This window comes from Parasteatoda tepidariorum, chromosome 3 (assembly GCF_982258835.1).
Source record: "Parasteatoda tepidariorum strain Cologne lab strain chromosome 3, Ptep-v5.0, whole genome shotgun sequence".
Taxonomy (NCBI): domain Eukaryota; kingdom Metazoa; phylum Arthropoda; class Arachnida; order Araneae; family Theridiidae; genus Parasteatoda; species Parasteatoda tepidariorum.
Genome location: NC_141757.1, coordinates 99,594,579 through 99,738,757, shown reverse-complemented (window position 1 = coordinate 99,738,757; position 144,179 = coordinate 99,594,579). Strand labels below are relative to the sequence as shown.

Sequence of the window (144,179 nt, the reverse complement as noted above, 5' to 3'; positions counted from 1 at the left end):
GTATAATCCTACAAAATCCAATTCATCAATAAATTCACTTTCAATTCATAAAAATTAACAGATAACAGCATATTAAAATTAAAGAGTGAATAATCATCAATAAATTCACTTTTAATTCATAAAAAAGAACAGATAACCGCATATTAAAATGAAATTATACATTGAATTAAAAATATGATAAAAAAAAGAAATATATAGTAATGATAATTACTTCGTATGCCGTGTGTAAACCGATAGAGATATTTCTTTTTCTCACAGACAACGTGCTTTTACGCTGTTTGAAATTGAAATTGGCAAGACTCACTCTCAAAAAAGTCAAAACATACCTAGAGGGAAAAGTCCCGTTTCAGGCGGAAGAATATCATCTACTACTCTACTAGCTTATCAGTATAAAAAACTACTCCATCAAGGTTATCGAACGAAAGGGAGAGAACGTGAAATTGAACGAGAATCTAATCTGAATTTTAAATAATATCTTTGTCTGCCTTCGATTAGAATAATTTTTACTAAGAACTATATTTAATAAAGTGGTAGAACTTCACATGCTAACTGGAAAAGGAAACAAATAGAATCGATCATAGCAAGAGCGTGAAGAGAATCGTTTCCATAAAAATAAATAACATTCTAAAAGATTGCGCTGTGTTTGCGTTAAAATAAAGCGAGGTGAAATATTTTATTTTCTCCTAACTGGATTATTTATTTATTTTTTTATAAAGCGCGTTTTTCCAACTCGGTTTTCTAATAAAAGGTCCTATTAAATACTTATTACGCAGAGAGTCAAATTGGGAGAGAAAATTAATTTTCGAAATTAAAAATTTAAAAAAAAATGGTTTTAAGTATAAATAGATATTGATTAATATTGTTTATTACATGTTGCAGTTAGAGCATTGATATTTTAAACTAAGTTTCGAATTTTGAAGAATTCGGTTGAAATTTAATTCAACAAATATCTTATTTATTTTTATCAAATTTATTACCTGTATTTTTTATAGACATCGTTAAAAACACTTGCTTTACAAAAACATTTTATACAACTAATGCAGAGTTTTTATGAACAATTTTCTAGTTTTTAGGTACTAATTGTTCAAATTGTTTCGATTTAAACTAATAATTTAACAAATTAATCTTTAATCCTAAATGCCTACTTAATTAAATTAGAATATGATTTTACCATTTTTTTTTTTTTTTTTTGTAAATAAAAGGAATAAACCGAAATATGAAAGGATTTTGAAATAAATATAAAAATAATAATACATAGTAATAAATAAATAATAATCACCTTTAGAGAAGCATTTTTCGTGACCCGTAGTTGATCATTCTAAAGGCTACATATTTTATATGGCATTCTAAAGGTTACATATTTTATATGCCATTAATAATGTAAGCAGTCAGAATGACGTAGTTGTAAATATTTTTTTCTATTATTAAAAAACAATAACTTTTAAAGTTCGAATAATAGTTATTGTAAGTTTGTAACAAAGCTATAATTCCATTCAAAATATATCGCTATTACGTATTTATTAATTTTTGCCCTCCCATGTCTTAACACGTTACTTTTTTCGCTCTTTTTCTTTATAAAATCTTGATTGTTTATGCATCTAAATAAATACGTACATCAACGATTTGTTATTAAACATAAGTATAAGGTCTTTTATATTTTAATATAAAATTTCAATTATATTTATTACATAAACTTATACAGAGCTGGACCTTCTAGAAGGCAAACCTAAGCAACTACTTGAAAGAAGAAAAAAAAGAGCGGAGAATTTTAGATTTTTTATTTATTTAAAAAAACAAAAACTTTGAAATGTACTAACACTAAAATATAAATCTATATTTTATTTCTCCAATGAATAACGTATTATGATTTTATTTGGCATAATGGAAGCAAAAAATTTATTTTATTCATTCATGTGAAATTTTACATACAATTTTAAAATACAGTAATTATTTTTTATACTCAATTATAACAATGAGCACCGATTCATGAAATATAGCGCAATTCGTTCATTTTGACGATTTATTAATTCCTGTTTTCAATTAATTACAATAAATATTGATTTTAATTTTTTTTTTCATATTGCGTACCATTAGCATAGTGCACGTCAATTCTGTATGTTACATATACATCATAATAAAAACCTTTTCTTAGTCGGCCCTAAAAATGTGTTTTATTTTGAACCAAAATTTTAAAAATTGTTTATTCTTGCGCAGCTGTTCAAGGAATAGTGGTAATTGCAAACTAATATTGATTTTAAAAGCCGAACTCTCCCCTAGTCTTATCAGACAATACAAACTCCAAAACCTTTCATTTTCTTTGAGCGATAACAATATGCATGAATAATTAAAATTATAGTTTTTATGACCGATATTGTTAAATTATCAAGTTAAGTTTTTAGACATTATAAAAGAATAGTATTATATAAATATTATTCAGTTTTTGTTACTTTGATTCAGCCCCTTTCTTCTTAATTCACTTATAAGTAATCTTATAATTTTTATTTCATTTCCTTCGTTATTGACTTCCTGTCTCGTAGCAACTGTTGCAGTGTTGACAGAGATTAAAATGCGCCTACAAGAGAAATTCACTCGCAATATCAGTCATCACTTTTCTGATCAGTTGTGACCTTTACAATATTGTGGGCATTACTCCAATGGGCAGTTAAAAAAATTAATTAAAATTCATAATTAATAAGACGCCAGTTATTAACTATATTCAAAACAAAATTTTCGTAATAAAAAAGTTATCACTCAGATCTTGGTCATATTCTGCTAAATAATATATTTCAATTCCGTAACATAAATCAACAATTTTAAAGAACATATCAATTCATTTTGTTACTTTCAACTCGTTTTATAATTTAAAATCAAACTCAGAAGACAAAAGAAGTTTGAAGTCAAGTATTGAGACAAGACATTGTATAGCTTTCGTTGAGAGGTGTAGCATTACATTAAATGAATATCTACGTAAAAATCTTAATGTCTACAGAAGGACACGTCGCTTCGTTGAAAAGAAAATTATCTGTATCAGTAGCATCATAACAGGAAGTGTTGGACGAAGACAACTATATTTTATAAGCTTTAATTTATTTTTAGTATTGCTTGCTTTTGTTTCCTTTTAGAGAAACTCGCAATTTATTTATTTCGATATTCATATTATTTCATCCGTTCACTGCACAAATTAACTTCATAATACAAAACAAGTGGGAAAATACGTTGAAATAATGTAAATTTTGAAATCAAAATCAATTTTTAATAAAAAATGAAAAAAAACTATGTCGTTTGGAGTTGTTATATACGACTACGATACTGAACTTGTTGAAATTCCACGAATTTTCCCTTAGTTTCTCCTAATTAACAAACACACATTTTATTATATATAACTGTCAACTCACGGCGCACTACAGTGGTCTGAATTAAAAATAAAGAAATAAAAAAAGCTGTGAAAAAAACCTAAGCGTTTTGATAAATGGTATATTTCGTAATTCTAGACAAATTTGCAAAATTCATGTGGTTAATCCTATGTGCGATTATATTGACGATATAATACCAAACTATTACTATCTTAACCAAACTATTACTATCTTAACCAAACTATATTATCTTAACACTTGGATAAATGAGTATTTATTTTTGGGATTCATGGTTCAAAGATATCAATTTATAAAAATTTATTTAAAAATAATTTTAATGAAATAAATTTAAATATTTTCCTTTAAACATATTTTTCTAGACTACTGAACGAGAATCAAATTTAACTAGTATTTGCATACTTTCAGATTTTTCTATAGGAAATTAGTCTTTTAATCAAGTTATTATTCTATCAGCATCAGAAGTACATTGTTTTTAAACAAAATTAATCAAGTTCATGTTTTGAATAAAAAAAATTACATACTTACATAAAAATAAGTATTTTTTTTTTCAGATTAAACTATCTTTTAAACTCTTAACACTAACTTATTTGCTTTCCATTAACTCCACTATCAATTATTATAGTCCCCTTAAAAATATACGAATTTTAACGGCACAGTTGAAACCTTAGTCAAATACTTGAACACTTTTAAATTTTTATTTTTAATATTTATTGGTGCCCATATGCGTAGCTAATTGTTTATCATCGTATTTGCCTTCCTTTGCAAGAAAAAAGCAATTTTGTAGCCGTCATAGGTGAACAATATTTTTTTAAATTAAGAAAGTTAACAAAAATCAAGAAAACACGCGTTTGAGAAGTTCATATGAGTAACTACTTATGTATTTGCATTCGTTAAACACAATATTTTAACAAGAAAAGAGATAAATTTATGTAAAAAATGAATTTTGTTATAATTTCCAAAAAGTTAATACCAGTTTTAGGTTTATCCATAGTTCCCGCCAATACAGTATTTTAAAACAGTCAGTTAAGTATAAAAAAAACAAGAATTTTTTTATTTATTTGTTATTAGATTGTTCTATTTACATTTCGAGAACACTGTAGGCGCAACTAAGTTTACTTAACATAAATGAATGTACGCAAGCAGAATCAGTGGCGGATCCAGCGGGGGGTCATGCCCCCCCCCAAAAAAAAATAGAAAAAAAAAATAATAATAATTTTTTAATAGTTTACAAAAGAAATAAAATATTTTAAAAGTTATTTAAGGGGGTATATACAACAAGGTAGGTCGGAAAAATCGATTTTCCCCCCATCTAATTATGCTCTTCACTGTTTCAAGAATCATAATCCAAAAGATTAAAACAAAATTCGTCATAGTTTGATTGTAAACATAAATAATGTTGAAGCGCGCTTCAATAGGTTTAACCAAAGATTGTACTTGCCAAAGTTTCTAAAAAAACGCATTACATTTATTCTTTAAAGATTTTGAACACTTGAATTATTTATGTATTGTTCATTATGAAAAAAATAAATTAGAAGACTAGCATTAAAAACCCCAGTTTTTTTTTTCGAAAAGAAAATTTAAAAAAAAATCTTTTTATAAAAAATTAATTGTGGGGGGGGGAGTATCTGAGTCTATGACCCTCCCCGGGAAAAATTTCTGGTTCCGCTCCTGAGGAGAATAATTTTATAAAAATTTCTTAACATATTACAGTCTGGTTTTCCTGTTATTCATGATGGTAAAAAAAAAAAAAAGTATAAGTTCAGCAAGACAAACACAAAATTTTCTTTGTTTTATCATTGTTCTATTAACCTCATAAATAGTTAAGATCAGGAGGGGGGGTTGAATTTGCAACAACTTTTAGGTCATTTTTTTGCGAGTGTCAGACCACTGTCAGTATGACATGCCATAACACAAGGGCCATGTGGTATTTTTCAGAGAAGCTACAGAGGAAAACTAAATCAGAAAATATTAAAGAAAAAGTCTTAGAAACGCGTATTCAGCTTAACCATTCAAAAGAAAGTTTTTTTTTAAAAAAAACTACTTAATAAGAACACATTTTTAAAGATAGCCATCACAATTCCTGAGCAAATACAGGGTTGCCACAAAAAAAATAACAAAATAGTTGCTTTTAGTAGCCTAAAGCATGAAAATAGTTGCCTAAAAAAGAACAAAAATAAGACTAAAATTTTATTAAATTACTTGTCATATGCCAGGGGTGACCAAGCTCCTTAATAGTCGGGCCATTTTTTTAACTTCGAAATTTTTCGCGAGCCGCTATTAAAAGGAAAGCAAAAAGGGTATTTAATTTTTTTTTTCACAGAAATTATATTTATTGAAAACATAATTAAAAGTACAAAATATGTGTATTGAATTTAAATATAAAAAATTAAACACTTTTTTTTCCTTCCTCCTGATAATTCTTTAAAATTCGACAAGCAGCCTTTTTTAATTCAGGATACTTCGATTCAGGGTACAAATTTCTAAAATTCGGTAATCGATATCGACTTATATTTTAATTGTAGAGCTTGATCATCTTGCATCTCTATTAATTCTAATTCTCCAGATGTTTTTTGGGTCATAATTATATTGTAAGTGGAAAGTCACCTTGAATTATGATAATTTCAAACGGATTCCAAAAAAAAAAAAATCTTCCGTCAATATTCCTTCTAACTTTTTTATATATTCGTCGAGGAAAATGACAAAATGTTTTATTTTTAATGACCTTTTGAAAAAATTGTAATTTAGTTTGAAAACTAAATATACACTGTGAGAAGTCAAGATATTATTTTATCTTTTCCCTGCAATTGTAAATTCAGTGTTTGCGAGTAATGTAAGACATTTTGAAACACATACGGAATGATAACAATTTAATTTTTTAAAATATAATAGCACAAAATTAAAAGGAAACTCTGGTGCATTTATCGAGAGCCACAGGTTGGTCACCGTCATATACCATGATCCATTTAGTCAAGTTGGTGGCAAATATGATAATTTTTATATAAACGTTAATGTTCTAGTACTAAAATTTTATGTAAAAAAATTAGTATATTTGCAGAAAATTAAATACTTTTTCATTAAAAAAAAAAACACTTATTCGAAGAAATTTTCCCTTTTATCAAATTTAATTTAGCGAATATTGTGAAAAGTGATTACTCAAATTCAAAATTCACGTATCGTAATATCGTATTCAAAATCGTGCAAAAACTGTTGAAAAGGCGATCGAGAAACGAAAAAAACTTACGATAGAATCAGTGCAAATTGAACGCATTAAAAAGTGATAACTCAAATTTGCGATCTAAAATTTTTAATTTTTTTGAATTTTATTTTACATTTTTAATGTTTTAAGAAAATAAATTCAGGCTGCAGGTTTTCAACCCAATTTATGCTAAAAAAAAACTTTGCTAGGAGCACAGAAAAGTCTCATTTTCCTGAAAAAGAGTTGCTTTTTTAGCCTTTTCAGGCAAAAAAAGTTGCCACAAAATAGTTGCATTTCAGTCGCCTGTGGCAACCCTGCAAATATAAGATTATCTTCGCGATTATTTGGCCTGTTATTCTCAATTATTTAAGTACAGTGCTATGGCGATTAAATAAAATAATTTAAGTAAAAACATTAGCAGCCAATGAGTAACAAAAAACCTTGGTTAATTGTCAATGAAGAAAACACTCAATTCCTGGAAGTAACAAGACTCTCTACCACTTGAAATAAAAGATGGTTTTGAGCATTTCAGCTTTAATATGGGGGAACCATTGCTAACAATGGAATAAATATTGCTGAAGTATACTTTCGATTAAGACGACAGTTCAAATCGAAACACTGAAGTATGGAAAGAAAATTTCAACCATATAAAACTTTATCTTATCAAGACCATAATTTCTATATGAGCAAAGAATAAATCAGACGAAAATAAGTAATTTTTTTTTTACGGTCAAGAAAAAAAAAATTAAAATATAACTTTTGATTAAGACAATGAATTTTAAAAAACCTAATACAGTTATGGTAATTAAGTCCAGCAGATGAGATGACTTGGGAAAATTATATGGCGAGAATATAACTTTTATTAAGATTATATTTAGTCTATAATTTTTATTGATATGACATATTAACTTTCTAAGGTTAATGTATTCCGAATAACAAAGAGGTTATAATTGAAACAAATAATAAATTTTAAAGGACAATATTCCAATATATTATTATAAATGACATATACACTTTATTTTTAAATTATCACGCAAGCAGTAAGCTGACTAAAAAATTTATTTTGATGATAAAGATTTTTTCAGATACTTTCCAATTTTTAAAATTTTATTTTAATATACGTAAAAACCAGGATAGTCCATTAAATCAGGCTAGATTCCTTATTGTACGTAGGAATCTGTTGAAATGTTGATATATATTTTAAAATATTAAAAAAGGAAATAAAAGATAAACAAAATATTTAAAAAGAAAAAGTTCTGAACAACTCTAAACTGCACATTTTACAACCTTTTCTGTTAAAATATATTTATTATTTACACTTTCAAAGAAATCTGAGACTGCATACAACATTTATAACATTTTTTAATCAAATCAGAACAATAGTAACAGAAAAAAATATATGCATCATACATTTGAGAAGTTACAACATTCAAACAACAGGCTAAACTTCGATAGAATCGCACAATTACTAATATCTCATATACAAAAATTCATTTCAAAGTGCGAAGTATAAATCACTGTTTTAAAACATGTTTTTTTTATATATAAGGCACTCATACAAGCAGAAATCATGATTAGGACATCACACTAATATAAAAAGACACATTTGCTCACTAATGCAGCAATTTAACAGGTCACAAAAGGATTAGAAATCATTAACGAGCAATCAGTCAGAAATGTCTTTTATAAATTTCTAATAATCACAGCATCGTGAAATTTGGGTAATAAGTGAAAAATGATCATATCTCAAATAATTAGGTTTGTACAAAATATTGTAACAAAAATAGAATGATCAACAATAAATGCGCAACTTGTTTCAACCAATCGAAACGTATTTTGATGAAACTACAGTTGATTAAAGAAGATAATGAACACTGTTATTAAGGGTAAAATATAGAAAAATGTTAAGATAAGAAGCAGACTATCACACTACATTCAATCAATTATTGCAATAAAAAGAAGAAAAAAAATTAGCAAATTGCAACTAATAGAACATTTTTTAAGACTGCAAACACGGTTCAATGTTTTAAAAGGAAAATATTTCTATTAAAATAGTCAATAGGTCAGTAAAAAATTTAATACAAATATATATCTTCAAAGAATATGTATATAAACAAAAGCTTTTTAAACATAAAAAGCATCTTTAGTTCAAAAATTTAGCATTTATTTATTTAACTACAATTACTTTTATTTATTTAGGAAATACATATAAAAATTTGAAAGCTAAACTAGAAAACAAAGCTAAATCAAGGTTCAGGAAAAAAAACTATTGGTATGCGGCACTTAAGGATTTTTATATAATTTGCCGCTTTATAATAAGAAACAAAAGACAAAATCGGTAAAAAAAAATTTAAACCCAGAACAATTAATATTAATTAACACTTTTTATATTTATATACATAAATTTTATATAATTTGTTAACAACTAATGATTCAGAGAATATTAACAGTTTCGTATCAAAATATTGATCAATAAATTCTTTCATTTTTACCACCTATAAAAGCAGGTATATTTTGGCTGGTTGTAAAACTAGAGCATCTTCAACAAGTACTATAAAGTATTAGTGAATACATTAATAAAATTGAAAACATGTCAATTCAAGGACACTGTGTAGGGGCTATAAAAAAAGTAAACCACGTAAATTGACCACAATCATTACTACTACTTCTACATTTTAAATAAATGGTAGTGACGAATTATTGCCAATAAACAATAGTAACATTAGCTGGTCGCAGCTCTTCCATAGAAAATATATGTAAGAGTTTTTCCACCTTTTTTTATAGTCGAATAATATAAGTACTTATCGAATTGTAATCAAGATATCTTATTTATATCTAATAAAATGAAACATTTACAATATTCTTGCGTCACTTTCCAAAAAACAGATATTTGAAAACCTGTACAAATTTTTATTAAGATACATATATTTAATATAAAATTTTGAACGTATCACATAACAATGTAAAAAATCAACAATTTTACACATTGGAAGACACGGTAGTCATAACTAATAAATTTTTTAATTATACATAATTGTATCAATTTAAGAAATATTAAGAGTAAATACAGATTTTATTAGGATTAGGTTATAATCTACCTAATCATAAATGAATTTTTAAATTTCTTAAATTCTCATTTATTCCATTATATTGTTTGTAAATGTATAACATAATATTTTGCTGATTAGTAAATTATCTAACACATGTAAATTTTTCTCAATTACCAAATAACATCATGATCAAACAAACTGCATCAAATTCCCACTGTTTTTAAAAAATTGTTTATCTATGTACAGCTTAATATTTGGCTAAACAGGAACCATTTATGCAAATTTTTTACAACTATTGAATAAAAATTTAATGAAACAATATATGGTGAACAGAAACAGATTATCACTTCTATTTAGGAATAGATTTAGCAAAACAAAAATTTCCATGAAAGCTTTTAAGTTTCTTATAATTTTTACACTGTCACTTTGTTCTTCCTTAAAATGCACATAAAAATTATTTAAAATATAAAATTTGTAACAAAATAATTCTTAATATGGGCCAGAAATACCAATTTTTTTCTAATTAAAACTTATAAAAGATAAATATATGGCTACATTGGGAGAGACATATTTCTAACCAACATAAAATTACCATAATTTTCTTAACCATATATTTCTTTAGGGTAAATATGATATAAAATATTACTTTGTATTGGATTTTTGCCATCGCATTCTTTTAAGTATCACTGCAATTAAATGGCATTTACAACATTGAGATCACTGTATTTAAGAATGATTTATTGCTCTCATTTTCAAACAGTTTTAAAAAAATGCAAAAATAGTTATACTAATCAATTAACGATTGATTGAAGGTGCAAAGGCAGTATTTAAAAGTAATTTGTATATTTTCAAAATTAAAAACAAGTGATAATTCAGTTTGTATCAGAACAAGGCACTTTTTATATACTTTTGTAAGGCAATCTTAAGAAAAACAGTAACAAATTTCTAAAAGTCATTAAAATTTTTCCACAAGACTGGCAGGATCACATTTTTATTGTACAAATTGTTAATAACATAAAAAAAAGAAACACCTTTGGGACTTTAAAGTCATTTCTGGTTTTAAGAACATAACTTCACATTTCAACAATGATGTTCTAATAAAAATACTAAAAAATGTAAAAGCAATATGAAATGAACTGGCACATTATAACAATTGTTGTCACAATAAATCTTTGGTAACCAGTAACAACAATCTTCTTTGATATTCCCTGAATTGTTTGAGCAACTAAATTCAAAAAGTTTTAAGTTTTATTTTGTAGTTCAAGTTTTAATACATTCTCTCCAAGACTGAAAGCTCATAAAATAGTTATATTCCTGCTTCAACAATGATTATGAATAAAAAATGGATGCAAACAAAGTTTCGGTTCTCGTCACCTAGAGAAAAGAAGAAGAAAAAAATCAATATAAAATAAACATTAAGTTACACACAGTTAATTGCAAACATACTGTTAAATTCATATTATCCACTTATTTAGGAGCCTAGATTACCACTGAGTAATTATTTCTGAGGTTAACAGAGAGTAAACTTACAACCTGGTTAGCTTACATTAGCGTAAAAGTTAGCTTACAACCTGACTTAAAAATGATGCACATTGAAGTAATTGTTCACTCTGAAAAATTTTTACTCTTAATTCAGAACATATGTATATACTTATATTTTGCTGTAATGTGAAATTAATGCTAATGATAAAAATCTAAGATCACCACAAACTGATAACTCTCCCCCCCCCTGCCCTTTTTGTTCTATTTCTTTGCTGAATCTACCAAGGGAGAATTAAATATAGGAATTTAATAATAAGTTTGATTCAATTAAGACGAAGAAAAATTAGTAAAAATTGAAAAAATATGACAATCAAGGATGACGTCATCAGGGCTGGTACCCCCGATGACGTCAGCCTTGATTGTCATATTTTTTCAATTTTTCATTGTCTCATTTGTTTTATTCCTCTTGGTTTCGCTGCTGCTTAGCGCACTTTTTCCATTTGGATATCCTGTCACCAAAAAATTTACAATCCTGACCCAAATTAATTAGCCAATATTAATTATAAAGAAATCATAGATTATTCAACCAAATATTTTCTCATCCATCAAACTTAAGAGGCATGTCATTTTTAAATATACTAAAATGAAGTAAAAACACTATCTCGCCTCATTGAAACACAGAGTGTATGCTGTCAGAATTATCTTGAAAACTTAAAACATGAACCAAATTGAAAAAATGGATAAATAAAACTTGTATTCAAATTATATGAATTCTTAACAATTCGTATTATCAAAACATTTCGCACACATACCTTGAGAGAACATCACTATCATCAGATTTTACAGATAAGTTGAGAACATAATCAGATGAATCACTCACAACTTCTTCATAATCATATTCTGCCTATAATAACAATCAAATTATTCACCCAAAAACAAAGAGAGAGAGAGCTTAGAAAATTTAACTTGCTTTTTCAGATATTCAATGGTAAATATTAAGAGTCAACAAACTTAACACTACTTGGAATGAAGTACTTGATGCAAAACAAGTGTAAACGAGGGATTGTATTATGTCTGTATAAAAATAAAACATCATTGTTTTTAATAAAGCAATTGTTGCTGGGGGTATGCAAATATGAAAATCGGTTTTATGACACATTTTCCAGAATTATAGATGCAAGCCTGTCAAGTTGCAAATTAAAACATTATCAGTTATAATTAATTTTCAATATTTTTTAGTAGAAATAGATTCTTTTGTATGAAAATGAAAGCTTTCATTTTTTCAGATAAATGTTTTTTAATTTAAATTAAAACCAATAATTAAAAAAAAAAAATTCAATATTTACAGGAACTAGATATTAAAAGAAACTAGAACATGCTAATATTTTTTATTGACGTATCATAGTTAAAAATTTATATTTATAAATATAATGATCCATTAGTAAGATTTAATTAGCAAAATAATATTACAGTAGTATTTGGTCTAGTAACTTGATACATTAGTACTTGATGTATTATAAAATGATGCAAATTCTTGCATTATCAAAAATTATCTTAAAACTCTTTTTTATTTACAGAAAAAAATAAAACCAAATGAAAATTTATGATCCATAATAGTTTATCTAGCAGTAAAGTGGGTTTCCTCATAAACAGTCTAGAAATTTTTAATTTTATATCACTACAAAATCAAATTTCATTTTAATATTGCAAACATATCTTTAAATTATCTTTACCACATCAAAAAGCTCTATAATATTTATCTACATCCAGATAAAAAAAATAAAAAATAGAATAAAATGTATATTGTATTTTAGTGAGAGTCTTATTCTTTTAATTGTTCAAACAAATAAATTCACTGAAGTGCAACTAGTTACATTATGGGTAAATACAATCCAAACCAGTATTTTATACATTACACCTTGCATGCAGTAATAAAACAATTTCTTTATGGTTTATTTAATATGTTTCTTTCTCAGTCATATCCCTCATAAAGTTCAAGTACCTTTAAAAAAAAATCACTTTTGTAGATATGCTAATTTCATGTCACAGGAATTTAAAGTACATCAGATTGCAGCAACAATGTGTATTAAATTAACAGTTCAAAGTTAATTAAATATATATAGCATAATATTCAGAGTCATATTTTCTTAATTAAAGCAGAAACAAGCCTTAACAATTTAGAGAGAAATTTCACAGATAAATTAATACACTAAGCTAAAATAAGGATATGTTTAATTTTTTTAGATATTTGTATGTATAATATTTAACTTATATATAATAACTGTATAAGATTTAAATTTAAAAAATCATTGATCTAAAAGTAATTGTTAAATAAACAAAGTTTTTTCTTAAATAAAGCAGAAAAAACCGAGTAGTAATGCAGACTTATCTTTTTACTTTTCATGCACAGCATAGTAGTAGTAAAAATATTTTAAAATAGGAATCTCATGAATGTAATGTTCGCACTTTGTTAATTATTTGAATTGCGTACGTATGATAGGAATATATCTCAATCCAATCAAATTCAGCATTTTATTTTTTTAGAATTTAAATCAAACTAACATAATTTTAGTTATGATTTAAAATTTATGCTTATTAATGCTTATTAAGGCAGAAAATTATGCTTATTAAGGCAGAAAAAATTAAATCCTATTTTATCAACCAAAAATTATTTCAAGTTAATAATTTTCTCATTATCAAACTAAATTTTTTTGTTCTTTATTCTATAAGAGGTTTTAGATAGAAAGAAATTGGTCTACAAGATTATTAATTATTCTTATTAGATGTTTTGAACAATCATATTATTGAACTATCTATATATTAAAATTGAATTATTAAAATATCACTAAAAAACAAATAAAAGTGCCAATGGTTAAAAGATGTATTTGCTTGCATAAAGGTGAGAAATAATAGACTACATCATTTGCAATAAAACTATGTATGGAGAAAGTGATGTTCAGCTTTGCCAGGGGCATTTTTTAATTCTTTGTGAATTCTAAGTTCTCTGTAGTAGAGAGAGTGCACACTTTAAAATGTTAAAAGTATAGCAGATATGAAAGTAGTAAGTCTCATTTTGAGCTCCATTCTTTTCTGCAGAGTAAAATGTGTTCTATTTTATCTGAAAGCGTTGAGTAACATCAGAGCAAGTACAGAACAGAGAAACATCAGTAACAGGGACACCTAATCGCGAAATTACACATATGTAACCACCAGATAGTTAAGTAATTCAACAAGAAATTTGATTTCAAAAACACTATTGTTAAACAGATTTTTTTTTAAAAAAAAAACTACTTTTACTAATTTCTTGTAAATCTGCTATCAATTTTATGCAAAATCCATAGAAAAAAAAATTCATTGTACTTAGGTATGAACCATTTTCAGGTTAATGATTGTTAAATGTTAGTTTTACTGAACAAGCTAATATTACTAATTCTAGTAATTTCTAAGTATCCAACAAAGATTTTATAGTAATATTTTTGAATAGTAGTAATATAGTTAAAATAGTTTTTAAATATAGTAATATTTTTATAGTAATATTTTCCAAATTTAAAATTTTTTTTTGTTGAGCTTTTACAAATTAAATACCTAAAAAAAGCGTAACTAATTGAACTGTATTATTTTTATTCGATTATAATTCAAGAAGCTTTGCACGTCATAAAAGGCAATAAAAATATCTTGAAGTTGAGATATTGATAATTATTTTGTATGGTGAAAGTACAACTCCTGAAACAAATATGAAATCCAGTTATCTTCACTAATACGCTTTGGGTCAATAAAATTATAAATCTTAAAATTTCAAACTTGTTAAGCTTATTTTTAGCCTTCATTAAATCTAATTGTATTTATCAACATGCTCATGGCAATAAATCAAATATTTTCTCAGTAAGAATATTTTTTAATGTTTCTCAACCTATTTAAGGTTTTTTAATTGAGTTTAACAAATAACTTATCTAACAGAAGGTATGTATTAAAAATTACGACTCTGTAAAATTTCAATTCTTTGTTATAAGTGTGTGTGATGGTTATACCTTGTCGAATGTTTATTTTTTTCATCAAACGAAAAAAAAAAAACAAGAGATGATTGCAACTCAAAATAGAATAAATTTTAAAAAGTAAGCTAAAACAGGTATTTCTACATATATTGTTTTGTTAATGAAAGCGTGAATTGTGACAAGAATTTTTGTACATACTGCAAAATTGTGTGTGTGGGGGGGGGGGGAAATGCATATAAAAACTTACATTTAATAAATATATTTTAGGTTTTTAGAAATCTTGTTCTCATTAATTAATAGTTAAAATTTGAAATAATGTAGACTGAAGTGTTTTGGTGAAATATTCAGTCAAATATTTGACTGTTTATTTCTAGAATTAATGTTAATAAGAACAAAACTCGTCTAAAATGGCAAAGGTATACAAATGTATATCCGTTCACTCCATACTAATTAATCAGGGCAAAATTCTAAGTAAACAAAATAAAATTACGCCAAATTTTTTTATTTATTATAAGTATCAGACATATTGGATTAGTTACTTTTTAAATGCTTATCTTTCTTAAGGTGTCAAAAATATTTTCATTGTCAATATTGAACAGCAAAATAATTATGATTAAATTAGAATAGTTTTTAAATATTTCCCATATTGGACATTTCATCTAATATCAAGCATAAAAAATTTGCACACATCAATAAGATCAGCATTCATTCGAAATCAAGCATTCAAATTTTCTAACCTACAGCATTGAACATATGTATAGTATTGAAAATGATTTAACTCAAATGGTGAAACATCCTAATATTAAAATAAGAAAGAAAAAAAACTGCACATTCCCGAACTCAACATTAATATATAAAAAGATCTGATAAAGCAATAAAAATAAAACAAAATAAAAGGTAAAAAAAGACTGATTTATTTTAGCCATTGCAAAATATAAACATAAAACGAAAAAATTTACATTGCTCAACTTTATTCATGTTTATTGTTTGAAGGAAATTACAGTAAAAAAATAAATAAAAAAAAATTAAAAAATATTAAGTCCATAATTTGTTCACTAAAGCAAGAATTCAAAAATAAAGTTTTAAAAAAAAAGTTATATCACAGCAATATGTTAAGTTTTGATTTTTCATACTTCCAATTTCAACTACAACAAATGCAATAATCATGATGCTCAGTACAACGTACCTTTATAGCATGGCTATTATCAAATTCATTGTAAGTTTTGACTAGTAGTAGATGAGGGCTTTCAAAACGTTTTGAAGGTGCAAAATTGTAGACCGGTACAGGCTGTATTGGAAGATGGGGCATCCTTTGAGGACTCACAATTCCTCGTATGGAATCATCGTTGACTTCCCTCAAAGGACTTTCCTTTTTAGGTGAAAACCGGATAGAATTAGAACTCATGTTGAGCAACATCTGATTGTGATTCTTTTGACCCTCTTTGAAGTCGTGTATGCATTTGGCAAGCTCGGAGTCTGAACTGTCGCTTCGATCTGAGCTGGTTGGGGACGGAGGAGAAACAGGTGGAGCATAATATATTGGTTCCTGTTTTCCTTCGAAGGAAGAGTGCTTAGTTATGACAGATACTCTGTTATTGTTCTCTGCAGCTTTTCTGGCATACAAGCCTTTTGTTTTATCTAAAAACAGATAATTAGAATTAATTTTATTTCATAGCATTTTAATTTTTTTATTTAATTATAAATATATAAACCAATATAAAACATTATTAGACTGAGAAAGATATTAAGACTTTCAAATTAATAACCGGGTAAATAATCAAAATTTTTGATGTAAAAATTAAAAATAAGAACTTAATCATAACATAGGTCTATTATCACTGAACTTAGAATAACCTTGTATTAAAACGTGATTTACATCACAAAAACATACTTTTTGTGATTCAATATAATTTTTCCAGATAAAAGAATTTTAGAGTGCTTCATTTTTCCTCTAACATCTCCATAAACAGGCTTCATTGTGGTTCAAAATAATCAGATTGCATACTTTGTAATTAGAATACATACACACTAGACTATTGAGTAAAATAGTGTAATAAACTGCTTTGGAAATCTCATTTTGTGCAGTATCCTTCTTGGACAGTTTGCAACCTTTTGTTAAAAAAAAAAGGGGGGGGGGGGGAGAGGAACATTTATACCAAAATGACCAAGATTTGTAATGTATTAAAAATCATATGAAGGTTATTTTTCATCCAATTTTTCTTTTAAAAAGAAAACATATCTTAACAGGTTTCTAATAAAAATAAACTGAATTGAGGAAGAAAAAAAAGCAAAGATTTTTAGAACTAAGATTTTCACCGAATATTAAATTATGCTACAGTCAGGGTTGAGTTTTTGACGTCAAAAAGTGATTTTTGACATGACAAGGGTATAATACTGGTTTAAACCGTCAAAAACTGAAGTTTGCCAAGAAAATATATAAACTTCAAAACTACCAACAGTTGCCATGCATTATATGGAAATTTAATTATACTATAGGTAATCAGCAGGTTTTAAAATATTTTTTTATTAAAATTAAGGTAAAATAACAGATTTAAAATCTCAGAAATTTATATTCAAATGCATGTGCAGAAAAATTTTGCACAAAAATTGTTTAAATATTTATATTTTGAGAAAATTTTTTTTTCTTTTTGATATTTAAGAAAATTAAAAGTTTATTTCATGCCTTTTTGACATATAAGGAACATTTAACTAATATTTATAAGGAACTTACAAGTTATGTTGTATAATTACAAACTTGATACAAGTGTATAAAAAAAAATTTTAATGTTAGACTGAATATCTTTATTATCCAGTATGTTAATTTGAATTTAAAAGTAGTTATATTTATGAATAATGATAAATATAATTCATATTGTTTATTATATTTATAATTATTACACTTATCATTTTAAAACAATTTTCATCTCTTAATTTTTTTTTCTCCACTTGTATTGAAAGTAAGAAGTAATTATTCAACAGCTGAATATTTAGATATTCAACAAAACTATATAGTATTCAGCAAAATGAAATTCACAAGTATTTGGATAAACTAAATTTTCAACATAGTAAATGAAGAGGCTGAATATACTGTAAATCGACATTAACTTCTCTGTGTATTTAACAGAAAGCACTTAAATTTGTATTGTCTTATGTTAACTATGAATTAAAAAAAATTTAAGATTTAAAATTCAGAATTACTGATTTTTCTGAAAAACTAACAACCAATCACAAAAGTCAAACGAAATAGAAGAACATTACGGTCACTGATCCATGAAATATGTAAACAAATTATTATGGAAATTTTTTAATTACCCTAATTAAATACATAATTTTAAAAATTAGAACATGCATCACATTACATAGTCAAAATGAAAATGATGGAAGTAGAAATTTAATTCAAAATTCAATAGTCTAGTTCGTTTGCTCCTCGCAGCATACGGTAGCACATAACTAGTTTTGAACATTTTCCCACCACCACCAAACAAAGTATGTTGAAAGCGGTTCAGTAATCCCCCTCCCCCCAGTTTACTTTAGAAGAGCTAAAAATAGACAAAAATTCCCTGATTGTGAATGTTGCATGTGCCCAACCTGTTTAAAAGATTTTTCTTTAAAAGATGTCTAATGTACAAAACTGCTAATGTTCATCTTTAAAAATGTCTAATTTTTAGTATTATCTATATTATACACTAAATTTGGTTTTAAATAAATTTCTTAATAATATCACTGCAGATTTTCAATAACACATGAAAATGAAAACATAATATTACAAAATATGTGAGCTTTCAAAAGTACAAGATTTTGGTTACTATTCACAATATAAGTGTTTCTACAAAATTTTAAATTTATGTTTTCTAGAACATATTTAGAAACACTATCCTTTATAAAAAAAATAGATAAATTTTATGTATTAATTAAATTTCACATATAAATATAGGTTTTTGACATTTTCGACAGTGAGGTTTTTGACGTGACGGTTTAAACCGTCAAAAACTGTCACATGTCAAAAACTTGCCAGCTCTGGCTACAGTGCTATAAGTAAATTAATCCCTCAATTTATAGACTATTTTCATGACTTATTGAAATAATAATTAAAAGGATTCTTTATGTTCTTGAAACAATGCAGTATGTAGATACTAATATATATTTTTAGATTAGGGGTGCACAACCTTTTTCAGTGAAGGGCCACATGCACAGCAGATTGACCAATGAAGGGCCGCATGCCAAAGTGTTTAGACCGACACATTGAAAGCAATTGTTGGTGGTGATTGCTATATAAACATCATTGTTTATATAACACTAAATTCTTTTTGTCGGTTAACCTTGTAATCTCTTTGCAGAAAATACAATACTTTAAAACGTTTAAAATTAGAAAATGCAAAACTGATTACTTAAGAAGGAAAACAGAATTCGAAAATCAGAATCAATTTGTCGGAAAAAATTTAGATAAATTGAAATAATTAAAAAACTATGGAAAAATTGAAATTTTTCTTATCACATTGCAAAATACAAAAGTCCATTTAAACATAAATCTTAACGTTAATTTTTTTTTCATAGAATTAAATTTCAAATAAATAAATATTCTAGTCATTAATATAAATTCAAGTTAAATACTTTGATTTAAAGAAAGTTTATAGGGTTAAAAATTATTAAAACTAAAACTAAACCCCTTAAGTGGAAAATAAGACTTAGCATTTATTAAAGAATGTACTTTATCTTTCAGACATTTTTATTTTAAATTAATAATAAGAGGCTAAGAGAGGGATGAAAAAGAAAGAAGAAAACACATTAAATTTTAAGGAACTATTTCCCTTAATAATAAAAAACTATTAAGATACTTGTTTACAACTTTTTATGACGAATATATTTTTAACATGACACTTATTATTTACAATTAATACACAATCAATTAACAATCAATAAAATTTACATTACTTTTCGAAACTTACCTTAAATAAATTTTTTATACAGTTAAAATTTAATGATATACAAATCATTTCCCAGCATATAATCATAAATGATATAAAATGCTCCAAGAAGATAGAAAATGGTTTAAAAAATGTCTTAATGGTTACACTGTAATTTGCAAAGTTTTTGAATATTGTGATAATTTTATATACTTGATCATGTGATATTTTTTGAGCCATTAAATGAAAATGTAATGATTGTATTTAAAGACTACTCTGTAATTTTGAACAGGCCAAATTCATTCTGGAAAACAGTCTTTCGACAAAAGCTGTTGTTGTGGGTAGTATTAAACTTAGAGCAAATAACATAATCAGTTTTGGAATTTGTCCTAGATGGTGTTCTTCCTTTCTGGGTTTTTAAATCGCGGAAATACAAATAGCGATGTGTTATTTTTTAATTGCTTGAATACGAATTGCTATGTGTTATTTTTTAATTGCTTGAATACGAATTGCCATGTGTGATTTTTAAATTGCGTAAATAATAAACTCGATGCTTGTTTTTCAAATCGCGTGAATACGAATCGTGTGGCTTTTAAATTGCGAAAGGACTACTCACAACTCTTGATTTTTAAAATGCATGAATATGAATCGCGATATATGGTTTTTACAACGCGTGCGAGAAAAGTAGCAACGGATGATATTTTAAACACCAGAATACGAATCGCGATATGTGATTTTAAATCCCGTAAATACGAAACGCGATGGATTATTTTTAAATCTCGTTAATGTTAATACGAAATGCGATGCGCAATTTTCAGATGCGTAAATACAAATTACGATGTATGACTTTTAAATTACATGTGACAACAAAAAGAATAGGTTCGATGTGTGTTGTTAAACTTGCACGTGTTCATGGGACTTAAAGAATTATGCCGTTTTTTGAATTATTTATTTTTTTTGCAAAACGGACCGCGTTTAAACACGTCTCGTTTTTTTTTCCTGGGAAGGTGTTGATTCGGCTAAGATACGTAATTACTTTTCAAGTTACGAAAAAAAATTAAAGCTGAATCGAATTTCACGAGTTGTAATATTGTGTGAAAATATCAGGTATATTCTAAATCACAAATAAAAATGCAGCAATAACGGGAAAGAAGAAAAAACACTTTCGAAAAACCTCTTAAAAAATTAGTGTTAGAATCGGTACAACGCAAATGATAAAATCGGCACAAACAAAGCACGTAAAAAATAATTATTTTAATGCGCAATTCAAAACTCGCTTGCCGTCAAAGTATTAAAAATATCAGAATTTTTTTAAATCACGGGGAAAACGTAATAACTACTAAAAAATTAAGCTAAATACTTTTATATTTCAGATGAAATTGGAGTAAATAAAGTGCGTCAAAATGTTATGTAATTTAAATGCGGGATTTGAAATTAAAATGTCGCAATAGCGTACAAAAAATATCGGTACTTTTAAAACCTTGTAGAAATGTGTAGCAATAATTTCTAAAATAACGATTGAAAAATAATTTGATTTGCGATAAAATCGTTACAAATAAGCCATGTCAAAAAATGGCTATCTAAATGAGCGATTCTTTACTCGCGATTCATAATAATATCGTGCTAAAATATCGAAGTTTTAAAAACCGGGCGGAAATGTGCAGCAATAACTGTTAAAGAAAGGATCTAAAGTCATTTAGATTTTCCATGAAGTTTGCACAAATAAAGCATTTCATAACTTTCAAAAATCGCTATTTCAGAAACTACTTGAAAATGGGTAGCAATAACTACCGAAAAGTCATTGGAATCGGCACATACGAAAAGCGTCAAAAGTGGTAATTAAAATTCGTAAATCGTAATAATGATGTATTAAAAATATTGAGATTTTTAAAACTATGCTGAAATCCGTAACGTTAACCATCGAAAAACTACATTGATTGAGATTGGGTGCGTCAAAAACTTAAAACTGTAAATTTAAATTACCGAATTTTTTTTATTATTTTTTAAAAACAAATATTTAATTTTTTTCCATTTTGTTCAGATTGCGGCCGCGGGCCGCACATCGAGCGTTGGCGGGCCGCATTTGGCCCGCGGGCCGCAGGTTGAGCACCCCTATTTTAGATAATGAAGAATCTTAGCGAGAACAAAGATTTCCTATTTTAAACAAAAAATATTAGAAGCATTAAGGAAATTTATCATTTTCTTCTGAGCAGATTTTGGACACTTAACTTTTAATTTGATACATGATTTTTGTCTTCATTTTTGGAAATAGAAAATATATTGGTTTCAACATTGATAGGTCTAGATAAGTTTTGACATTGATATTTCTTTCCCGCTGAAAAGAAACTTCTTTTTAAAAAATTCAAATTCTTTTTTCCTGTTGAAACAAAGCTTGCTGTGTATAACAAAGAGAAAAAATCAGATAAGAATGCTAAACAAACCAAGACAAAATATTTTTATCAATAATATCAGGAAAACTATGAACCCTGCAAACTCTTAAATACATAAGAAATAATAAGAAATATTAAAAAAATCCCAGTCAAAAATGTTATTAGTGAAAGTAATTTAGAGTGAATGAAGTCAACAGCACAAAGACAATTAAGAAATAAATTTAACATATTTACACAGTGAAACTTACGTTATTAGAACAACAATTATTTCTATATAAGGCATCTTTTAGACTAGTACTATACAGTTTGGAACCAAATTAAGACTCAGTCAGATGATGACAGTTGAAATCTTATGTTTAAAAAGGAAATAAGATAAAATCTTCGTTACCAGGATGGAAACATAAAAAAATAATTACCAAATGCACTGTTATTTCTTTGGTCATCAATTTTTTTCCAGCAAACTTAATATTATAATTACTATTAATAAGTAAATTAAGATATAAGTAAAAAAAAATTATAATAGTATGTTCTGTAATTGTATTAAATAGTAAAATGCATTAGAATAGTATGCATTTAAAATAGTTATTCTTAGAAGGATATTGAACAGTTTACAAACAAGTATAATAATGAAAAAACAATTGTGAAACACATTACTGAACAAATATTTAGTAAAGATCCCCAATGCTTCATGCAACTTACTTAAGTATTCTGCCCTTCTTTTTTCAGGATCTAAGATTAATTGATATTTCTTTACATGTTTATCATCACATGGCAATCTTCTAACAGAGTTAAGCTTATAAAGAGCTGCTCTAAAACGCTGTTTTGCTTGCATGTAATATCCTTTCACTTCTGGGTGGTAATGACCTTTGAGTTTATCCCAATCCTTAAACAAACAAAAGCTAATATTAAAATATATGCAATGATTACAAAATATAATTACAAAAGCTCACGCAAACATACGCTCCTTTTCGAATTAAATATTTAAAAGAAAATAACAAACAAATATTAGAAACTCATGATTTAAACAAGTCCTAACATTTGTTTGTATGATGAAAATACGCAATAAATCAAGCTGGATTGTATAGTGTGACTTTCAGGAGAACTCCTCCAGACACCAGTCTCGCATTGTGGCGGGTACTATGGTAACGAGGAAAAGACACTTTAAATAGGAGTGTAGAGTGAATAGTTTTCTCCATTTCACCCCCATTAGAAATGTGCTCTAGCTTGTTACCATAGTAGCGGACAGTCCCAGACTTTTAGTCTGGAGGAGTTGCCTGGGCTCAGCTAAAATTATTAACAGAAATTTATGTTCAAACACACATTTGAAGTTTGCAGTAGAAAGACAATTAACCCTTAAATAATTTTTTAAAAAAATGGCATGCTAATGTTCAAGTTCCAGATACGCCATTTTGGGACAGAAAACTCAATTTAGTGCAATGATGCAAAACATCAGAAACATGTTTTTTCAAACTATAAATTATTCTAGAGCAGAAATTAATATTTAAAAGAAATACAAAATTGAATAAATTATAATGAAAAATATTTGTTATAAGCAGATTTAGTAATTTCCTTAAGAGCTTCGATTAGAGTCCAAATTTCTTAAATCACTCTTCTTTTAATGGTTTTAAAATACCATAACTACTGAACTCTCAAGTAGAATAATTTTTTACTCAACGACTATCTGAAGATTTATTAATAAAATAACTGTAACGTAAATCAGTTCAAAGTAGTGAAATTGAATAATCTTTAATCGAAACTCATATTTTTAATTTTAAGTGTTTCACTAATTACAAAAGCCACTGGATCATCAAAACAACCTTTAATTACCAGATTTGATTTTGTAATGTAAAAATAGCTCCCATTTCATTTCATTTTTAAATCTCTCACTTTAAAATTTTAGTTCATACCTGAAAAACAGCAGTATCATCAAGTGACCATTTAGCTGCATTTTTATGGCTCCATCGAATACTGAAATAGCAATTATCTTTATCGATCCATTTCAACAATTCTCCGTAGCGTCCATCATCTAATGCTGGTAAGAGAAAATCCTCTATAAGCCTTCTTCCAATGCGAGTCATACCTGTTTTTTCCTAAAATAAGTCAAAAATGATATTAGATGAAAATTGAAATTTTTTCTGAGGGCAAAAATCAATATCATCTAAAAATACACCAGTCAAAATTAAGGAAGTAACTAATATTCAGCCCTTTTGCTGAATATTTGGTTGCACAAATGCTTTTTTTTAATATGCATATACAGGGGATGTTTCCACATCGTGATCTGTCACACCAACTACAATCATCACGGTGCCCAATAGATTTCAAACTTACATTTGTAACTTACCTACTCTATTATTTAATTGTCACCTTTTCCAGTTTGGTAAAACAGATAACCAATGTCATAGAAAGCTAATTCTTAAGGTTCACTTAATATTTCAGAAGTAAGAACATTTTTTTTTCTTCTGTTTCTCTTTTGCTTATTTTATAATGTTATTTATTATTGTTTCTTTTTATCTGCATTCCTACTTTTTCAAGGACACTTTTTGTAAAAAATCATGTAAGGAAAAAAGTTAACTTCCTCTTTTCTTTAAAATTTTTTTATTTTTATAGACGTTTTCATTATTACATGGCAATTAAGAGGGTTTTTGTTTCAATACAACAAAAAAAAAACTTAGTTCGTAATGAGTTCTATCATTTACCTTTTAGGTTACTTCAGGAAGAAAAAAAACTTTGAACTTGGCTAATTTTTGCAAACTGGTAGATACAAATCTGAGTTTATCATTGGACGCAACAAGTAGCAATACATTGCAGAATAAGTAAAATATGTGCATATCATTTCAACAAAAAGGAACATATTTTGTTTTGTAATTCTTGGATGCATAAACTATACATCAGAGAGAAAATTGAAGTGCTTTAAACATTTAACAAAATCATTATTTAATAATTTTATGTCATTTACAGAATTAAATATTCACTATTATAAGAAAGTTTGAAAGAAAAAATTTGCAAAAATATTTTAAGAGTCAAACTAAATTATTTGCCGACTAATGCAAACTGGTCACTTCTAATAATTAATCTATTATGTGTAGATTTTGTAATCAACATATCCCAGAACTTAAGTGCACAATCTTAAAAATAGATGAAATGAAGAAATTTTGTGACAAAGGTCAATTTTAAAAATTATCTGACAATGTCATTGCTAATTTATTAAACATTAACCTGAGCAAGACTTTCTATTCCTAAGGCTATTTATTCCAGTGAAAAGAACCTAAAATTTTAATCCCCATCTATTCTACAATAAATTTAAAAATTTATACTTACATTTAAAACATATTTTACAACAGCTAAATTTATAATGGGCCTTTAGGGTTATAATTTCTTGGAAATGTTATTACATTGATATTAAAGGTTTTATCTTTTCCACAACAAAACAAGAGTGGTATGTATATTATTATTTAAGAGTAATAATAGAATAATAAATAAGATCAAATGTGAATGAAAAAAAATTATGTGAAACTTATATTGTTATTTTATTTAATTGTTTAAATTAAAATTAAGAAATTATTTAAAAAGTTGGCTGAGGGTCTAAATTTTTTATTAACTTTTCTCCTGGCTAATTGAAAAAATAAACAATAATTTAAACCCTTTCAGTTAGAACTTTCAGCATACATACAAGAAACAAGCAAGAAACAAGCATAACTCATACATTTCACCAAAACTTTGGTGAATGAAAAAAAGTATAATTATGATGTTAGTATAATTATAAGTTAAAATAACTTCAAAAAAAAACTCTGAATTTTTCCTTTACGATGACCACATGTCTTTTTAGTTTCCATATTATAATTCAAGCACAAAAAAGAAAAATTTAAAATACAAGAACATTAATCCTTAATACTGAAACAGAGTAGAAAGAAAAAAAAATATCCCTACATTTTACTTTAATACTCAATGTTACAAAATATGGACATATTTACAATTTAAATCCATCTAAGAATTTCATATATATCTTTCAGTCCATGAAATACCAATATAAATTAACATCCAATAACATATCGCAATATTTATACCTAATTTAATTTATATAATATATTCTTCCTGATAATACAATAGTAATTATTTCCAACACATCAAATTTTAATTTCTTAAAAAATTAGCAACAGATAGTGATGAAATATGATGAAGTGAAATGTAAATTTAAGTGGCTTTAAATCTAAAATAGAAGGTAAATAAAATGAACTGCAACTCAAGAAACTTTTAAACAAAAAATTAGAAAGATTACATTTATAAAAAAAAAAGTAAAATATTTGAATCCATATTGTAACTTATGGTATACAATAATCTGTTTCTAATCCATTAAAAAAAATCCTAAGTAAATGTGTCACTTAATAGTTTAATGGAATATAAGTAACACCCAAAATCAACTACAAATTAATGTTAATTTTAAAACTTAAATTAGTTTAAAACCTAACTTTTAATACCATTAAAAGATATATCAACACAAGGCTAAATAATAAAAAAAAACTATTTCTGGAACATAACATATGATTAATAATTCTTTAAAACTGTTGAATTATATTATATAATTTAATCTACCGTAAATTATAACTAATAAGAGAAATAAATTAAATCTCCAAACAGTTTACATTCATTTTATCATGGGACGCTGAAGTTTTACTTTCAGTTTCAGAATCCACCTATAACAAAGGAGAAATAACACCTTTCTCACGCTCCCAATAAACCACGTGCTGATGAAGAAATGCTCAATTAACTAATTTATATTAAAACTGAAGTCAAACATATAATAATTTACCAATTTAACACTCATTCAAATCTTGAAATAACTCCAGTTAAAAAAATTTATGGCAAACCTAACTTAGCCTGGCAAAAGCAGCGGGAAATTTTTTTTGACCACGTGCTTATGAAAAGAAAATAATATTTAAACTTTTTTGAAACAAATACTAATAAAAAATGATAATATAACTTTAAATTCGATCTAAAATAACTCTACATGTGATCAACACGTGCGAAAAAGGCGTCACCAATTAAAATATAATACAGTTGTTTTTAACCGATTGCGCGCGATTCTGAATATATGGTTTTCATTGTCTGGCGCGCTTTACAACCGGCAAAGAAGACTTCGGACAACTTAAGTAAAAGTCTAGGACGTATAAAAAGAACTTACCGAAAAATATATTGAAGCAAATATCACAAGTAGATGAATATCTTCTCAAAGTATAAGAAATAAAATGAACAACCAAACTAAAGAAACTTTGAGATACGAATGCGTACTTTCAACGTTGACCTTCGAAACTTCTAGTCAGAGAGTATCTAGTTTTTCATTCTTCCCTTTCACAAACAACGTTCGTTTTTGGTTGAATCCGTCACGTGACATCAATGTGCCGTTCCCCCCTCCACCGCCAAACCCACCAGTTATAGCGAAGCCGATAACGGAACAAAAACTTAGAAACTACTACGTTGTAAAGCGAACATTGCTCACATTTTAGAGGAAATAGCTCCATTCTTGGCGACTTATCACTGTTTTCTTTGTTAGTTTCTCTTTTGCAACTCCGTTATGCAATGAGTTATTTTTTTTCGTAGTTTAATTAGTTTTTGTTTCTTTCAACTTGCTGATTCATGCTGTGCTTTATGGGCTAGCGCGTTAGATTCGCGATTACAACTTATCTTGGGTGTAAATTAAGTGATGAATTGAAAAAACAATTTGTTGATGAAAATAATAACAAATAACTGTTGATTTTTATTTTAATTTATCGCAAAATATTGAAACTTTTTTTGAAGAAAATTAATGTTAAATTAATTTCTATCCGAAAACAGATTTTTTTATTTTTATACAACCTAATGCAATTGATCGAAATTTTCATAAACCAAATGACATTTTCTTCCTTTCTTTCATTTATTACTTATTTATTTTTCTATTACTTATTTATTTATTATTCGTTTAACTTTTACGCTAATTATCTTACATTGATTTGAGAATTCATTCTTTAATAAATAAAAAAAAATTTCAAGTTTTTGAAGCAAAATTAAAATTTTTTTTAATGTTTAAGGTGTTGAATCATTTATAAGTAGAAAATATCTCAAAATTCATAATGAAAATTTATTTGAAAAAAATTCATAATGAAAGTCCGCAAATTTCAGAAATTGCAACTTTGTTAATATTTAATTTACAGTATCTTCGTTATAAGATGTTTTAATTCCATGAAAGAAAAAAAAAATTATTTACAACAAAAGGCAATACGTTTTTGTGTATACTAACATAGAAAGTGGCTTGATAATTAAATCGAAGTAATTATTTGGCATATTAAAATTCAAAATGTGCTTTGATTGAATCTGTTATGAGTCATCAAATATTACTTTTGTCAATGGCATAATAAAATATGCTGAAATAACATTTTTGAGGACTTAATTATTTCAGAAAATACATCAATAATGCGTACTGTTCAGTTATATTATTATTATAACTTCTTAATAACGTTCTTAGCTTTATTTCGTTTTTGATTTCGTTTATACATTGTTCAAAATTAAAGTCTTGATTCTAGAAGTATTGATCCCTTATTATATATTTTAAAAAATTATATTTTTAAGAGGCTTAGCCCTATTTGCTACTGTTCACCAACCCCTATGATTGTCTTCTATTTGTTTATTTTTTCCTTGACCTGGCAAAAAACAGTATTTTTTAAATTTGGAATTATTTACTATATGAGTGAATTACCTCTTAATCTCTCTCTTTTTTTTTCAAATATAGTTTTTAGCAATGTTTCTTTTTAAGCTGGGACAGCCTGGTCGGTAGGGCGCTGGACCCATGTCGAAGAGTTCATGGGTTCGATCCGCATCGGTATATTGTGACTGATGCACGTTAAATTTGTCGAGTCGCAAAGTCATCCATGTTTCCATTACAAATCTGAGGGTACTGATCCAGGAGTTTCCTTGTCTTCTGAATTGGTACAAAATTACAAGGCTACGGGGTTGAACATTAGTAATCGTAAACCCAAAAATTGGGTCAGCTGTTACAGACGGATATAAATTTTTCTTTTTAAATTTTGAAAATGAAAATTTCGAAAATAATGTGATTTTAATATATTAAACATTGTTCAAACCCCTTATCCCCATAATATTTTGAAAACAACTTCTTGTCAAGCAGTCGTGGGAGCTACAGATGAGACTGGCTTAAATTCCTGATAAAATTTTCATAAACTTTTTTTTTATACAAACGTTTAGTCCAGTTATTAAACATAAAATTTAAATTCATAAGGCATAAACATTTACAGCTATTTGCTACTTGCGTTCGGTGCTTTTACTTTGTGAAACAAGCCCGAATTGTTAAATAATTTTTATTTAGCTTAATGTTTGTTTTAGACATCTTGGAGTTGGTACAGTTTTTTTTCTTCTTCGCATTCTTCTTTTAATTTATCAATTCCTTTGTTTAGACATCAAAGGACAAGTGCCGGGACCGCAAAATTTGATCATTTATGCGAAGTATATCTCGGGCTCGTGTTAAAAAGTAGGCTCGGATTAAAATTCTTTTGGCTTGGGCTCCGAGCTCATCTCTAAGGCAAGCAAAGTATAACGTAGTTTATTTTATATAATATTAATCCTAAATGAATAAAAACTGCTGTTTAATTAAGAATACATTATATATATTCTTTAATATTAATGCAAATATCAGTCTCTTCAACCGTCGCCATATTTTCAAAGTTGACAAGTCATTAAATCAAATTGTACTACAATTCAGCTGCCATGTCGAACTGTAAGAGTAAGTAATAAATCATACCTTTATCTTTAAGTCTGATGTTTGGTATTCAGGTTTGAGGTGTCCCTCCTGGGAAATATCCGGATATGTTGCACCCTTTAAAGTAACATTCCTCCAGTAAATGTAAAACATGCTGGGTACGTGTAGTACGCATTCATTCAAAACTGGTTGTTTCTTTGTATCAATGACATCTGTTCTTAAATCTGTCATCGTAAATGACCTTTAAGTGCAAAGGTCATATCATAACTAGAATGAAAAATGAAAAAAAAGAAAGAAAGAAAACTTTGCATAAATTAGTGTTTTCATAGTAGCGAAAAATATGTTTAAGTTATTTCTGCTGAACTAAAACCCAATATTAAGTAGCTTGATAAAAACAGGGAAATTTTCTTGTAACAAATTGCAAGATACAAACAAAATTTATTTAGGTGTAAAAAATAAGGAATTATGTAACTAAATAACCAGTTATATTGGTTGAGTTCTGCATATGCGCCTTCTATATTTTGGTATTTCTATATAACATAAAAAAACATACTGGTCTAACACAGTTTTCCATTGTTGGCAGCACATTTTAATTGACCGAAACATCACATAGTAGGATCCAGTTTTCCAACATTCATTTAATTAATTAGTGGGGATAAATGCCTTTATATAATCTCCGCTTAAATAAAACAGTAAATTAAGTAGCTGAAAACAGGAAATTGCACTAGGCAAAAAAAAATTATTTAGGTTCAAAAAATAAAGAAAATATAACCACATATCCACTTATATCGGTTAAATTCTACATCTGCCTATTCTATATTAAGTTGGTACTTCTATAGATGAGTAACATAAAAATATATTGGTCTCACACAGTTTTCTATTGTTGCCAGTACATTTTTATTGGCTGGAAAATCGCTTAGTTGGATCCAGTTTTCATACATTAATTTCCATAATTTTATGGATGTCATCAGTATAAAATTAATAAAAGTCATAAATTGTATTGCTTTTCCTTTGTATTATCCAACTTTTGCAGTAAAAAAAATGTTTTATGCCGCGAAGCAACAATTGTAAAGCAATCATCGCGGTTGGCGAGTGGTAACGAACAGAGTACTAGTCAACACCTATGACCTAGTCCCCTAGTTCAAGTATAACTTTACACGCTTCAGCAAGTTGCCTTTAAATTTAACAGTTTCGTTTTTTTTTTTCATTTTTCTCAGTAAAAAGTATGAAAATATGTAAAAATGCTATTTTTTTTTTATGAAAAAATATTTTTTTGAAACTATTTACCAATTTCTTTATAAATTTGAGCTTCGATAATAATAAAAATAATAATAATAAAGAAAAACGTAGTACAAAGGGATGTAAGAAAATGTATACCATCCAATTCTTGAAAGCCAAAATTTGTTCTACCCTTATTCCATTAAATAATTGTTAAACATCAATAGTTCGACAAATGGTTGTATAACAATATAATACAATACCCTTTGAGTACTAGTACTTATGACGCGAATACGCTTAACGTTAAGTATACTATACTGTGAACTCAAATTTCATTGCTCTTATCAAACATTTCACTTTTAATATGAACTGAAAATATATTTTCGGTTCTATGAAAAAAAGGTCCCGGAAAAAAGGTACCTGGAAAAAAAGGTACGGAAAAAAAGGTCCCCGGAAAAAAAGGTACCTGGTAGGGAAAATTCTGTAGGGGAAAATATTTGAAATGAGAAGATTAAATTGAAGCGCTTTTTGCTGTTCCGTGCATGTTTTTTTTTTTTTTCTTTTTTCGTGTCGCGCGTTTTCAACTAATTAAAAAAGACCAATACTTTCACCTTCAATCACGAATAAACATCCAACATATAAATCCTCCCAACTTCCCCGATTGGCTACTTTAAGCCTCACATTAGCAACTTCTTCACAAAATATAATTTTAAATAGAAAATAACACATTTTTCACTTAGAAAAATTACAAAAAAAAAGTAAAACATTATTGAAAAATTTAAATAGTATCTTCCCGCTTTAAAAATAATCAAAGAAGAATAAATAAATGAAATAAAATTTTTTAAAAAAAAAGCGTAATACAACCAGCCTATAAGTCCCCCCCCCCTTACCCTTCTCCTTACCTCAATGATCTAATCTGAATTATTACAGATAAAAAGAATATTCATTGAAACAGCGAGAAGCATTCATGCTGCCCAGAAAGCGAGAGGGGAAATATCCCTACAAATTTTCCCTATGGAGGTACCTTTTTTACCGGGAAATTTTTTTCCGGGACCTTTTTTTCCAGGGACCCTTTTTTCCGTACCTTTTTTTCCATGGACCCTTTTTTCCAGGGACCTTTTTTACCGGGGCCTTTTTTTCCGTACCTTTTTTCCGGGACCTTTTTTTACCTTCATATTTTCACTCCCATGTAGGTAAAGAAATCGATGATTCACAAATCTGGTATATAAAAAATAGTAGGTATGTTTGAAAAATGTTCAGTATCCTTTGCCTGTGTTGATTATTCCTTTATCACAGCTGTGGAATGAAAGAGATGATTTGAAATTAAAATGAACCAATTTTCTAATTTATGAAGAAACGGAAACAACCCCTGTTGCATTATAAATAAAAAGTTTTCTGTTTGTGTCAACCCCAGAGATTCTGATTGTAAGATGTATGTTTTTCGAACTATCTTTTACTTCCAGTGTAGGTTGTTAATTATCCCACAATCTCGTAGGTTATTTTAACAAATTGATCTCCGAATTCATCCAGTGTTATTAATTATTAATTTCAGCATTAAATTAGTTTTTCTGTAGATATTGAATATTTCCGTATAGTGAACTGTTGCGCCAACAACAACCACCAAGGACCAAGGTGCCAAACAGATTTTGAACCTGCAATTTTTTTTAAAAATAAACATGCAGAGACTTGCCCGAGGGTGCTACAAGTTATGCCCTTCTAGTTGGTCCCTTTCTGTGATTTTTTTAGACGTTTTTTGCGAACCGTTCCCGGAAGTTACCAAATTATTATTCTGCCGCAAATCACGATACGGAAATCTTCCCAATTTTTTTTCACCATTATCATCAATTTATATACATTTCAGATCAAAATTTCCAACATTATATATTAAGTTGGAACAAGTACAGGCTTATACTGTATAAATGCTGATTGTGACTGCTGCCTTCAAACAATTTTGACGTTATTTCACAATGATGTCACCAGGATCAAGAGAAATTCAAACCCAAGGCCCACCAAATTTTCCGGGCACTTTACAAAATATTTTGAAATTAAATTACTGAAGAGAATGCCCTATTGAACTGCATGATTCAAGAGAAACATTCTAAGAAATTTTGAAAGCAGACGATTGAAGATTATTTTTCTAAGATAAAGTTTACGTATCTATAAATTAAAGCGAAATATAAAACAACAAAACAATGTTATGTTAAAATTAAAATAGTTTGGTGACCACAAGCAATTGAAATCAATAATTTTTGCTAAGTCTCTGATGGGCTGAATTATTTTTTTACTGTAAGCTGTAATTATTTTTTGCTTAGTACTTAAATCAACATAAAGCTAGCCCACCTATCATTAGACTTATTACAAGTTTTTGAGGCCCCTGAAATTGTGGGCCCTAGGCCCATGCCTATTGGGCCTAGGCAATAATCAGGCCCTGAATGTCACACATTGAATTTTTTTTTAAAACAATAGGTAAGAGAATTCAGACGCAGCCTATAACTGATATTTGATCTCCTGATCAAATAACAGACACGGAAAAAAAATTAAAATTTTTTTTTTAAATTATTGCCTTATTAGTGGAAAAAAATTGGAATTATTGGAAGAAAAAAAAAGAAGCTGAGAGTAATGGAATGATGGCCTCTCAAAAACCAAGAAGAAAGCCAAACAAGGATGGATGACTGACAAGGTTAATGATATCATAACTCACTGTCAATTAATCCAATCTTTCGTCATAATGTTTACTACATCTATAAACTATTTTGTTTACTTTGCTTCTTTTTAAAATGTATCAATAAATGTACCTTCAACCAGTGTTTCCATCATAGAAAAAAAATGAGTGAGAATTTCTCACCCTTTCTCAAAAACAGGATGAGATTTCAGAAAGTTAAGTGAGATTTCTAAAAACTAAAAAAACACAAATAGACTTGAAAAAAAATCATTTCTTTTATGATAATACATTTTTAACGTCTTCTATTTTTTAAAGCATTGAATATTTTTGCTGCATCATCATAGAAGATATCGCCTTTACTAGGTATTTGTCCATCTTACATTAGTGCATAAAAAATTTGAACGTCTTACATGAAAAAACCTTACCTGCGGTAAACACGTGGTTGCAGAGAAATGTGTTCTGAAAGGGGTTCCGTGGTTCGGAGGGGTTGTGTTCTGTTGTTCGAAAAAGTTCTGAACAATACTGGTAAATAGGAAGCTAGATAACGGGATAAATGTTGAAAATAATGAAAGATCCAGGAAGAAAAGTGAAACGGATTTTATTCTAAATGGCGTAATTCGAAGCTTTTTCCAAAATGCGAGAAATTCGTGAATTTTGAAATTGATTTACAGAATGCGCGAATTTCTCGCGGTAATCATTTTTTAATGCGAGAAAAGAAAAAAAAATATGCGAGATTCTCGCGTTCTCGCGCTGTAATGAAAACACTGGAATGAAATGTAATGAAATGTAATGAAAACACACATTTCGGAAATAAAATGTACCTTCTTCAACTTTAAGACTAACAGATTTTCTTAAATTGGGAGTGGATTTGGCGATTCATGATAACAACGAAATCCCCCAATAATGTAATGACGTGAATTAGAATCTTGAATCAGTGATTCGGTTCAATTCATTGGAATCACTCTATTTCAATTACCTAATTCGATTCATTTCATTCGAACTCATGATTCAATAATTTGAAGAAATTTCCATTTTTCCTCCCAGCAGATTAAAATTTCCGTAACTACCGGGTGACTGCAATTTAGAAATATCTTTATTTAAATCTAATGCTACACTAAATAAAACTAAAAATTTTCCGAAAATAGTGGAATTTTTAATATAGGAAAGAACATTGAAATTGAAAACCAAACAGAAAAGCAAACTTTAAATTATAATTATGAAAAAAATTAAAACAAAATCACAAAAAGAAACGAGTGTTACACACTTTGACGCAGAACTTTTATTAAACATATTTTTCATACTTTTTTTTCATTATTTTGAATTAACTTTGGTCGAAATAAGTGAAAAATATTGTTTAAGATTTTAATAATTTACGTTTATGAAATACAGCTGGAAATCCGGAGTCTTTTTCTGCGTTAAATGTATAATCTTCCAAACACGGCTCACTGCCCAACAATAATTTTTCAAATTTGCACTTATTGAGATCTAAGAGAATATTTATTCATCTTTGAAACTTCTTTAATTTGCAAAGTAAATTATTGATGAATTTTTGAATATAAACTAAGAATAAGAATATAAATTTTGAATATGAAGTTTTCAAACTGTGTTTTTTGTATACTTATTTTAGTACAAATATAATTCTGATAATCTGATTTTTTTAGCAGTTATTAGACTGTCTTTTTTATAATTAAAATATACCAAACTATATTTTTGCTAGCAATTAGAACATCAGGGAAAAAAATATATAGAAGGGACACTAGTGTCCCATCTGTGTCAAAGGGTTAAGAGTAGTATACTGCTGAGAAGGAATCAAAAATAAGAAAAATTATTTAAAAAAATATTAATTTTATATTTATTATTAATATTAACTTATCGATTCGAATCAATTAATTTAAAGCACTGATGCTGTTCAGTGCTTCAAATTAATTGATCAGAATCGCCTTACTGATTCGTTTCACTAAACTTCAATGGGAGAAAAAAAAAACGGGAAAAACAATGTTTATAACATTGCTAGATGTAATAATTGGTTAGTATAAAAGATAAAATCAACCTAGAAAAAACACTCCTTTTTTACTGGCCCACAAATTAATATTATTTTGAACAGCATAGATAGAAATATGTTGTACGCAATTATAAAGTTTGTTCATTTACCTAAAGCGACTGGAAGAATATAGTAATTTCCAGGACTAGTTCTAAGAAAATTTCACCAACCAATTAACCTGTTCTTCAAACACTATATTGGGGAATTTTTTTCTAGAATCATATGTTGATGTTAATATGAATCATAGCATAGAAAAATTCATTTTATGAAAGTGAAAGTACAGAAAATCTTTCTTAATGGCATGACTATTTTTTATTTTATCTGCCTAATTTTAAGTGTTTTTCCCACTTAATAATTTATATTACATTATTCTATCTGTGGCCTCAAATTATATAAAAGCGCGCATGATTTTTCAAATTTGATGCACAGTGCAGAATAAATGTGAACACTTGAATAATTTTTCATTTTATGATTCGATTTTCGCTAAGATAATGAGTCGAAGAAAAAAAAAACCTTAAATAAGCTAATTATTAGGTTATAATTAGCTTAAATGTGTAAGTTTTAAGTTACTGACACAACACAATAGATAATCTATCAGCAACAAAAAACTTGACAATTTTTTTTTTTTTAATTCTTTTGAATAAACACATTTTTTTCGACGTGTTTTGAACTTTTAATCCCCAAAATTTATATAGTAGCCGCAATCCAAAAAATATGGTCCGAATACTTTCAGTTAAGTAAACGGTCGGTCAGGTTTGAACTCTTTATACTGATATTATTCTTATTATTTTTTGAAAATTTCGTCATATTTAAGAAACGGAATAAGCGTTTTGAAAAAGTTTTGCATACATATGTAAAATTCGCTTTAAAGATAGTTCAAAGTTTTAAAAAAAAGTAATCGTTCACGTTATTTATTATTTTTAGTGTTTAAATTAACAGAAGATGAATTTACTTCTCTTTTTTTCCCCCTACAGACTCCAGCACAAATTATATATATAACTTAGAAATTTGAAATTACAAAAGTTGGTAGAAAAAAGTAAAATTGAATATTAAAAAAATTTAACATTCGTTAGTGTTACTGTTAAGTTTTTAATAAAAAAATATCTTGTAAGGCGTTTTGCAGTTGCAGGAATGTAACTATAGAGTTGAAATATGATATGCTGAAAGGGCAATTTCTATTTCTGAACTTAAGTTATCTGATTGCATGAACATGATTTTGGGCAAAATTTTCGAAACTGAGTCATTACAAATTTAGAAAACCTGTACCTCTAACTTTCTAAAAATACTTTGCTTTTGTTTGTACTCTAATTCTTTACAAAGTTATAGCAGTTTTTGTGCAAGTTGATAACAGTGGATAGACTCAGGACTAAAGAGAGTACAATCTCTACTCTATAGCCCTGGGATAGACTAATGATTTTAAGTCTTTAAATGCGTTTATCTGACAATCAGATTTTTTTTTTCTTTTTACATTTTACACCTCTTTAAACATGTTTTTATTTATAATAATTGCCTGTTTATGATTATAGCACGCGTTTTGAACTACAAACTAAGAAAAAAAAAATAGAATTGTATTTTGTATGCATGCCTTTTTCGCAGACAAGTGCGGGACTTTTTAAAAAATGTTTTTTTTTTTAACCACATTGATCAGTAACTCAGAAGTATTATGCAATTGCTTAGGTGATAAAAGTTCGAAACATAGTTGTTAGCCTCAAAATGATTTTTTCTTTTAGGAGATAATTTTTTTTTTTTTTAAGTGAATAGTATATAAGTAAAAAAAGCCTTATTTTTACCTAAAAATGGGCATTTAAATAATAATTAAATTTCTTTTGCTAGTTTTATAAGTTTTCGCACATAATAAAACAACTAAACAAGTTTTTAAAATTTTATAATAATGTTTTAAAAAAAGTTGTCGAAACTAGTCGAATAACTTAAAACTATTTTTTTTTTGTTGTTCGTATAAATTTTTTTCCCCCAAGATTTAATTACATCTTAATATCTATAAAGAAATTTTTAAAAATACAAAAAAATTAACAACATCAAGAGTTCTAGAGTGATGAAAATAGTTTTCTATTCGAATTTAAATAATGACATAAGGTAATCATAGTAAATCGTTAACGAGAGAAATTACTTATTTGTAATTTTTTTTATAATGAATTCAGTTACTTTCCTTACAGCAGTGTTTCCCAAACTTATGACTTTTGTGTACCTTTTCTAAACTTTTTGTAATGCTGTGTACCCCTAATAAAAAAATATATGTATTTTTTAATATAAAAATATTGCACAAAAGTTAAAAATCACAACAGGCTGTTGACACCACTCATTATTAACTGCTAACTCTGCGAAAAATAGCCAATAGAAAAATATGTCATCGTAAATTTTCATGGCTAGCTTTGTTTTCAAATAAAATTTTTTGAAATTTTCGTCTGTTGCAAGATATTTCGCATAAGAACGCGTAAACTGTTCCCATACCCCAAGGAGTGCGCGTACCACACTTTGTGAAACACTGCCTTAGAGAATGAATAAGGAATGTATAAACAGTTATACAGAATGTGTAAACATTCTGTATTCAAGCACAGTTGTTTATTATTTATACGTTTCGAACATTTTGAAAAAAAATTTGATTACACAAAATTAGAATTGCTACACACTTAATTAACAAAATGATCTTTTGATTATTTTGAAAAATATCAATGAGAAGCAATCAGGGGGGTTAGTGAGCGGAGCGTGCAGTGAGTGGAAAAAAAGTAGTCAAGGAAGATAAAAACAAACATTCAGTAATGTTTGCTTAAAAAAAAATCTATCTTAACAGGCCAATCAAAAACCAAACATGTGAAAATGAAAGCAATACCACAATCACAGCAGTCCCCCCCCCCCACCCTTTTGCGCTATCACCGCAATTCTCTGAAAATGTCATTTACGTGACTAACTAGGGAGAAGCCTTGTTTGAGGAAATAATCTGTTATAGTTAGTCATGTGGATATTTTAGACAAGAATTATCTACTAACTAAAAGGGAGAAAAAAAATTAAAACTAAATTGAAAACATCTCTTATCAACTTTCAAATTCATATGATACCAAAAAAAAAGGGGGGGGGATTAAAACGGAAATACGTAAATTTAGTCACTTGGAAAAATGAATCAATTTCATTTTCAATTGACATTACAACAGCAACAAAAAAAAACACATAAACACAAACAAATAACTTTATTTTGGTTTGCTGATCGAAATTTTTACTATAGAAAAACATAAGTGAGGCGCTGTACATCTCCATTGGTCAGACAAAAATATATATATATATATATATATAATTTCTTTTTTGTCCACTTGTAAAAATTAAATCTTAAATTTTTAATTTTTTCTAGTAATTTCTTCTTTTAAATTTTGTAACTATAACTTTGTTTATATTAGACAGTGATCGAAATTTCGGCTGTTGATAAATTCTGTCTGCAGATCTTAGGAAACCACTGACATCGAACTTACATTGTCATCGAAAAGAAAACGTCATATTCTCTTCAACTAGCTGAAATAATTATAAAATCTGCTTGTAGTGGTTAGTAAACAAATGAAGTTGAAACTAGTCTCATCTAACACAGAACTCCAATCAAGATTGGGGGCTCTTGCCTTAGGTCAGCGAATCCCAAATGGGGTTCCGTGGAACCCTATGGTTTAGTGAAAGACTTAAAGGGGTTCCGAGAGTCAGGAATGTTTAAGCCATTTTTTTTAAAAAACATTTTTGAAGCTGCAATTTATAGTTGGATTCAGTTAAGAATCCATTATTCATTTAATGTTTTGATTACCAATATGAAACTATTTAAAGTAAATGTCACTAAAAAAGGCATTCAAAAAAAAATTATTGTTATTATTTTAATAACAACTTGGTGAATAAATTATGTAAAGATTATGAATTGAAACTAATTGCGTTTGTATTTCTCATTAAGTTTTCAAATCATATTAAAATATTTACATCCGTTAATAAAGAAATATGTTTCCCCAATGACCATGTTTAACATTTATAGCAGTTTTTTTTAATTAGTTTTCAGTTGAACGAAAACTATAATTTGGCTTATTTTATTCATTTTCATCTTCTGCATCGACACAAAAAACAAATTTATAACTAGTCTGCAAATTCAGCTTTAGGACTGCGAATTCAACTGTCGGACCAGGGGTGGATTAAGAGTACGCGGGGCCATAGGCCATTAAAATTTTTGGGGCCCTTAGATTAAATTTTTTCTCGTATATTTTTTATTTACTCAAATATAAAAGTATTTATAAATCTTTTCATTTAAGAAAGCATATTTAAAATAAAAATAAATAATAATAAATAAAATTTTACTTTATTTTGTTAAATTAGAAGTAAAAAAATTATTGTATTTTATTAATAGATAATTTGAAATTCTTTTTAAAAACAATTGTTTTTCTTAATTTTTTAAAATTTATTTTCAAAATTTTTTTTTAAGGGGGCCCCTAATCATTGGGGGCCCCAGGTCATAGCCTAGTCTGGACTAATGGGTAATCCACCCCTGTGTCGGACATTAAAACATATTTTAAGATTATTAATGATGAAACGATTAAAACCTTTTTGTCCTCTTATTTTTTTTCCTCCAACACATTATTATTATTATTATTATTTTGTTAATATCGGTCGAAAAAACCGAAATTTTATTTCCTTTTTTTTTTACCACTGCACTTGAAATTTTAGTCAACTACTTAATTTTCTCTAGTAAATTTTATATTATTATTTGCAGATTATTTATTTCCACAATAAATTTTATACATTTTCAGTTTTAAAATTTTATTTCGAAAAAGAACTTATTCCAATAGATTTCTTTTTATCTTCTGGGTTTGTTTCAATAAACATCCCTCACGGGGATAACCTGTATTTTGAATACAAGCATTTTAAAAATAATTCACTTTTGTTTATACTAAATACATTCTATTTTTATTAAAGAAAATTTCTTCAGCAAAACAAAATAAATATCAATATATATTTAACCGTTCTCTTAAGAATTCATTCTTTACAGGGAATGTTTTCTTAGTAAATTACAAACGCATGCAGATCAATTGCAAATTTTAATTTGAAAGAATTTCTTAATTTTTATTGGATCTTTTATATTTTCCTATTTTCATTATACTTTCCTACTTTTCATTATATTATGATATAAACTACTATAGTTAATATCTTACTAATACTCAATGCGTAGTTAATAGTTATCATGTTTTAATTAAATTATTAAAATGTTGCCATAAATTATTTTGAAATTACGCAACTGAACTACAATTTTTAGTCATTTAGCTTGATATTTGTAATTTAAATTATTGATCTGTGTCCTAATAGAATCCAATTGTAGCAATTTACAACTCATTTTCAGTTCAATCGCAAAATTTTGCAGTATAAAGTGCAAAATTTTTAATTTTACGATTTATTGTAGTGATTTAATTTGTATCCAGTAATTTCGTCACTGGATGATTTAATAGCCAGTAAATATTATTTTTAGCTGCTTACATTTAAGTTATTTCTTTTTCTCCGAATTTTAGTTGTTTGCAGAACTGTTTATTAAAATAAGTTTTTTTTCCCCTCTAAATTTTGTTAATTAGAAATATTTTTAAAAGTGAAATACTTCCATCAAACTTTGGTAATTAAAAGAACTTCTTTTATCATTAAATATGTTTTTCTTCAAATTTTGATAATTAAAAAAGAACTATGTATGAAATTTAAACCTGTTTTTCTAACTTTGATAATTCGAAGAACTAACTGCCTCAGAAAATAAAATAATTTTTTAAAAAAAATCAAAATAAGGGTGGATTAAAATACGTAGTTTCACAATTACACGGCAATTAACGAAAAATTATCGTTTATTCCAGATATAGAATGTCATTTAATCAATTATGTGTGTCATCACGTTATCAAGGCGAATTCAGCTTTTGATTGGTTATCACAAATTTCGAAAGTGAAGTACTCTGTTTACACAAATTTCTCTTAATTCTAGCAACGGAAGATATTTTTCTTCTAAGTTTTCAGTTTTCCATGAGGAGAGTTTCTTTTCACTTTTAGGGTTGCCAAATAATTTCGTATTCAAAATAAGGCGCCAAAAACAAAGCCAACGGAAGTTACAGCTACATTTTCTCTTGTATTTCATCGTCTTTGGAGTGAAACGCCCTCTTAAATTATGTTTTCTTTGTCTTCAATCGGCCGTTAGAAATATCACTGACATTTATAGCAGCTTTGAATAATTATGGATCGAAATTAAAAACTCTATTGTATTTTTAGCGTTATGGAGCTTAGCATGCACGACCGAATTCGTGTTTTTGTTAAGATGTATTTTAATGTTTGAAATTTTCAGTTCAAAATTATAATTGGTTAAGTTTGGGAACTTTCAAATCAGCTTCCAATATTTTAGTTTAATAATTTTTGTTTTATTTAGTAATTATTAAAGCATTTGAAACATATTTTTGAAGGAAAAAAAATTCTAAAAGCATTTTTAAAAGAAATTATGTGATTATATTTAAAACTGAATATAAAAGGAAATTTTTATTTTTTGAAACTAATTTTAAAGTTTTTTTTATACCACATTATGTATAATGAAATTTTAAAAAATTTCTTCCTCAATATTTTTAAATTGTGAGTTATGAATTAACATTATGGTAATTTCCAGAATACCAAATTATCGCTTTTATCTCTTATTACCTCCTAATTAAAAATTCTACCGGTTTTTGCTCAGAAATTTACTAGTTTGAAGTATTTTTTTTTACTTCGTCGGATTCAATAGCTATGAAATTCCTTTTTATATTATTTTTCGTGTCTGTGTGAATCTTGTAATTAAAATTTCGTCCACTTTCCGACTAGTTAGAACACTTAAATCATTACTTTCGCTACGCTAAAGATCGCAATTTTATCGTTTCCAGACAGCAACAAGCAGAATTTATCGCAACAGGGAAACTTATCGTCAATCGAAATTCCATCTTTCTTACTAAATAAAGTGTATTAATTATATGACAAATTAGGTGATTATCCTAATAAATACAAATCACCATTCTAATATTTTTTTTTTTTTTTTAAATTTTTCTCTTTGTTTAATAAAAAACACGTGGTCGAAATTTGAGACTTCTGCAAAGGCTTTCACTGGCGCCTAAAAAGCAACTCTTAGCCCCTAAAATCGAGACAAGGAGATTAAAACTATTATTTTTACAAAAAAAAGTAAAAAATCGTCTATATTTAGAAAACTGGCTACCAATTTTATATAAAAAGAGACCATTTTAAACATGATTTGTTAATGAAAAACCGATAGTAACAGCCGAAAAAACAACGTGGATTGGATTCATGACTGAATCAAGTGCGTGAAAAAGTAATTTTTCATATTTGAAATCGCGTGTCATAATAATAATAAAAAAAAAAATACTGTCTAAGAACCAATAGAAAATGAAATAAATTTACGATGGAATACAATCATTTGTCAAAAAGTGATAACATAAATTTAAAATTTAAATGTCGTAAACATTGTGTTATAATCATAGGAATTTGATAATCCACGTTAAAATGAGAAAAGAAACATTGAAAAAATATGGAATTCTGAAATCTTTAAATACAATGTTGCGTGACTGATGCACGTTAAATCTGTCGTGTCACGAAGTCCTCTATGTTCCCATAACAAATCATACCTCTGGGGGTACTGATCCAAGAGTTTCCTTGTCTTCTGGATTGGTTCAAAATTACAAGGCTACGGAGTTGAACATGAGTAGTTGTAAACCCAAAAATTGGGTCGGCTGTTCAGCGACGTTTAATGTCGCGCAGAATTTTTTTTATTTTTGCACTCACGTACTTCTGCTCTAGAGATTAAACCCAGCTCTCTCTCTCTCTCTCATATATATATACAGTCAAACCTCGAATCTCCAGCTTGAAGGGAGAGGAGAAAAAATTCGAGATATCGAAAATTCGAATTATCGAAAATCGCATGTTATCGATGTTCGAATAAAGAAAAATGCTCTTTACATACCTTATTTACAATTCCATATTTATTCTAAAAACACTTTTTACACTTAAAAAGATTCATATTGTTTGCTTTAGAGATGTGTAAGAAAGTTTGTCTATAACACTTTCTAAGTGGACTATAGCTTTAAATATCTCCTCTGACATATTCGGCTGTCTCTCAATAAATCTCCTTACAGTATCTACTACAGAAAGTGCTTGTTTGATAATTGATTATGAGAATTAGTTTTCTATTCTTAAAAATTTTTTTGGAATATTTTTTTTTTATTTTCAGAGAAAAATCTACACTATTTATGGAAGAAAAAAAAAATCAAGTTATCGAGGGATTAGAAAAAAAATTCGAGAAATCAAGGGTTTTTTTTAACATTGAGTGCAAAGGAAATTTTAAGGGAATTTGTTTTTCTTTGAGCTATCGAAAAATTCGTGAAATCGAGGTTCGACTGTATATTAAATATTTCTTTCCTAGTGTATTATTTTTGTCAAAAGGATACTATTTAGACTAATATTCTTGACCTTTTGGGCTGTGGCGTAACTACCAATATAAATATTAAATGCCAAATCACTAGCATATAAGGCATGTTAACTTGATTATATCATGAGGTACCTTCTAATAGATGAAGGTTAACATGGTCTTTAATCTAAATCTCCACAATGGTGACCCGGACGTGATATGAACATGACAATATCGATGGATGATCCACATTAAACAGTTGATTTGCTTAACAAACATTTACTTCTCAAAGAAACAACAAAAAAAAAGAATCCGGTGAAATAAATAATGTCTCCCGGTAACTTATAATGCTATAAACAAAAAATGAAGAAAAAATATAATGAGCAAAATTGATGTAAATAAATAAACAGCAAAAATCAGCTAGTGGTATTCGTTCATCGAATTTCTATCACAGATAAAATTCTGGAAGGGGAGTAATGTGGCGAAAAGGGTGAACTGTGACTTTTTTTCATAATTCGAAGCGAAAATCAACATAGTAAAAGAAAAATCTCATTTTGAAAAAGGGAAAATTAAGCAATTTTTAAAAACACCCAATGAAAAAAGCACCTTTAAGGGCTTTTAAAAAACGAAAATCGAAAATAAGCACTTTTTAAAAATGCACCCTGTTTAAAATTAGACCTAATGCATTTTCGCTTGTTTATACATTTATTGTATAGTTAAACTTGACTTCTGTATTTAAGTTTTGTCCACATGTAATATTGAAATCAGAGGAAGAGGTAAAAGATTCAAGGTTGTGATATTCTTTTACCCATTGAGTAGTTATTGCTAGTAGTCAAGGGGGAGCACCTTTCATGGGTGGTCTGCATGCACAAGAATCACACGAATTTCGTTCCAGCATTCATTGTGGGAGGCAGTTCCTGACGCGTTGTCGGTCACCTTTCAATTCATGCAAATTCTGAGAAATTACTAACGTACAATGTATAATAAGCAGCTGGAGCACGCACCTGACCAATATTTGTTACTGATTTAATTTTTTTTCCGATTTCATATTTTCTTTCTTGAAAAATAAAATCTTAAGAAATCTCTATCAATTCTAGATACTGGTTGAGATGTCTATAGGGAAACATTCTTCCATTTATTCATTTGAGATGCCTATACATGAATAAATCGAACAAAATAATAGTATGCGGAAATCTCTTAATTGAAGTATAAAACCAAATTAATAGAGGATATTAAATATAAAAAAAAGAATCTGCACACGAAAATTAACTTGTACTAATGGCTGGTATAAAAGCAAATCAATGACATTTAAAATAAAAAGGGATCGTTATTGGATCAGTATTTTAATGGATTAATTCAACTGATAGGGATTTCGCGCCATTGTACAACAAAAAATTGTACCCAGGAACAGGTTTTTCAACCAATTTCAGCTAACACACAAATATTTTTTTCAGGGCATTATTAAAAAAATAACGTACTGGTGTTTTACACAAAAAGTAGAGGATCTCATTATAAATATTGCTGTCAATGGTAGAAATGCTATCAGTAATGCAAATATGATTACATAGGATTGGTAATGGTCTTCAGAAGTTATCAAAGGCGGCTTCTAGCACCTTTTTAATATGATGTCAGCGTTAGAAGGTCATACTTTTAGATAAAGTAAAAATTTAAATTCACCGTAAGTGGCATTGGGTAGTGTTAAACATAAATTGAATAAGCTTTGTGCAATCTTTAAATTGTAGTTAAAAAAACAACATTAACTCGGTAAATCGATATTTTAATTTACGATATGATTAAAAATATGTAAGTTAAACTAATGTGGTTTCTATTACACTTTGTATAATTTTGAACGCATTTATAGTTTTGATTACATTAATGATGAGCGTTAATTCTGAAGATATTTGTTTTTTAATACGATAATTTTGTTTAAGAAAATCTTCTGCTCAAGAAAAACTTCAATAATAGTAAACACCCTGTTAAACTAAAAATTATTCATGACCCAATATTCATGAATCTTGACTCAGTAAGGGTTCAAAGAGCCTTTATTTTCCGATATTGGTCCTCCGAATCACCCGATATTTCACAGCCACTTTACAACCAATATCGGTCCTATATCGAATTGCCAGTTTCACACGATATTTTATATCCATTATTTAGTTAATGTAGACCAATGTAAGCCCTATATAGTCCATTCTAGGACCAATATTCAAAAATCTAGACATCCCAATATTGGTCCCTCGGTGCATGTTCTTATAGAATCTATATCAGTGGTTTCCAACTGGCGGCCCGGGGGCCGCATCCGGCCCGCGAACTGAAATGTATTAGTTGTCATTTTTTTGCGGACAATTTTCGTCAAAAATCTATATGGATTTAAAATACTTTCCTCGTTAATAAAAATTTAATTTCTTCGTTTCTGTGAAATTTAATATATAAACGGTGCAAAGAAATTTATTTCTCAGGTTTTGCTTCCAAGAAAATATTTATTCAAATACAAAAATAATCGTGTATGTTGCTCTTTTTTATTTTATTTTTTTGTATTTTGTGAATATAATTTAGCATGTGTGCATCAGAAATTTTCTAGAAGAAATTCTCCGATTTAACTTTTTGAAACCACTCATTTTGGACGAAAATATTTACACAAACATTTGTAAATTTTAAATTTAAAATGTAAATATTTATTCTCTGGTGGTTGCAGCAGACAAACCTCAATTTTCTTATTGAATATTTTGTGTGCTTCTATGTAAGTTTTAATACAAACCTTATAAAAGTTTTATATCTTAACAATTGGATATCTGTTGCACATTAATTGTTTAATACATCGGTGCACATTAAGGTTATTGTAGCCCGAATTTTTTAATATGCAATTAAATATTTTTTAAAATCTACTTCTTATTTTTATTTGTAATTCAATACTTTTGTTTTGTACAATTTGGTAAAAATCTGGCAGTAATATTTAATGTTCCTTCAAACATGTAAGAGTCCTACATAAAATTTTGATAAAGTTGCGGCCCGCCATATGATTTGTGCTTTTAATTGTGGCCCCCGGCCTCATGTAAGTTGGAAACCCCTGACCTATATTGAGCCAATTTTGCACCAAACTGGGGGTAAGGTAAAATTGTTGCTAGGGTCAGTATGCAAAAAGTGATATACAAAAGAGAAAAATATTTTATTCTGAATTTGATTTCTAATTTTGTTATTTGAGTTTGGCGCTCTTTTGAGGCTGTACTTCTGCCACTTGAAGTCGTGTTTCAAATTTCATAATGTATATATTATATTTTTAAAGTGGAATTTAGAGTACGAAAATTAAAACTTTTTATGAATGATTTTTTAACAAATTAAAAAACCTTATTCAAAATTATTTAAACCAAACATTTTTTTGGTAAAGGAACAATAAGATAAAGAAAAAAAAAAAACATTAATTGAACAAAAATTCGAGCTTTAAGATTTTTTGAGCTCTGTTCGATAGTACATGTATAACATTTCTTGTATTCAAAAGACTGTAACACATTAAAATATATTTCCTTGCAGCAAAAAAAATCGAAATCATTTAAAATTACGTATAATGGAACACGTTCCAAAGTACTTAAAGAAACAAGTTCTAGTATTCCAAAATCAACTAATGTTTTAAACAAAATAAAAACTGGAGACCATATAATTAAACGAAGTACTATCAGTTTCCATGATTGAAACATTTAAAACTATTCATTTCGATAACCAAATAGTATTCTGTTACTAAAATGAAAATGTATGAAAAAAATTTAGTATTAAAACATGAAATTTTCTTTCTCTCGCTAAGACATAAATTCAAAGTTTAGGATGCTAATTTTTGCTGCGAAATCTATGCATTAAGAGTGGTAATTACAAATCATCCCATATATTTCATAATGCATTAAATGCACACTACTATAAGTGTGTAATTTTGCAACACACTGCATGGTTATTAGGTACAAGTGTCGGTCCACTGGTGTTATATTGGATAAATTGGTATTATAATGCGTTCTATGGGTTAGAAATTTATTAGTCTGTTTATAATGAAAATAAAGAACCATTAATAAAAATGATAAACGCATAACAATACAAAAAAGGGGAAAGTAAGAAAAGAATTTGGAATCATCTTATCAATAGATTTGTTTTAATGTGTCAAAAGTGTTTGAATTATGATTATTGGGGACTTAAAAACTATTTATTCAATTTTATGATAAAAAAATGATACAGAAACTGAATTGAAAACAAGAAACCGCCCTATTGATATGAATTGACAATAAAGACTCTCGAAATTATCACAAAAAAATCAGATGGAACTTTAGTCTGAATATGTGAAAATAAAAATGTACTTAAAACCAGTGTATACTATATTTAAGTGGGAAAATTCTAAGTTCTATTTCATAATCGTATGTTATCTGAAAGAAAGTTCTAGAAAAAGAGCGGAAAAAAGAAACAAATTGCTTTTAATTAAATAATTTGGAGATAATTACAATAGAAAAAAAATCTGAATTTACGGATACTCTCGATTTTTTTTAATTTATTTCAATATTCCATTATGAAAAATATTGATACACTTAAATGTTCAGGTGATCTTATATTCGGTTTAAAACTTGTCACGGCAGTTCATGAAAAAGAAAGTTTTCGATTAAGATTCCATTGAGAAGAAAAGTATTGATCCAGAAAGTTTATATTCGTGCTTTATTTCACTAATGAAAAAAAAAAATTATCAACATTTTCACCAAAAAAAAAAATTCACAAAAAAAAAAAGATCAACACTAATAAATTGGCTTAAGTGCTCCTCTTAAATTACCATAAATATAACCTATTATTTGAAACCAGATCTTCAAAACAAAATATTTTTAGATTGTTCATTGTTTTTTTTTTTTTTTTTGAGGTGAGGGGACTTAATTAGTAGCTTGTTTTTTTTTCTTTCAAGAATTAGTAGTTATTTCCATTTTTTACAAGCATAGCGAAATGTCCAAATAACAAAATCCTAAAAAAAATGTCAACTTTAAATTTTGGAATTTTATTCTTAAATTGACAATAAAATTCTAAATAACTAACTACAAGTAAACTTCTGTTCCATATTTAGTAGTTATTTCCATTTTTTACAAGTGTAGCGAAATGACCGTATGACAAAATTTTGAAAATTTTTAGGATTTCGGTTTTGATAGCTCAATAGTTAACATTGTTCAATAATCAGCTATAATTTTAAAAAAATTAAATGCATAGAGAAGTGGATCAATGGCAAAATTTATGTCAACTGTACATTTTTGGGATGTAATTAGATAACACCATTATTATTTTACACTGTTCAATGGTTTGCAGTTATTTTAACATTTTACGTACATAAAACGAAAATGTCCGTAAGACGAAATCAAAAAAATGTCGACTGAAATTTTAGAAGTCTTTCTAAAATCTATAGTGTAATTCTGAATTAGAAAAGTAAATTAATTGTAAATTTAGTTTTATAATTAGCTGTTATTTAAAATTTTTACAAGCACGGTGAAATGTCCCAAAGATAAAAATTCTACCGATTGAGAACTTTTGGGATTTTGAATTTGAGGGCTCAATTAATTAACATTGTTCAACAATTCGATGTAATTCAAAGGATTTACAAGCATAGCAAAATGTCTCAAAGGTAAAATTTATATCAACTGTACATTTGTGGAGTGTAATTACTGTAGATAACACCATGTTTCGAGTAATATGTTCAATGATTAGATTAGCAGTTATTCAAACACTTCACGGACACAACGAAATGTTCCAATAACAAATTCCTAAAAATGTCCACTGTAAATTTTAAAATGTAATTCTAAAATTTACAGTGTTGATATAAATTAAAAAACTAAATTAATATTAACATTGTAAAATAATTGAAAACATTTTACATATATAGCAAAATGTTTCAATGGCTAAATTTTTGACGACTAAGCATTTTTGGATGTACATAGTTTGATAAATTAGTAGTTAATATTTAGTATTTAAACATTTTACTATTTTACAGGCATAGTGAAATGTTTCTGAGGCAAAATTTATGTCAACTGTATATTTTCGGATATAATTAGCTAACACAATGAGTAGTTAATTCTATGCAATAATTAAACTTTTCTTTTTCAATATTCAAACTTTTTACATACATAACGAAATGTTCCAATGGCAAAATATTTGTTGATCGAATAGTTTTTATGATGTAATAAGAGATCTTTACTTGGAATTTAACTCTTCAATAATTCGTAGATATTCATTCTTTACAAATATTTATTCCATATTATTGGAATACTTTTCTAAACAAATTTTTCAGATATTTTGTGCAATCACGTGACTTTATAGGCTGAAAATATCCTTTGCTATCATTACTTATTATCATAATCTCCAATATCATTCCTCCATTTATTTTTAATCTTTGAGTAGAAATTTGAGGCTAAACAATTACTTGAAAATATTAACACCAATTACTTTTTTAAATGGTCTAGTTTTATCTATTCTAGTGTAGTGTGTACTTAGGTGTCATTAGATTAAAAAAAAAGTGCATGATCATTAAATTAAATGGCAATAACTAATGCCATTTTTTTTCTAAAAATAGTTTCTAGAAGAAAATTTTTTTTCTTTGAATCGGACTCTAAATTCAAACTTTTAAGAAATACATCTGAAGAAATAACGCTTTTTTCTCAATTATTTTGGATTCAACATTTTTAAAAGAATGGGTGTGGACCAAATTATTTGAAAATGATATAGATTTTTTTCTTTTTTAAGATTTGAGTAAGTATTTGCTGGCCCCCAAAATATACTTGTTTAAAAATGCTGAAATTATAAGACTTTATACCACAGTTATAAATCATTAATTTATTAAATCAAAATATTTTATATCCTCCTAGGACCTAGCGTTTCATATATTAGACAACAATGGCATAATTTTAACCCCAGAAAATAATATTTTACGATTTTTTTCTGCTTGCAGTCTCTTGCAACGCGATTGTATAAAAAGTATATTTGGGTTTATCCATTTTGGTTAGAATTTTAAATTATAATGAAATATTTTAAGATTGGTAAGAAATCTGATTTTAACTACCTTTTCGACAATTATCTGACTTATTTTTTTAGTCAAATATATTTTGTTTCATGGCCATAATACAGAGTCGTTATATAATTTCCTAGCCTAAGAAAATAATTAAATAAAAAAAAATAAAAACACATGGAAAAGTCTTTGAAAAAAAAACCCAAGCTGGTTTTAATGTAATTGTATTTTATTATTAATAAATCAACTCAATATATTTAGTTTATAATAGAACAAAATACAATTCCATTCATTGAAATATTTATATTTCCACTACTCTATATTATATTGTGGTTTGAACTTTTTTAAAATACGTTTGAATTGTAATTTCAAATAATGTACTAAAGTTTTCTCTCAAAAATTTGAGATGCTAATTCATAATATTGAAACTGTTGTTATAACAAGATACAATAAATAATATTTTTTGAATCACAATTCCATGAAATGGGAAAATTATTTAAAAAAAAAAACATTTTATTACTATTTTTCCATTCTTGAGGGTCTTGTTATACATGAAATAATTGAAAATAATTGCGAAATAATTGAAACGATCAATTATTTCGCACTTTGGCCAACCATTTCGTGATGAGCTCATTCAAGAGTGCCCGGGCAATTTTTATCGGGCAGTGGCACTAAACTAGACCTAGTATATATTTCGGACATTTACCAAAGATCTAGTCATACTAGGTCTAGTTAAGTGCCACTGCCCGGTATGCATTTGCCCGGTATATCCTACACTGATGTTTTTTTAAGGTTAAGTGTCACTGCCCGGTATACATTTGCCCGGTATACCCTACACTGATGATTTTTTAAGGTTCAGTGCCACTGACCGGTATACATTTGCCCGGTATATCCGACACTGAGGTTTTTTTAAGGTTCAGTGCCACTGACCGGTGTACATTTGCCCGGTATATCCAACACTGATGTTTTTTTAAGGTTCAGTGCCACTGCCCGATATGCATTTGCCCGGTATTTATCTTCTAATCTATCGTCAGTAAGAATTAAAATATCGAATAAATGTAATCTATCGTCAGTAAGTATTAAAACATCGAATAAATGTAATTATATCCGGCCAATTCCCGAAATCAAGAAAAAATCGGACATTGGCCAGTCATCCTATGCCACTTCGCGATCCGGCTGGCCAATTCCCGAAATCAAGAAAAGATCGGACATTGGTCAGCCAATTTACAGCGTTTTTGGCCAATTCGCGAGGTGGCCGAATTCGGGCTTTGGCCGTAACATATACAGTTTCAAATTTTTTTTAAAAAGTATATCATTATTATATATTAACACAAATTTAATTAAATAAATGGCATTTAACAATGCAGCATAATTTCGGGTAAGACTATAAAAAAATTATGAAAAAAAAAAGTTTTTTTTTTTTCACAACTCTACTAAGATATAAAGAAATGCGTAGTAAAAACATCTCCTTCAATACACACAAAAAGAAAAGAAAAGAAAAAAAATTATCAAATTTTAAACAATAATTAAGAGAATTTGAGATAAATTACTTGAAAATTAAAAAAAATTATAACATTTCTGTATTTACTTTATACCAATCTACATATTTCTAAACAAAAATTGTATTTTCTGCCCTTATTTAAAACTCAACACTCAGAGGGACATCAATAACTTTAAAATTTGTATATTATTATAAGGTCATTATACATATTTATTGAACGAACTACAGTATGCAAATTGAACTCATAAAGTAACTCATGAGCAAACATTTTATGGGCTGTTTTATTTCGGTTGTCGAGAATCGAATACTCTTTATCCTTGGTAATTTCACTAAACAGATGCTCGGGGTGAACGGCACATGCATTTACGCATTTTCACTTATTTTCTTCACAACTATAATCTACCGATAGGCAACAGGTGTCGAAATTTCCAGAACAACGTTAAATTTTTATAGCCTTTGCGGATTCTGATGCGTAAAATAAATTTGAAGCATAGAATGAGTGCTCAAAGAAAGACAAAAAAAAAAAAAAAATAATAATAATAATAATAATTATAATAAAATAAAATAACTGCAAACTGTTGAAAAAATTACTAACATAAAGATTTCATTAGCATTAATTAACATGTTATTCACGTATGTAAATTTCAGATATTAACTTAAAGCCTGCACTACTTTTAATTTTGAACCCAACTCGGAAGACAAGAGAACATCTGAGCCAATATGCATATTTGAAAGATCGAAGAGGAGGAAAGAATATTAATAAAATGCAATTTTAGATCAATAAAATTTAGGTTAAAAAAATGTTTATTATTTTTGTTTTTATTTAAAAAATAATCTTAAATGGAAATAAATGAGATGTTTTCAATTATAAATAAAATTTTAAGACAATATTCTGTTGTTGTTGTTTCTAATGTCACTTGCCACACGGAAAAGCCTGCTTGGTGAAACCGACCAAATTTAAGGCAGTGTGTGCGTTTCTTGTTTTTCAGTGGCGCCATCTATGGCCAAGAATTCGATTTATGCCACACCATACGTCGCACCCGTTTATAGGGCGGACCCATTCATACATCCATTCATTCAACCACAGATCGTAATTTTTACCTGAATGAGAGAACGATCGATCTCCAATTCAGTACCTCCAGAGGTATTGATTTGTTATGGGAACATGGAGGACTTTTGCGACTCGACAGATTTAATGTGCACCAGTCAATTTACTACACAGGGAGTCTTCGGCCGGCGAGGTTCAAACCCACGAACTCTCGAACATGGGCCCAAGACAGTATTCTTAAAATGTTATATGTAAAGTTGAAAAAAAAATGAATGAATAAAAATGAATTAAATCAGGATTTGGGGCAAGATTTAAATTGATAGCACACATTGTTTTTAACAGTTCTTTACTTACAAAAGGTAAATAGAGTTTTGGCGGTATATCCTGAATATATATATTTTAAATATCATGACAGCGGTATTTTGAACGATATTCTCACGATATATCATAAATACTACGTTTCCAATAAATATCAAATGTACGATCATTATAAATGGCGCGATCATTATAGAAATGCTAAATATTCAATTCGATTACATCGATTATTAATGAGTTTCATTTGGTTAATGAAAATATTAACCGGTATAAAAATGATATTATTTAACCCAGAAAAATATCGCCTTATATCGTCAAAAATTTAGATTTTTCACACCGATGTATCGTGATATTAAAATTTCAAAATCACCTAATCATCAGGCAACGTTTATAAGTGTTTGGTTTCCATAAAAAAAGTATTAGTCTTATTTAATTACAGATAAATAATTGCTTCATTTTTAACGTCATTAATTTGTAGTGTCATTTGTCGTTTAGATTTTCTGGAGCCTTCATTTTAAAATCTTTGTGGCTGGAAGGCAACAGAAAATTGTAAGATAATAGCAGCAATTGAACAATTTTTTAAGGAAGGGGGGCAAATAAACTTTTATTTCATTTTATTCTAGTACTAAATAATCAATCTTTATAATGCACTCTGAACGCTTGCAAGGGGTGTCAAGAAGGTGCAGTTGCACCCTAATGAAAATCCAATAAATAAACTAAATATAAATTCAAATAAATAAATAAAATTAAACAAATGAAAACTAAAAATTATATTTTGTAATAAATAAAAATTTAATTTTGCAATAAATAAAAACTAAAAATTAAGTTTTGTTATTAAAATAATAATAAAATTAAAATTTGCTTTTAAATCTTATTAATTTCTTTTAAATAATTATAAATAATTCTTGTTAAGTGAATATTGAATCTACTTTGAATTACATACTGAGTGCAAAAATTTCATTTTAAATTTATTCTAATCATCTGATAAATTTTTCTTTCTGCTAAAGACTGAAATTTTTTTTTATTTTTAAATTGTAGATTCACTGTTTTCTCTTTTTAATTTCATCTCATTTTTAAACTAAAGGATATTAATATAGCAGGATTTTTATTGTCAGATTTTTATCTTAAAGGTCGTTAAGAATGCAATATTTTTTTTATAAAATATTATTGGTTTAGTAGTTTTAAAGCATTCAGTTGTTTGGGAAAATGAACATTTAAAAAAAATTGTGCACGCTTAATAAGGTATTTTTAAGGAATACTTATAAAAATATTCGTGCATGATTTTTGAAATATTTTTCCTGGTTGCATACATCCTTAACTCTCTATGCACCTTCTTACTACACATAAGTATTTAATTCGCGAATTACATTTATATTGTTTATGGTGCATAACTAAAATATGTATATGCTTATGTATTGCCGATAAAGTGGGAGGGGGTACCTGCGATGCTAGTCGTACCTTAACACACGGAATTCCTTTTATTGGAAAACAATCCCTTGTCAACTGCAAAAATAAATGAATTAGAAAATTTTTTAATTTAAAAAAAAAAAAAAAAAATCACGCGTAAATTAATAACTAAACATAGAAGGTTCACATTTCCTTTTCTTTTATTTATTTATTATTATTTTTTTAGAATGTCTAAAATCACCAAAGCCGCATTCGGTTCCATATAAATGCCTCTTTTTCTTTTCTTTTTGGGTGTTTCTTAAAACTTAGAATTACTGGTTCAGAGTTTTTTTTATGCATTTTGATGAATGAGGTAATATAATGATACAAATGTAACTCATAAAATTTTTTATATTGCTCTGTTGTTATTCAAACTCTAAAAAACACCTTAATCTGTCTAATTTAAATCTGTTTTTTATTAAGGATATGAATCAGTAAATAGAAAACCTCTTCTTAAGAAAAATTTTGATGGAAAAAAAAATCAAATATTTTTATATTACGTTTTAACTAATTTTTCTTGAAGTTTAAATTCAAATAATAAAATTAAATAAGAAATAAAAACGTAAGTTAATACTAAATATTAATTATTTTAGTAATACTTAATTATGCTTACTTACCTTTAATAAGATTTCCAAAATAATCAAATCAATGTTCAAGATTTCATCGATACATGTTTATGCATGAACAAAGTTGCAGATAGTCAGTCAGTGAATATAGGACTGATTAAATGACATTTGATATTAACCCTAAGTTGCCGCTTTATATATGGGACGATATTGCATACAGGTTGAAAAACAAAACTGACGGTTACAGATGGTAGAAACGCGAAATGAAACTCTGGAAGCGTTCCCGAATTCACGAACTGAAACTTAAATGGCTTCACATGATACGTCTTACACAATGCATATAAGACGGATAGCAGCTGCAATGGTTTATTATTTGCTAAAATATCTGAATGTAAACCTTAGTAATTACAAAATTTTATTAATATTGTAGAGGAGATAATTTTATTCATTACTTTGAAACCAGCCTTACGAGAATGTAAGTACATTTTGAGAATATTTTCCTATCTGTTATTTATATGAATTTCAACTTTCAAAGCGTATTTCAGCTGCATACCCTCTATGTATTCTTCCAATTCATAGAAAATTGAATTGAAAATATTCGAATTTAACTTTATTTTACTGACTGTAAAAGAATTAATGAATCCTTTATTTATTTTTATTAAAACATTAAATCTATTTTCCTATGTTAACAGATGTATGTTACATTAATTTTCAACAGTAGCACAATTTTATAATGTAAATTTTTTTTTTCTGTTTCAGTAGGAGTAGATAAACTTATTTTTTTCAGTTCAGTAGAAGTAGAAACGTATTAATATGAAGCAGCCAAAAGAACAAACAACGACAACAATATCAGGTTGACAAAATCATGGCAATGTTTAGTAGAACGCAGACGATTTAGAAAATGTAAACGACATAAAAAACCGCAACGAATGAAAACGATTTAGAATGTTTTTTTCTTTAATTAAGTTGTAATGATAATAGGAATCTGCGAACATCAATATTAATGTATGGTATCAGAGTAATCCTGTAAAATATTCTTATATAAGTAATAAATGAAAAGAATTTTTCATTTGGACGGTTTTTCTCCCGATTGACTTTTATATAAGAATCAGTATTTATAGATACAACAGTTCAGGTATGATGTTATTCTTTTTCGAAAGCAGTAGTAATGAGTCGATTAAGTGGGAAAATTTTTCCGAAATTCGCTGTCACCATTTCTTGCTATAAAGAATTATCGTTAGTTTACTTACATTTAATCACTATTATAATTATTTTAAGGAAATAATACTTATGAAAACTGTTTTGAGAAATACAGTTTGTGATTTTTTGTTACAAACAGTATCATCAATACTAGTAATTATCTAATCAATTAATTTCGAAAATTAGTTAAATTTTATAAGCTAATTTTAATGTATTTTTAAGAGAAAAAAAGGATAGGATTGATTTACTTGGATTCTTTGGTTATATAACTTTCATAAACGAACACTTAAAATATTGAATTCTTGGGGAAGCAAAAAAAATTTTAATTTTAGGATTGGGGCATAAAGTAAAATTAAAGTTATACAGTTAGTTATAGTATACTTTTAAATATTATGTTTTGAAAATTAAACAATATTAATAACAAATGGATAAACTATTAAATTTTACACCAGTCACATCCTTGTTAACGACATTAGCTCCTTACGACCTCCCGTAGCTCGAGGAAACGAATTTTACCCTGCTATGACCCTCCCGGTCGCAGTTGTTTTTCTTGTTCTGTTTTTTCATCTTTAATTTCATTATACCCTTGGCTTTGCTGTTTTTCTTGTTTTCTTTCTCACCTTTATTTTTAATTTTTCGTTGGACCTTAGATTTTATAAAATCTCATTTGTTTCTTCCCATTCACGTCAGGTCTTGAGCATGGGCGCCTATTTTTGAGCGCTTGAAGAATGTCAACTTTTATTTCCATCTGTATATTTTTAAAGTCAGTTTAAAGTTACGTTCAAGTTTTGTTTTTCCTTATCAAGTAACGTATTCTGACTCTTAACATAATTATTTTTTTTGCGGTAAAATGTGCTTGTATCCCACTTAAGTAGAATAACATATACTTGTTAGTCTTCTGTATGCTTAAAAAAAATTCGTATGTTAACTGTTCTAAAAGCTGTCCTGATTTGTTTGTAAATGGCTGTCCTGATTTTTTTCTTCAGCCCTTTGAGAAGCCTGGAGTAGATGCACATGAGTATTCCAATATTTTACAGCTCAAAAATTTAAAAAAAAAATAAATCAAAATTACGAAAAGGAGTAGAAAAATTAAAACTGCTAACACCGGCTTTTGCTTTTAAATAAAACTACAACCAAAGGACAATTCGGTTTTCATCAATAAGAAAGAACTAGGATCGAATCGACAGCGATGTTCCATTTCTAGGTATTAACATTTTCCCCATAACCTTAATTCTACTAATTGCATCTAATAAAAACTTTTATGTAGCTGAATTACTACGGAATTTTTTCTGTTCATTTAAATTTTGCATTGGATTTCACTTTAATTAGATTTTTATATTCTATCTCCACAAAAAGTTTTTCTGAAAATTCTAAATGTAAAAAAAGTGCTTATTCATTTTCATTATAGGTTAAGAAAAAAGAATTTCCTGAAAAAATACGGTTTCAAAAATCCTAAATTATTGCTCACAACCAAGAAAGAAAAAATAAAACACACTAATTATAAAAATTTTCTACAAAGTTTCTATACAACACCAAATTTTACGTCTTATCATTTGTACTAAAAATAAATTATGATGTAAATTCGCAAAAATTTTTCTTTTTCCTGATTTTTTGCTCTTTTTTTTGTGCCAACCTTACATTTTTCGTTTAAAATTATAAATTATTTTGACCGAGTCTCGGTTCTATTAAATGACTTTTTACTGCAATTACTTAAATAAAAATAATAAGATAGTTACAGTAAACTGCTGGTATATCAATAGGACACGCTAAATTTTATATCAGCCAGAAAAAAACAAGTGCAATGAAAATAGACCTGAGTATTTAAATTTTTAGTTAATGGCCAGTGGCCAATAGACTCTAATGACTTAGTAGTCACTTTTTTCATGAAACCCAATAAGTTGGGGACCAATACCGATAGATCCTATTAATTTAATAGCTAATTTTTGCTTTTATTTTATTTTTTTGTTGTTGCTTGGATAGATTATATTTTTTTAAAAATGTCTACGGTTACAAGAAGTTAATTCACAATAAAAATAACCTAAATGTATGACAAAATTAGGTTAAAATTCATAGTGCTAAAAAATTTAACGCAAATTGTTTTTTTTGTTTTTTTGAAAAAAAAAAAAAAAAAAAAAACCTTGGTAAAAAGTGACAAAAGTGACATGTTATTTAATTTAAGTACCCGCTTTTTTGTTGACTCGCCACGTGACGAGTGGCCATTTTCAGGTCTACATGAAAATAACTCAATAAAACTTTAAAGTGTTGAAAGCTTAAACTACCGTAAACCGGGGCGAGTCTACTCATCCAGGGGCGAGTCTACCCATTTTAGTTTCATTTAATTTTCACTATTTTAAATTGCAAATAAAAATTTTTTTACCGACGGAGGACTTGGTTCAGAATCTAAGGAAGATGGCGCTGTAGTAGTTTGATCCGTTTTTATTTATTAGGTGTCTATTTAACCGACCTGTTCAAACGTTTTTTGAGAGATTTGTATTGAAAATCAGAAAACTTTTAGTTGGTGCTCCGTAAGTATATTCCTTATTATTATTATTACTATTTTCACTTTGGTTAAATGATAAACTTATCTAAGACTAAGATTACATTAATTTTATATGAAAAAAAAAACAAAAAGAATGTAAGTTTTGCTGTTGTAAACAAAAAGCCAAAATTCGCGGGGCGAGTCTACCCATTCGTATTTAGTTTTAATAAAACATAATAATATAATTTAGAACTTTGTTTATATTAAAATTAAGTCATTTTAAATGAATTTGAGTATATTATTTTAATTCTGCATTGATAAATGTATCATTAATAAGAAAATTTATAGGTTAAATATAAATGTAAATATAAAATATGTTTATTTTACCTATTTTTTCAATTTTTATATTACAAAATTAACTTTTTTTATTTAATGCAAGTTAAATAAATTATTATTTATAAATTATTATTACCTCCCAAAAGAATGGGAAAAGGATTTTTCATGATTCCCAATGTTTGAATTTCGATTTTGTTAATAATCTTTAATTATTATTATTTATTAATTATTTAATTGTAAATTTATATTAATTTTAATTTATTTTTATCAACAATAATCAGAAAAAAAAGCTATTTTATAATGTTAATGATTATAAAAACAAAACTGTGATCAAAATGTGATAATCAATCAAATACTCAATTTGTGTTATTTTCTGAATAAAAAAATGGAATATATAATAAAGTTATGAATTTTACTTCATAAATATCCTATATAGTAACTAATTTAATAGTAAAATTTGATTATTTACAATGTTAACATTCATTTTAGTAGAATGGGTAGACTCGCCCCATACGAGAGATTTGTCAGCAGTTCTATAAAAATATACAGTAACAGCGTAACTGTTAATTTAACAACTGTGGATTTCACAGCTTTAAAGAGGGATAAATAGCGATTCCGAAACACCTATTAAAAGCCTTTTTTCTTTAATATTTACCAAAGTTTGACCCCTTGAAAGTTGACAAACTGAAAAAATGGGTAGACTCGCCCCGGTTTACGGTACATTTATACATGAAAATACTTGATTAATAAAAAAAAATACATAATAAAATTTATAAATAAAACAACTCACAAATAAAGAAAAATTAAGTTCAAATATCCTATTTATTTAAACCTATCTCAAATGCAATTGCGTGTCTAAGTTGTATCTGATGCTTCTTATTCACTCCATTTTTTTCCCCCGAATAGAAACAGAAACTTTTAAAGGAGCTGTTATATTAAAAGAAATTTTAAGAAGGTCATAGTCAAAAATATTCATGAAACACGATATAAATTCACTCGTTTTTCAAACCAGAAGTAGATTTTTATTATCATGTAACTTGATCACGGGAAATCCTACGGTGCTTAAATTAGCTAGGATTTCCTGCTTTTTATTTCTGTTTTTTAAGTCGTATATTTTCAGTTATGCAATATGCATATTCAACTTATTTTCATTAAAAAAATTACGTAACAGGTGACGGCTGAGATCCTTTAATTGAAAAGATAATGTAAGCAACGAGATTAATAAGAAGAGGAAAAATTAAAAAGGAATATATTATAAAAGGTACAATTACACTGTTGAACATTTTTTGTTGAACTTAAACAAATATTTGATCTTGCCTAATTCGTATAAGGGGATTTCAAAATTGAAATTAGTTTTGCTCTTAAATCTATATTTTTTTAATGACATTTTTGTCGAAATTAAGAAGTTTAAAAGTGTCATATAAAACAGGGGAGCACCATGATTAAAATCATCATGATTCATAATTCATGATGATCATATTCACCAAGATTAAAATTGCATAGGAAGGAGTCTATGATCTAACATCTTCATCAGCTAAACATCTTCATCAGCTAGGGGTGCTTCCCTATTATAAACTGTTTTTTCGTGTGCCTCTGAGCAGGATATGATAGGGAATTGCTTCTACGATGATATTTCCCGGCATACGTTCCTACGCAATTTTAATCCTGATGATGTGCCCTAACTTTTCTAGAAGTTTGTTGCAACATTTATGCGATCCCCTGTTGCATATAACATTTTAAAACTCGTACATTTTAACAAAAATAAACTAAAAATGTCATTTAAAAAAATCTGCGGCTTGCTCTGACTCACATTAAGAAATTGTCATAATAGGGAAGCGCCCCTAAAGGAGGATGACGACATTTCCGGCATGGGTTCCTATAGGCAATTTTGATCCAGATGATGTTCCCTAACTTCCCTAGAAGTTTGTTGCAACGTTTTACGTGACCCCGTGTTGTGTATGACGTTTTTATACTTATACATTTCGACGAAAAATAAATTAAAACATTTAAAAAATAAAGACAAGAGAAAAAACCGACTGCAAATTTGAAATCAGTGACAAGATGTTTTAAAAAATCTCATGCAACTTAAATTTTTTTTCTTCCCTAGTTAGGGATCTGCTGTTTAGAAGAAATTTGGGTCCGTTAACGGACCCTTCTCAAAATATCTTTTCATAAGAACGGACCCTTCACAAAATGATTTTTCTTTGAATCGGACCCTTCACAAATTTGTTTATCTTCATTATTGTTTTGTTAATTGAATAAACCCTTCCCAGGGCAGAAAACAGAAAGATGGATGTTTAAGAATTAAGTTTTGTCTTCGGCAGACGTTTCTTCCATTATTCGTCCGTAATGAATATTCTGCGTTCTGCACAGTATAGGCTAAATGCCAAATATTTGTATGTTGCATCTCTAATTAAGCAGCAATTGCTGTTTATTTTTGAAAATTTAATTTTTTTTAGCATAATTTTACAGTGCTGAGCATAATCTTGTATCGATTTACAATTTAAAAACTCCTTGAAAAAGTTTTTTTGCAATAACCGGACCCTATTTGCACAAGGTTCATAAAAGCAGGACCCTGGTTGAAAGAATGTGAGTAATTATTTCACAAAAACAGGACCTTTTACGAAATATCTGGACAAACCCCTGCTAGTGCTATTAATGATTTATATAAAAATAGTAAATAAGGAATAATTATATCTCTTTTTCTGCAATATGTTTAATATTAGGTGACTTCGCTTTCGTGACTTTCTTGTCGATGTTTTTGTTTCTTGATGATATAAACAGATTGTTATACAATTAAGTTAAAAAGTATTCAATTAAAAGCCACGGCATTGACGCAGTTCCTGATCCCCAGACTAAATTACCGATTCTATATTAGGATAAAATTTAAACTTAATCAATTTGCTCAGTTACCATAGCAACTTCACGAACTTTTTTTCTTATACAATTTATTTTTAATTTGTGGATGTTTTAACTGCATATGTTGACGAGACACAGTTTCACACGAAAATAGTTATCGAAGCAAATTTAACTGTAATATGATGAGTAATAAATATGTTTTTCTTAAAATGAAACTTAAAAAGGTAATACATATACATACTGTATTGTAATGTGCTTGAAAAGTTTCTTACTGAGTTGAATTTTCCTCTGTAATAAAGGTGTCTAATAATTGAGAAAGAAAATTAATAGAATTGAAAAGCAACGAAATATGCAGACTATTATCATTAAAGCGAAATCCCGTGTTTTCTGTAGTATCCGAAGTGATCCTTTTTTTTTTCCTAAAAATATTTTTAGTTTCTAGAACTACTGATCCTTTGTGGAACTGCTTTTTATACTCCACTTAGAAATTACGCTTAGAGACATCTGAGTCTGTGGACTTGACTAAGTAATTTAATTGTGCGTAAACCGAGCCCAGCAAAAATTCTTTCAACCCCAACCTAATATAATGTAAGGAGACACAGGGTTTTAAAAAAAGAAAATTTTAGAATATATTTTTTTTTTATTTAAACTGATGTAAAATTTACTTATTATTTATTACATAACATGCATATAATTATTATTTATTGCATATATTCAAACAGTTATTACATATACTTCGTAAAATTATTTGACTTTTTTTTTAAACCTATGAAAATTTATAACTGCTCCTATATTTTGATAAATTCTGCAAAATTTTTTTTTAAAAAAATGTGACTATGAATAAAGGCCTAAATTTTTATTTTGAATTTTATGAGAAAATTTTTATCTATAAAATCATAATTAGAATATAAATCCGCACTAGGATCGTTTTTTTTTCTTTCTACTTTTAACACTTACTAGCTGATTGCTGGTGGCTCTATGAACCATTAAAGAGTTGTAATCTACAAATATGAAATCAAAGTTAAATTCTTTCATTGTTATCTTACTTCCTTCAGTTTTTATATTTAAGAATAAATTTTTATAAACCCTATGTTGTCGTCAGAAAAAAAATATTTTCTGTATAAATAGTTGGATGATAACATGCATCTAGGCTACCATAGGATCTTTTTTAATGATACTAACTATAGGGAAGAATTTCATCACGTGATACAGCGTGATCTGGCTAGGAATATGTTGACAGAGTTAGAGAAAATGTTAACAATAATAATAATAAATCACTTCCTTCACAAAATAATTCATCTTTTAACCGGACCCTTCACAAATTTGTTTATCTTCATTATTGTTTTGTTAATCAAATAAACCCTTCCCAGGAAAGGGGGGGGGGGAAAGACAGATGCAAACGAACTAAGTTTTGTCTTCAGCAGACGCTTGCTTCTTCCATTACTCGTCCGAAATGAATATTCTGCGTTCGGCAGTATAGGCTAAATACCAAATATTTGTAAGTTGCATCTCTAATTTTTTTTTAATGGCGGGCCCTTGGGATGCATTGTCCCATTGGCCTTTAGTGCCAGAACTGCTACTCTCTTCTCGTTACCCAGTGGGCACCTGTGGCGAAGCCACGGCTGTGGAGCAGCGTCGCCCACGTCACACAGCCACAAACCCGTTTATAGGGCGGGTCACATTCACGCAATCACACAAAGGAGAAAGGACATAGAACACAGAGAGAAAGAAACATCCATGCCCTGAGCGGGATTCGAACCCGCAACCATCGGCTCCGCAGTCAGGCACGCTAACCAATCGGCCACCTGGTCGGCGCATTTCTAATTTAGTAGCGGCAATTGCTGTTTATTTTTTAAAATTATAATTTTATAGTGTTGAGCATAATCTTGAATGTCTTTACAATTTAAAAACTCATTGAAAAAGTTTTCTTGCAATAACAGGACCCTATTTGCACAAATTTACAAAAGCCCTGGTTGAAAGAATGTGATTAACGTTTGTTTTATATTCACAAATTGCGAGTATTTCTTTCACAAAACGAACCTTTCACAAATTGTCTGGACAGACCCCTGGCAATATTTTAGCATTAGTTAAATTAATGAAAAAAATTTAGTAGCGTGGGGCAAAATTAAAGAAGTAAACATAATTTTTTTTAAACTAACTTTTATGCAAAATAATGAAAAATGCCCCAATAAATCTTATAATATTTGGAGAAAAAAAAAACGTTCAATTATATTATTTTAACTTCTTTATTAATAAAAATCTGAATTTACTTTTAATTCTCCACTTTTTGCAAAAAGATGTGTATATTTTTTGAGAATATGATGAATTTTGATCTTTTTTCATAATACAGTCGAACTCGTTTATAACGAGCTCGGATTTAACGAGGGAAACGAGAATATTTGGTTGGATCAATGTTAAGTCTATGGAACAGAAGTCGCTTTTAACGAGCAAGACCCGGTTTTAGCGAGCAATATTTTTCTGTCTGGCAATCTTATTTCTCATCTTTCTAGTCTTTCTGTCTTATCTTTTTTTCAAAATGATATGAAATGCGCGAGTTAAAAGTAAGCTGACAAACTATTTTAAATATGTAGATTAATGAAAAAAATAAATGTTTTGATAAGAATCTTTTCCTTTATTTTTCTTTCCGTTTATATTTCCTTTCCTTTAAGACTGTAGCGCAACTAGAAATTTTTTGCTGGTTTGGGGGGGGGGGTTAGTTGTCACTAAATTAAGATAAATATTTAATTAAATTAATTAATGTAATTAAAGTAAGTAAGTATTAATTAAATTTTAAGTCAACTCAATCATTTGACCTCCCAAGCCCCCCCCCCCTCTTCTGGTTGCACGTCTGCCTTAAGGACCCGTTTATTACGAGCACTCGGATTTAACGAGTACATGTTACGGTCCCTTTGTGCTCGTTATAAACGAGTTCGACTGTATAAATAATAAAATTAGTAGTTTCTTCTCTACAGTGATGAAAAGAAATAATTTTAAGACATTCCGTCACAAAAATATTACAATTGCTTTATTGAGATCTGAAGCATTTTGATTCTTAAACTAAAAATATTACCTAACACGCGCCAAACGTTGACCCTGTTTTCGGACATAATCTTAAGTCTCATTGTTAATGGAATCTGAGTTTAATTTTAACGCACCTCCATTATTATTTTCAGTTTTAATCGAGTATGGATCTCTCTTCGCGTAATACAAAACTAATGGATAAAAATTGCGTATTTGCTTAAAACATTTATTCAGAGAATTTTGTAATACTGTTTGCATAATAGGTTTTTGTAATTCGACTTTGTATCATTTCTTATCGTCTCACATCTACACTTCCATTTTTAACAGAAAAGCGATTGCAATATACCTTATATACGTTTACATTTTTCTTCTATTATGTTAGTTTCAAAAATTTGTTGGCTTTGGTTGTATTTTTTTTTCAAGAACACTTTGGAGTAACATTACGAAATCAATTGAAAAATATAATACATTAATAAATAATAAATAATAATAATAATAATACATACGTAATAAATAATACATTACTCGAATCCTCAGCGAGAAATTTAGCAAATTCTAAAGCAAGGATTCCAATATTTTACTTTTAAACAGTTATCCAAAACCAACGAGCAGATCGTCCTGACGGTGTAAGAATTTATTTTAAAATAAATCATTATTTCTGATCGTTTATTTCTTCTTTTTTTTTCAGTTTGCAAAAAAACTGTCAAAGTAGAAAACGATGTAAAAGTGAAAGATTATATATTTTTATGCAGCCGTAATTCAAGATAAAATGTATTATATCTATTTTCCTTAAATAAAAATTTAATTGAGTTATTAAAGAGAGTTGAGAGTTATTAAAAAATTTTTTTTAGCTTTTTTTCTATTGAATTCACTAGTACAGTGAAAAAAAGCCAGCGAAAAAAAAAAAAAAAAAAAAAAAAGCCGGACTACCCTGAATAACTTTTGATCTCATGATCGGGTTTCCATGTTCTAGGACTAAATATTAATGCTTCGAGGGGGGGGGGGCTCAAGTACGCGAATTTACTTGTGCAGATGATATTTTAAGTTACGAAATCAGACACAAGAACGCACTTTTTACTTTTTCTGAATTAAAATATCTTTTTTTCTACGAATTCGGATTTCTTTCTGACCCCTATAGCCGCAATCAGGGAAGTATGGTTCTCAAATTTTTGATCCAAAATTTAAACTTTGAATCCTTTAATGTTAATTTAACTTTTTGCGTATTTCGCCCTATCTCGAGAAATTTTTAAGTGAATTAAAAACATTTTCCACACAGTTATAAAGTTCGTTAATCCAACGACAATTCCTTGTAAAAAATAATATTTGTAAATATCTTTTTAAACATTACTTAATAGTCGAAAATGTTTTGAATTGTAGAGCGTACATTTTTTACATCATTTTAAAGGGTATAACTTTAAATGACAAATTGCAAAATTAGAGCGAAATTGTTCTAATAGTTCCTCAAAAGTTTCTTCTAATTCTTTAATAATAGAGATTTCTTTAAATATACGATTTTTTTTTAAAAATTTAATTTCTCAGGAACTATTCGACCCATTTTGCCCTAAGTTTGTAATTTGCCTTGTAAAATTAAATGATTTAAAATAATGTACAAAAATTTTATACCATACTATTCAACATTTTTTCGACTATTATTAAATAATATAAAAGAAAAATTATATATATTTGCTAGAAGTTATTTTTGCATGGAATTATCTTTAGATAAACGAATTTTATAATTGGGTGCAAAAAAATTTCCAAATCGCTTTAAAAGTTCTCGAGATATAGCGAAATACGCAAAATGTTTAATTAAGGGGTCCAAATTTTAGAGAGAACAAGCTTTTGAGACCAAATTTTCCAGAATGCGGCTACCCCCTATATTTTGAATGTCAGAAATCTGAATCCGCCGAAAAAAAAGACATTTTTATTCAGAGAAAATACTCTTTCGTGTCTGATTTCATAACTTAAAATATCGTCTACACTTATCAATTAGCATATTTGAGGTCAGAACGTGAAGCGCCGATAATTAGATCATATACTGAGTAGTCTGTTTTTTTAAAATTATTTTTTGCGTACTGTACAATCCAAAAGTTAACAAAAACATATTTTTCCGCGTTTTGTTATAATTACATGGTTATATAGTCTAATTTCATTAAAAAATTTATTTATTTATTGTTCTACTTCAAGATTGGGATTTGATATTGGTATTCCTGTAAAATTGATGTCGAGAGATTTTAAAAATTCCTCCTTAAATCTATAATATATATGTAAGTGATCTTATGTTTTAAATAAAACACCCATTTCTTCTCTTTTGACGTAGAATAAGATTCAGCATCTTGTTATTGTTCATTTCTCTTCTTTAGAATTAGTAGCTTCGACTTAGCTGAGATGAATTTTTACATTCTCGGCGTATTTTGCTTATTGTAACCTAAATCATTGGCCGTTAGAAAAGGTTAAAACAATAAATTGCACTATACTATTTCAATGAAAATTAAACTTTATTTAGTATAAAGTTTTCTGTACTAGCAGAATATTCTGTTTGTTTCTGTATCATATAATGTAAATAGCAAATAGCGTATTATTTGTGTTTATATTATATCAAAATATAATTTCAAACAAACCCTTCCTAATTCTAAGCTATCAAGTAATTTGTTTATTAAAAATCTGATAAACTTCAGTTCATTTGTGTCAAGGAAATTGTGGAAGTTAACTAGTTTTTTTAAAAAATAAACGATAAAGAAAACAGATTGCTCAAGCCACTTGCGTCACAGATTCTAAATAAATAACTAAATTGTATTGGAAAAAAAAAAGAGACAAGAGCCTTAAGCCTGTTGTTATGCCTTAATGTAAATATCAGCTAACTCACTTAACCACTGCATTCATATTAGTTTGATGATGACTACATTCATGTAAGTTTAATTTTGGAAATTAGAAAAAGATTTCGGGAGTCAATGAGCTCCTTACCCTATTAAAAACTTCATTCTCTTCAAAACTATATAAATAGAAAATAACAGACGACGTGTTTTAAGCGCTCAAAAATGGGTACCCATTTTCAAGACTTGTCAGAAGTGAATGAGAAGAAACAAAAGTGATTTGAAATATAAAACATAATATCGCCACTGAAAAATAAAGGTGAGAAATAAAACTAGAAATACCATAGCAGTCCCAAGAGAGAGAGAGAAAAAAAAGATGAAAAACAGAACATGAAAAACCAAAATGGGCAAATTCATTTTACCCGGATTTTTTTTTTTTAAGTCTTGAAAATGGGCACCTATTTTTGAACGCTTGAAACATGTCGACTGTACGAATGAATATTTTAATCAGGCAATATCTTACCGCTCCAGTTTCTAAGGATTATTTATTTTATTTAATGAGTTTAACAAAACTGTTTCAAATAGTACGATCTGTAACATCATAGCTTCATGCATTAGAAATTTCTGATATATTTTCTCGTAAATTTATTTTTGGCATGGATTCTTGTATGAAATGCAAACAAAAAAAGAAAGGGATTTTACTGCTTTCTCTTTAAGTTAAGTGGGTGCGAAAATCAATTCAAGGTCATTTCTCCCATAAAATATGTTAACAGGTTAGAAATGTACCGAAATATTTTGGGAAATAAAGAAATTGGATCTAAAAGAAAAGTTCGTTGAATGGAAAATTCACATCGCTGTTTGGAAGTTATTTCACGAAGAAATTTCCAAAATGTTCTTTGTTCCTCGAAAAAAATCGCAAGATGGAGAAATCTCAAAATGGAAGTTCGTTAAATAGAAGTCCAACTAGTTATAATTCACTCGATAACTATTTTATTTTATGACCGACGTTGAACGACTGACCTAATTTTTTGGGATTTCAACTAATGTTCAACTCCGTAGCCTTGCAATTTTGAACCCAATCCAGAAGACAAGGGAACTCCTGGAATCAGTATTGGGAGAAATTTGCTTTTGTGGAGGACTTTTTGACGGAACTAACCCGCATTTGCGTTTCACGGAGAAGGAAAACCACGAAAACCGCCGACGCTTAGCCTGACGGCAAAGGGACTCGAACCCGTCATCCATCTATCACTGAGGATATTTTACGTCAAAACTGTAGTCGGTGTAAGCTGGATGCGGAATTCGTATCGACCTACCATCGCTGGGATTCGAACCCGTTTCACCTCATTGGAAGGTGAAAGCTACCCTTAGCTATCACGGCTCATTATTATTAAAACTATACGATGATGATTATTATTATATTTATTATATAACTATTATGCAAACTATTATTATAACTATTATGCAAATATTTGTAATATAATAGTTTTAATTCACGCGAATGATCATGCATATTAGCACTCAGAGTTGGATGGTATGAAGCTTTGGTTATAGAATCAAATTAAAAGAATAAATAAATAAGGTTAATAAGTAAAAAAGGTATTGTCCTTTTTTATATAATTTTACAATCTTACATAACGAGGTCATACTGAAAATAATGCGGTTAGAGAGTTACTGTAACAATTGATCTCACTCGTTCAGCAAGTAAACGCATGATTGATTTACTCAGATATGAGTGAGCAGATTGTGGTTACTTATTAGTCCAGTTCAAACTGTTGATACTTTCATATTGAGTGAATCAGTGATCCGTCAGTGTTACGCACAATTATGTATGTGTACTATTTTTTTTTCTCCACAATGCATCCATTTTTTCAAGCCACATTTTGTTAAAATCCCATGTTAGTAGTTCTGAAAATAATTGACCAAATTTGAAAGAATTTTTTTTAATATTTTGAACAACATTGTTACACCTTATAAGAAATACTTTTTTACTCAACTACTTTTTTAAACCAATTTTGACAAAATCATCAAATTTCAGATGTTTACAAATAGTTTAAAAATCAACTTTATTTCTTTAAATCTTCTTTTCAATTAAAATCTATTTCAATTAAAAAAGTTTGATGTAAATTTTTTTTTTACCTACACAGCAGGCCACGATACTACAGGGTTGCCACAGGCTACTAAAATGCAACTATTTGCTACTATTTTCGGCTTTAGGCGACTATGGCGACTTTTTTTGCCTGAAAAGGCTAGAAAAGCAACTATTTTCAGGAATAGGCGACTATTAGGAGACTTTTTTTACTCTTGGCAAATTTTTTTCGCAAAAATGAACGTTACTTTTCAGAACATTAACAAAAGAAAGCAAACTTTTATTACAATCATTTATGTCCTAAGAGCGAAAAATGTAAATTTCCATTGGATTTAATAAAGTACTTGTTATATTTTCTCTCTGAGGGGCAGTTTTGTTACTTTTAATTGTTTTTTCCTTCTACTAACATTCATATTTTATTGTAATACGACTTTTATTTAGGTACCTATTTTCTAATATGTATACCTTTTATATTTGTACAAAACTTTTTTTTAATTGGAGCATAGTTAGGACTGGGCGATAAATCGATGTATCGCGAAATATCGATTTAACGCATATATCAGTAGGCCGATGTAGTGACTTTCGTTTTAGGCGATGCATCAGAAATCTGATTTAAGTCGCCAGAATAAGATAACAATTGCGGTTTAACGATTTAATATGCAAGGATCCTTGACCAGGCTAACGCTGTTACCACACTAACGAAGACGATTTTGATTTCGTCTAGCTGCAGAGACGTAGATAGCGTTTTGCTATTAAGATGATGTTAGTTTCGTGATGTTGAATGACGAAGAGCGAATTGAATCAGAACTCCCGGTTTCGTGCGAGGATCATCGTTGTAATATAGAACGCAATCAGGGATCTGTCCAGACATTTTGTGAAAGGTCCGTTTTTCGTGAAATTGTGATAAAATTACTCACATTCTTTCAACCAGGGTCCGCTTTTATGAATTTGTGCAAATAGGGTCCGTTATTGCAAAAAAAAAAACTTTTTCAAGGAGTTTTTAAATTATGAAGACATACAAGATTATGCTCAACACTGTAAAATTATAATTAAAAAAATTAAATTTTAAAAAAATAAACAGCAATTGCTGCTTCTAAATTAGAGATGCAACATACAAATATTTGGTATTTAGCCTATATTGCTGAACGCAGAATATTAATTTCGGGCGAATAATGGAAGAATCGTCTGCCGAAGACAAGACTTTAATTCGTTTACATTCATCTTTCTTGTTTTCTGCCCTGGAAAGGGTTTAGTCGATTAACAAAATAATAATGAAGATAAGCAAATTTGTGAAGGGTCCGATTAAAAGAAAAATCATTTTGTGAAGGGTCCGTTTTTAAGTTAAAACATTTTGTGAAGGGTCCGTTTTTAAGTTAAAATATTTTGTGAAGGGTCCGCTTTTATGAAAAGATATTTTGTGAAGGGTCCGTTAACGGACCCAAATTTCTTCTAAACAGACCCCTGGCAATGCATGGTTTCTTTATGTCCATTTTTGTCTTTGGGATTTTGCGTTTTTTGAAGATTATTTTCAATGGGACTTAAGTCATTTTGCGATCGTTGTGCATTTTATTTCGTCAGAAATAATTGTCTGGTTTCTTGTAAATTATTTTCAGTGAGACTTTTGCAGCGATCGTTTCGTTCTGCATTATTTCATAACGATTCTTGTCAATTATTTTTAGTCGACCTACTGTTACTTTGCGATTGCTGCACAATCGCTGTTATCTTAAATTTTCGTTCTGAACTCAATAGATCAAATCATTGATTTTTTTTCAATTATTGTTTATTTTAAGCGATACAATTTAATAGGGGTATTTTGTATTTAACTTTGTTATAAAAAGTTAGTGTTTTTAAATTTATTAAATGTAGGTAAGTATAATAATTTGATTGTTTTTCAACCAATAAATGCTCAGTCGTTTTTAGTTAAAAATTAAAACAAAGCTTACTTTTATTTAATTTGCTTTTATTTTTGAGAAAATGAAAAAAAAGTTTTCAAAAAATTTGGCTATTAGTTAAAACAATTTTTTTTAAAAATTAAATAAAAAGTTTAGTAATGTTTTTAGATTTTTAATAATTTAAGATTAGTACTTAAAGTATTTTTTTTAAATTTTAATTAAAATTCTTTCAATACTTGTTTGTTTTATAATTTGTTAGATAGTCAGTGTCATTTTTAAACAAATAAATCTTTAGTCGATTTTATTTTCAAAAATGAAAATAATAATAAATAAGTAAAAATATTTTTACATTTATTAAGTACAGAATTTGACCATTAGTTAATACTAATTTTTATTATTTTAAATAAGTAAATAAAAAAGGGTCTAATGATGTTTCAAAAGCATGTTTTTTTTAATCAAATAATAATAAAAAAAAATTTCTAAAGTGAATATTTCTTTGGTTTGTTTTCCACTTCCGTTTTTTTTTTCCTTTTAATTTTTAATGCATGTATGTAAAATAATTTGTTACAGTATTATTATTTTTAAACCAATAAATCTTAAATCATTTTTAATTTAAGAAAAATGAAATCAAGCTTGGGTTTGCTTTTACTTTGACTTCTTTATTACTTTAATTGAAAAAATTAGGCAATGATATTGATGTCATAGTAGAATATGTTTAGAATTAATATTTTCTTTTGAAATAGATTTATTCTTTTTTATTTATTTAAAGATCTCCCATAGGTAATTTTTGGACATATGCTAAATTGCGATACATTACTATATCGTGATGTCTAACTGACGACGTATCACGATTTAAAATTTCTGACAGCACCCATTCCTAATAATAGTAATTTGACAATTAAGCTATAATTTTAGTTATTTGGCTATTTTTGAAAAATTTTTGTTCCTGTTCAGGCAACTATTTTCATAGTTTGAGGCGACTAATTTCATGCTTGAGGCTACTAAAAGCGACTATTTTTGTTCATTTTTTACTGTGGCAACCCTGGATACTATCATCCAACTGCTAGCCTTCTATTTCAAGACGTATTTTTATTTATTTATTGATATTTCTTCTTGAAAAAAGATATTTTAATATCTGTTTGTCCCATTTACTTGAAATGTTGCATAAATGATCCTCTTTCTATATACATATTTGTCTGGGTAATAGACTACACCTTAACTGATCCTAAACTATAAAAATTTTTTATAGCCAAATTGAAAAAAAAAATGCTAGTTGTATTTTTTAATACTTTCGCCCAGTGTGATGCGATATTAGCTATAAATTATCTAAAATTTAATAACATGCGTATTCCTCAAGTTTAATTTTAACAAACACTACTGAACAAGCAAACTTAAAAAATAATAACTTTTTAGAGAGTTATTATGTGCTTTTAAGAAAGAAGCTGTCTTTCAGCACTTTTTTTTTTTTAAAATTTCAATGCTTTATATCAAGTTAAGTACATGCATAACTTAAAATTAAGAATTTTATAATAAAGATATTAAATTTTGGTCTCTGAGGGAATTTGGATGCATTAAAAGTTTTAACTCCGAAACTTAGTATGGATGACAAGCGTCCAGTATTTGTTTGGAATTAACTTTCCTTCGGGAGGACTTATTGAGGAAAAATTTGGACTTAAAGAACACTTTAGATGCGTCCGTAATCAAGAATTCGAGAAATCATCAATTAATGTAAGTTAAAATTTTGACTTTGAAGAACACGATCGATATGCATTTCATCAAGAATTCGAAACATCATCAATTCCTGCACATTACTAGAATTTTTAGCATAAATTAAATATCGCCAGTACCGAAATTATTCCACCCTAGTCACATCAGCTCATCTTGATGCCCTAGAATCTAGTTTTGTTCATTTGAATTTTGATTCCCTCGTTAAATCAGCTCGTTCCTTCCTTACCACATCTCCAAAGCGCATGAAAATGTATTTTACCCTGATTTGCTCCTTTCTTCCACCGTGGTTTTTCTTGTTCTGTTTTCATCTTTCTTTTCTCTATCTCTCGGCTACTGTGGTTTTTCTAGTTTTGTTATTCGCCTTTATTTTTCCATTTACTGTTGGTAAATTAACGTTCTCTTAAAATTTTAAATCCCTTTTGTTTCTTCTCATTCACGTTTGACGACTCTTGACAATGGGTGCCTATATTTAAGGGCTTGAAACATATCGACTATTCTTTCCTATTTGTATATTTTTGAAGCGAATGAAGTTTTTTTATCACGTAATAACCTTTTTAGGTTATTTCGACAAGTTTTTTTTCTTGATTCCAATTTTACTTCAGGGCTCTTTTAAATATAAAATAAGATTTAATTTTGAAGCCCCTTGTCATCGAAAACAAGCTATTACAACTTCATTTCTTGCCGTTATATTAGAAGAGCCCCTGTAGTTTTATTTTTTTTTTACTGCCCATTAATAAAAAATTATTAATCAACTGAATCAATGAGTTCAAAAACCGGAGATCTCCAAAAAAAACTTAGTTTTTCAGAAGAGTAACAAATTATTAATCAACTGAAGCAATGAGTTCAAAAATCGGAGATCTCCAAAAAAGTATCAGCTTGAAAAAAAGTATCGTAACAAAAAGTATCAGCTTGATATAAAGGTATATAGACCTTTTTTTACTGCTACAAATATACTATTCCAAGCAGGTGGACATGAACTTTTTATATTCTAGCTATGTATTTACGTCATCTAAACTCAAAATACTAGAATTTGAATTTTGAAAAAAATTAGTGATGACTGGTTTTTGGACTCATCGATTAAATTTTTTTAGCAATAAAATTAGTTTAAATTTATCAATTTAAATTTGTTTCCCAAGATATTTTAATAAATGATAACTCAATTCAATGCAGTTCGAACAATCTTCTTTATCTTATCATCGTAAAGACTTGCTTTCAGAATCGAAAAGCAAACTTTCCTATCTCGTTTTTTTTATGCTACTCACTATCAATTTGTTTTTCATTTTCAAATTATCTTGTAGGTATAAAGGTATACGAAAAGAATAAATGAAATTATAAAAACGTAACTATCTCAAGTGGTTACGCTTTTGAAGAGGCAGATAAGGAAATCGAACGTGTTTCCGTACACATGGAATTGATAAAAACGAATTTTATTTAAGAAACGATACTGTTGGATAACAACACTTGTTCTGTTACCCCTGAGTCGCGAGTTCCTGCTCGTTCTTATTGGCTTTGATTTTTCTTTTGTTCTTATCATCTTTTATTTGTTTTAAAATCATTTTCCACCAATCCTTTTTTAACGAATTTTGATTAGTCATGTACAGGCAACGAATTTTTTTTTAAAGGTTATGAGAAATACAAATCGAAACAAGTGAAAATGAATAAAGGGGGAAAAAATCGAAACCTAAATTTTGTGAATTTCATCAGCGAAAATGATTTATTTTTAATATGTGCTACTGGAAATGCAATAAATAAGTGATCTTGTATTATTATTACAGGGGCAGATCCAGAAATTTTTCCGGGGGGGGGGGTAATGGACTCAGATCCCCCCCCCACACACAATAAATTTTTTTAAAAAATTTTTTTGAAAAAAAAAAAAAAAACTGGAGCTTTTTAATGCTAGTTTTCTCATTTATTTTTTTCATGATGAACAATAGAATACATAAATAATTCAAGTATTCAACATCATTATTGTAATGCGTTTATACACATGCATTGTAATGCGTTAGTGCATGAATGTAAAGCGTTTTTTAGAAACTTTGGCAAATCTTTCAATGATTTTTCCAACATCCAAATCAAATTCTCGATGAATAATTAGTAATGCGAGTCCATTTAATCGTTCTTGGATTATGATTCTTGAAACAGTGAAGAACATAATTAGAGGAGAGAAAAAAAATTCGACTTTTCCGACCTTCCTAGGTGTATATGCCCCCTTTAGTAATTTTTAAAATATTTTATTTCTTTTGTAAACTATTAAAAAAGTTATCATTTTTATTTTTTTTTTCAATTGGGGGGGGGGGGGGTCATGACCCCTATCCCCTCCCCGCTGGATTCGCCACTGTATTTTTATGTGAAAACACCAGTATTATACCGATAAAAAAATACAGTACAAGTCCGCTATAACAACAATTCAAAAAAGCAGTGCGGTAAACAAATGTAATATTAAAACTACCTTAAAAATAGAACTAAAACATAAAGTAGACTCATTTATCTTTTTCTCTTTTATTTGAAACAATTATTTTGAGTTAAAATACTCTTCTAGTGGAGAATGTTTTTGCCTACATATGGACTGGAAATTTTTGCAAGATGCAAGGAAAAATAATGAAGTGTAACAGCTTTTGACTTCATTGACTGAATATTGATTTCAGTAGTAAGTTGTCGATAAGGGAAATAATGTGTATACTAGATATGTGGTTAACAAAAGGAATTTTGAAAGGAATTACATTTGAAAAGTGAGACAAAATTCGTAAGAGCAGAATTTTTTTCTTAATTCTTTCGTAAGAAGGATAACAACTTGGCCGGTGGTTGCCCATGCATAACTTTATAAAGATAAAGTTGAAATGATATTTGTTCTTCCCTCTTCTGTATTGATTAATCTACTAGAACAATATATTTCCCTAAAAATAGAGGATAATTGAAAATGGAGGATGATTAATAGAGAATGACTAATAAAGATGTCATAATAGAGGATGACTAATAATTCTTAATTCTATAAACATACAATCGAAAAAATTTATTAAAATTCAGCTCGGTCAGTGGAATTTATTTAAATTGATAAAATGAAGCAAAAGGTACTTAAAAATATAAATTGGCTACTCAATAAATAAATAAATTCTGGGCATAAAATTCTCCGTTGATTATTAACATGGAGGAAGTAAATTCTGTATTTTGTTAGAAGGGAACCCTTTATTACCAAATTCTATGATTGTTACATGATAGTATCTTTCTTTGCTCGAGATTTAATTGATTTCGTTATAAATTCAAACGAATTTCTTAAAATTTTTATTTCGTATTATTTTTAATGATGAGGAAATAATATTTAATTCAACTCAAAAGATGCTTTTTGAATATTTTTTTTATTGTAATTAACACTAATTAGTGATATAGAAGAATATCACGAATTTCACCCAAAGACAACGAGGCACTAAAATATTTGAGACACTGCAGACAATTTACATTATGGTTTGGATTATATCGTACTATTTCAATTTTTAAAGAAAATTCTTTTTTCAAATCTTATTCTTCGATACAAATACATAAGTTAATAGTTGCTTGTGTTTCTTAAGACTAATTTGTATTCAAGTTCGACTGTGCAACAAATGAAAATAGACTGTATAATTTTGCGTTTGATGTGAACACTTTTAAATAAACAACTGTAAAATATTTTAGCTGTTAAGTTAGTTATTTTAGTTTTAGTCACCCTAAAACTTACTGATTGATATTTTAAAATGACACATAACAAAATGAGGGAGATTAAAAATGTTTTATTTCTATTGTTAAGCTATCTACGACTTGAATTTGATATATAAAATGTTTTCTTGACATTAAAGATGTAAAATATTGGATTGTCCAAAAAATATTCTTTCTGATAAAAACTGTCCAAGTAATATTTTTTTTTCGGAATCAGAAATTTAGATTTTTTTCCTTTCTTTCTATGTTCAAATAAGACTTCTTTCAACAAAACTTTCTTCAAATACTAAAACTTCTTCTTATGGAAGTTTTTTCGCATGTTTTTTCCCTTTCAGCCATTTAGGCACTTTAAACTTCCAGACCTTTTTACCCTTTTTGGGCTCAAATGTGCAATTCAATTTTTCTTCGCAACAGTCCATCGTTGCAGTTCGTCCATCCATTGGAGTAACTTCTTTATCTTTCGCGTTCTTAATCTTTTTGGGCTTATGATTGTTAACCTCACGAATTACTTCATTGCAACATTTAGGAGTTTTCCTCTTTTCATCCAATTGAATATCATTTTTCTCTTTTATTGCATGAGAACTCCGATTAAAAATCTTTTTTAAAAACCCTTTTTTGTGCTTTTTTACTTTGGAAGCATCCGCTGGTAAATAAGAAGTTTCAGGACAACCTATTTCCCTTTCTTCACTTTCCCTTTTGATGGAATGGTCTAGGTAGCCGTTATTTTGAGCGCTAGTATCCTCGGATATTACATTTAAAGAATTATCAATTTCGTCATTAAATCTTCCAATTATGGAACAATCATTATTAGGAGATCCTCCATTTGGGATACTATCGTTTTTATAAGGTCCTCTATTTGGGACTCTATAATTTTCATGAGATCCTCCACCTAGGATATTATCCTTTTTGTCAAATACTCCATTTATGGTACTAACATTTTCATAATGTCTTTCATAATTTAAATCATAACCATTCTTTTTTTCCTCTTCAATTTTTAATACTGGTTTCTGATCGTGGATTTTGCAGTTTTTACTCTTTCTGATATCACGACTATGAGTAATCGATTTATATGATAAATAATTCTTATCCAAATCACAGCAGAGTTCACTTTTATGATTAGGTTTCTGCTTTGAGTTAGCATCGTCTCTTTTTTTGTGTCTAAATCTAACACCGATCACAGCCATGTTGCTTAAATTTGCTCTTCTACTTTGTAAAAACATGCTTTTCTTCATGATTTGGCTTGTTTCGTCACGATGGAAACTTACATCCCGATTGAAACTTTCATCAGCAAAAGTAGGAGATTTACTAGCACCGAGTTTAAAAGTGACTTTGTTTGTCATGTGCCAGTTAGAATTCACGCAAAACACAATAAAATCTCCATTCCAGACTTGCTCAATTTGAAACAGCATATTTCGAAATTGGGCGTTTTTGTGAAAAATTTCAAATAATTTCAAAAATTCAAAAATTGCTCTCTTCGCAAACATATCGCTTCCTTCTGGTATATACGTCAAAATTATTTCATCAAGCCCTTCACTTCTAACAGTACTCATGTTGCTGTCTTGGCATGTCAGCATAGGATCAAAATATTTAAGAAATTTTAAATACCACATTACAAGATTTCTTTCAGTCAAGCCATCGGCAATAGTTTTTAGATGTGACCCACTGAAAAGTTCCAAGTTTGTGTGGCATGGTCTTGGCATGTTACATTGATATGTCTGCATGCAATAACGATCTTTTAAAAATTGAATATACCATATTACATGAATTCTCTCAGTCATGTCAACGAATAAAGTTTTTCGAAATGACCTACTGAAACGTTCGAAGCTTGTATGGCAAGGTTTTTGCATGCTGTTTCGACACGTCGGTATGCAACAACTATCTTTGAGAAATTCAAAATACCACGTTACGAGACTTGCGTCAGTCATGTCAACGACTAAAGTTTTTCGAAATGACAAACTGAAAAGTTCCAAGTTCGTGTTAGGTATATTTGAAAAAATAGATATGTTTTCATTCACATATCGTATGGGATTATGAGTCACGTTTTCTTGCATTTTTAGCAATATCATCGATTTTTTGAAGGTCTGTCCCAAAGAACATTTAATTAGGTTACGTTTCTCAACAATTGTGGCGGTCTCACTAAAAGTAGCAGCGTTTCCTTCCATTTCAAATACATTTATAGGTCCTTCTCTCCAATATTTGAAAACAACTGTTCTATGTTTCTGATGGTAAACTTTATTCACGGCTACCTTATTATTTCCCACAATTCCATTTAAGTTTGGATCAACACCAAATATCAGGTCATCCCAGCACTCTGTGTATCTGTTAAGGCACCAAATTGGGCCGCAAAGTTTTTTACTGGGTAATCCATGAACAATGGACTGGCCTTTGCACTTCCTTTTTTTCCACCCAACAGTTGGGCCATCACAATTCGTGATTACATTCCTTTGCCGTATTTGGATTTTCAAGACATTTCCATTGAGTCTCTTTTTGTTGACATAAAATACAAAGTTTTTGCTTCCCTCTTTGAAACATGGTGAGCTTTGTTCGCTCACAGAAAACTTTGTGAATCCATTTTTAAACTTTTCAATTTCCTGACACTTCAGAAGGTCACACATGTCATTTGAACTAACAAAGTTCTCAGATACTCCTTTGGGATCTTTCTTTGAGACTCTTTCATTTATGCCTCCTACACTCCCTGACAGGCAGGCCTCTTGTATGTGAAGTTCACTCCATTCATTTTTCTCATTAGTCCCAAAATATTGTATTTCTTTATCAGAATCAATGGCATAGCATTGACTCCTGTCTCGACCCTTATCCGTCAAGGTCTCTAGTTCACCATAATGGGATGGTTTGATTTGACCATCATTGTAGTGTAAAGATTTGGTGATTTCAAGGGAAGTTTCATTTTCTTTTCCAATATTGAAATCCTCCATGCAAACTTTCCCTCTACTTTCTGTCAATTCAAGTGAAGATTCTATATCCTCTCCAACACTGAATTCTTCAGAACAGTCTCCACCGTTTGAATATTCGCTCTCCAGCAAGCATTTTTTCTCACTGTCTTGTTTTTTTGACCTTCAATAAAAATTGTGTTACAATAAATAAAACGAATTTTTTAAGTTTAAGTAAATTGTTGTATTCTTTTACTCCACTTAAAAAAAAACTACATTAACCCTTTGTTGCTTATGCCACTTACCATGGTGCAGTCTGTCTATGGAAAGAACTTCCCTCGTCATTCGTTAGGAGTAGTTACTAGGTTTAACTATATCAAATAAAGGTATTGGGTTCAAGATTTGTTGTAGTTCATTTACGTCGCACTAGAGCTGCAACAATGGGCAATTGGCGACGGTCTGGGAAACATCCCTGAAGATGATCCGATGACATGCCATCACAATTTTGATCCTCTGCAGAGGTGATGGCACTCCCTCTTCGGTAGCCCGACAACCTGCACTCGAAGTCGAGCACTTTACGGTAGAACAGTTTAACGAAAGCCAATACCGCACACCCTCGATACCTACGCAGACTGATCAACGTGGTCACCCACCCGCACACTGACAGCAGCCAGTGATAGTTGACTTCGGTGATCTGCTGGGAACTGTGTCTTAACAATCAGGCCACTGCGGTACGGGTCAAGATTTAAGAAAGGTTTTAGTTCGGGTCCGCGAGAGAGAAGAAATCAGGGGAGAGAGAAGTTCTTCTCTTAGAAGCGTGATATTTCTTGTTTCCAAAGCAGCAGACAGTCTTAGACTTTGCGGCGTGGAGAGTTTTTTTCTATAGATAATCTACAAACTATACTGTACCAGCTGTAAGCAAGTCAAAGTTATATTGTAAATGTAGTAATTGTAGATGTAGTAATATTGTAAATGTAGGATATTACTCATAAATAATATTTTACGGCGAGTTCACAAAGGTTGCTTCTTATTCGATTAATCGTAAGGAGCAAGAACATCGTTGATAAACAGTTATTATGATGTCGAAAAGCTACTTTAATAAATAAATACTTATGATTGGTTATAGTCATGCAAAAAAGTTAGTTGTCAATGATCTAATAAAGATTCGCGTGATTAAATAGACTGCTAGAATATTTTTTGTACTCGATCTAGGTGAGCAAATAATGGCAGAGTTAACTTTGAGTTAATAATAAAAATGCGGGTTTTTCCGCAATCACCAACTTGTCTTTAAAATATAGTTTTAGAACCCTTGTCAAAAATGACGATGTGTAGTAATTTTACTTAAAATTGTGGTACATGGAATTTATTGTCATGTGGTAGAGTAAAATTAAAAAATATATATATATATAAAATTCTAAAATTAAGTTAAAATATTTAAAAACAAATTACGTAACTTCAGTTTTCTTTAAATAAAATATTATCAAAAAATAGTATTTTTTAAGTGAAAAATCACAATCATTTTAAGAAAATTAGTGTTGAAATAGCGGATTTTAAATTTTCTAACTGGGGACTTTTTTTCGTGGAATTAAATAAGACTAAAGTTTTATGAAGTTGCAACCTTTTAAATAGCTCATACTTCATGCGTAATACGTAGTTTCAGTTTCCCTTTACTTCAAACTTTGAGACTGAATATTCAAACATTTAATATTCAACTTTAAGAGAATAACAGTAATTAATGTGTTTAGAAAAAGATGAATACTAACAGTTTTTTACGAATTCCTCGAAAAATTCGCAAGATTATCTCCATCTATGAGAGGCGATCGATTTTCTTACTTTAAATCACAAAAAAATTCAATTACTTATTCAAGCAAATCAGCACACTTTTTTTTAAGATTAAAGAAGTTCTAACAATAACCATTATTGCATCAACGTAAATCGAAAGGCTTTTCAGAATATATTGTTCAACTACTCGTCTAAACAATTGTTATAACCAAGAAAAATATTCATTATTTGTTTAGCAACAATGCTCAACGCTTTAAATAAGCTACTGTAGGTTGTTTAATTATTGTGTGTTTCATTATTGTGTATTTAAATTCCTCTTTGAGCAAAAGAACAAAAATCATTTTAAATACTAAAATGCTCCAATAATAGAATTTTCGCATCTTCAGATGATGAAACAAAATTATTTTCCTATATCTTTTAATATGGCGCTGCGATTTCAAATTTTCTGTAACTTTTACTGTCGCATAAAATTCTTTTTCTTTTTTTTTAATAAAAATATTCTAACGGTAGTGAAAAATTCGTTTTTAAAATGTTCATAATATGTTCATGTAAAGTGAAAAAAAAGAAAGAAAAAAGCACATCTTCCTGAAAAACTTATGTTCTTATGATTGGATATTAACATATTAAAAGGATTAACTTTAAATGTGTTAATTAGTTAGTACCGCAAGATCCTCCCACGGTTAGCCTGACGGCAAGGGTACTCTAATCCATAATTCGTCTACCACTGAGGATATTTTACGTCCGCTCTGTGGTCGGTGCAAGCCGGATGCGGAATTCGTATCATCGACCAGCCATAGCTGGAAGGCGAATGCTCTATCCCCTGAGCCATCGCCGCTCAGATATTATAGTTGTTAATTGAAATAACTGCAAAAATTTCATAAACCTAGAATAAATATTTATAGAGGATGTTATTATGGTTTATCCAGATCCCCCAGTTTCTGTTGTTGAAAGCACGAACTCTGAGATACATATGAACATTCTGTACAATGCTACTTTCGCAAGCCGCGGTGATTGAGGGTATAGAGCGGTCGCCTGTTAATGAGATGATCTGAGTTCGAATCTCAGCCAAGTCTGGTCGATACGTATTCCGCAGCCGGTTCACAATGACTGCAGTGCTGACGTAAAATATCCTCAGTGGTAGACCGATCATAAGTTTGCCCCTTTCAGTCAGGCTAACCAGAGGAGATGCTTGTGGTTTTCCTCTCCATCTAATGGAAATGAGGGTAAGTTCCATCATAAAAAGTCATCCACGAGAGAAAATGTCTTCAAATATTTGATCAAAGAGTTCCCTTGTCTTCTGGTTTGAGCTCAAAGTAACAAGACTACGGAGTTGAACATTAGTAATTGTAAACCCAAAAATCTGTTGTGATGTACAACAACGGTTATAAAAATTATAAAAACCAGACATAGCTCGACCACTCACAGAAAGGGATGGACAACAAGGAATGCTTCCTCCATATTACCGCCCTTCCCTGACCTGCATGATCCCCAGATTTGTCACCGAACGAGCATATATGGGACTACTTGGGACGGCTAGTTGGACAGCCTCCGAGTTCAATAGATTAAGCGGTGCTTTTAGAACAACTGTGGAACGAGATGCCGCAAGACATAATTTGCCTCGCATGCAACAATGCCCTGTATTCGCTGTAGAGGCAACCCAAGAGGGTACTAAAACCTCCATTCATTTGTATTTTTTCTTGCAATAAATCATCATTTTGTTTTCATTTTTGATCACTTACTTATATCAACGTTGTACATACGTCTGTAAAATTTCGTTTCATTCTAACTGCTCTTTCTAAATGTGCTAATTTTCATGGAAATGAGTGATAACTCATAAACGATTTTTCATACTCCTTACTTGTTTAAATAGTGCGTTTTTATAAATTCTTGGATACATGAAGAAATATTATTCAGTAAATGTTATGTTTATGTTTAAAAGTAGTTTTCCTTCTAGGAACTTAATTGAAAGTTTTTTTTTTGTTATCTAATTTGTTTTTAAACATAAAACATTTTTATTAACACATATTAATAACAGTTTTCGTTCTTCGAATTTGTTGTAAATATAAGGCAATAAATATTCCACCGAATATTTTAAAGTAACACAAAACAAAATGAGGGTGGATTGAAAATGTTTTATTTCTATTGTTAATCTATCTACGACTACTAACAAAAGTATAAAAATTCGTAAGGGGTAAATTGTTGGAAAGTCCAAAAATGTTTTAGCTGATATGAATTGTCTAAATGTGTCCTTTTTTTTTTCTTTCGGAATCATAAATTTCGATTTCTTTTTCTTTCTTCGTATAAAACTTTTTTCAACTCAACAATCAGTTCTCATAATAAAATGAAGAGGATTGAAAATGTTTTACTTCTATTGTTAAGCTGTTTACGAAAACTAACAGAAAGGTGAAAATTTGCTTCATCGGAATATTCTTCAACATCATACAGTTTCAATATATTGGAAGAGCCAAAAAAATATTCCTGTTGAGATATTGTCCAAACAATTACTTTTAGAATCATAAATTTCGATTTTTTTTTCTCATCTTTCTTCAAATAAATACTAACAACTTTCACTTTAACTTTCTAAAATGAAACTTTGTCTTATGGAAATTTTTTCTTCTGTTCTTTTTTCCCTTTTGGCCATTTAGGCAAACTAAATTTCCAGATCTTTTTATCCTTTTGGGGCTCAAATGGACAATTTAGTTTATCATTACAAGACCCAGAAGTTTCAATGCATCCATCTATTGGTCTAACATTTTTATCGTTTGCATTTTTATCTTCATTGGGCTCATAATTGCCCTCCTTGGGAATCAGTTGGTCGTTGTAACAATCAAAACACTTAAAGTGTCCATCTGATCGACTTACATTTTGATCTTTAACCTTTTTACCCTTTTTGGGTTTGTAATCGTCAGCCCTGCTAATCAGTTCATCATTGCAACAACCAGGACATTCAATATTTCCATTTAATCCACGAATCTTTTTATCTTTCATCTTTTTAGCCCTTTTTGGTTTACAATTCTCAACTTTGCGAGTCAGTTCGCCATTGCCATCTCCAGCAGCTTTGCTTTGCCCATCAAATCGACTAATATTTTTATCTCTTGTTGCATCTTTAACCTTTTTGGGCTCATATTTAATCTTTTTAGCCTTTTTTGGCTTACAATTCTCAACTTTGCGAATCAGTTCGCCATTGCTATCTCCAGCAGCTTTAATCTGCCCATCAAATCGACTCATGTTTTTATCCCTTGTTGAAAGAACGCTTATTTTAAAAATCTTTTTTAAAAGTCCTTTCTTGGATTTTTTAACCTTGGTGGCATCAGAAGATGAATATGAAGTTTTGGAACAATCTGCACCCATTGTTTTACTTGGAATGCTGTCGTCTTGAGCACTAGTAACATCTTCGCATATTTCATTTGAAGAACTATCATCTTCATAAGTAACGCCATTTAAGGTACTATCATTTTCATAACGTCCTTCATTTGAGGTACTATCAATTTCATAACGTCCTTCATTTGAGATACTATCATTCTTTTCATCCACAGCAATTTTTGAATTATGTTTCTCACCACATGCCTTCTGACCTGATTCTAGTATTTCACAACTCTTTCTCGTTTTTATTTCAAAACTATAGGTAGGTGACACAGAAGATAAATATTTCATATCCAAGTAACAGCAGATATGACTATCTCCGCCAGTTTTCTGCTTTGGGTAAAAAGTCTTTCTTCTGTTGTATCTACATCTAATAGACAGAGCATTTTTTTGACCAGTTTGCGAAATTACGTTTCTGTCGATACCTTCAGTCACTTCAGCATGATGGGAACTTCTATGACCAAAAATAGGACAAAAACCAGCACTGATGTTAAAATTTTTTCTTGTCATACTCATACTCATAAAAGATACTCTAAAATCTCCATTCCATACTTGCTCTAATCGAAAAGTAGTATCACTTAGGAACATTTCGATTAATCGATAGCAACCAAAACCTTTGGAAATATTTCGCAACGATTCAAAATGTGAATTTTTAAAACAGTTCCTAAGAACTGAAATAGGAGAGATATCTGCTCTCTTTTGAATCACTTGGCTGTTTGATCTTCCTTCTGGCCTATTGGGCACAAAAATCCAATCATCGAGTGCTTCATTGTGATTTATACGCTTGTTGTCAAATTCAATGTACCACATTATAAGACATCTTTCAGCCATGTCAACAAATAAAGTTTTTTGCAATAACTGACTCAAATGTTCTAAGTTTATGTGGTAGGGTGTTATTTTTCCACTATCATTTTGATTCCATATTCTTTTAATTCTGGTTATATATTTCGTCTCAATGTATGTATTTGCGAAAAGAGAATGTTGTTCTCCAATGTTATCCACATACTGAGCTTGATATTCAGCCACAGTTTTTTGGATTTCGAACGATTCCACCCATTTAGTGATCGTTTGTTCTGAAGAACATTTGCATTTCTCAAAATTCGAGGCAGTCTCATTTAAAGAAACAGTATTTCTTTCCATTTCAAGAGCATTTATTGATGTTTCTCTCCTTTGTTTAAACACAACCACTTTTCGTTTCTGGTGAGAAACATTATCCAAGGTTGCCGTATTACTTTCCACAAAGTTTGAGTTGGTGCCAAAAATCAGATTGTTCCAAGATTCTCTATGTCTGTTGGGGCACCAAATCGGGCCACAGAGTTTTTTACAGGGCAGTCCATGAGCAACAGTCTCGTCTTTGCGTTTTCTTTTTTTCCACCCAATATTTGGGCCGTCACAATTTGTGGTAACATTTCTCTCTTGCAGTTGAATTTTCAACATGCTTCCAGTTTGCACTGTTTTGTTGACATAAAACGAAAACAGTTCATTGTCCTCATTAAGACACGGTGAGCTTTGTTTGTTTAAAGAATTTGCATTCTCTTTGGGCATATCAATTATTTCCACGCAAAACTTCCTGTATCCTTTTTTAAACTTAGCAATTTCTTTGCATTCTTTGGAAGTTTCGAGGCATATCAAGTGCTCAATGCTACCACTTGCATCGCCAAATTTCTTACAGAATAATCCTTCGTAAGGATTATCCTCCTTTAAAGCACTCTCATTAGAGCCCTTTACACTCTTAAAGTGGCGTGTCTCTCGCATATTAAGGTCACACCATTCAAATTTTTCATTTGTTCCAGACAATTCCATTCCTTTATCAGAAGCAATGACTTCACATTGGCTTCTTTCCCTCATCTTAACCGATGACACTAACAACTCTAATTGTCCGCCATTTGTTGTTTTGATTTGACCACAATCACAGTCGAAAGTTTTAGTGAAATCAAGGGAAGATTTTTTTCCTTCCAAACAAGCTGTTCCTCCAAAGCATTCTGCACTTTCAGTCGATCTAACTGGAAACTCACTTTCCTCTTCAAAATTCAGGTCACTAAAACCGAATTCTCCATCTAAATGTTCACTCATCCTCTCAAGTAAACATTTTCTCTCGCTGCCTTGATTTTTAGACCTTTTAGAAAATAAGTTACAATAAATAAATCAAATTACAAATTTAAGGAAATAAATAAATTAAAACCTTTTCTTTTAATTATTAACTTCTATTACTCTTTAGTAACGGAATATTGTAGATACCATGCAAATAAGTAGCACAACATTATACGTCAAGTTCTGAAGTTCCAGCTTTTCATAGTAAATATGTCTCAAAAAAGAGCTAAAACCGGGATATCTAAAAGATAGGAAATGTTAACATACGTATAAGTGTTAAAATGTTGCACAAACTAGAGCATCGAGGTTTGGTGGAGGGGGTGGAAGAAATTTGCATTCTACTCTTTAGGCATGGGACACATTGCTTCCAATATATTTTTTACGATTAATCAAAAGAGTCCAAATTCGAAACAGTAGGACTAATAGCTTATAAGTTGTAAGGGTTTATATACATAAAAATTAATTTTGTTATTGTATTTGTTTACCCAAATGACAGATACCTCGATAAGTGACTTAGTAACTAAGGTACCTAGACGAGTGAAGTTTTTATCTTCACTATTTTTGCACCCCAAAGTGAATGGAACCATACATTATCTAACAGGACTAATAATTTAGAAGTTGCAAGGATTTTAATATATGAAAAGCACGATAAAAGCAATGGTGAATGAGAAGATTATAGGGGGTTGGTGAACGGAGCGAACAGAGGGCAGAGACTCCTCGTCTACATAAAAAACGGTATTTGTCCCTGTTTATTTTTTACGGTGACTCGAATGAAACCTAACACGAATCTATCGAATCAAAAGTCAGTAAGTTCTAAGGAATTTACTTAAAAGTATTACTTTTAAATTGTGTTCAAAGTATTATTTTTTTATTGCATTCTTCTGAAGTATTAGACACATTCTTTCGTTTTTGATCTCGTTTGGTAAAGCTTAAAAGATTACAATATTCACTTTTATATATAGTAATATCACATGCGTTATTAGAAGCATTTAAAGTAAAAATTTGTACTTTTTTCTTTATGAAACTCGTATAACATTTGAACAGTTGGTCCTTTAGTTTAAAGCTCTTTTTATTCATAAAAATTCTCACAATTCCTGAAGTATTAGCTCCATTGACTCATGTTTGATTTCAATCGATTTAAAGTGAAGTGCCATTACCTCTACTCAATGCCTGTCTACCAAATCTAAAATCTGGTCAAGTTTAAGTCTAGGCAGGAGTACTAAGACCATTGATATTGCACTGTATCTTTCATATTGCACTGCTTCCAATCGGCCATGGCCAGGTTTCGTAGTGGCCATCTTAAGTGCTTAAGGTTTCAAAATGGGGAGAAGACTTTTCAACCTTGTTCCTGCTCACAACCTGCTAGTCCTGATCACCTTCTTTTTTGCCTTGTCGCTTCTTTTAAGCAGCTGCTGGTTGATCAAGACTTTCTGCAGATATATGGGGAACTGACGCGACGAGGCCTTCTGAACCTGGTCTAGGCTTTCCTTCTCCAGAGGAATGTGCAACAGCAACAACAATAGATTTAAAGCACGAAACTACATTGAACACAGTCAGCACTTGTTCAGGTAACCGTGTCAGATGCAGAAATTGGTACAAGAATTAAATTGTACTTTTTGTACGCATACATCTTATATAACTGTTGAACTATTAGTTTTAATGTCTTGGGGTTGGCTTCATTCGATTCTTTCTACGCCGGAAACACTAACCTTATATTTCTACATAACAAGTTTCTTCCCTTCTCAACATCTTTTCTCCCCTTCTTGAATCTACAAATCATGATGTGTAATAATAGTGAAACTTTTTATCACTTTTTAAAAGAACGATACTTAACAATTTGGTGCAGATTAGAACTTCTGTTTCTGAATGTCCAGTTAAAACCCTATTTTTGCTCTACTATTGGGTCAAGTGTAAGATGCAAGAGCTACGTTGGTTGCAAGTAAACTACTACTCATATAATTAAAAAATACCTTTTGGTTTTGATTAACTAATTTTAATACATTTTTATTAAAAATTTGTCTAGATAATCATTAGATATTGTGTAGTGAATTATCTAAAACAGGGGCACTGAAAACGTTTCTAGATATACTATTTCCCTTATTTCATTCTTGGAAAAATCCAGATACTAAAAGAAAGGCATGTACAATAAACTGTGGACAAACCACAGGTTTTAGAAGAACTGTATGTAATACTGGTTGGTTGGTTCTAATGCCACTTGCCACACGGGCAAGCCTGCTTGGTGAAACCGAGCAATTGTAAGGCAGAGTGTGCGATTCTTGTTTTTCAGTGGCGCCATCTATGGCCAAGAATTCGACTTCTGCCACATCATACGTCACAACTGTTTATAAGGCGACCCATTCCAGGGGTTTGTTTAGAAGAAATTTGGGTCCGTTAACGGACCCTTCACAAAATATCTTTTCATAAAAACGGACCCTTCACAAAATATTTTAACTTAAAAACGGACCCTTCACAAAATATTTTAACTTAAAAACGGACCCTTCACAAAATGATTTTTCTTTTAATCGGACCCTTCACAAATTTGTTTATCTTCATTATTATTTTGTTAATCGAATAAACCCTTTCCAGGGCAGAAAACAAGAAAAATGGATGTAAACGAATTAAGTTTTGTCTTCGGCAGACGATTCTTCCATTATTCGTCCGAAATTAATATTCTGCGTTCAGCAGTATAGGCTAAATACCAAATATTTGTATGTTGCATCTCTAATTTAGAAGGAGCAATTGTTGGTTATTTTTTAAAATTTAATTTCTTTAATTACAATTTTACTGTGTTGAGCATAATCTTGTATGTCTATACAATTTAAAAACTCCTTGAATTTTTTTTTTTTTTGCAATAACGGACCCTATTTGCACAAATTCATAAAAGCGGACCCTGGTTGAAAGAATGTGAGTAATTTTTTCACAATTTCACGAAAAACGGACCTTTCACAAAATGTCTGGACAGACCCCTGCATTCATACATCCATCCACAGATCGTAATTTTGACCTGAATCAGAGAACGATCGATCTCCAATCCAGTACCCCCAGAGGTCTACTTCCATAAGTAATTTAAAGTATAGAAAAAGTGAGATCAGGCAAATCTAGAGAAAGGCATGAAGTTTCAAATGCTGAAAAGAAAAATTCAAAACATCAAATTGAAAGGAAATTATGAGAGGATTACCCTGTGGGGAAATTCTACAATAATTTGATTGCATTTTAATATTTTGAAAGCTTTTTTTCAACATTTGCGAATGAAAGCGAAACACAATACTAGAAGAGCTGGTATAAACCGTATTTTAATGCTCTAAGTATACGAAACGAACCATACAAATGTGTTCTCTCAACAATCTTTTTATTACTTTCAAAAATTTAGAGTAAACTTCTCGGTTTACTCTAGTTCCTCCTAAATTCACTTTTTTGTAAATTTTGAATTTCAAAATACTACCGAAGATTAAACAGAATTTGTGATGTAAAGTTCCTCTCCCGGTGTAGCGTCTTCTTAACCCCTTCTTCTCGCTCCCGTGAATATGACGGGGTGAGTTTTTGCTCGCTATTTCTCGCTCCCGTGATATTGACGGGCTGGAGTGTTCAGTAGTAATGCGCCAATAAGAATAAAACTAATTCATTTCTTTTTCCCGGAAAACATTTTATTTATCATTTTACGCACCATATAGCAGTACCGGGATATTTTTTTTAAGGTAATTGTAAATAGTTAGTTTATTTTTAACTGGATACTAGCACTAATCAAATACGTGTATTTGGCAAAATAGGCACTTTTATGACCGTCTTCTTGAAAATTAATCGATCGTTAAGGGGTTAAACCAACAAACTTAAGAAGCATTCTATGATATCGCTTCCTTCTGGATTGGAAACGCATTGATAGATAAAGCAACTGGTACTATGGCGAAATTCTTAAATAATTTTAAAGTTGGCGAGAACGTACCAAAAATAATCTCTAAATAAGGCTTTGGAGAAAGGTTTTTCTGTTGTGATTGATAGTGAAGATTGAAGCCACGAGAAGGGAAATAAAGAGAGAAGTTGTCGAAGTGGCACTAAAACTGATTACTGAATGGGCACTAAATTAACATTTCCTGAGAAGAGATGAAGTTATTTTAACCCTTTATAAAGTTGTGGGGAATATACTTTCCAACAACTTCATTAATTTTTAATTGTTGATAGGAAACTATTTTCCCACTTATGATTTATGCTGTCATTAACTGGTAACTTCAGAAAATACAAATCGTATATTTCCAAATGTATGCCCATCCGTGCATAAGCAGAAAAATACGCTTTTTATTTGGAAATTCACCCAAAATTTATAAACTCGTTTATAAACTGACGTAAAAAAAATTCGGCATGCTACTCTTGAAAATAAAAGTTTATCACTTCTCTTATGTTTGCATAGTGCATAAAAGAAGCAAGGAAGCATTTTTCCTTATATAATTAAAAATGACTTTAATTTTTGCAAACTTTTACAACTAATTAAAATGCTAATTGATTGTGCAGTTTCCCCATATTGCTACATTAAACGACATCAGCTTTATGAGAACTGATGATATTTTCGTAATTAATCTTTTCTTTAAAAAAAAAAATTACAACTTACAGCTTTTTACGAATTCTTCGAAAAAATCGCAAAATAAACTCCATCTGTGAAAGATGATTAGATTAATCGCTTTAAATCACAATAAATCACCACTTAATTAAGTAGCAGCAAACCTATTTTAAAGATTAAAGAGGTTTAAAATTAACAATTGTTGCATTAATATTTATTAAAAAATGCTTCTTATAACAATGTCAAACTACTTGTCTAATAATTTGTTATTGTCAGTAAATATCTATTATTTGTTTAACAACAATATTCAATGTTTCAAATAAACTTTGCTTTGTTGCAGATTGGTTGGTTATAAAATATTTAAGTTCCTTGAAAATGCATGTAAAATGTTAACATAATAAATTTTTAAGACAAATTTATCAACGTTTTTAGGTATAAAGTTGCGATTTCGGAAAAGAGTACATTATTATTAAAACAATTTGTTTAAAAAAAGCTTAATTTTAAAATGTTTTAATTTGTACCCACAACACGTTATTAATAAAGAGAAATAAAATATGAGGTTTTTTTTAAACCAGAAAACCTTTTTTAAAAGAATGTAATTTTTTAAACATTATTTTAACAAAACTTTATCATTGAAATATTTTTTTTCTAATTTTTAGAGCGAAATTTTGGGTATTTTTACTAAATAAACTTATAATTTTTTTTTTTAATCCGCTGAATTCAAATTTTGAACCCTCAAATGAAGGAGTGTCATGAAATGTTCTCAACACTTAAAACAGCTCATACCGAATTACTAGTACCCTTTATTCGCTTAGATCTGTGATAAAAATTAAACTGACTGGAATATTAGAGTTATACCGGGGTTAGACAAAATTACGAAAATATTTCTATGCTTATTCATTTATTTTCATGTTTCTCAAAAAATACTCAGAGAATTACTTTTATAACTTCAGAAGTCTTTAGATGTGATTTCCCACACTTATCAATGAAGTTTGGGAACTGTCCGTGCATCAGAAAGGTCCTGGGTTCGAATCCCGGGCAAGGCATGGATGTTTCTTTCTCTCTCTCTGTGTTCTATCTCCTTTCTCCTTTGTGTGTGAATGTGACCCGCCCGGGTTGTGGGTCACATTCATATATATATTGGGTATAAACGGGTTGTGGTTGTGTGAATGGCGTGGCAGAAGTCGAATTCCTGGCCATAGATGGCGCCACTGAAAAACAGGAACAATCGCACCCCCGCTGCCTAAAACAGGCATACGACAAAACAAAAAATCAATGAAGTTTAAATTTTTCAGAGGTTTGAGGGACCAGAAATAAATTACAAATCAAAAAGCATGTTTTTAAACACCCTATACCAAAAAAAAAAAAAAAAAAAAGAAAATATATATATATTATAAAGCTTGTAACTTGTATCAATTACTTTGATTATTATATAAGGTAATTGCACAAAATTTTGAAAACCTAGCTTAGATAGTCATAATCTTCAAAATCATATTTTTTCCTTACGTTTTCTTACAATAGCTGTAGTAATATACAATGAAAAAAACCAAAACGAAAATTAGAGCAATTTTCAATTAATAACGAAAATATCATTTTGAACTATGAAAATAATTTGATAATTTGTTTAAAAGTAGCGAAATATTAAAGTAATTCTATTATATTGCGCATAAGCGGGAAGCGTTTTAAAATGTTTTTGTTCATAAATTTGTTTTGAATCGTATTTGGTAACCTCTGAAAAGAGTCTTGAAAATATAAAAAGTTTCTGTCAATTTTCAAAGTAGATTTTGTACTTCTTTTAAGAAAGCTATAAATGATAAAAGGTTTTCCACAAATTTTAGTTCCTATAATATCACAAAATTTTATTATAAATGATAACATTCTAAAATGAAGGTCCGGACAACAAAATGTGATTGTAAAAGGAAAGAGAACACGTAAAATAGAACATTTATTACGGAATGGAACTATATAAGGCTAATGTCATTTTTAAGAAATCGAAGTCAAAAGCGTGAAATATAATTTGTGGAAAACACCTTATCAGTCACAGTTTTCTTTTATTTTTATCTCTCTCTAAATTTACAAAAAACAACTTGGAAAACTGGTACTTACTTTTTACATTTTCAAAATATTCCTCACATCTTGCACAATTTTTAACAAATTATGTTCCTATTTTAAAATAATTTATTTATTATTAATTAAAATTTTTACTTCAAAAATTTTCTCAATTGTTATTGCTTATTTCTAAAGTTATAAGAACGTCAGCAAAAAATTAAAAGCAAAATATCAGTAAAAAAATTATTTTTTTTAATAAAAATTTCTATATCTCAAATATATTTACAAGGAATTACAAAATTTTATGCTGTTATCTCATATAATAATCCAAGTAAATGTTACAAGTTCCAAGCTTATTACTACATTTTGTTTTATATCAAGCAGTGAGCGTTAATTTAAAAGAAAATCCAAATATATGCCGAGAAAAATAAATAACAATTTGTATAAAAAAGGTTTTAGTCAGAAGTAAACTACTTTCATAGCATACCTGTGTATATCGATAGCATATAGTGGACAGTTAACGAATTTTTATAGTTTTTTGTATTGATGAAGACTTTTGAAACTTGTTTTATATCAAGCAGTGAGCTTCAATTTAAAAGAAAATACAAATATATGCCGAGGTTGTTTTAGTCCGAAACAAGCCACTTTCAGAGCATATAAAATCGATAACATAGAGCGGACAATTTGAGGATTTTATATAAACTTGTTTTATATTACAAAGTAAGCGTAAATTTTAAAATAAATTACAAATATATGCCAAGAAAAATGAAATGTTTTTTTACAAAATTTTAAACATTTTTATAATTATAAACAGGAAAATTATAAACAACAAAACCCTATATAAAAAGTTTTTTTTTTTAATAGGGTGTTCAAAAACAACTATTTTTTTTTTCATAATTTATTCTCTTTCTTCGAACATATGTAAGCTTTAGAACTTCAACGAAATCTCATGGCCTAAAGACATCTAAAAATACAAAATGATTCTCCAACTACTTCCAGAGTAATACGAAAAATTACTTAATATAGAAGTGTTTCTATAATGCTTTCCCACCCATGTTGTAACAGCACGTTTAAAAAGAACAGAAAAATATTTCCAATGCGGTAACATTTTGCTTTTAAAATTTTATTGGAAATCTTCCTAAAAAGATTTTGCTAGGAAAAAAAAACTGCGAGGACTATTCAATATAAAAATTTTTTTATTCAATTCCTAATGCGTCAAATTTTACATAAAGTTTTCAAAATTTTCTTTTACAAAGTTGACAGAATAACGAAATAAAAGTTTAAAGAATATAATACTAAATGTTATATTTTTTTATCCACAGATATGTTTTATGTTCTAAAAATCCATGAAACAAAAACCCATCTTATAAAAAATGCGTCACACATTTAGAGAAAAGAATTAAATGTAACATTAAGGTTAACAAAATTTCCTCATGCAAAGTTTACCCCATTTTAATTTTTTAATCTCGTTTTCCCTTTTCTCATGATCTCTAATACAATTTAAACGAAAAAAAAATTTTTTTTCTTCTTTCAATTAGCAAGAAGTAAAAGACTTATTTGGTAAATTTTAATATTTTCCTTTTCCCCTAAATCCCTGGGACGAAATCAAGCTCAAAAACATACCTAATAATATGCTTTACTGATCATAATAAAATATAATTTACTAATTTTCAAAACTGACAAAATATTTATAAGCTAATAAATTAATTATTTTTCTGTCTACAACTTTAATCCTAATTCTCAAAATGTATGATTAAAATTTGAACATAAAGGCGTTTTTTTATATTGAGAAAGAAGATTACTTTATGTAACAGATCAATTTAGTATTTTTTTTAATTTTTCAAAATTTCAATTTTGTGAAGTTTACAAAATTTTCACAATCTACGATTCTTATTTAAGTGGACTCACGTTCTTTTTGCTCAAAACTCTTGAAAGCAAATATATTAATTAATATTGAAAATACAGGTGAATAAATAAAACGTAGAAAAACTTCATCACACTCCGTTTAAGGGACTATAAACTTTGTCTCATAAACGCAAGATGATGAAACTGATTGCTTAAGAATTTTAGGTTTACACGCAGAAAGTTAAATTAAGTTGAAGAGTAATTTCTATGTGAAAAAATTTGAACAATACATTAGAAAAGCCATAAATATGTAGAATATTTTAAGTAGGATCAATAACAGAGTTTCGGCAGATTCCAGCTAGTCGCCCGAGTCAATGGCAATCTTCTGTTTCTATAAGGCAAGCTAGTATAAAACAATATGTGATCCATGTTTCGATAGTCATAATATTCCTGTAACGAAAAAATTAAAAACATATTATGTTTAGGTTTTAATTATACAAAAAAAAAAAAAAATACTTAAGCTTTGTATCATTTTAACCCGTTCAGGACCAACGAAAGGAGGAAGAAGTCCTTCCTCAAATGCCTTCTCTCGTTGTTAAGATGGTTGTCACGTGATTCAAGGACGATTGTTTGCTGCAGCTGATCTGTGCTTGGCACAATAAAACTCAATAAAAATGGTTGTATGGTGCCGAGCATTTGGATGTAGAGAAAAATTCATAAGAGGAGGACCTTTTATAATTCACAAGCATAATTTTAATACTTTTGAATACATTTCTAGTCATTTCATTGCAATTTCTATAACTTGATGAGACGCTATGAAATGAAGTCATTAAATTTTCACTTGTGAAACTTATTTTTCATATTTTATTTTAATTAGTAGATCACAACTTAGTAGTCAACATTTGTAGGCATTTTCATTGCAATTAAATTCAAAATTCTTTTGAAAATTTGGAACGATTTATTTTTTTCCTTTGAAGCTTGTTTCATTGGAATTGGTGCAGTATTTTGACGCGAATATTTTGCATACAATCATCATCATCATAGTTGGCCAGACAGCCCAATGTGAGCTAATGCCTTCCTCTGAAGATTTCTCCACGACGACTTCCGATTTATCTTTGATCTCCAATTTTTTTCATTAATAGCGAGAAAATCAGACTCCACTGAGTCAGCCCATCTCAACCGCGGCCTTCCCCGCTTTCTTTTTCCAGTGGGTCTAAAAAGCAGTATCTTTTTTATTGTGTTGTCGTCACTCATTCGAATAACGTGGGCGATCCAATTCATTCTATTTATTTTTATGTATTTAATATCCAGGTTGTTTATAAATCTTGTATATAAATTTTGCATACAAATCACTCTTTATTTTAAATCTATAATTTATATCAATATAAATAAATAAGTAGCTTATAATATACTTCTTAATAATACTCTAGCTTTTATTTCTGAATTAATTGCCCAGAATTTTTTGCTGTTTTAAAATAGAATGCTGTTTTTAATAATTTTGAAATAAATTTACAAAAACACTTTTGTACTTATAATAAATATATTGTACTTATAAAAATAAATCGTACTTATAATTAATTATTATAAAATTTGTTCTTTTAAAGGGCATATAGTTGTTTGGATCAAAAAGTTAAGCAGTCATAAAATGAGTTTCGCCAGTACAGAAAATTTTGAAGCAGGGAAATTAGTATTTAGAAATATTATTTTGATTTAACATACTGTGTGTGTTGAAATTAAGAGAGTTTTGTAGCCTCAATTTTTGGTGGCGCGGTAGTTTATTCTTTCAACATTTTGAAAATAAAAAAGAAAATCTTTCCCTTTTTAATGATCAGTGAAATGTTTTATATGAATTGTAACAAGTTGAATAACAAGGTAACTATTAACAGGTTAAACAACTGGTGCTAAGTATATTCTCGTACAAAATTTTGTAATACTTAAGCAAAAAGACAAGTATTAAAATTAAAAATTGTTATTTTACTTCAGTGTTCTTAATTTCCTTCCTGGCAACTTTTTTTATTATTTTTAAAAAAATTCTTATTGTCATCTAGATTTTTTTTCTTATTTAAATTATTAGAATTAAAGAAAAAGCAATGTGGAAAGATATTTTATCACTCTATTCAGGATATAATATAAAAAAAGCGTGGGATGAAGTGTTTTTGAAAGCAAAAAAATAAATTGTTGAGATCTAGTTGTTTTTTTCTTGTTTTTTAATTTCGAACGAGTCTTTATTTTTATTCATTTCTTATGATGTTTTTAACATAAATAATACATAGAAATTATCGATGGCAATAAAATTTCTATTTTTTATTTTAGTATTTCATTCGTGATTTTTTTTTTAGTGTTTTAGTATTTGAAATTAATAATTAGTAGTACGTGCATTGCAATGTATTTTGATTTGAAATTTTCTTTCTTTGCAATCGCTAATAAAATAAGGTAAACATTCAAAATTACAAAAAGTGAGGAAAAAATCTTAAGGTATTTTAATAAATTTTCATTTTCGATGCTAGCGTCAGCTAAAAAATTTTCACCAAAAAGACAACCCTTCTACCAGTTCATCTTTGAACAAGTATTCAAAGGTTAAACAATATACTGACTAACTCTACTGACTATTTATACTCAGGTACTCTAATGTGCGATGAAACATGAGAGTACTAAATTGAATTCACATCCATATGATCATGGGTCGTCGCTGGAGTCAAAAAGGCTCGTCTCATATTTGATACTATGATATATAGACCGTACTGAACTGGTTACAGGCTAAATACTGTGGTTTAACCCACTGACGGTTCTGCACGTAAAAAGTCGTATTTTAACCTGCATAGCAAAACCGGTTTTTCCATGTTAATAGAAAGGGGAATAGTGTATAGGAGAGAAACATTCTCCCAATTTTGCTCCCTAGAGCTGGCCTCTGTACTTCACCGCACGCCAACCTTTACTGTTAATCACATTTATGAGAAAAATCCTTCATTGTTATTTTATATATAGATATACTGTAATTATCAGCCACACAAATAATATTTTGGAAACATCGACATTTAAAAATTAATGTGGGAACTATACTTTCCCACGGACTTGGGGTTGAAGAAGTAATTCATCAAATTCACTATTATAGAATTATTTAAAAAATATTTCCAGTGGAATTGTAAAAGATAGAAGGGATGAATGTGTTATTAAGTTAGAACGAATAAAATAAAAATTGGATTTATAAATTACATGCCTTATATTTTATCTAAATATATTTTATAAACATTTTTATTTTTAAATTTATTTTCTATTTTTTTTCATTTAATTAATTATTGTTTGCCTTTTTGGCGATATTTTTAAAAATTCGTGATTTATTCTCCTGCTAGTTATTTAGTTTTGTTTGCATCATGTTTTGAATAACGAGTCAGTAAATTTAGCTTCTCTGAATTCCAAGTTATACTTAAGAAAAGTCGCAACGAACTTAATTGATTAACTTAGGAACTGTAATTGATTGTCATTTTAAACAAATTAACAAATTCAATTTTATACAAAGTAATTTTAAACAAACTAATAAATAAACAAACAAATGCATAGCTCTGCCTAGAATGTAATAATCCTTATAAATCTTATAATTTATATATTTATTTCCAAATGCTAGTGTCCCGCAGTGGATTGATCATTAAGACACGGTTCCCAGCAGATCACCAAAGTCAAGCATCACTGGCTACGGTCAGTGTGCGGGTGGGTGACCACTTGGATCAGTCTGCGTAGGGACCGTGGGTTTGCGGTATTGGACCTCTTTAAACTGTTCTACCGTAAAGTGCTCGACTTCGCGTGCAGGTCGTCGGGCTACCGAAGCGAGGGTGTCATCCCCTCTGCAGAGGATCAAAATTGTGATAGCATGTCTTCGGATCATCCTCAGGGGTGTTTCCCAGACCGTCGCCAATAGCCCATCGTGCTGCTCTAGTGTGACGTAAATTAACTGCAACAACCAAATGCTAGTTTTACAAATGACAATTGCTTCATCTACATGTATGAGGCGAAAAGTCATGGAGAAATTAAAAAGAGAGTAGAAAGTTGTGAAAAACCTTTTTAGAGAATAATGTCAGTTTTGATTCGCTTTTAGATTAAATTGCTTTAAAAAAAAACAGTTCAAAATAGAATTGAATGAATTCTATTTACCATCTGATTAAAAAACGCATCTAAATCTTATGACCTCTGACATTCACTGAAATCGTGTGACTTAAGACATCAGTTTACTTTAATCGGGAAAAGATAAAATTTATCTACCTACCTCAGCAATGAGACAAGTGAAAGTATTTTCCTGCTGGATCTGAAAAATAAAACGAAACTAATTATTAGCAACCTATACTAATACGAAATAATAATTGTATGTGGAATTTTTCTTTCTCCTTACTATACAATATATTTTGGAAAATACCTTTATATTGCAGAGTATAAGTCAGTCATTCGGCTCTAAAGAAATAAGTATACTCTGAAGATTTAAATATTGTTACTATAATACAGGGTGCATGCTGTCCTTAGAAAACTTTGAAAGTGTAAGCAAAGAAATAAAGAAAAAAAAAGAATAATAAGTTTGTATTAACCGCTACACTTATATAAATAAATTTAAGCTGCAACGCTTATAGACTGCTGGCCACCGAAATTGAAACACCAAGAAAGACAAGAGATATCACAACAAAATTTATTTTGTAGATAACATGTTGACCAAGTATCAAATTATTACATTTATAGACTTCTGTGAGGTGTGGTTCCTGCCAAAATCAGTAGCCAGAGTAGCCACCATTGTTGTAGATCACCGCTGCCACACGCCTCGGCATTGATTCAAAGAGACTTTGTGTGTGTTCTTGGGGTGCAGCACACCAAGCAGCTTTCACACGTTGCCAAAGTTGATCTGGTGTGGCAGCTGGTGATGTAATCTGGGTCAATCGTTGAGCAGTCATGGACCACATGTTTTCTATCGGTGAAAGATCCAGAGAGCGAGCTGGCCAGGGAAGCAATTCAATCTGACGATTGACGAATAACCCTTGGGTAATGCGTGCCACATGTGGTAGCGTATTATCCTGTTGAAATATGGCTGTGGGCACGCTCTGAAGGTAAGGAAGGACAACTGATTCCAGCACCACGGAGATGTAGCGCTGGCTTTTTAAAATACCGGCAATGCGTACTAGAGGAGTGCGAAAGCGATACCCGGTGCAGGACTAGTGTGGCGGTGCATAACGCAGCTGTTCAGGTAAAAAATCAACATCAACAATCAGAAGAGCAACATCTTCTCTCCACGCCAATAGCCCATTGTGCAGCTCTAGTGCGACGTAAATAAAGTACCTACCAAAGTACCTCAAATAATAAAGATTTTTATAAATAAATAGCTATAATTTCAAATTCTTACTTCCGGGGCTCTTAGAGGTAACTCTCTCGTATCTTGAAAACTTTTTAGACAAACAGGAAATACTCTAGAAAGAGGGTGGTAACGTAAATCCAAGAGATATCGTCTAGTATAATGTATCTTGCGATTTTCAAGCATCTCTGGTTCAGTGATGTCTATCCTTGGGTTATTATGGTTTATCCAAGATGAATCAGTTGCTTTTTCAATGTTAATTGATTTCTGAGAAAAGTGCATAAGTACATATTAATAAAACGTGTATGTTTTGAATTCTCATTCAGTTAAGAGTGGCGAGCACATGCGTATAAAAATATTCAACAGTATGCAAAAATACTAAAAATTAAAATGCGTAAGTTTTTATAGAACAATTAAAAATAACTTTAAAAGTTAATTAAATTTATTTGTATCTTTTTAAAAAAAAATATTCTCCGTAAAAATTGCCAATTTGTTCATTATTTAAGATCACTTTTCAGGAGATAAAATATAAGGTGTCCCTAAATTGATAAGACAAACTTTAAGGCGTATGAATTCAGATACTGGTTCGCTTATAAGGTTCATCACAACCCTGTAGATGGTTATACAGCGTAGAGCTAGATCTCAAGAGCATTAAAAAAATTAATTAAATTTTGGCGGACCATATGGTGTCATATCAGACAACATCAAAACCAACGAAAAATGGAAAAATGAAGGTGTGAAACGAAACTAGAAAAACCACAGAAGCCGAAGGGATAAAATGATGAAAAGTAGAACCAAAGGTCGAACTGACAAAAAATATTCCTTGTCATCAATGCGACATTGGCTACATCGGGCAAACTGGACGCGCTTAAAAATTTAGACGTAAAGAACACGATTGATATGTCAGTTATCAAGAATACGAGAAATCATAAATTGCTGCTCATTGTTAGGATCTTGGGCATAAATTAAATTTCGGCAATGACAAAATTACTTCCACCCCAGTCGCATTAGCTCAACTTGATGCCCTGGAATCTTGTTTTATTTATATGAATGCTGATTCCCTTGTTAACGACATTAGTTCCTCACCATCGTTTTTTTATCTTTTTGTCTCTCGGCTACTCAGGTTTTTCTTGTTTTGTTTCTCACCTATATTTATCATTTTTTGTTGGCAACTTAAAGTTTTTTTTTTCATTTTATTTCACATGACTTTGGTTTTTCTTATTTACATCTGCAAAGTCTTGAAAATGGGCTCCTATTTTCGAAGTGTTTGAAACATATCAATTGCTATTTGCTATCTATACATTTTTGCTTCAGTTTCTTTTAATTATTTATTTGATGTTATTACACCTAACTCCTCTCTATTCGTCAAATTTGAATGACCTTTTTTCCCCACTTTTTCCCATTTAAATTATAATATGAAAACGTTAATGTGTATATCTCTTGAGCTTAATTTTTTTACTAGAATTCTTAATACATACATATTAAATAGAGTTTTTAATACATACATATTAAAGTTGGTGATAACGGATCACCTTGTGTGAAGCTTAGGACACATTAATTTATTCGTAATGCAACTGTTTACAAAACATCTTTATTTTATTTATTAAAAATAGATTTAATTAAAAGAGTAAATTAATAATCTATCTATCACGTTTCTAAATCAAACTGCTGAATATTTTTTCGAAATGCGAAAGGCTATTTACTCACAATTGTTTCGATCTTGAAAGAATTTAAAAACAAATCTGTCGTCTCTTGATCAAACATCGCCTTTTCTTCATTTGCCTCAACGTTTTCGCTTTGTTCCATTTTATCTGTTTCCATTGATTACAATGATTTTTATTCTGAAATGAATTTATTATTAATACAAAGCCACTTTTTCTTGACATTAAAATGTAGACTCTTTAACCCATGCCAAACTTAATTCCTTACAAGGGTTAAATACAAAAACATAATGCAAGAAAAAAAAATTAGCTTTCCTGAGTTTTCTAATCCAATTTTTTTAGAATGATAAAAAATATATATATTTTATTTTTTATATCGACATTTTTTAAAAGAGAGTTGAAAAAGCAAAATTTATCTCAATTACCACCAAACGAGAACTTGACTTAAAATAATACACCTAAAAGGAATAAAATAAGCTTTTTCCAAGAGACTAGTCGGAATCGTTTTTCCAAAAGACTAACTAAAAAGGAGATATATTTTTAACACTTCAAAAATAAAGAACCTAGGTCTCATCACTTTCATAAGAAAAAATGCCATGTAATTAAAAAAAATTTATGATTTTGTTAAGAATTCTATATCATGTTAAGCATTATTGACTTAAAAAAGTGTTGTAAATAGTCCATATAATAACCAATTGCAGTGTGGAAAGTCCCGCAGTGGACTGATCGTTAAGACACGGTTCCCAGCTGATCACCGAAGTCAAGCATCACTGGCTGCGGTCAGGTGACCACTTGGATCAGTGTGCGTAGGGACCGAGGGTGTGCGGTATTGGTCCTCGTTAAACTGTTCTACCGTAAACTGCTCGACTTCGCGTGCACGTCGTCGGGCTACCGAAGCGGGGGTGCCATTCCCTCTGCAGATGATCAAAATTGAGATGGCATGTCTTCGGATCATCCTCAGAGATGTTTCCCAGACCGTCGCCAATAGCCCATTGTGCAGCTCTAGTGCGACGTAAATGAACAACAACAAGCACTGTGTAAAATTGTTAACTAGAACGAAGACTAGATGATCGAAACTATAATGACTATACAAGATCGACTGGTTGGCATAGTGATCAAGGAGCTGGCCTCAGACCAGGAAGACACAGGGTTCGAATCTCGTTTCGGGCATAGGTGTAATTTATTTCTCAGTTTTATTTGCCTATGTTTTATGTCTATGTTGTACAGTTTTATGTGCCTATGAAAAAGTGAATAACAATACCACCTGTTAGACATTATTTGTTTGGAATAAATAAAGGACCAACGAAATGTTCGCTCGAATAATACCAGAAAATTGTTTTGTCAAAAATGAAGAAGTTTAGTAAAATTTGAGTATCCATTTTTTACTATGTACTTTTGTATGGCCAAATAATCTTAACAATATTTTACCTAATAGTTATATATTAGTGAAAATATCTCTTATGGCAGTTCGTACCAGTTCCACTTAATTTAAATATACATGTAATGTAGCTCTTATCAGCAGAAAATACTATAATTATTAAACAAAACAAAAAACTTACGCTTTCATAGAAGACTAAATAAAGAAGGAAGAAAGAAGTAGAAAAAAAGAAATAATTTTTGACAAACTTAACAACAAAATGTTTTTAAAATTATTATTTCAATATTTTCTTTAAGTACGCGTCTGTTAATTTATTCGTGTCGGAAAATGGTTAAAATTTCGAATGGCAAGAAAATGACGATCAATTTTGTCTAGAGACCATATTAACTAGTATTATCGTAGAGCTCCACTTTAAATTTCAGCGCGATAGATAAGTGAAAATTCAACTGGGGATAAAATCTATCTACCTTTAGTGATTAAAAAACTGTTGAAACCTAAATTGTCATCTAGAGTTCATTCTGAACGCTCCATCCAAAAATTCCGAATAGATATTGAATACTCGTTCATGAATTGCTTATGTATTTCTTATCCAGCTTTTCAAATCAAAATAAAATAACTAAATTTGCAAATTAAGGAATATGTTTCTCTAATAACCATATTTAACGTTTAAGGGAGTTCTTATTAATTTTCCTTTCAAAGAAAACCATGATTCTGCTGATTTTATTCGTTTTCAGATTATGTATAGACACCGAAAACAAATTCATTACTAGATTAGATAAAGCTCGAGGACTGTGAATTTAACAAAGGAACATAAAATGTAAGTTAAGATAATATTACTATGGAAAGAAAAAATTCATTCCTTTGATTAAATATTTTCAAAATTAATAATATTTTATTGGTTTATACGTTTGCAACTACACCGAAGAGCCATTACATTATGACCACCCTGCTAATAACATGTAAGACCACCTTTAGCCCTCAAAACTGCTAGCACCCGCCGTGGCATTGATTCCACAAGGTGCTGATAGGTAGTCTGAGGTATCTGGTACCAAGCTGCAATTCCCTCACATTGCGAGGGGGTAGCGTGGCAGCACGAATTTGGTTTTCCAAGTAGGACCACAAATGCTCTATTGGATTAAGGTCAGGTGAATTTGGGGGCCAAGACATGACTTGAAAGTCACTGGAATGTTCCTCGAACCAATCTATGACGATTAGACTCTTATGGCATGATGCATTACCCTGTTGGTAAACACCATCCCCCGTATGGAAAAACTGTTGCCATGAATGGGTGAACCTGGTTTGCAACTATGTTCAAGTAGCTTACAGACGTCAGGGATTGTTCTATGAGGATTGTGGATCCTAATGTGCCCCATGATAAAATTGTTCCTGGGCGAGCCCATTGTTATAGATGGAGGGTGGTCATAATGTAATGGCTCTTCGGTGTATTTTTATATAGATATGTTTTATTCACATTGAGAGGAAACTATATCGCAGGAGGAATTCCATCACAAATTCTCTCCATGCGAAATTTAAACTATAGAGAAAGTGCAGATAAAAAGAGTTCAGGCAAACCTAGAGTAACCCATGAAGTTTCAATTGATGAAATTTTTTTTTAAATGCAATTAATACAAACAAATTATTGGAAGAGAACTTCCTCTTTGCGCAATCCTGAGTTATCTTCGCAAAATTTCTTTTTCGTTTTAATATTTTGAAAATTTCTTTTCAGAATATGAAACTTCATGACTTACTTTTTCTACAACTTAAATTACTTTGTGAAAGAGAGGAAGTTTCTATCGTCGTATAGCATCTTCTTACGAACCGACGAACGAACGACGTCTACTATCTTACCGACGCACAGTGAGCCAGAAGACCATGGTCTTTGGCCAAAAGTTAAAATTAAATTTTCAACTAAAATATATGTGTAGGCAGTTTTAATATCGCCCAAATTAAGTATTCATAATCATTCCAAACATATTAATTTACTTTTCGGACCGACAAGAGTACAATGTAGTGAAAAATATGTTTAAAAAAAAATTTTTTTAATGTAACTTTTAAATTTATATTTCAGAAATATATATAGGAATTTCACCTTACTGTTGCATTTTTATCAGAGTAATTAGTCTGAAATTATAGTACAATTTTTCAATTTGTTGGATTAGTTAATACTCTTGACGAACTTATAGTTTATATCTTATCATTTGACATTTTACAATGTTTGAATCACTTTCGAAACTTATCTCCAAAAAGTTCCACGAGGTAATTAGCTAAACTTTTTTTTGTTGACTTCTTAGATGTTTCTTCTTTCGAAAACACCTGCCCCATTTTGACCATATTGCAAAGGTGGACTAAATATACCGAAAAACAAAAATCATGTTTTTTTTCATGTTTTCGCGTTATTTTGTAATATTACTTCGGAAATATAATTTGCTTTTCATTTTTAATATAAAATTACGAAAATTATTATATTTTCATTGCTATATTTAATTATTTAAGCGTACTAAATAATTTTTATTTTATTTTTGCTCGCCATATTTCAACCGCCATTTTTTTTTTTTTTTTGGAATTTTTAGTGTATTTCAAAATTTCAACTATGAATTCAATTAACCTGCACATAAAAACCCCCAAATTTAGAAACAAACTTTATCGAAATACTAATTTTGGCCACGAAACCTTGGATGCTGGCCCACTGTGTGACGACAGAAGTTTGATCATTTAGGGTTCCACAGCCAGAAAAATTGGGAACCGCTGTTTTAGCAAGTCAGTAAAAGAGACAGCAATCTAACATGATACGAGAAAATATAATCAAATATAACAAGAAAATAAAATTATCAAAAGCCAAATAGTTGGACTTATTTTTATTCTTTTATAAGGAAATAATGAGAAATAGTTCTAAAAAGAAAAAGCCTTAAATAATTTAGGCGTAATATTTAAAACTGCCTTTTAAAATTAAAAGAAAATAACAAAAAGAAAGGAATAGTTGATAACGAACTACTTCGATTTAGATAAAACAATGACAGCAGGAAAGTTTGACTATTAATTTATTAAAATTTCAAGAAAATTGATTTGTAAGAGTTTTCTAAAGTAAAAATAATTGATGACGGTTGACTTACAGGCAGAAAATTTCTTTGGACCTCGTAGATTAATTGGAAAATATTCAGTTAAAGTATTATTTGTTTCAAATTAAGTTTTTATTTCTTTCCTCATATTCTTAATGACGCCTTTTCGTGCTTATGACAGTTTTTAAAATTTTGATTTTATCCTTTTTTTTTAATAACTTTTTTTTGGGGAGGGGGGAGGGAATTAATATCTCATTATTAAAAGTTTGAAATATTTACTTAAGAAAGGTAAAAACATTCAAATATTACTTTTTAAGTTATCTAAAGAAAAAGAAATTTTTTATTTTGTCTGACCAAAACGGAGATATTTTCACAGGCACAGATGACACCGTTCTTTTTCGTTTTTGATCAGGGGTTTCCAACTTACATGAGGCCGGGAGCCACAATTAAAAATATCAGTGAAATGGCAGGCCGCAACTGTGTCGAAATTTTATACAGGACTCTTTTATCTTTGAAGGAACATAAAAAATATAACTGTCAGATTTTTACCAAGTTATTCAAAACAAAAGTATTGAATTACAAATAATAATAAATATTTTCTTGAATGCAAAACCAGAGAAATAAAATTTTTTGCACCGTTGGTATGTTAAATTTCACAGAAACGAATAAATGAGTTTTTTTTTAACGAAAGAAATGTCTTTTAAACCCATATAGATTTTTTACGAAAATTTTCTGCACAAAAATGACAATTATATTTTAGTTCGCGGGCCGCCAGTTGGTAACTACTGCTTTAGGTGCTTCAAAAAATAGATTTATTTCGTCGGAGAACTTGTGTTCTGGACACAGCTCGAGGTGCTTAATGGACACAGCACTTAATTCCGTTTTTCTAACTTCTCTAATGTATCTTATTTTTTTAAAGTATCAATTATGGAATCCAATTAAATTCGTTACGTGATGTTTTGTTCATGTGTATAAATCACTTAATATAATTTTATAAAATGGTCTTCTTTAAAAAGACATTAAAAGCCAACAGCTTTTATAAGGTTGTTACGGGTCATATTAATTTATAACAGTAGTATCGGTCAGGAATCAATTGAAACTTGCATTGTCATCAGGCAGGGAGCTTCAATTTAAAATGGGAGTCAACAAGTCGGAAAAGGGTCGATATATAGATTGCAAGATTCTGTCGTTGCTGTTGTAGTTAATTTACGTCGCACTAGAGCTGCACAATGGGCTATTGGCGACGGTCTGGGAAACATCCCTGAGGATGATCCGATGACAAGCCATCACAATTTTGATCCTCTGCAGAGGGGATGGCACCTCTGCTTCTGTAGCCCAACGACCTGCAAGCGAAGTAGAGTACTTTACGGTAGAGCAGTTTAACGAGGACCAATACCGCACACCCTCGGTCCCTACGCACACTGATCCAAGCGCTTACCCACCCGCACACTGACCGCAGCCAGCAAGATTCTGTCGTCATATAAACGAAAGCAAGACTGACTGAAAAGAAAGCAAGTCTGAGTTTATTCAGGGAAGAGACTCAACTCTTGCAACTTTTATTCCGCAACTTGATGCAGTGAAAGAGCTTTTGATTTCTTCATTATTATCGACATAACAGATCGAGGTGGGCCTTGGTCTTCTCCAGACACATTTCTTAAAGCAGGTCTTTTTCCTTTGGTTTTTGTTGACAGTTTCACACCATGATTGTTTTAAAACTCGCACTGACGAAGTCCAGCTATCGAAGGAATTTAAAGTAGTAGTGGGAAAAGAATGATAAAAACAGAATTTTTTCTATATTATCTTCCCATAATAAAGTCATAAGGAAAAATTTAAAGCTTTAAAAAAATCACCTTTTTCAATAATGATAAGCAGAAATTATTTGTTCATCACATAATTTTCATCTCAAAATCTACACGAGAGATTCACACATTTGCTTACACAAAGAAATGAAAACACAATATTTGCCTTTCTATTTTTATTGTTTTCAAGTCTGTATTTAAGGTATTGAAATAAACAAAATCAGTTCAAATATAAAACGAAAATATACAATAATATATAAAAAATATCAAATATCAAATAATTTTTTTTTTTTTTTACAAATTTAAAAAAATGAGTATTGGTAAATTCAATTGAAGATTCAAAACAGATGAAATTCATACAAAGATTCTGTTCACAAATAAGACATATGTGATTATATCAAGGCATTTATTTTTTACGCTATCTGGCATGCCCATTGTTTTTTCTATTATAATTTTAAAGAAACGAAGAAAAAAATAACTATTTGCTTCAAGTAATGGTTTCAGAAAATAATAAAAACTAATTTTATGGATATTGACTGCGGCAAACATTAAAGAATTTCTGTTTACTAGTCTAATTTTAACGGGAAGAGAATTTTAGTCCTTCAGTGATCTACAGCTCTGCTGATAACAATTTTAACTTAAGAAAAAAAGATAAGAGATATATCTTCTTCAGGACACTGAGTTCACACATGTAAATATCTCATTGATTGAAAATATATTCAGTCTAGTATCCTTAATATCATAGAAGAATTAAAACTCAGCAAAATAAAATCCCAAAATCTAAGAAAATAAAAGGAAAAATTTTGGGGACAAAATTTGCTTAAAAAACAAAACAATGGAGAACAGTTAAGTAGAGTCATGTGTGAAAGTTACTTTTATCGTGTTTTTACTGACTCGGTGAAGTGGAGAGTGGTCCAGCCAAAATAAAACAGGGTTGCCACTCAAATATAGAAAAAAAATTCCCTGTGTTTTCCCTGTACATATTATGCACAATATATTAAGAGAAAACAACAATTACTCGGCTCTTGTGTGAGTTATTGTTCAGCTAATTATATTTATTAGTTTTAATTGCTGAAAAAACAGCTGAACATACTTAAATAATGCTATAGTAAATGAAATAGTTTAGTATAGCTGAAATATTATGGTTAAACATCCCACAGATTACGCTTTGAGTGGTCACCATTTTTTAAAAGACAAAAATTAGAAAAAAAATTCCCTGTATTTTCCCAGTTTGTAAAGAAAAAATCAAAATTCCCTGCATTTTCCCTGTTATTTTTGGTGATTTTTAAATTCCCTGTATTTTCCAGGTTTTCCCTGTGGAGTGGCAACCCTGTAAAAAGGCCAATCACACATGAATATGGTTACTTGTAGCTGCTAGAGGGGAATGTGAATGATTTACTAGAACAAGAATACATATTTTACCCTCACAAATTCTTTATCTCTATACATATATTCTATCTTCACTCTATACAAAAATTAATCTTAATAAATTATGTGTATAATAGCTGACCAAGAACAGATGTCTGAAGGCAAAGAACATAACACTGATTCTGCAAGGAATTGTGCACCTTTATATTGAAAATATGACCTATGAAAATATGCACCTAAAATATGAAAATATGCACCTATATAATTGTGCACATACCAAGTGAATCTTGAAAGACTCCTTGCAATTTTACAGATGTTTCATGATAAAGTCTCTAAAAATCCCAAGAGAAAAAATCTATTGGAGACTAATCTGGCGAACAGGGTGGCCATTTGATCGATTCTCGTGTTCTTACAAAACTCTGTGAAAACCTCTAGCTTAACTCTTCTCTCTCATTCTTAGTTGATGGAGCGATTTTTGTCACAGTAAAAAAATTGTGTAGAAATTCAGGTTATAGATTCATAGTAAAACTAAATTTAAAACAATTATTTGCTCAAAATTTTAATTTAAAATAAGATGATTGAAATATAGACAATAACGATATATAATATAACATATCGATATGGCCAATTAAATTTTCGAGTTAATATGTGTAAATTGTAAGCATGCAGTTTTAAAATTTATTATTGCATATAACTAAATAATATTCCTTGCTATATACCAAATATTCATTAATAATAATTGTTTATAACTATTTGTCACAGGAATAATAACACAAGATTATTTAGGTATTCATAAACAATAAATAAATTTGTTTAATAGGTATTTGCTCAAAAAAGCCACACAATGCAATATCATTATTAAGGTATTAATAACATATCTATGATATTTATCAGTAATCCACACCTGTATCAGTAACAAATGATGGAAGTAATCAGAGTGTCAGTAATATTTTTTATGCATACTTGAAGACATCCAAAAATAAATATGACACTATGAAAGAAACCACTTAAAAATGATTTATAATATGGAAAAACAATGGGCAAGTGCAAGATATATATATTATAAATTATAGAATATAACAATACCTAGTCATACAGACCGTTAAGACCAGTGTTTGGATCATATGATGAAATGAGTCATTATTTTTGAAAGTGGAATTAGGAATAAAAATTTCTTTTCCAACTTTATTGTACGTATTATTAAGTTTTCCACCCAAATAAATTAATCTAACGAATTTTAATATTCATTTCCCTTATAAAGGAAAAAAAAGACTTATAGGAAAATTTGACTATAGTATACTGGAAAATGAACTTATTCCACTCTCATAAATAACGGCTCATATTTTAATATTTCACTCTATATAATTAGATGATTAAAATTCCATTTGAATTATTTTAACAAAACTCAGTAAATCTTATAACATAGATTATTTACTTTAAATTCTATATTTCAATCCAAAGAAGCAGATTTGTGACATCTGAACGAGCTTTTATCAGAATTAAAAATTAAAGCTTTATTAAAAGAACCGGTAGCTGAAGGAAAAATTATCCCTCATTTAAAAATAGCTTTTATGTAACAGATCAATATTGAAGCCAGATATTTTTTAAGAGATTAATGTTTGTGCCAGCACAAATATTAAAATAAGTTAAAGTTATATTATATATATATTTTTTTATAGAAACCATAAACTTAAAAATTTTTAAGATAGAAAAATATGAGTGAAACATTAAACTAATCATCATATAATAGACAGGGATGGCACTCTTCAAAAACCAGGAGACTGATATTTATGGTGATAGGCACTGAAATTACATTATTTCTTAAAAATACTAATGTTAATTAATAATGAACTGAATTATAAATACAAAAAAAAATATTACATTAGATCAAAATTGAAATTTCAAAATTACTAAACTTATTCAGAAAGTCAATTACCATCAATCGCAAAGATTAAAATTTTTTTTTTCATAATTTGGTTCAATTCAACCAAGTGATTAAAAAGGATAATTAAAAAAAATGTGAATAAATTTAGCATTTTGAAATAATGCATCCAAGACTGAACAAGATTTTTTCAACTTTTGATCTGTGAAATGGCTCAATAGTTAAGGCACTATATTGTAATTAGTTTGAAACAACCAAGTGTTTAAGAATTGCTGGGTCGTTAAGACGATCAGTGTGCACATTGCAACCAACCATTACTGGTCTCGAAATTGTAGGGTAGACTGAGACGCAATAGTTCAGAAGTAAGGCACTAAATTGCTAAAGCACTTGAGTATGATCCCTAGTCCTTTACTACAACCCCCGCCCAGCTTCTGATCAATAGGTACAAGCTTGTTTCAGCATTATTAAAAGTCTGCTTATGCGCTATTATAACCTCATTACTACATTAATGCTGTTGGTAACAGAATTGTGGAGCTATAGCCATGACCCAATCTTGCTCACAATGGGCAGTTGCAGAAACGCTTTATTTTGTTCATTAAAATACCTCACTTTACATTAAAAAAAAAAAAAATTTTTTTTTGTGATAAACGAAAATTATATGAAATGATCCAAAAATATAAAAAAAATTCTTGAACAAACGCTGTAAAAAAACGGAAAGAGGAATTAATATTTATGTATTAAGTTTCTTGATGATTCAAAATTTAGCGATTTAATATTATTAACTGAACTAATGATTATCAAATCTAATAAATAAAAAAAGGAAATTTTTACAAGTGAGTTGCGTAATAAACGGCTGTTGTAAACAACTGTTGTTGATATTGTAGTATATGAAATATATTTTGTTTGCAATTGAAATTAAAAAAAATTAAATAAATATGGTTCAGGAATAAAATATTGTTTTGGAAAGGCAAAAATCAGTCCCCGGCGGAAGAGATGCATCCCTAATGATAATAAAATATAAATTGTCGCACAGTAAAAATTCACTGCTTTAAAATTGCAAGTCGTTAATCAACACATCAAACCATACATTAAAATACAGTAGAAGATCTTTATAATACAAATCTTGAGGTTTTGTGTGTTATAGAATTCTGTGTTACACAGATCAGCTTACCAATTTTTAAATTTACACATGACATGCACAATTTACATATTAATTAGTCTGCAATTAATCAAGCTTAAAATACTTTTAAAGAGTTATTAAGCTAAAATCGTTCTTGTTTAGTTACAGAAATTCTTAAACTGCGATTTTCATTGTTAACACCAAGTTAATATGGTTAATGAAGAATTGCAGTATATAGAATAGCAGCACTTAGATTTTCTACTGCATAATTTTAACATAACATAAACAAAACAATGAAATTCAAACATGTTCTTAGAAATTTGAATTCTGTACTACATTTAGTTTCACCGGAACAAGATAACATTTTACATACAAAAACCGAACAATAAATCTTAGAATCTAAACTCTCAAAAGTAACAAATAACAATAATTAATTTGTTCTTGATTAATTGTTCCATTAAGCTAAACTAATAACTTAATTACACATATGATATTCGAAGCTGTTAAAAGTGTATGATTTAAACTGTTAATTTGTATTATAACAGTTTCAATCATTGTTGCAATAATGTTCAAGGCTGGAAATAATTGGTTTGTGATTTTAAACTTAACAGGAAAGTATAATTTAAACAATTTCTATTGCAAAGGACAAAATTTAACTACCAAATATAGAACAAAGAAAGGTATAGCTGCTTACTTTGAAAAAAAATATTAAAAATAAATAAATTATAGTAGAATTTTCCGAAATTATAATTTTTATTTCTTTATTATAATTTTTTTAGTGAAACATGTAGAAAACTTTTAGAGATTTGTGAATAGAAGAACAGGATAATTTTCATTCATTATACTATAATTAAGTAGTAGCAACTAACTTGAGATAACTTGTAAACATTACAAATGGAATAATTTAACAAGAAAACAGGTATTTTTAGATAAATAGTGAAATAGAAAATTGTAGATAAAAAAAGAATTTATAGAAATTTTTTCGATATTTAAAATGAGAAATTTTATGGTAGGGTTGTCATTTTCAGTAAGGTAAGGTTCATTTGATAACTTGAAGAAATATTTATAAAATCTGTATCCAATCATTCTATATCCTATTAATTACAAACCATAAAAAAAAAAAAAGAGTTCATATATCAAAACTGCCAAAATTAATAAAATGGTAATACAAAATATTAAATGAATATTTTTTTCTGTTACCTACCACATTAGCAATAAAAAAGGATTCTGCATTGACCTCAGATCCAAATATAAATTTAAATTAATATATGAATTACGGTAGACAGATTTAGGAAATGAATTTATATCTTATTTTAAGGATATTTTTTTCTCTGAACATGCCTACGGAAAATGATTTAGAATCTACTCAATATTTATGTACATTTTTGACAACAATCTGATTACCTATTTACAAAAAGATTTCACATACATTATTTGTTATTCTTATGAACCTTAATTTTGACTAGATTTAAAACTATTTGAATTTTTTTTTATTCATCAGCTGCATCAACTTTATTTCTAGGCAAAATTTTTCGGGTTTTAATTTGTGTGAATGTGACCCGCCCTATAAACGGGTCTGTGACGTGGGCGATGCTACTCCACCGCCGTGGCTTTGCACTGGTGCCCACTGGGTAACGAGAAGAGAGTAGCAGTTCTGGCCAATGGGACAATACATCCCAAGTGCCCGTCATTAAAAAAAAATTTTTTTTGTGTATAAATAGTTAATTTTATTAATTCTTTTTTATTGTAAGTATGAATGTTTACAAAACGAAATAATTATAGGTTTATTTAATTGTAGCCAAATTAGTCAATAACATTTAAATGGTAGCAACTTAATGATGTATATTGTAGAAATTATAAACATCTCTTATGAAAGACATACGTTAGTAAAACAGTCTAAAGCACATAAGCTGACAATACAAATTTTAGAACCTTTTTAACCATTAAGATAGCATCTTCAAGCTATTCAGGGTAATTTTTCTTCTATTTTCTTATACAAACTATACAATTGTTTTTAACAAGCTACACAATGTTTGTAACATTAATCTCAAAGTGAAAGTAGTGTATATTATGAAAATAATTCAACTCCTTTTTGATTTAGTGTCTATTTATGATTACAGCACAAATTGTATTATTGCAGTGACTAGACGGTACTCTTTATTTAACATCTCTTAAACATCATTTCACTGATGATGGATGAGCTTTTCTGGTCTCTCAAGCAAGCCCATGTACCAAATGTTCAATCTGTAGTTGCATTCATAATGATATCCTATCATAGCAACTTCTTTGATATGTAAAAAATTACTATCTCATTAAAATGTAAATTTTACTCCAATTAAATAATACTAACATTAAGTAGATATAATTAGTTTCATATTCAAGAGATTCAAGGTGATATATTTTTTTTAAAATTTATTTTTATTGCATCAGTAACAAATAAAAAAGTACTTTGTACTTTAAAAAAAGTTATGTATACAAATTTATTTTTAAGCTGCAATGGTTTTTGGAATATTTCAATTTAATTCAAAAATGAATTATCTCTTTTAAGGTGTGGATAAACAAACCTTTAAAGAATTTAAATGTTTTGTATTCAAATTATTGTAAAAAAAAAAAACTAAAAGAATTTAAATGTTTTGTATTCAAATTATTGTAAAAAAAAAACTAAGTACTTATAGTGAAAAAATTTTCAGTGTGCAGTTTTTTTTTTCCAGACTAGCTAAACAGTGATTTTCGGTGCGATCTGTGAATTATAGAATAAAGGGGTCAACTTTATTCTTCATCCTCAATCTAGAGCAGTGTTTCCCAACGTGGGGCCCACGCCCCACTGGGGGAGGGGGCAATTTGATTGTAAAGGGGGGAAAATTCGAAAATTGACTCGACAAGAATTGACTTTTTGCTCCGGTCCATTTAAATGCATTGCTAGATTTCTGTGCCAAAATTGAAAGAAAAAAGCAAATTCTTAAATAATTGAGGCCAATAAATATTATGTGACATCGGTATTTTTAGGCAACAAACCTGAAATTATTTAGCCGGTATCTTTGAGAAACTAAATATATTAAATAAGCAACTTCAAGGAACAAATGAAACTCTATTTGATACAAAAGTGAAGATATTTGGTTTCATTACCCTTATTGAGTTATGTCAGAAATATATTAACAACGAAAACTTTAAACAGTTTCATTGGCTCCAAAAATGTGAAGTAAATGATACCGCTTTACTTATTATTGTCGATCATCTAAAAGTTCTTTCGGCTGATTTACAAGAAACATTTTCTGATATAAAACAAATTGAGTTTCCAACACGGATGATGCAGTCAATGTTAGTGGATTTGTCTGATACATTAAATATGTAGTATCAAGAAGAACTCGTAGAAATGCAAAATGATGAGTTATTTAAAAATTTTATTTAATATAAAAGGAGTGATGGCATGGCTTTGTGAGGAAACAGAAATTATTCGAATCTTAAAATTATTTCGAATTTTAGTTTTTCATTATATGTTTTGAAAATTTAACTACTGTGTTTCGTTAACAATTTCCTAAGGATTTTTTCCCAAAACCTATCATTTAAATTTCTTAAGATAACAATTAAATTTTTTAATATAAAAAATTATGTACATGTTACATAGCGGAGCATAAGAATTTTAGAAAGGCTTAGGTGGGGCATGGCACTAGGCTGGGAAACACTGATCTAGAGGATGATGCCTTTACTATAGGATTCCTAAAGGCAAGGTGTCTGGCTATACCCCCAGAGAACGGGTACTCATTTTAGTCGCCTCTTACGACATGCATGAGCTACAATGACACAATTCTACCCCGGATGCCATGCGGGTGACCTGATTACTGAAATTAAGTTACGAAATTTCTCTGAACATTACCTATCATATTTCAAAACAAAGTTTAATATTCCAGAACAAAATTATTTGACTAATCAATACTTTACTAATAAACAATTTAACTAATCAAACTTTTTTAATTAATCAATAAAATGAAGATAACTTAAAATTTTAATTACTTTCATATTTCATAAATTCACTTTATATTTTTTAATTTAGCAAGCACAGAAATTAAAAAATTTACAATCTTATAAATAATTTACAAATAAATCTTATAAATAATTTACAAACAAAATAATTTACAATCTTATCTACAAATAATTAAAAAAAAAAAGTTTATGAATATTATAAACAAATTGCAAGTACAAACCTTCATAAAAAGTCACTTAAAAAAATCATATATAAAGAGCAAGATATTAAACATATATTATGATTAAACATTATGTTCATGGAACATAATCTTTATAACTAATAAAGCAAAACCTCATATTGGCATCCATATCCTCAACAAAAATTCCTCTCCTGTTTCACTTTGTTGAGCTCATCTTTCCAAAATTCCTTTCCTGCAAAAATTTTATGAACTTAGTTGCTGCATAAAGAAAGCATTAACAAACTGCCAGAATGCAGAAAAACATTAAGACAAAAAATTCTAGATATTTAAAAAATTCCATTTCATTTTTAAATTTTATATGCAAATAGGAGATTTTATATGCAAGATAAATAGGAAATAGTTGTAAAAAACTCAAGTTTTCTTTTCTGCAGAATTTTTCAAAAGATGTTTTTTTTTCTTCACCAGAATAATATTCAAAGGATGCTTCTCTGGTGCATAATAGAGATAAGAAGTGTTCATGATTTTTCAAAGACTCTTGTTTCGCTACAATTATGTATATTCAAAAGATTAAGAGAAAGAAATGCTTGCGATTTTTCTATTATAATATAAATTTTTTTTATAATGACTGACTTCAGTTATAATTTTAATTAGATTGATACATATACATAAATCCAAAATCTCAAAAGTTAATAAGATAGTTTGCTCAAAAATATTTTTAATCACTTTTAAAAAATAAAATTATAATTACGATCTGTGCAGTAATAAAAAATATTTTTTTCTATCGCTTAAAGTTTCTAATTTATGAAGATGAAATCAATGAAATTCACAAACATTTTCATAAACTTCACATAATCATGATAAAATAACTAGTTTCTGATAAATATTACAGAGAAAATTGCGCATCTCTAGTAATTTAAAATGACAATCGACACGGCAAAGAAGCAATTTCTTTTCAAAAGATTAAAAATTAAGCACTTTTTACAAACCCCAAATAAAAAAAAAGGACTTTTAATATGTAATTTAAGGGCTTTTAAATATGTACAACAAAAATAAGTACCTTTAAACACTATTTAAAAATGTGCCCTACATTACGTTCTTTCCATAATTTTTTTTTTATTTAAAAAATACCATACCATTACATAGATATTGAATATCATTTAACCACCCATACATAGCATACCATTTCAATAAAATTTGAGTGGGAATTTTGTTACACATACAGATTTGTAGCAATCCGATTATTCAATAGGGTACATTGTCCCTCTTTTTTCTTAATTTGATTGAAATAAAATCTATCTAATATACATACAGGAAAATTTTAAATCACACATTTTAGTCTTCACCTTATCACTCACCATTTCTGCAAGACTCAATTGGCAAAATATGTAGTGTTATTATAATTTTTTCGGCAATTATTGCTTCAAATACTTACTTGTTTTTTTAAAAATCCAGATGTGTTTCATCGCTCAGTTATTATTAATATTTTTCGTGATTTTTAAGAAATACCAATATTGCTATAGTACACAAAATTTCAAATCGCAGATACCAGAAATTACTCTCCTTGGCTTGTGCCAATTCCTTCTTAATCTATGTGGTGTTTTAATTATTCATTTGACAGTCATTGCTACAAATATTTATAAAATAAAAATCATGATTTTTTTACTGTCTGTTGACTGTTGTTAATTTCAGGGGTGATTGCGAGCCCAAGTCAAAATTCCGGAAAATTTCTTGAGTTAAAAAAAAAAAGAAGTTTAAATTGAAAAAAATTTAAACAAGGTTTCTTTCCTTTTTCTCAATATTTCTTAGTTTACTTAAAATATATTTAAAATTCTACACAATTACCATTTACACATACCTAAGATGACCTGAAGAAGTAATTAAAATTAACAAATATGTCTTTCTTTCTTGAGTTTATGATTATAACAACTATTTACTGATAAAAAATGAATATTAATCATGAATATAAGCTTATAAAGCATCTCACTGACTCTCCCTTACAAACGAATAAAATAAACTGTGTTTTTTAAGTTCCACCTTTGAAAATTTGATTTCCGGAAACTTCTGCGATCACTGATTGTTTGAAACGTCTGGACCTTCGATCTCCGGAAACTTCCGGATCACTGTTAGCGAAAATTCCGGAAATCCGGATTTTTTCCGGAGCACAATCAGCCCTGTAATTTACGTCGCACTAGAGCTGCACAATGGGCTATTGGCGACGGTCTGGGAAACATCCGGGAGGCTGATCCGAAGACATGCCATCACAATTTTGATCCTCTGCGGAGGGGATGGTACCCCCGCTTTGGTAGCCCGACGACCTGCGCGCGAAGTCGAGCCATGATTTTTTTTAAACAAGGTTCGCTTATGTAATTATTTACTTTTAATGTGATGATTTCACTTTTTTGACATTTTTACTGCTAATACAACAGATTTTCATGGGATTTTTAAAATTATCGTAATTTTTCAGTTGCAATTAATTCTACACGTAAATTTTAATTGCACGTGATAAAAAGATTACTTTATATACTAGCTCAATTAATGACAATAGCATAAATCCATTTAGTATTTTGATTAATTTTGGGCAGTTATTGAGATAGAGTTTCAAGTGGTTTTAAAAATATCTTAATACATTTTTGACAATATAGAAATTTCAATTGCTTTTTTGAATATTTAATTTTTAATGCCTTGATTGTCCCAATTTTATGGCAATTATTGCTACTGATTTTCACATAGTTTTTAAAATCTGATATTTTTAATAAATTATTATTTTTTACAACAAACAAATAGCAAAATGAAACATACATTCTTTTTGAAGAGTCTGATTCACATGATTTCGCAATTGAATTTAGGTTGTCACTATTAGAGTTCTCACGATTTTCAATTATATTTTTAATATGTATGACTATGTAAATGAGAAGAAAAAAAATTAGTGTGTTTTTCCGCAACAAAATGTGAGAATGTTACAATTTATACCAGACAATAAAACTTAAATTACCAAGATCCAATGTTACTCTTCAATAAAATTCCCATTCATTATTTGCTTAAGTTGTTACCATATTTAAGCTATGACAACAATCCTTGTTGACTCTACTTTCATCAGACATTTTTTCTATACCTGCCCTGTAAATTAAAAAGCATAGTAAAATTTATACGATACAACATAAAATGAAAAGTAAACTATTCTTTTTAAAATACATAAAAATACTCAATATTTAATTAAGTGATTCCGGGCATTCAAAAGCAGGTACACTAAATGATTTAAGCAGTTTGAAAAAAAATTGAATTAACATTTAGAAGTCAATATTTTAGAATTTCTATGAAGAATGATATTTTGGAAGTCAAAATGTAAACTACTGTTTCGAAAAAGAAATATTTAAACCTAATAAAATACATATATCAGGGGTCTGTTCAGACATTTTGTGAAGGGTCCTGTTTTTGTAAAACTGTGGAAAAAACTATTCATAATTTGTGAACTTAAAATAAGCATTCTTTCAACCAGGATCTTGCTTTTGTGAATTTGTACAAATAGGTCCTGTTATTGCAAAAAACTTATTCAATTAGTTTTAAAATTGTAAATAGATAATGATTCTGCTCAACAATTGCTGCTATTAAATTAGAGATGCAACATTCAAATATTTGGTATTTAGCCTGTACAGCTCAACACAGAATATTCATTTTGGACAAATGATGGAAACAAAATCACTCACATTTTTAATAATTTCAATTTACATATTTTAAATAACACAACTTAGTAATGTATCACTTTTAATGTGTCGCGCATTAAGTAAACTGAAACATTTTTTAAATTTATAATAATTTATTTAAAAAAGTGCCAGAAATTAATTTTTCTTTACATAATATTTTATTATTTAATTTTATGAATAAATATAAATTTATCAATTATTTATTTACAAAAAAAAATTATGAGTTAATATTAATAAGAATGTGCACATCATCATGTTTTTAAAAGTAGAAATATTTTCTTCGATTAACAAAACAATAATGAAGATAAACAAATTTTAGAAGGGTCCTTTAACGGACCCAAATTTTTTCTAAACAGATCCCTGTAATCAAGGAAGCAGTTTTCAACATAATTCTTCACCCTGGGCTTACAGAACCAGTGTATGGTTTTGCATAGAAACAAGATAACTTCAACATATCCAAGAACTCCGGTATAGTTACCATATTAGCTGGACATAGCAGTGATAGTTTGCATACATTGAAATGTATTTCAATACAGGAAAAGATTTTAGTTTCTTTATAGGTTGGAAATTTTTAAAACAAAATAAAAACTATTAATTACAAAAAAAATTAAGATTAATACAGCAAGAAATTATAATTTTCAAAAAAAGTTTTAAGTTTATACGGTTTAAAATATGGGAAATTAAAAGAAATGGTACACAGGTTCCAGTAATCGACAAATTCTATCTCTGACAATGCTTATACTTAACACTTAAACAGTCAGTCAATATACAAAATTTCAGCACGGGCGTTAAACCAAGACTTCAGCCATTCTTAGGTCACAACTAAAGATAAAAATGTGTAATCTATGTTAATCAGCATGCGGACATAATTTCAAAAATAAATTAAAGAAAAACAAAAGCTACATCTTACTAAAACAAACTCAATTAAACCACTTCCTGCTGATGGTTGGACTGTAAGCTGTTGCATGTACATTAATATCAGCATGGTATTTTCTAGGAAGCAGTGTTGTAATTATTATAAAGGGGATATTATAAAATGTCAAAATGTTTTTTCAGGAAAATTCATAAGTTAAAACTAGTGTTGGTATGTCATTCACGCTGTTCTTAATATTTGACATTTTAATGTTTTCCGCAAAATGAGATAATATATTTTGCCCATAATTGCATCAAAATGATAGACAGCGAAGAATGATATTAATTTAAAGAACTTTTACAATGGTAAATTATTTATAACCTCTTGTAGCATTAGTGTTATCACACTAGATGTTTCAACTGCTTTAAATTTTAACGTCATTAAACTAATTACAATAAGTTATTAAATGGAGAATACTTACTAGTCCTAACATTAGAATAAATTATTGTCTTGATTTATAATGTAGACCAGTTCTTAGATCTAAATAAATAGAAAAGAAGATATAAAGTAAATTTTATATTCAACTAACAATAACATAATTAAACATTACAAAATATATAAAAACTATTTTAAATAATACAATATACATTTTTGAGGATCAAACCAAAAATCTTCTCCAAAATATATTTCTAAATACATTTCAAATTCTTTATCTACAGGCAGCAACACGTCAGGTGTTATAAGTTTCGGTTTATAAGAGGGAAAAATACCGCTTTTGTTAAACTGATGCCAAAAGTTAAAATTATCCAGACAATTTTTCCCAGAGGATTCAGCGAAAAATAGCCCATTAGGCTACCGTAGTCTTTTAATTTCCATGTTTTATTCAATTCGATTTGAAGTGAATACAAAATTGGAAACTGAAACTTAAACTTTCGTTAAAACCGTTTACATCATCAGTTCGTTTAAATTTAGGATAATTATTTTTTTTGTCATATTTGGGCTGCTCTGGCAAGGTGAGTGATTTACTTTTGTTTACATGCATATTTTTTATTAACAAAATTTAAAACTCTTACGCCTCTTTGCTTACATTTACTTGTCTGTCGTTCTTAAATATCTTATTAACAGAAAACTTTTATACATGTACAGTACATAAAAGGGAGTACTTATAACACAGGGATGAGATTCTTTCGCGGATTTCCGCTTTTTCTCTGATTTTTCCGCTGAAATTGTTATTTGCACAAGTTAAAATATTTTATGAGGAATTTAATTTTCCGCGGAGCGAAATTATTGAAGTCCTCATTCCTTCATCTGAAGTTTCTCTAAAAATCATTTCCTTGGGATAAAACTGGTTGACCTTTATACAGGATGAGATTTTTTTCGCTTTTGTCTCTCGAATTTCAGCCTTTTTATCAAAAACTCAGATTATCTAAAAGTTTCTTTTTTTTTTATTTATTTATAAATATCCCCTTTTTTTAAAAAAAAAAATTCAGTCGTTGAAGTCAAATAATTATATTTATTTACGATTTTCAACGAAAAACAGAAAATTCAAACTACGTCCTAGCTGCTAACCCTTCCGCAATGTTTACTTATATTAGCTATTTTCTCCGATTTCACGCACAGAAAATAAGATTTTCCGTATTTTTTATCCGTCAGCGGGATAGCTCGTATTTTCGTAATTTAGACGTCGCTGCTTCTTGTATTCTGGAGTAAAAGCAAACAAAAAAAGCGAAAAAAAAATAGAGGTGAAATTACGGTGAAAATATTTATTTGCTCATTCAATTAATCTTGTAAATTTTTATTTATTGTGTAAACAAAAAATAATTCAAACAAGCTTTTTAGAAATTCCAGGTCCAGACTCTGCAAATATCTCGATTTTTATTCACGCGATTATCAATCATCGATTTTCGTATTTACCTGAATTAAAAGTTGCGCATTGCAGTTCTGACTTACGCTTTTTAAATATCGTACATTATGACTCGTATTTACGAGATTTAAAAATCTAATATCGTGTTTTGAATTTTTAAAATCGCGATTTTATTATCAATCATCGATTTTCGTATTTACCTGATTTAAAAGTTGAACGTTGCGATTCTTATTCAGGCCATTTAAATATTGTACATTGCGATTCTTATTTACGAGATTTAAAACACCAATATCGCGATTTGTATTTACGAGCTTTTAAAACCCTATGTAGCTACGCGAGCTTAAAATCCAATATCGTGATTCGTTTTTGCCGTTGTAATATCTCGCGATTTTAAAATTATGCATCTTGATCTAAAAATTACGCATCATGTTTTGTATGTTCGCATTTTTTAAATTCGATGTAGAGTTTCATATTCACGTGATTTAAAAGCCTCTTATCGGGATTTATAATCACATGGTTTACAAGTTTAAAAATCGCACTTTTTTTGTCAAATTTTTGTTTATATATATATTCTTGGATTTCCTCTTTTTTACTTTCTGACTACTCTCATCCCTGTTATAACAGTAATTGTATTTCCTGCATAACATTGTAACTATCAATATGGTTGATAAAGAATTACGCATTTGTTTTTTTTAATTTATTAAGTTACTGATCAATACTAATTTTAAGCTATTTATGTATTTGTCAACTAAGTTAATTTATTTTCATTACAGGTAGAATCAAGAAATCAGGTTGAAACTGGTAAGCTTATTCATTAATTTCTCTATTAATAATGCCTTATATTATTAATTTTTTTTCTTTCTGAATTATGAGTATTCACCTTTACTCACACCTTATTTTTAATAAAAAAAATCAACAAATTGTACTATTAAAACCACTAAGAGATATTTAATATAGGGGGATTACATGATTGGAACTGACAGAAATATATAAACAAAAAGAGTAATTTTTAAAAAATAATAATAATAAAGTTATAATTTATTATTTACTTATTAAAATGTTATTAATCATGTATATTCAAAATATGGAAGTAATTAAAGGAAACTTCAAAAAATTGAGATTGAGAAAAAAGAGCTCCTAAAAATATTCTTGATAATGTATATAAGGACCAACCTATTTACAGGGTAATTTCAGTATCCTGATCTGTGGCAGAATAATCACCAAGTCTTGGCAACTTCCGGGCAGCAGCTGGCGAGAAACTAAATTGAAAAAACATACAGAAAAAGGACCAATTCTAAAGGGAAGATATTTCCGTATCGTGAGCTGTGCTCCAATTGTAATCGCCAAGGTGCCAATTAGATTTTAAACTTGCTAATTTAAAATTTTTTTTTCGATGTTTGCCCAGGGGTGGCTACGAGTTATACCTTTCGAGTTAGTCCCTTTCTGTGATGTTTTTTTAGTTTCTCGCTGGAATATTTTTTTTAGTTTCTCTCAGAATTCATGCTCAAATAGAAATTTAATTTAGAATTCAGACACAAATTGTAAATTTAATTTCATAAATATTGAGTGAAAAAATTACAATTTTAAAGGGTCCATGTCCCTTAATTTACAAAATTTAAAGACGCTGAAGCCTCTTCTGCCTGGTTTCAGTGTCCCTGTCATAGATCCATGGGGGTGGTTAGTATTGATGTAGATTAATAGGAAAAATGATTGGTATTTATGGAATCTGGCAACAAATCAGTGCTACTTCAACTTCTAGATATGAAGCCCATTTTATGTTTATTTTATATAAGATAATTGTTCTGTTTTTCTTTTATAGTGTACTGAATAAACAGTTAATACGAATATCTATGTTTGATTTTAAAATTCCATTAATATGAATCTCTATGTTTATATTTTAAAATCCCATTAATACGAATCTATTATGTTCGATTTTTAAATTCCCATTAATACGAATCTATTATGTTTGATTTTAAAATTCCATTAATATGAATCTCTGTTTGATTTTAAAATCCCATTAATACAAATCTCTGATTTTAAAATCCCATTAATACAAATCTCTGATTTTAAAATCCCATTAATACAAATCTCTGATTTTAAAATCCCATTAATACAAATCTCTGATTTTAAAATCCCATCAATGCAAATCTCTGTTTGATTTTAAAATCCCATCAATACGAATCTCTATAATTGATTTTTAAAATCCCGTAAGTGCGAGTCTCCATAATTGATTTTTAAAATCACGTGGGCAGGAATCTCTATAATTGATTTTTAAAATCACGTGGCAGGAATCTCTATAATTGTATTTTAAAATCCCGTAAATACAAATCTTTCATTTTTATAATCTCTTTTATACGGATCACTATTTGATTTGAAAATCGCTTGAATACAAATTCCAGTGTGGTTTTAATTGTAATTTTAAATCTGATTCACATAGGTAGGAAAGAATGCAAAAACGAATTTTTATCATAAAGGATAAGCTTTGAACCGGCAGATTTTTTTTTTAAAACTGAAAAAAAAAAAAAAAAAAACTCATCTCTGATATCAGCATGCCTGAATGTCTGCATGAAAAATTCTCATATCAATCTCTGGCAAAGTGATCTGCATCATGTTAGGATAGAAGAATCATGACCGTTTTTCTTTTTAGTAATATTAGAAAATTTTCTGCAACGCTAAATTTCCCCCAAATAACTTTTGCAAATTTGTGTTTATTATACATATCTAGGGACCAACTTTAACATTGAAACTTGCGACCACCTTAGGTGAACTACTACATAATGATTATTTAAAATTTTTGCATCTTAAAAAACACTTTGGCGCCTTGCCGAAAGTAGTTGATGTATGAAGATACAAATTCAAGATTTTCTTTTATTGCAAGAATTTAGTCAGCTAAACAAAAAAAAAAAAAAAATGATTCCAAACTTTTTGAGATGTTTAGGCTAAAAATTCGGATTTTAACTCTATGGTTAATCTTAACGGTGAATTAGTGGCAACTTGTTAAATGTATACCCATAAGCAGAATATTTTCAAATGTTCTGCAACGGGACTCATTAATTTATACATATGTTCTGCAAGCATTTCACAGCGAAAAAAGTCAACTTTACGTGAAAATACTATATTTTCATCTATTAAAATACAGCACCATACACAGATACACTACATTATTTTTTAAACCAAGGCAAACGTTCTTGATTTGTTACTTCTTCAATCACTTTTGAAGTACAAAATTTTGTTAATGACGATGATGATGATGAATTATGTATTAATAAAATGCCTATGATATGAAGGTCCGGACATAAAAGTAAGAGACAGGGGGACGGGGAAGGGGGGGGTTCGCAGGACTTTGATTGTTCTACGACGTACGTCACAGTTTTAAGCACTTTCCGCTTCTGGGAATGTATATAACTAAAAATTTCATTCTTAGAAATGTTTAATCTTTTTTTTTTCTTTCAATAGGATACTAAAGATCATGAAATGTTGTAGATTTTCAAAAAAATATTTGTTTTTCTTTGCAGTTTACTATTCAGTTATATTCCACAACATTGGAAGTATAATGTTTTATCACTTATAGGTATGTGTTCATTGAATTTTTCTGTTTATATAATGCTTTTGTGTTGAATTACAGTCAATGGAGAGAAATTTCTGTATTGTGATCTGTTCTGCCAACTACTATAGCCAAGGTACCAACTAAATTTTAAACTCTGAAGAAGAAAAAAGAGCATTTTAACGTTTGCCAATAGGTGGCTATGAGTTGGTCCACTTTTGTGATGTTATTGTTAGTTTATCACAAACCCCTACCTTGAAGTCACCAAGACATGGTGATTATTTTGGCATAGATCAAGATACAAAAATCTTCCCATCAATCACTGTAATGTATATATTTTCTGTGGGAAAAAAAAAACTTTCTTTTTGTTCATCAGAATCTTAACAGATTTTAAAAATTTAGGAGATTAATATACCAAGTATACCAAAGTAAGTGTTGCACAGAAATATGTCTTGCAAAGTAATTGTGCCTCACTGTTCACATTTAATGAATTGGACCAAAATGGCATTAAGCAGTCATTTGACACATTTTATAAGTGTGCAAAAATTTTTACAAAGTCTTAAAAGTTCAAAATGTTTAGCCAAAATTAGAGTATATAGGTAGAATTTTGAATTAAAAAAAAATTAACAGAATAGAGCAAGCTAGAAAGGTAAAACATTTATCCTCCTTCAGGCAAGTCGCTGTTGTATTTTTTTTTATTTATTCCAAGTACAGGCATAAGTTTAATTAGCCCCAAATTTTAAAATTATTTTAATCTGATATAATAAAAAAAAATCTAAAACAATGAACAGAACAGATTTTTTTCATTAAAAACATCTTTGAATTAAAACTCAATAATCTTGTCCGCTGGTGTTCTTTTTAAACACCATTATTGTTCTACTTCTAATATTCATAGTTTATTCTTCTCCCTTTATAATGACCCTTTTGGCATGATTAGTAAGAAGAAATGAAAGAAAAAAATTGTTTTTTTGCTAATAATTTTTTTGTCTGACAATTCACAAGCTTATACTATATATAATTATTAGAACATACTCTATTGTAACATGTCAAAAAATCACATTGCATTTATTTAATGACTAATAATTAAAAAAAACATTAAGCATAAAAAGTATCTAATTTTATCCCAAAATGTATGCTTGGAACTAATTGGATTATAAATTTTGAGTTCATAACATGTTATAAGTTGTTTGCTGCTATAAAACGAAGATAAATTAAAATATTAAAAACTTTTAGGACTCAGAAAACATCTTTTTAAAAATTATACAATATTCATCAAACAATTAAAATTTTAAAAAATTATATTGTGCATAAATTAAATGAAATAACTAAAAACTTCAATTATAAGCAATTATGCTTTAATTTTGTTTCATTTGAAAAGGCCTGGTTCAAATTGTAAGGCATTCAAAAAATATATGTATATATACTTTTTTTAATACATAAAAGTGATGATCCTAAAATTTTTTTATTAAATTATTTGAAATTCTTAATTTTTTTTCGCTACATTTTACCTTTAATTTTATTTTTAACTGAACTTTGAGATTTTGACTGATTGAAATTTAGCTAATTTGATGTTTAAAAAATTCTATTGAAAAGTTATTCGAAGGTATCTGCCCCCTTTAACACTACGAGTACAAGAAATAGATGGAACAATTTATAACAGAGGTAGTTTTCCTTGGACCAAAGTAAACTACTCCAAATTTTAAGCAACTCTGTGAATGAGTTTTCCATTCAGTCTATGTAGTAAAAACCTTTTGCATCAGGTACTATCTGTTGTGGTGACTTTTAAAGTTTTCCGGAAATTTGTTAGACTTTGATTTTTTTTTTTAGAACTTTTTTCAGTTTAAGTTGAATGTAAATTTCTACAGTATATATATTTAAAAAAAGGGTTAAGGTAGGGAAATAATAAAAGGCTTTTCTTACTTAGATAACGAATAAAACTCGTAGATAACTATTCAATTGACAAAATATAAGAATTTTTATGTACTTGGTAAAGCTATAAATGTTTGAGCTATTCATATAAAATATTTTTTGGTATTACATTTGTGCAAGAATTTCTCCGCACCTAATATTTTTATCTGACTTTTTTTATTTACTGGCATGGGAATGTCACCTAAATCTTTAGGCAAAGTATATATTTTGTAAAAACTTAAAAAAATATCTTTTGTTATGTTTTGAAAATATTGAACATTCTTATCTTAAATTATTGCTTATAATATTAAAATTGATAACCTTTCAATCTTTTTCAAATTAATGACGATTTGCTAGTTTTGTTTTGAGTTACGTATTAACCAAGAATCGGGCAAAAACTTTTCATTCCTAACTCTCACAAATGTGCCAAATTAAGATTTTCGTGGCCAGATCTAACCATCAGGGATGCTACGCCTGCGCCATTTGCGACAAACTGAGACAAAACGGCATAACTGCGCCATTTTGCGACATTCAGCTCAGTTTCTGCCAAAGCTGAGCCATTCTGAGACAAAACGTCCAAAATTTGGCAAACCTGAATTCAGTTTCAAATATTAATCCGCATCGCCGTGAGTCATTGGAGATCATTTTGCCGTTCACGTCTCCACGGGATGAAAGACTTCCGCAAAAAAGCGGAAATCAGCTTTTTTCTCCCAATTTTTAAAATTTTCGACCATGTTCCAAAAACTAAAATTTTTAGGGAGTCCAATTAGAGAAACCCAAGCCGCCGGAACGATAGTCGCGTTTCGTTTCGACCACCGGTATTTGATTTTTTTTTCTTCGTTGGGCTGATTTTCGGAATTTTAAATATTAGGAACTGCGCTGGAATATGCTAAAATCGCGATTTTTAATCAGACGATTTTAATATCAATCATCGATTTTCGTATTTAACTGATTTAAAACTTATATGTTGCAATTTTTTTTACGCTGTTTAAAAATCGTACTAGCAATTCCTATTCACTCAATTTAAAAATTCAATATCGCGATCTGTATTCTCGCAAGTTTAAAATCCAACGTCGCGATTCGTATTCACGCATTTTTAAATCCAATATTGCGATTCGTTATCACTCAGTTGTAATATCAGATCTCGTTTTTCGTATTTGTACGCTATTTAAAAATTACTCATTGCGATTCGTATTCACGTGATCTAAAAATTATTCATCGTGATTCTTATTTACGCGATTTAAAAATTCAATATCGCTATTTGTATTTTCGCGTTTTTAAAATCCAACAGCGCTATTCTTATTCACGTGATTTTAAAATTCAAAATCGTGATTCATATTCACGTGATTTTAAAATCCAACCGCACGATTCATATTCACGCGATTTTAAAATCCAAAATAGTGATTCATATTGACGCGATTTTAAAATCCAATATCGTGATTTGTGTTTTTTAAATCCAGCAGCGCGATTCATATTCACGTGATTTTATAATCCAAAATCGTGATTCATATTCACGCGATTTTAAAATACAATATCGTGATTTGTATTTTCGTGTTTTTAAAATACAACAGCGTGATTCATATTCACATGATTTTATAATCAAAAATCGCGATTCATATTCACGCGATTTTAAAATACAATATCGTGATTTGTATTTTCGTGTTTTTAAAATACAACAGCGTGATTCATATTCACATGATTTTATAATCCAAAATCGCGATTCATATTCACGCGATTTTAATATCCAACCGCACGATTCATATTCACGCGATTTTAAAATCCAAAATCGCGATTCATATTCACGCTATTTTAAAATCCAATATCGTGATTCATATTCACACGATTTTGTAATCCAATATCGCGATTCATATTCACGCGATTTTAAAACCCAAAATCGCAATTCATATTCACGCAATTTTAAAATCCAGTATCACGATTCTAGAAAGAAGTAGAATTAAGTTTTTTCTTGAATTAGTTACTGTAAAGATGTGATATATTTTTCTGCAGTTGTTGCATTTAAACAATTACTAAGTGCATTCATAATCACATTTTATGATAGTATATTTAGCTATATAAATTAAAAGAACATAGTCAACTAACTGATCTTGTGAATGCAAGAAAGTACAATCTACTAGTCAATGCCAAATAACTAAAAAGTTTACTTTTATACTTAATAAGGGATGCAAGTCATTTTAGAAAGAAAATTATATTTATATGTGTCTTTTTAAATTGTTTATAATAGTTTTTATATATTTCTGTTTTGATATAAAAATGTATATATGCTAATTTTTCCTAAAATTTTCTTGAAAAATTTCTACCTAAAATATTTTAAAATTTCACTGCACCTCCTGAATTCTATCAAAGAGTGTTTTTTTTTGTGTTATTTGCATTTTCTTAAACTCTCATTATTTAATTACTGAATTTCTGTTTTAATTATTGAAATCTGTAGACCTTCCATTGTAACTGAATAGTTATATATTTTGAGATGAAATTTGAGCTCAAAATAGAATGGGTATTTTCCCTTTTGAATTACTGAAACTAAATAGATATTTCTTTTAAGAAAGTTAACACCATTATATTTTAAAAAATAAGAAAGTTAAAATTTACTTTGTAAAATTCTGGAACAGATACTATTCATTGGCATAAATGATAAATGCAATATATATGAAAACAGCAGAGTCCATAAAACAATTTTGTGGACTCTTATAATCAATCATATGCAGGTTTTTTAAAATCCTAGCAATAGTGAATGTATGTATAATTGTAGTACTCCTAGTATGCTATTAATGGTTTTATGGATCCTGAAAATTATCTTTATATTGTTATCAAACTGATTAATAATCATTTTAGCTGAGATAAACTGAGTGAAAAAATAATTTTAGCTGAGACAAACTGAGCCAAAAAGAGATTTTAACTGAGACGAAATGCAATTTCTGGTGAGACAATTTGATATTTTGCGAGTAGCATCCCTGAACCATGAAAATTCGAACATGAGGAACAGTCAAAGCTTTTGAATAGAGTGAATAGCATTTAAACAGTTAAAAAGCTAGGTAGTGATGCATTTCATTTCTTTATCCACACTTAGGGCAATGAAGAAAATATAAAAAAATATTCACAGAATAAACATAATTGAAAAACAATTGTTGTAATAAATGTAATTTATCCATAGATAAGAGGAAGAGTAAACAAATGTTTTTTCATTTTATCTTCAATTTGATATTAAGAAATAAAGTGAAAAATTTAATGAACAATGCTTCTGGATTTGCGGATCCCTCTTTACTAAAAGCGGGGCCTTACATTGAATATAAATTCTCTATCATTTAATCTATTTGTTAATATACATAATTGAACAATCAAGGCTTTTCATTGAATTCATCAAACATCTGCATCAAAGAACCACAATGTTGTAATATGATACTAATAATCATTCTAATTTTCTCTTTCATTTAAAAATAAATAAAAAATTTATACATTTAAATTTTGGTATAATTTAATTTGTTTTGACCCCCTCTTTGTTTGATTTTTGATAAATTTTGTTTGGATCTATCGCCATTTTTATTATTTCTTAATGCCAGAGAATTTCTATTGAGATAATAAACTTAATAAGTATTTTTATTTCTAAACATTCAAGTTTATAAGTGATAGAAATAAAAAGGTATCATTTAATAAAGAATTTTGATTGCTCTTATCAACGCATCTTAGTATAATATATAATGTAGTTTTAAAAAATTATAAATTTATTTAATAAACTATTTTTCTTTCATGTAACAAGTTTTATTTAAAAAAAAAATTTGAAGTATCTGAAATTTAACTTAATTTTTGTTTCAGATTTACTGAATAATTGCACAAATTGAAGTTCATATTAAAGTTCTTTGAAAAAATGTCGAAATTAATTTTGTTTTTTAATTAGACAGAAATATTGCATTTTGCTTAAAAAAGGAAATGTTTTTTAACGGCAGGCACTGAACACTCATTCTTTGCCTTGAAAGATGCTGTAAGTGCTGCTTGTTTTACTCTACTTGTTGGTTACTTGTGAACCTAAGTCACAGAGCCATAAATATTCGGTTATAGGGCGCACCATGTTCATACAACTGAGAGAAACATCCATGCTATTGGCTTCACAGTCACTTTAGTGTTCATTTTCGTAACAAAAAATATGGTATATACTCTTTGTACGTGAATATACGATTAAATCAAAAGTTAATCAAGGTGTTCCCTTTTTCCATTTCATACACTATACATAAAATAAGTCAATGAGAATCTATTATGTTGATTAATATATATTTTAAGATATTGAATACGAACAGTTTAATTGTTTTTCTGAATCAATCAACAATCTTTTTAAAATGATAAAAAAAAAAATAATAAATTGAATCTGCCTAAAAAAATTAAAAATATTTTGTTACTGTTCGTTTTTCTTTTTTTCCGATGCATATTTATTGCGTTGATTAAAATATAAACCTTTAATCCGAATAAGTAAATTATTTTCCTCATTTAAAAGTACAGTCGAACTCGTTTATAACGAGCGCAAAGGGACCGTAACATGTACTCGTTAAATCCGAGTGCTCGTAATAAACGGGTCCTTAAGACAGGCGTGCAACCAGAAGAGGGGGGGGCTTGGGAGGTCAAATGATTGAGTTTACTTAAAATTTAATTAATACTTACTTACTTTAATTATATTAATTAATTTAATTAAATACATTTCTTAATTTAATGACAACTAACCCCCTTCCCTCGCATTTCTTTATCATTTTGAAAAAAAGATAAGACAGAAAGACTAGAAAGATGAGAAAAAAGATTGCAAGACAGAAAAATATTGCTCGCTAAAACCGGGTCTTGCTCGTTAAAAGCGACTTCTGTTCCATAGACTTAACATTGATCCAACCAAAATTCTCATTTCCCTCGGTAAATCCGAGCTCGTTATAAACGAGTTCGACTGTATTAAAAAAAATTAAAACTGAATTTTTTTAATTTTATTCTTATACTTTCATTTTGCTTGAAAATTTCACAAAGCAATTATGTGATCCCATAAACTACTGATAAACACATCACATACATAAAAGAGAATTTGTAAAGAAGAGGACCTGTGTCTCTTTCTGTCTGCCCTTAGGCTACTGTCAGCTATTCCCCCAGCGATTAACCCCTCCTCAGCTCTCCAGAAGAAAGAATAGCAGTTTGAAAGATAAGTTTCCAAGAAAATGAAGATGTGTCTGTGGGAAAGGATTTCTATGAGTCTTCGAAAAGTCTTCAATTTCAACCATGTCTAATCGCATTAGACATTTATTAAGTTTAACAATGTATGGGCAAAGTTATGAGTAGTGCAGTGAAACTACAATTACATAGAATTTACAATATATTTTACTAATTTTCGTTACTAATTCTTAAAAATAAGTAAATAAAAAGTCAACTGCAAAATTTATTATTTGGCAGTTGTAAATGAATTTTTGACATTATTTAGAAAAAAATGTGACCAGACTATTTTCCCGATGAGACTTTAAAATTTTCTCGATGGGGGGGGGGGCTGGCCATGCCCGACAGGGGTGCAATTCTCCCCCCTGACCCCCTACTGGCGCCGCCTTTGCTAAACTCTGCAATGACCTGTGTTGCTGTAGCATTTTCTGATGTTTACCTGTACTTGTTCTGTAACCACTGCAGTTAGGGTTGACTTCTTGATACATTGAAAGCAAGTTATTCTGCAACATATTTGAAATGATCTTTCTAATCAAATTTAGATGTTATTTCTTAGAGTATCTATAATAAATTTTCTTTTACTCAGGAATTCATGGATAAAAATGGAACTGCAAGTGTGTGAAGATTTCTTGTGGTATTGGACATGCTCTCATCGTCTGAAGTTTCCATCACCTCTCTCAGACATGGGAGATGGTTCACGCAGAACTATCTGGGGATAACCTAAGCCTTTCTTCTTGCTGTGCAGGAAAATGGTTTCAGATAGTGCGCTAAGACTTACTGACCTTGTTTGGGCCAAACACTGACAGTCTTAACAAGACATATTCACAGAGTTTGGTCCAAACACTGACAGTCTTAACGCGTTAGGTACTCTGCGTTTAGTCCAAACACTGACAGTCTTAACACAACGACTGTTTCGTGTTTGGACCAAACACTGACAGTCTTAACGCGTTTCAGAATCGGTGTTTAGTCCAAACACTGACAGTCTTAACACACAGGCTGTAATGTGTTTGGACCAAACACTGACAGTCTTAACGTGTCTCTCCGACTCTGTTCTCTTGTCAGCGGAGAAGCAAGGCTGTGTTAACCAGCCCCCAATACTGACAGTCTTAACAACGTAGTCTTTGTAGCACAGGGTTATTCTCCAGATATGTAATCTTTTTTTGCTGATTTGCAGTAAAAAAAATGGGGCAATGAAGTGATAATATTATTGTCAATATTCATTGTTTATTGTATGCAAGTAATATGATACAATGTATTCGATTTCAACTATTTAGTTCACAAAAACTAAATAGTTAAATATTTGTAAAAGTACTAATATGTAATAAAGCTTTTTCATTAATATTTATTTGTAAAGATATTAAGTACAATAAAAAAATACTCTTTTGAAGTGCTGACATTTCACTAATAATGAGATTTTTACATGAAAATTTCTGCAAAAAAAACTTAAATTGCATTAGCATGCAGTTTTCTGATTTATTTTATTTCCTCTTTGTCAAGATTTTTAAAAATTGACTAAGTGTACGTTCTGCAACTCTGACGTTTAATCGGTAATGCGTAGTTTCACATAGCTTGAGTATTTCAATTCGATGTTATTGCAATGCAACCCTACTTACTTGAATATATAACATTCTTAAAATCTCTTACAAATGTCCTGAAGTTGAAGCATATTCCAAACTAAATGTTGATACTGAAATGGTTTTGTTTTAATATAAATTAAAATCATAAAATTTTAATAATTTTTATTCTATGATGTTAACGGAGATAGGATCCCTTGAACAAGAAACAATAACCTTAAGGGCGAAGAAAAAAAGTTGAGGTTAGTTTTTTCTTCCTATTTCACACAATGTCGTTTGAAAAGCTTTTTTTTAGCCCTATTAAGGTTTACTATAGCTTATATTCTTTGGGTTTTGCTTTGATCAACGTAGCGTACTTTGATCAGAGCTGAAAACAATACGTTTTAATCTAATTTAATGACAAAAGTAAAGTAAAAAAATATTTAAATTTGGTTTCTTCAAGTGAAAAGCCTCACGCAGTATAGATTTTCTTAAGTGACCGCTATTAAAAATGTAGTTGCTTTATGAGCTGTCACATTCCACTCTAAAGGATGATCCAATATTCAAGAATAAATTATTTTAAATAAAGGATAATATCTTTACCTCTACTGCGTTAATTGTGATTTGAAAAGAAAAATAAAGTAAGTTTCAGTTTGAGGTTTTGACGGCGAAACTATTTCGAGCTCCTTTGTCAGATAGTTCCCAATTGAGGAGATTTATTAATTAATAAAAACATGCATGCATTAAAAAGAGTATGAGATTTAGAGTAAATGCGGAATTTAGAGTTTTCTACCAGAGTTCATGTTACAGTTTAATTCTTTTTCAAACCTGTTGTAATATTGCTTTTTAAATATGTAAAAGACAAAACTAATTATATATAATTTTCAGCATTAATATGAAATATTTGAAAATGAATACAGAAGCGTAAAGCGTACGTTTAAAAAAATATTATTCATGTTATAAATATTTGTGTTTAGGCTTGGTATTTTCAGCATTAATTCAATGAGCAAAAATTATATTTCTTAGTTAATTTTAAACCTTTATTTCTAGCTACAAAAAGGAAATATATACTTAATTACTACAAAATATAAAATTACGAGAGCAATTTTTTGTAATAATATTAAAATTCATTTAAAACAATTAAAATCTAAAGTGGTAAAATTTTTATTAAAAAAATTTAACGTAAAGGTTGTGGCAGCTTTGAGCCGATGATTGAGTGCGCGTTTAATTTGTCCAATGTATGACAGTATGGCATGCAAATTTCTACATTCAATAACAACGCAGTCAAATCGTTTATGAGTTGAGAAAAAGATTTGTTTGGTAAAAAACTAAACTAGAATTTTTGTTTTTAAAAAATTTTTGAAATCCAGTAGCTAATTTTCGAAGTAAAAAAAAAAAGAAAAACGTGAGCACAATCAAATTTTTTGCTTCGGGTTTTCCTTATTCATATTTGGAATCATAAGCATGTTAGGATTTCTTTTTACAGTATTGTCAATTATTTTGGGAGAGAAACCTATATCTTGAGGAAAGGTCTTCAAATGGTTAATTTTATTCTTTCTATATAAGTTAGGAAAATCGGTGTGAAGATCTCTGAACACCAGGGTGTTAAATGATGTAATCTTTTAACTGTGTACTATATGCCACACATGAGGCTCCGAGTTCGTACCACTGGGAATCCGGATATTTATTACCTAATAGCGTACACAGTGTGTTATGCAACATATATATTGTATTCCGTAGACACATCACCCTTAATATGCAATATTAAAATTTTAATCATTGAGAAAACCTAAATGCTGCTTTGTTGTTTGCTGGTTTCTTTTTTGGGTAATTCATTTGCCATCTCATATTCATTACTCTCACAGTGGCTGGGACTTAACTTGAAGGAACATTTTTACTCAAATGATGCAATTTATGGATAGAGTATTTTAGATATACTAAGACATTACCATTGGAAGGGCAACCTAAAGACTTTTAGGGACATATAATCCCTCTTGAGGCAGAAAAGATATTTGTAAATATAAGAAAACAAAAAAAATGTTCTAAGGCAACACTGTTCTGAAACAAAGCAACATTAAGTAAGCCAGTAGGACATACAAGGATGTCGAATGTGAAAAGTTTGTAAAAACTTCCGGAACAGCAATGGATTGATTATGTTAGAAGGACTCATCAGTAAAAACTTTGAACCAGTGGGATTCGGAATAACGAATATTCATTGTTTCCATTTCAAGAAATGGTAGAACAGCAGTGAGAGTATCTGATATTGAAAGCTCTTTATTGAAACCCAGTCTCAGATTTAGCTTAAAAGGATTTATTGTATTTACCTGTTTTTAATATTGGTATCACAGACTCAACCCCCTTTCTTCAAACTCCGGAGGATTGCAAGTTTTTATTTTCTGGTATCAAGGGACATGTTGGTAAACAGACCAAAAATAAATATGGATAAGATTTTTGAAGTGAAATGTCATTTTCCTCTAAGACAACACTCGGAGATTCAATGCCAGTAAGCAGCAACATTGAAAAAATAGGTGTAGTTTTGCGAAGTCAGTATAAAGTCTAAGAATCTTATTTTACAATTATTATTTATTTCAGAGATACGAGGTTCACAATAGTAAGCAAAAAAATGTGATCAGTATATTTTTGGTATGTGCTGATAATTTTAGATTGGACGCATCCCCACAGTCAACCAGTGAGAATCAGGAGTCGCTTTGTTTCTCCGACAAGTAATTAACATGATTCTTCTAACTTTACTTAGAGATAAAAGCAGTGACCAGATATGCAAAAGTTTCCAAGCATTTATTTTGGCTAATTTTTTAGGGATTTCTTCATGATAACCAAATCCACCTACAGAGAGCAAACGGATGCCGTGAATTGAGTATATCAAGTCATGATATACTCAATTCACGGCATATTCATTGAGTATATCAAGTAACTGTTAAAAAGAGTGCAGCTGTCAACAGTACCCTGGGGATGATCAGTTTGGAGATTAAAACGTATAGAAATTCTATTTCTAAATCAAAAGTTGCAGCAGCTTTGACCAAGCAGAGCTCGAAACAAATTTATCATATATGATCAGGGCCGGCCCCAGGGTAGGGCGATCCGGGCGGCCGCCCGGAGCGCAATGATCTAGGGGCGCCAAAATGATAGTTGACAAGATTGAGAGGCGGCAGGCGGAATTTATCATTTTTATTTCTAAGCACATAATTCAAATAATATAATATATTTAAACATTAAGGCAAAATCTAGTTGAATCCAATTCAACATGACAAAACCACTCAATCACCGCCTTTCAAGAATTGACAAGTTTTTCGGCCCCTGGAAACAACAATTTTGAAACCAAGCGAAACAAGATCTAACAGCCCTTTTTAACTGCATATAAAAAGGAAGTAGACTTAAATCAATGCATTATTTGCCACTAGACTTCGGCTGGTGTGAAATAAAATAGTTTGTTTAAATTGTTAGTGCAAAAAAGCTTTAAAAAAGTGCTTGTGCAAATTGTCCAGTGCGTTTGGCTTCTGTGAAGGTTTTAATTTTTTTTCTTTTCATTTTTAAAAACGAATAAATCCATCAGACATAAGCCAAAAAAAGGATGGGGGGTGGATTTCAAAAATTAGAGTTTAGATCAAAACATGGCTTGTGTGGTATCAAATAAAAGGTAACTGAGTCTGGAATTGAATAAAATGCATTTAATTTTTTTAAGCCAGTGGCGCACAAGGGGGGGGGGGATTTCAAAAATTAGAGTTTACATCAAAAAATGTCTTGTGTGGTATAATTTTTTTTTTTGCCACTGGAGGTACCTACAATGAAACGGGGGATTTGGTGTTAATCGTGTGAGCTTAGATGCCCATAAATTGGCAGAGTATTTTTCATTTTGTTTGTCCTTCGTATTAAAAAAAATTGGGTAGTTATATATTACAAATATAAAAATAAAATGTAGGGAGTACACTCTAAAAATAGGCTTAAAGTAGAAAACATGCGCGGTCAAGGGTATGACAATGGTTCGAATATGAGAGGAGAAAAATCGGGAGTACAAACAAGAATCAGAAATCTAAACCCCAGAGCATATTATGTTCCATGCAGCAGCCATTCGCTAAATTTGATTGTAAACGATATGGCAAAATCATCGTTTGAGGCAGCCAACTTCTTCAATATTGTTCAAAAGTTATATACATTTTTTTCTTCCTCTTTTCGTTGGGCAATATTACGGAAATATATTGATGCTTACACCCTAAGACCATTGAGTGATACGCGATGGAAAAGTCGAGTCAACTCATTAAAAGCTCTGCGGTTTCAAATTGGTTCAATTCACGATGCTTTGTACAGCATATATGAAGATTCAGAAATCGATAATATGATCAGAGACGAGGCTAGTGAATTATTAAATAATTTGAAGCAGTTCAAATTTATATGCTCTGTTGTGATCTAGTACAAAATTTTGAGTCATATTAACCCCATCAGAAAACTTTTGCAAACTGTAAATTTTGATAGGTCACGAGCTATTGATATGCTTAGTAACTGCAAACTCTTCTTTGAAAACCTGAGATCAGATTAAACTTTTGAAAGCATCATTTTAGAAGCAACCGAACTTTCTTCAGAAATTGACCTGGAAGCTAATTTCGAAACCACCACACTCACACTACGCCATCGTGTCAGAAGCAAAACAAGAACGTTTTTGCATGAGGGCCCGGATGAACCCGTTCAAGACCTCAAACAAAAATATAAAATAGATTTTTTTTTCACTCTATAGATCGAGCAATAAATGCCTTGGAAACCAGATATAATTAGCTAAATACTCACAGTAATTATTTCAGTTTTTTGTATAATATTTTTGGTCTAAAAGACATGCCCAGAAATGAGCTACTGGCTCATTGCAAAGATTTGGAAGTAGTTTTAGCTGATGGAAATTCAAGCGATCTTAACGCCCTGGAATTAGCTGATGAAATAAGCATTGTTTCGTCATTAACAAAAAAGGAAACTCCTGTTGAAGTTCTCAAGTTTATAGCTACACTTAAATTCGCACCAAACCTCAGCAAAGCATTGAGAATCCTACTTACATTGCCAGTCACTGTGGCTTCAGGGGAAAGAAGCTTTTGAAAACAAAAAATAATAAAAAATTATCTCAAAACGATGCAGGCGCAAAATCGTCTCAATGGATTGGCAATGATGCTATTAGAACACCAAATTAGTCACAAATTAGACTTGAAATCATTGGTTCGTGAGTTTGCCGAAAGAAAAGTTAGAAAAAGGGCATTTTAATTACTTTGTTTAGTTAGAAATTATTTATTATATGGGATATTAGTTTAGTTAGCATTACTACACTTTAATTTTTGTTATTTTGCCTTAAGTGCTAAATTTCTTATCTTGTTATCGGATGTTTGAGTTTTTAATAAAACGTTTTTTTTTTTAGTTTTTTTTTTCAATGTTTTCGTGACTTTCTGATATGATCGCATGAGATTTACTTTAAAAAAAACGGGGGGGGGGCGCAAAATTAAGGTTTTGCCCGGAGCGCCAAAATGTCTAGGGCCGGCCCTGCTGAATCTATACCACCCTATCAAATAATTTTTACTCAGTAGTGACCCGCTTATTTCAAATATTTAAAAAAAATATTTCTTATGAAAAATGTTTAAGGGACTCGATTTTACTATAAAATATATCTTATTTAAAAAGAAAACTGTTTGAAATCATTTGATTAGTATGGTTTTCTCGCACAATTTGTTTAAAAGAATATAAGTCATATAGAACATTCTAATAAATGTGATAAGTTATTTAAGCTATAGTTTTCTTAAATATTAGTCTGTAATAATGGCTATTTTATTTTTCTTCTTTTTCTTTTTCTTTCTTCATTTTTGTATTATTTTTCTCCTTCGTTTCTTTTTTCTTTTTCGTCTTTTGCTACTCGCCATAATGAGTTTAGAATACTACATGTATGACAGGCAATTTTTTGTTATAAAAATACAGCCAGTTAAACTATTGAAATTCCAAATTCAGAATTTTAATCAATGTACTCGAAAACCTTATATTGATAATCTTAAGAAAATGTAATCGAAGTATGAAGTTTTAGCCAGTTTTTTTTTCTTTCTGAAACACGACTACTGTACAGAGGTTCTTTATCTCTTAACTAGCAGGATTGACATCAGTGTAGCCCCACTCCCTTGAGTGGACATAAAAATATCCAATCAGAATGGTTTTCCATCAATTAGATGATTATAGGGAACTGATTTTCTGATAGAGGGATGCATGAACAATATATTCTCAATACGCGACCCCCTTTCCATATATAAAATTTGACAATTTCATACTTATCATCAATATTGTCCATTTGTTTAATGGTGTAAAATTTAGATGAGAGATTTCTTTTTATGTTTGTTAAAATTCACAGGTGATTTGTCTAAACTTTGGCAGTAAATATGGTTGATAACCAGAGAATGGGCCGAGTTTTCACCTGTAAATTTGCTTCCTGTCATGGGAAAATGTAAATCTAATGCTTCCTGAGAGATTTTAACAAATCAAGCCTTTTAAGCAGAGCGCAGTGAGTTGAATTTCAATACAAAATAAGCTGATTAAAAATCTCAGAAGAGGAAAAAAAAACTGATGAAGTTGCAGTTATAGATCTCTTAGCCGTCGAAACGTTTCCGGGGTACACCACGAGGAGGTGGATCTATAATCGTACCCCTTGTTTTTTTTTTTTTTTACTGCATAACTAATTGTTTTATTTTTTTTTCCTGTTTATTGTTAAATTACTTTGTTGTTAAATTTTCAATAATTTCTGTAGCACAAGAATTTTT

General features: G+C 29.2%; 3 protein-coding genes and 2 long non-coding RNA genes across 9 annotated transcripts in view; 1 reads left to right on the top strand and 4 right to left on the bottom strand.

The window, feature by feature from the left end:
- Window positions 1-645, bottom strand: part of LOC107454659 (uncharacterized) — a 21,295-nt gene extending 20,650 nt beyond the window's left edge. Inside the window, exon 1 of the mRNA XM_016071927.5 lies at window positions 212-645. The gene's annotated coding sequence lies outside the window, so the exon portion shown is untranslated. The remainder of the gene's footprint in view (window positions 1-211) is intronic.
- A 7,269-nt stretch (window positions 646-7,914) lies between these two features.
- On the bottom strand, window positions 7,915-30,354 carry LOC107454653 (uncharacterized). Of its 4 annotated transcripts, none has more exons than XM_016071911.2 (6): window positions 30,175-30,354; window positions 24,296-24,478; window positions 23,088-23,271; window positions 16,281-16,732; window positions 11,915-12,006; window positions 7,915-10,994 (listed from the first exon to the last, which is right to left on the bottom strand). In XM_016071911.2, exons 1-6 carry the CDS (start codon window positions 30,283-30,285, stop codon window positions 10,991-10,993), a joined length of 1,026 nt encoding a protein of 341 aa, XP_015927397.2. In that variant the 5' UTR covers window positions 30,286-30,354; the 3' UTR covers window positions 7,915-10,990. The 4 variants fall into 4 exon arrangements, with proteins under 4 accessions (XP_015927397.2, XP_015927400.1, XP_015927398.1 ...); XM_016071914.3 differs by lacking the exon at window positions 30,175-30,354 and adding an exon at window positions 27,568-27,897; XM_016071912.5 differs by lacking the exon at window positions 30,175-30,354 and adding an exon at window positions 27,196-27,425.
- A 26,385-nt stretch (window positions 30,355-56,739) lies between these two features.
- LOC147814106 (uncharacterized) lies at window positions 56,740-137,228 on the top strand. Of its 2 annotated transcripts, none has more exons than XR_015432670.1 (4): window positions 56,740-56,841; window positions 125,973-126,000; window positions 128,715-128,770; window positions 136,428-137,228. It is a non-coding gene; the product is annotated as an uncharacterized LOC147814106 (long non-coding RNA). The 2 variants fall into 2 exon arrangements; XR_015432669.1 differs by lacking the exon at window positions 56,740-56,841 and adding an exon at window positions 124,245-124,348.
- LOC107454654 (uncharacterized) lies at window positions 96,365-108,705 on the bottom strand. The gene is made up of 5 exons (XM_016071916.4): window positions 108,504-108,705; window positions 104,062-104,195; window positions 102,406-102,621; window positions 101,290-101,328; window positions 96,365-97,481 (listed from the first exon to the last, which is right to left on the bottom strand). The coding sequence occupies exons 2-5, from the start codon at window positions 104,173-104,175 to the stop codon at window positions 97,362-97,364; spliced, it is 489 nt and encodes a 162-aa protein (XP_015927402.1). The 5' UTR covers window positions 104,176-104,195; window positions 108,504-108,705; the 3' UTR covers window positions 96,365-97,361.
- On the bottom strand, window positions 111,888-124,137 carry LOC139426070 (uncharacterized). Its single transcript, XR_015432671.1, has 5 exons — window positions 123,983-124,137; window positions 123,817-123,875; window positions 121,774-121,898; window positions 118,754-119,013; window positions 111,888-118,697 (listed from the first exon to the last, which is right to left on the bottom strand). It is a non-coding gene; the product is annotated as an uncharacterized LOC139426070 (long non-coding RNA).
- Window positions 137,229-144,179: the final 6,951 nt, after the last annotated feature.

Excerpts from the sequence above, each read along its gene's own strand:
- LOC107454654 (XM_016071916.4), bottom strand. The coding sequence starts at position 104,175 with ATGGAAACAGATAAAATGGAACAAAGCGAAAACGTTGAGGCAAATGAA. Across the intron at positions 102,622-104,061 it reads CTTTCAAGATCGAAACAATT|AAATCAATTAACATTGAAAA; the intron begins GTGAGTAAATAG and ends CACTTTTCTCAG. Across the intron at positions 97,482-101,289 it reads TCACTTGTCTCATTGCTGAG|GAATATTATGACTATCGAAA; the intron begins GTAGGTAGATAA and ends TTTTCGTTACAG.
- LOC107454653 (XM_016071911.2), bottom strand. The coding sequence starts at position 30,285 with ATGTTTTACATTTACTGGAGGAATGTTACTTTAAAGGGTGCAACATAT. Across the intron at positions 16,733-23,087 it reads AAGAAGGGCAGAATACTTAA|ATAAAACAAAAGGCTTGTAT; the intron begins GTAAGTTGCATG and ends ATCTGTTTTTAG. Across the intron at positions 12,007-16,280 it reads ATAATAGCCATGCTATAAAG|GCAGAATATGATTATGAAGA; the intron begins GTACGTTGTACT and ends TTGTTATTATAG.